We start from the raw sequence: 141,744 nt of genomic DNA, 5'->3' as shown, positions 1-141,744 counted from the left end.
ATTTTTAGTGGCAGATAAGTGGTTCAGTCACCTTGATCTTGTGTGTCGTGGTGCTGAGACAATGGGATTTACACTGTAACCAAGTTTGAAAAATTAGCAAGGGAAAAACAGAAGCTGAAGGAAGAATGTCTGTTGGAGAAATAAACAGCCTTTCCACATCAAAGCTTTAAGGAGAACATAGAAATGGTATGCTTTTGGACTACAACTCCCAAAATCCCACAGCTAGCATGGTCATGTTAACTGGGGATTCTGGGAACTGTAGCCTTCAAATTGTAATTGAGATGGGTAGAGAAGGTTATCTGTAGCACATCATGCTATGTGCTGCTGCCGCTTCACATTTAAATCACAAAAACTGGTAATACAGCACGCTGAACTTTTCAAAGTTTTTTTTTTAAAGCATATAAATGCCACACTAAGTGGAGGAATTATAGTCTTGGCCCAAGTAATCTGAAGCTGAATTACCTTAACACACATACTATGACCAGGGCCAGCCCTACCATTAGGCAAAATGAGGTGACCATGTGAAGCAGTTGATGCTGGGCAGGAATTGGGACAAGAAGCAAAGGTCAGGTGAAGAGAGCCATTGATGGTGGGTAAAACTGCATAGGCCATGTGGGCTATGTTGCAATCCCTAAGATAAAGAACCACCATTAGTTGAAGTGGAAGATACTGTTGTATTGTCAGGGCTTTTACAATGATCAGTCTAGTTGGCGTCTCAAGATGGGGTGGGAGTGAGGGCAAGCACTCACTTGCATTTTGCCTCAGGCAACACTATGTCTTAAATGTGGCTCTGACACAGATACTTCATTCTGTGTTAGGTTTTCATAACTTCTCACCTACAACAGTAAATACAGCAGCCCTGTCACTTATTGTTGGTTTGTCTGGTTCTTTCAACGCCCCTCTTTCATTCTTGTTTTCCACTTTTAGGAGACTATCATACATGACTGGTGCACTGGATTTTACTTGGAGTGTTTCAGGCTGTGTGCAAACTCACAGTAACTGCTGACAGAAACCTCATAGCCATATTGAGCCAAAAGTAGGAACAGAGGGACCATTGATAACCTTTGAGACCTTTTCAAGACTATGAAAGTGTTTATACTTTCAGCCTGTTAATAAATCAATCACATTTTTTAAAAACAGCACACATCTAATGAAAAATAGCACAGTCTAAAAAGTCATCTGATTCAGAAAGGTAATGGCTCACTGCCATGTTTTAAAATTCTGACTACAGAGCCTGGTTTTATGACTTGGCAAATTAGATTACTATGCCTTAACATTTTCAGTCTTGGTAGTTTATCCAAACTAATTTGCATTTGCAATACAGACAAACTGATTTTTATAATTAATTATTGTAATTTAACATGTTCTCCATCATGGCACATTTTACTGCCGTGTATTTTATCTGCAAGTTGGCAAACATTCAACAGTCAATAGTTGGCATTTTGCTTACACCAGCATCAGGCAACTTTCCAAACAAGATGATACCTTCTGAATATGGATACATGTCTTCCTGCATTTAACTATGAGAAGAGATAGGTTGTTTTTTAAATAAATAAATAAATAAATAAATAAATACAAAAACAAACTTTTGGAATATGAAATGTGAGATGACTTCAAAATCAGCTGAACTGATTTCAAAGACGGAAAGGGTTCTGTTATATACTCACCTCATCATCTGAACTATTGTAACTTCCAGAAATCTCTTTCTCAGAGTATATTTTGGAAGTAGTTTGCTGAAGAAAGTCAGAAATTCGTTGCACTAGAAAGTCTCTGTCTTTTAAATTGGCAAAGAGAAATGTCATTCGGTTTTTAGTGCTGATGGATAATGGGCTAGGCAGTACACTAGAGCTGTCTGCCTTTTCTACAATAGTTACCTATGGGAATAGAAACAACAAAAGAAAAACAAATGGGTAATAGTGTTATTTCGAATGTGTAGCCCCCCCCTATACACACATTGTATGTTCTAACCTTTCCTTTTCATGAGTCCACAAGCCTGAGATATTAAATACTTTGTAACACCAGTGGAGAAATTTTGGGTCTCTAGATATTTTGAACTACAACTCTCATAAGCCCTCACCATTGGCCACAGTGGCTGGAGGCATCTGTGAACCAAAGTATCTTGAGCCCTTTCACATTACACAATTATAGCATCATGATTCCACTTTAAGTGCTATAAAGACATCCTATGAAATCCTGGAGTTTGCAGTTTAGGGAAGAGTATTTAGATTTCTCAGCTAGATAGTTCTAGTGCTCCACCAAACTATAAGCCCCAGGATTCCAAAGGATGGCAGTTAAAGTACAATAATAGAATTATAGAATTACTGTATTAATATTGTGTACTGTGAAAAGGCCAAGATTTCCCCACCTCTTTTTTATAATCCTCCAGTGTATGTATTACTGTATCATACTGGAACTGGCCAAGAGTTACAGTCTCAAAATACTAAATAATCAGTGCTATGTGCTGAATAAAGACCTCCCTATTCTGAATGGTTTTATTAGCAGGGATACTGGTGTAGGAGACATGGCATAATTTCTCCCAGGAATGTGCAGATCCATAATATTACTTCATTCAGTAAAACTGAGGAAATCTCACTTTGAAGGAGAGCTATTTTGATTTACCAGCAGCACAGCTCTTCCAAGGATCATCTTCTATCAAACTTTTAAGAAATCTATGTAAACAAATGAGATATTTTTAATAAAACTGGTTGAGCAATGAGGCAAGCTTCAGCGTTGTAGCTGATGTCACAAAGCAGTAGTCAAGCTTAGAAATGTTACTTCAGAGACTATAACCTCCAGAATCCCCAGCCTGCATTGTATTTAAGAAGTTGTCATACAAAGAAGTTATATTTCCAGACTCTGACTACCATATATTGACAGCCTACTGCTCAGCATCGTATATTTACTATCTCCAACAAGTTGCGGCTATAGAGTAGCTCATTTAAAGTATTTTTCCCATCACCTGCTCTCTTGTGATTTCAACTTGAGGACAAAACTCCGCAACATTTGTATGTAAACACGCAGTGTATCTCTGATTTATGGTCCTGTATTAAAGTCTTAATAAAAACTCTTGCATAATTAAGTCAGGTTGTGATATCATAATTTCAGTAGTTTTTCATGCACCATGGGTTAAAATATAAATAAATAAATGAAATGAAATGAAGATGCTGAAAAGCCCCCTCTCAAGAGCATGAATGAGATTTTTAAACCACTACATTCAGATTGTTTATCAGAAGTAATAAAAATTGCATTAGGACTTCAGGGTAATAGAGTTTCGGCTCACAGAGGTTTAGCTTCAGTGAACAGTTTTTTCAAAGTAATGATCTTTGGTCAGGCATTACTACAGAGTTTTAATATTTGATTAGCTGAAAGTTTTTCTTTCATTTAACATCCTGTTATGTTCAAAGATCACATGCAGTTTCTAGTTACTTGAATTATGTTCTCTCAACCTTCTCTGTCCTGACTGCCATTCTTATTTTATTAATAGTACTCTCTGTTTAAATTGAAAGAAAGCCACATTTAAATAAAGATTACTCTAATTCAACAGAAAAAGTGTTATTAAAATTTATTTTCCTTTCCCACCCTATCTCCTTTGTCATTGTATATTATGTCTATCAGACTGTCCACCAAAATGGCATAGACTCAACTGTGAGTCTTTAGGTCAAGGGTGTGCAAAGTGTGGCCTATGGACTTCATGTGGCTTCAGGGACAGTTTTGTGGCCCTCAGGGCCATATTCATTTGCTCACAGATGCCCTCTATTTCCCCTTCCTTCATCTATTTTAGTTCCAGGAAAGGCCCTTTTTCAAACCAGAAGTATACTGGAAGCTACTTTTGGTCACTTTCTGTTTTGAAAAAAACACCTCTCCTGGGCCTAAGATGGCCCAGAGGGCGTAAAAGCATGGTGGAAATATTCTCACGCCCCTAGAGGCCATTGGGAGGATATTTGAGGGCAAAAATGCTTTGGATTTTTTTGTGTTGGGGGTATGGTTGTATGGTTCAACTCTCCAAAGTGCTAACTTGGCCCCCTAGCCTCCCACAGTTCCACACCCCTGCTTTCAATGTATACACTCTAAAATAAGCATTGCAACTATGTCTTTAATAGGCCAATCAAATGGTGTAAAACACATTATACCAGTTTTTAAAGCTCACTAGCTTCATAGGACAACTATGTTAAAATCATACAAGGAAAGAAAAGTGACCATATCAGAGTCAAGGGCCTGCATGGACCTCAGCCTGCATTAACCCTTCTTCAAAACCACCTTAAACACCAACTTAAGCAAATATCTCTAGCAAGATGCTGACCTGTGTCTGGCATCATCACTTTTCTTCTTCTGTGTGATTTTAAACATCTTAGCCTGATGAAGCCAGTGAACTTCGAAAGCTTCTGTGACATAATTTGTGCTATTTGGTTGGCCTAATCACTGCAATGTGTATTTAGTATTTTGCTGCATGGCCAACACAGCTACCCCGGAATCTATTTGTTTGTAGAGTATAATATAGATTATATAGTAACAATAGCAGCAGCAGCAAGTTCAAAACTGTGGAAATACTCATGGCTGTAAAAGAAAGCCACACTAATTTTCTGTAAAGTATACAGATAATCTTATTAATATGAAAAGAAATGGATTGAATTCAGAGCTGAGATGGTGTCTAGAAATGAAGTCGCAACAAGCAGTACAGTAAAAATGGACAGATTTTATACCAACCTCTCGAAGTGGGATAATGAGGCTGCACAGATGTTCTTCCTTGCTAGTGAAACAGATGTAATTTGTAGAGACAAACATCTGGCCCAAAATATGCATTTTATTAAATGGGGTCCACAGGGTGCAATCTGTATGTCCATCCAGTTTTTCATTCTTTGGAAGGCGGAATAAGGCCCGGTACCTTTCACTTTTGGCTCGAGCATCAAGATCCCTGAAGAGAGTATTTCACAATTTCTAGGTTCATTTTCAAGTTCAGTGAACTTCTCACAGCTCAGATAAATATGCACTTATTTATTTTTGTACAATGTGAATAAATTGAAATAATAAATTGATGGGAAGGATTTTCTACAAGAGATACCTTGGTGGCATTTCCTAAGTACTATAATCATAGCTCACTTACAAGCTCATTTTATGAGAAAAAATGGCCTTAACAGATTAGAGAGCTGGGAACTAACAAAATTAATTTCAACAGAGTGAAATGCAAGATTAAACGTTTTATTAGAAAATATTTAAAGATACAATTTAACATAGACCAATCGGTAATATATATCAAGTCCAAAGAATGCAATTGCAAATAAAAATACATAATAGTATGATAATATATAGAGAAATTAGATATAAGCAAATTTCATTCCTAGGATGTGTTAAATTGTTAAAACAGTTTTAAAATAAAATAGAACATACTAAGGAGACCAAAATATATATCCTTTACTTTAAATCACCAATGGCAATCACTAATATATTCAAACAGTTGCATATCATAGAAGAGGAAAAAGGGAAGGAGAAGGGAAGGAAGGGGAGGAAAAAAGGGGAGGGAAAAAAGGAAGACTGAAGCTTCACCGCTCCTTTTCTACCAAAACTGCAGCTGGTTCCTCATACTGACGATGGCCCGAAATGTGCTCAATGTAGATGTCTCTAGACCATCTAATGGTGTCTGACACCATTAGCTTGCGCATGAGTTTTGCATAGCGCTTTCCCACTCCACAGACTCTCAGCACAGGTTCATTTGCTGGATCCCAGGCACCCAGGGCTCCAACAAGCAATGCATGGACAGAGACCTCGTACCCCTTTTGTCTCAGGACCTCAGCCAGAGGGGTGTACTTTTGATGTTTCCGTTCTCTGGCCTCCCTCATGGCTGGCTTCCTGTTTTCAAAGGGGATGGTGACATCTACAATTTCAACAGAGTGAAATGCAAGATACTACACTTAGGCAGAAACAATGAAATGCAGAGATATAGGATGGGTGACACCTGGCTTGATCACAGTACATGCAAAAGGGATCTAGGAGTCTTAGTAGATCACAAGCTGAACATGAGTGAACAATGTGATGCAGGAGGAGTGTGGCCATTGAGGAGAATGGGGTAGGGCCATCCACAGAAGCTCCAATCTGCAGATGGCAAGCCTGTGGAAAGGAAGAGCTGACTGTATTAAAATCTGGGAGTGGCTAGTTCATTGCTAAAGTTTATCATATTTGGTGCATTTAATTACTTTGCAGAAATTGTGGGTTTTTTAAAAACACACAATTTCTGCAAAGTAATTAAGAATAGAAACCAGGATAGAAATACAATGATCTGGAGGAAGAGGCAGAGAGGGTTCCCAGACTCCTCTACCATCCTGCAGCACTTCAGGGCGTGATTCTAAGTTGGACAAGAAGGAGACAAAGCGATCCCTCCACGTCCAACAGAAGAACAAAGCTAGATTGGGGCAGGGAGAGAATGAGTCTTCCTATCTCCACTCATTCTCCTGGAAGCAATTTCACACTGCTTATGGGGGTCACACAAATGGTTAAAGCACAAAGCCGCTTTATGAAATTCCTATTTGCAGTTTCACAATGACTCTGTGACACAGGTATGTTCTTGCTCTTTTACCGACTGAGTATTAGTGCTGAGAGATAGCAGCTTCTACAAGGCCAGAGCTTGGGAAAGTTAATTTTTGGACTACAATGCCCAAATCCTTCAGCCATCATGGCTACTTATTCTACAATCAGTCCAAAATCTTTTCCAAGGTTATCTAGAATATTAATCTTTGATTAATTGAATCTGAACCCAGATTTAGGTCCAACACACCAACTAGTTCACCATGCAGTTTCCTTAGTAGGTAGCAATATTAAGGTGTATTATACCATTTCACTATGCAGTTTCTTGATACACATAAAGTTCAATAAAGGCACCTTCTTGCAAAACACTAAATTACAGTGGGACCTTGTTATCTGCTGTTGTTTGGTTCCAGGATCCCCCATGGATAACAAAATCTGTGCATGCTCAAGTCCCATTAAATATAATGGCAGAGCAAAATGGTGTCCCTTATATAAAATGGAAAATCAAGGTTTGCTATTTGGAATTTATATTTCTTTGTACAGGTATTTGAATTCAAGCCGTGGATGCTTGAATCAGTGGATAAGAAATCTGTGGATAAGGAAGGCCAACTGTACAGCATTTTACAAATTGTCATTTAACAGTAAAATAAACCAGAAGATAATTTGTTATTGTCATAAGCAATATGTCATATTACAGGTCAGATGTCCAGTAAGTGAGGTAATGTAACCAGAGGCTCTATCCTGTATAGGGAATGTAAGTACACAAGAAGAGGCCTTTGAACTAGATCAGACCAAAGACCTATCTGTTTTAGCAATCTGTTGCCACAGTGGTCAGTGGGTGCTTATGGGAAACCCACTAGGAAGACCAGGCATAATAATACCTTCCAGTTCCCCCCACCCCCAGATATCCAGAGATTAGATATCTTTGACATGGGAAAAATATATAGTTATGATGGCTATGAATAATTCATAGAACTGGGCCCTGTGGACACTAGCACTGACATTGCATTTCAATCAGCTTCAAGCTGTGACCCTTCAACTGCTTGATTCTACTGGTGTTCTACTCCATTCAAGGGAACTGCCTGTAAGGAAAATTGGGAATGTTGTTATATGCATGGTGCTGTTTGTGTTCATGAAACTTTATGCAGTAACATTTTTACAAAACCCAATAAAACAAGGAAGACTGGAACAAAACTCAATAGGCCTGCAATCAAAACAGTTTATAATGTAAAACCATGGTTTATAGTAAAACGTGAGTTGAAATAGTAGAGGAGAAATAAATAAAAGGGAGAGAATTAAAATAAGGATAATGAAAGGTGCTGCAGCACAGATGAGATGGCCAGTCAAGTGGGAGGAAGATCCTGTTTTTGCCTGCAACTGTCAATGGACAGCAGTGCTTAGAAAAATTACCTTTTTGAAACACAGTCTGCAGAATCCCTCAAGACAGTATGGTTAGCATTTGCATGATGCTAACTGAAACATCCTCTATCTTGAAGACTGCAATTGCCCAAAAACTCATCCAGCTTTTATAAAATTGGGGGCTGGATGTGCTGTTTTGGAGAAATGATGGGGAGCTTCAGGGACCACAATTTGCCTACCTCTGCTCTATCCTCAGCCCCCTGCCATCTAGATGAATTGACAAGGATCCCTCTCCTCCTCAATTGTTCCCACATTGATACACACAGATGTCAATAAATAAGTCTCCTCACTACCCACAACCAAGAAAGGTGAGTGTAACTGGGAAGAGTTAAACCTATTTAGGGTTTGTTTCAGCTGTACAATTCACACAGCATTTGCAATACAAAAAAATTCCTGAAAACATACTGGCTCCAAAACCTACCGTTTTAATGCTGATACTTTTTTAGGGGACTTCTTCTTAAGTCTCGGTAGTGACCTGTCTTGTTCAAAGCCTTCATTGTCCAAGAGCTGTCTCATGGCGATGTTGGCAAGTTGCTCCATTAGTTTAAATGTTTCATTGATGTTGAGGAACACTGAAAAGAAATGCTGACTGGACCTTGTACTAACTTTGATCACGTCTGGTAAAAGCAGAGTAGCATTCTTCTCGAGCTGGGTGATGTCAACCCACCGGATGACTAGTTTGGCTAATTAAAAGGAATAAAAGCTTCAGCAGAGACAAAGATCACTCAGTAGTTTAAAAACCCAAAGAGCACTGTTTTTTAAAAATCATAGGCCTTTTAACAAATATACATTAATTATGCATTTATACAATTATCAAATTTTAGTATTTTTTTGGTACAATCCTTTGAATGTCAACTCAGAAGTCTCACTATTTTTTTAATAGGGCTTGTTCTTTGGTACTGCTATCTTGTCTTACCAATAAACTAATCACATTTCCCCCCACATAACCTATTATGAAACACATAGGAAGGAATACTAAGGCACTATGTATTTACTTCATACACCCAAAGTTAAAAAACCAAAACACACTGTCGGTAGCATTCACAACAGATCATGGGCATGGGACTGTCTATAACTATTCCCATGGTAGATGATGAAGAACCAGGTGCTAGTCAGGGATGGTGCAATGAATCCTGTAGCTGAAAGGTATAAACATTACAGAATGATTGCACAGGTGGTGAAGGCTTTGGACTTGTTTGAATCTGACTCACTGCCACCTATACTGAAGCTGAAACTAACGTCATTCATATGCAGAGTTATCATCTGAATAAGGATTAGTTCTTTTGTCAATATTTCATGTTTGCATATCATTTCTGCTACTTGACAAATATAGCATTTTCTAGCAATTGCATCTTAGAACTGGAGCAAAAATGATTCATTCAATGATAGTTACAAACGTACCAAAAATGTAGCTTCTTTCTGGGCTACATTTGACACACAAAGTTGAAAAGAGCCTAGTATTTACTTTAGGAGGACTTGAAAAAAGTTATGGTACTTTCCAGAATCCTTCAGCCAGCATGGCAACTCTTTATAGTCTAAACAGTCATTTCCCCCCCAAGCTTTGTCTTTGACAGTGATAGAATGTGCCCATACCCCAAAATACTTTGCGTAACAGGTTAACACTGAAGCATTAAGAATAATGCCTAAAACCTTATTTCAGATTGGCACAGAAATAGTGGTGGCTCTCATATCAGTGACATAGAGAATTTGTTCTTAGTTTGAACTTTAAAAGAGCTGTCCAACCAGCTGTTTTAAAGATAGTGTTTGCCATCCTGGGTATCCCCTAAATCCTAGACAAGATTCATTAATCCACTGATATGGAAACCGTCAGCTACAACTGCACAGACGTAACATGCTTCACACCTGAAACTAATGGGAAATTCTTGCAGAAGGGACAAAATACATCAGGCTGTGCTGTTGCAAGTGTCTGCATTACACCAAATTCATGAATGTTGACTGAAGCAGACTTTTCTATGTGTACTCTTCTACATCACCAATTTTAGAACACTCTTCTTATTTTATATCGCAACAAAATTGCTGATAAATACACAAATTCCTCATACATACCTTCCCGTCCCATGAGAAAAGAATAAAAACACAGGTGGTTAATGCTGAGATACATCCAGCCCTGACGAGGGACTTTCCCTTTCCAATAACTGCAAGAGTAGTAATTCACCAGTTTCTCTTCCTCTGGCATGCCAAACAGCTTGTGGAACTTCACTGTTGCTTCCTTAAATTTTTCAGTGTCATCATCCTCCCTAATACCATTAATTTTGTTATATTCTGCAATGATGCCCTAAAGCAGAGGATCACACATGACAGGTTAGCCCACTCTAAAACCATCTACATACTTCATGTTTAAAGAAAGAAAATACACTCATACCCACTATCCCAATCCACTTACCAAAGCAGTGTGAAGTACTGCACAACAAAGCCTACATTATTAAATGAATGGGTGGCCCTCCAGATGATTTTGGATTGCAACTCTCATCAGCCTCAGCTAGTATAATGGAGTTACAGCCCAACTACACACATTGAGCCATACCTTCTCTGTCACTGTCATTGAAGCTTGGAAAGATTATTTTTAAAAAATCTTTATAAAAAAACCAACAATATTGAAAACAGCTATACAGGCATTATTTTCATTTGTAGCATCAAACAACAAACATCAAATGTATAACATTAAACATCACATCATCAGCAATATCAGGTACAATAGATATATTATTACTCATTCCTAGTAGCCTTATACTTTCCATGGAGTATTAACCCATTCATTATGATTGGAGACTGGAGGGAATCCATGAAAAATGTTTAAGAAGGTTTTTTTTTCTTACAGAAGGAAAGTTTTACTAATCTGTATGTCCATAGTTCAAACATGAATTGAATGCAACAAAAGACATTACTAGTTATATCAAAAAGACTTTAATCTTTAAGCGTATCTCAAATAGCATTATCGGTGAAGATTTATTGGACATTTGCTTTTGCAATTTTATTTCAAAAATATCTGTGATATGGTGTGTGTGTTTCTGTTGTAAGATAGCATGTAAAATCCTACTGAGCTAAGAGAAGCCGCTACCATGTGATTTGGATCCCATCCTGTGTATGCTAATTGATAACACTGACATGGCTGTTTACACTAATTTGTGTTTCCTCATAATAGACACACATTACATTATAGTTTTTTCTAGTCCCATAGATAATGGTGCCAACAAGACATTCAATACCTGTATTTTTCCTCTGACAAATGTGTTTATGTCATTTTCATTTTCAAAAATAGACAGTGTTTGTAGTAAATTCTGTTCAAGCCATTCCCAGTGTTCAGTTATCTCTTTCCTTGAACAACCTGAGACAAGAACAAAATAAATTGCAGCAAATGTCTTAACTTATTCATCATGAAGCATATACTATTACATTTGGGTATAAACAGAAAGAAGTTGCATTGGAAATATTAATCAAGAAAGCTGCAAAGTAATGCCCACTGTGAATTTTAAAATAAACCAACACAGAAGAGTAATTTCATTCAACAGAACATCACAGCCTATCTCAGATGCAGTGAGAAGTCCTGTCTGCTAATATTGAACAAGTCACGGGTCTTGGGCCATATGGGTTTCCTGCCCCTTTTTTCTCCTATACATCAAGAAGAATAGTCTGAAAGGATCTGCCCCTCATTTTAAACAAACTACAGTTCTCCACTGTGTTGAAATTCAGGGAAACTTTGATTTCTAAAACTATAATTTCAGAAAAAGCTAGGATCTCAAAGCCCAGTTTCAAGAAGACCTAGATGTTGGGAAGCAAAAGGTTGTGGTTTCCTTACGGACATGAAAGAGGAAGGGAGAGAAGAGACAGACACAAGTGTACTGCTCATATCAGCTTGATCACACAGTAGGCAACCATGCTTTTCTATTACAGTACATCTGAACTAGATCAATATCAGCTGTGGACAGATTAAATCTTGCTAGACTGTTCCTTCATGTCCAAATTGGATGTTTTGGTTATTTTTGAAATCTTGGTCATCTCTCTTTAGAAAAGTAGCCATGTGCACACATTCCTGGGAGATAAAGACTTTATGTCTGCAATAAATTTAGCAGCACTGTATCAGTCCCTTGCCTCCAAAGTACAAGCAAAGACAAATGTACTATTCTTTCAAACTCAGATCTTCTAGCATGAGAAATAACTCCTCTGCAAATATCTTCTCTAGCAGGAAGGGAGAAATGAACTGCCCAATATTATTATAACTAGATTCCAGATGAAGATGAATAATTTATATAGGCCAGTTTTCTGATGCTAACACTACAGTTTGGGAAGGCAAGAGATAATTGTGTGATTTATTGTATCTTGATTTTAGTAAGACTTTTAACAAGGCTCCCTATACAAGGCAGATGATGCTACTGTTGCATGGAGTTGTAGTTAGTTGACCAACAAAAACCAAAAATGGTTCCCCTTCAGCCTATGGGATGGGTGAAACCTGGCTTGAAAATAATATATGAGAAAAAGCTATAAGGGCCTTAATAGACCGCAAGTTAAACATAAGTGAAAAATATGATGCAGCAAGCAGAAGAGCCAATGCATGTCTAGGTTACATCAAGAGGGGTATGCTGTCCAGATCAAGGAAAGCAGTAGTACTACTTTAGTCTGTTTTGGCCAGACCTCACTGGGAATACTGCTGAGTTCTGAACACCACAGTTCAAGGACAAGTTGGAATGTGTCCAGAGGAAGGCAACCAAACTGGTAAAAAGTCGGAAAACTAAGCCCTATGAGGAAAAAGTAAAAAAAAAAAATGAGGATGTTTCACTTGGAGAAGAGATCCTTGAGAAATGATACGACAGCCACTCTGAGTATATGAAAGAAATGTTATGAAGAAGATGTTCAAGACCAAAGACAAAACAACAGATTTTAATTACAGGAAACATTAGAAGGAACTTATTTATTGTAAGAACTGTTTGATATCAGAATGAACTGCTTCAAATGATAATGGACTATCCTGCTTTGTAGGTCTTTAAACAGAGGTGGGAATGGCCATCTCCAGGGAGTGCTTTCGTTGTGTGTTGTATTCCAGGGGCTTGGACGAGACAGCTTTGTGATTCATTCCAACTCTATGAAGTACAAAATAAATTCCACTCCCAAGTATTCTGATATAGTTACATTATGCGAAGGCAGAATCAATCATCTTCAACAGGGATGATTTTTATGCTCGTGGATGCTCTGAGGGCCACAAGGACTGTCAAAATTCACCCTCAAAGGGAACCAAATCCAGAAATTGTTGGAAGTTGACTTTTATGGTTTTGAAAAACCATGTTTTAAAAGGCTGGAGTACAGTGGGACCCTGCAATCTATTTGAAAGGTGAATCTGCACTCACGAATGCTTCAGAAAGGCATTTCACCTTGGGGGTGGGGTAGAAAAAGGATGATCTGAATGAGCCAGGGATGAAGGCCACAAAAACACCCTGGGGGGGGGCACACTTTACCCATCTTTTGCTAAGGGATCAGGCTAAGCAATTTCTATTCATATTCCATGCAATATAAGAAACCAAAACATGTATGCTAGTGCTAGTTGAAGTGGTGATCACTAGACCAGTGCCAGTCCCTGAGCCACCGGCTGCCAGTCCTGGCATGCTACCAGGAAAGAAAAAAGCAATTGTAGCCAATGGCCAAAAATATGGGTCCAGTCCCTAGCACATGGGGGGGGGGGGGGCTGCTGCAGTTCTTCCCATGACAGTCTGAGAAGCACTGGTGTATACACTGTTATCCCACCAATTATAATGCACACAGCCAATTGATCTGGTATATTTTTCTTTTAAAGTGAAAGCTATTCATGCTTGATCCTTCATTTAAAAAAAAAAGAGAGAGATGAGTTTCAAACTATGATAAATAATCATCCTTTCATGACCAGCAAACACACTGGGCACAAGTCAGCCTACCAGGAACACGGAAAACACCCTTATACTAAGCCAGACCATCCAGTCTAGTATTGTCAACTCTGAGTCGCAGAGATTTTCTGGAGTTTCTGGCAGCCTTCTTTCCTAGACCCATCTGCAGATTTCTAGTTCTTTCCCACATAAATACTAACTGGATCAGACCCTTCTTAACCCTTCAGGATCAGGTATATTCAGGATGGCATGCTGATACTGAAACCATAAGGCATTAAATTGTTAAAGTAAACTGGATCATGCCTAAAGATTATACTGTACTGCCACATTAATAAAAATGCTATTACCAAATACCCCATATATCAGTGCTACTCATAGTGGAGGTCCTTGGACTGGTGCTGGTTTCTGGCATGTTTCCAAAAAGGAAAGGCACACTTGTATCCAGTGGTCACGGTCCCTGGCATATTGGGGGGAGGTGAACTATCTGTTAATCTCCAAATCAGATAGCCTGAGAAGAACTGCTATCTCAGAGTGTCAGAAAGGTAAAGGCAATGTGCAGCTTGAAAGTCAATTATTTCTTATAAACTGAATTATAAAACACTACAGAGAAATCACTTTCATGCAACTGTAAGCATAAGCTCATTTCAGGCACAGTTCTGCTGATGAGGAATGAGATCATTCTGTGCAGCTGCCAGGGAAGCATGGCATTTCTTGCACTGCACTCTGAACACAAAGCATATCTGAAAGCCTACATTATTAAGCAATGGCAGCAAAGGCTCATATATGACCATCATACTGGGCATTGATTGAGATTAAACTATGAAAATGTATTGCTGTAACTCCAGATGTGGTTTAAAGGCTTTCTGTAGCCTTTTAAACACCTACAGAGAGTCATAAAACAACAGAAAGGCACTGCACTTAAATCAAAACTACTGGGGAGATGTAAATAAATAATAAATAAACAAGGAAGCCACCCAAGATAATATGCGTTCACTGTGCTGGTATAACTATGCTGGTGTAGGTAGCAGCCACTCAGGTGATGGTTGGAGGGAAAAGTCCATGGCTGCAAAGGTGGTGAAGGAAGGCAGACCAAGGGACAGTCATTGTCATTAGGATGGGAAGGCTGCCAGTTGTAAGCAGCATATTGTCCAAGCCAGTTTCCCCAGAGCACCTGGCTCTCAGGATGAGCCCCAGAAGACAAGCACTGGAGAAACAGTATGTTCATAATTGGCTGCCTTCTCATCATGTAGATGAGGATTACAATGACAACTTTGTTTGTCAGCCCTTATCACCACTGACAAATGTGCCACTGCTTGCCTAATAGGTCACTCTGTTCACAAAGTGCATCAACTAGATTCCAGCCACCATGTATTGAGGAACAAAAATGCACTGTCCGCACACCACTACCACTACCATCTTTGTTCTGCCATCATCTTTTAAATTAATCCTGAATTATGAACTTTTAAATTACTTCTGAGTTATGGACTATTGTAGTTATATATTAATATGTCTATATATCAGAACCATCAGTAGTGTTAGTTTCTGCCTTTTCGATCATAGTGATGAACCCTGTGCCAGAACTGGCCCTTTAAAAGAAATCTGCACATGGTTCTTCATCTCAAGACTCAATCTCAGCCCTTTCATTCTCACTTTGTATGCACTTTGCACTCCTGTCTACTGTTGTCACCTCAAAACCCACAAAGAAGTTGCACAAATAGTCACATGACCCACTGTGAACAATAAGTGAGTGAATGAAAAGGCAGCTGCTGCTATCGCTGTGAAGAGAGTTGAAAACTCTCAGCAAAAGGTCAGTTATTTAAATGTAGGTTAAGGGAAGGAAGTCACAAATTAGATGTGGCTGTCATGAAGACATCCAGACCCAATTCAGAGTTTTGGCCCTGCATCAGTAAACGGTGAGCCTGGGGGAGATTCGGGGTAAATCACCCATGTAGACAAGTCCTCAGAGAGGAAAAATGACAACCTCCCTCTAACAAATCCTCCCAAGAAACTCTTACATATAGGATCACCATAAGTCGGAGACACCTTGAAGGCACACAACAACAAAAGATATTCAAACTCTGGGAATGCAGAGACAATGTGTAAAATCTAAAAGGTAGTCAAAGTGGTCAAGTCCTGTATGTTTCAGGGGGAAAAACCTCCTGCTTCCCATCATCACTATTGACCATTGGCAATAATCTTTGAGAACTCCTGGAGAACAGGAAAAGTCCCAGCAGACTGGAGGAGGGAAACCATTGTCCCCATCTTCAAAAAGGGGGGGGAAAGAGGATCCAAACAATTATCAGTTATTCTGACATACCAGGTAAGATTCTAGAGCAGATCATTAAACAGAGAGTCTGTGAACATCTAGAAAGCAATGCCATAATCACAAAAAGTCAACACGGGTTTCATAGAAAGAAGTCATGCCAGACAAACCTGATCTCTTTCTTTGATAAAATTACCAGCTTGGTAGATGAAGGGAATGCTGTGGATATAGTATATCTTGATTTCAGTAAGGCCTTTGACAAAGTTCCCCATGATATTCTTGCAAACAAGCTTGTAAAATGTGGGCTAGACAAGTTAACTGTTATGTGGATTTGTAATTGGTTGACCGTCTGAACCCAAAGGGTGCTCAACAATGGCTCCTTTTCATCCTGGAGAGAAGTGACCAGTGGGGTCCCACAGGGGTCTGTCCTGAGCCCAGTGCTATTCAACATCTTTATCAATGACTTGGAGGACAAAAGTGGGGCATACTTATCAAATTTGCCGATGACACAAAATTAGGAGGAGTAGCTAATACCCCAGAGGACAGGATCAAGATTCAAAATGACCTGAACAGACTAGAAAACTGGGCCAAAGCTAACAAAATGAAATTCATCACAGAGAAATGTAAAGTACTGCACTTGGGGTGGAAAAAGGAAATGTCCAGATATAGGATGGGGGACACCTGGCTGAGTGAAACTACGTGTGAAAGGGATCGAGGAGTCCAAGTAGACCACAAGTTGAACATGAGTCAACACTGCGATGTGGCAGCTAACAAGGCCAATGTGATTTTAGGCTGCATCAATAGAAGTATAGTGTCTTGATCAAGTGAAGTAATAGTGCCACTCTATTCTGCTTTGGTCAGGCCCCACCTGGAATACTGTGTCCAGTTCTGGGCACCACAATTCAAAAAGGACATTGAGAAACTGGAACGTGTCCAAAGGAGGGTGACTAAGATGGCGAAGGGTCTGGAAACCATGCCCTATGAGGGAACTGGGGATGTTTAGCCTGGAGAAGAGAAGGTTAAGAGGTGACATGATAGCCCTATTTAAATATTTGAAGGGATGTCATGTTGAGGAGGGAGCAAGCTTATTTTCTGCTGCTCCAGAGACTAGAACGCGGAACAATGGATGCAAACTACAGGAAAAGAGATTCCACCTGAACATTAGGAGGGACTTCCTGACAGTAAGGGCTGTTCGACAGTGGAACACACTCCCTTGAAGTGTAGCGGAGTCTCCTTCCTTAGAAGTCTTCAAACAGAGGCTGGATGGCCAGCTGTCGGGGATGCTTTGATTGTGATTTGCTGCATGGCAGGGGGTTGGACTGGATGGCCCCTGAGGTCTCTTCCAACTCTATGATTTTTTGATTTTATGATTCTATGACCAGAAGAGAACTACTGGCTAATGTTGCCATGAGGTTAGAACTATTATCTAGAAGTCTTAGGCTTGAGTGAACAGAATGAGCAGGGAATTTTCCAAATGCAAAAGAGCTTGCTGCCCACACTTTGAAGATAGCCAAATAATGCACATTGAGAACCAAGACAGCTAAGTTATTTTATTATGGCATAAGCTTTGGGGCCAACAGCCCATTTTATAGCAAGTATGAACTGTTTTCTCAGCTGGTTGGGCAGTTGAAGTATTCTGTTGTAGAATTCAAAGACATAGCTGAATTAATCTAGAAAATCAGTATGCAATGGGATCTTGTAGCACGTTTGAGACTAACTGAAAGAAAGATGTTGATAGCATTAGCTTTTGTAAACTTGAGTCAACTTCCTCAGATGCATGTAACCAGAGAATTACTGAAATGTCAATAGTACATACAGTGATATTACCTTAAAAATGGTCTCACAGCAATCCTTGCACAGAGGAGCTGAATAACATAGGTGTTTCACCTTGGAATCAATCATTGAAGTTCTTTTGTTCAAAAACGGTTATCTTGAGGTCAGACACAGAACAAGGGTCATGGAAGACTGAAATGTTTGTTTAATCTTGAACAAACAAATTCAGGAATTCTATCTCCCTGTAGCTAAAACAGTCAAGGCACTGGAGAGAACTATTATCTGAAAAAAGCAATACATACTGCCCTAAATGCAGCACTGTGCTGTCCCACAGGGGTGGGGGGTGGGGATTTCTTCCAATCTTTCTGCCACCGGTAGCATCAAAAACCAACTCCAGGGAACTTGCTGGCCCTTTTAAAAGCGTTCACTGCAGGTGTTGTAGGAGGGAAGGGGCTCGCCTCCTTCCAATTCGGCCAGCACAGTGGATTCCCCAGATCTCAGGATCCTGACCTCTGGTCAAGGTGATGGGGAAGAATTTCAGGGTAATAGCAGTGTTTTGAACAGAGGCTGCAGGCTGCCTTGGAACGGCTGCTTTGGACTGTCCAGAGGTCCATCTGGCCCTTTCTTCTCTCCCTTCCCTCCTCAAACCTCACTAGGTAACTGTCCCTAGGCCTCACGTTGTGGCCCTTAAATCTCCTGCCGTTCTCACCATCATTCTGAAAGGGCATTCTGATCTGTGACTTATATAGATTTACTCATCTTCACCTGTCTCATTGCATGGTATGCAAAGCCTCCCACACAGGATAACCTAAAGAAAAAAGCTGGTCTCTTAGAGAAGATTGTTCTGAACTGGTTTGATCCTTGTAAACTAAGCACAGTATCTTGAACAAGGCTCAGTAGAAAACTGGCAGCCCATTCATGAATCATATATGCATAGTAGGAAGCTCTACTGAACTGTCATCCCATCTCATTTTGTGCTAGCTGCAACTTCTGAATCAGTCTTAAGAGCAGCCTCCATAAAGCACACACAGGCTTCCAATGATCTAGGCATGTGGCCAAGCCATCCCTGTTGAGACATGGGTGCAGCTCCTGGCTGTCCACACTGCAGTGTCATATTAGAGAACTGTATGTCAGCCCCAACAGTTTTCAGATCCTTCCTCATCCAATAACGACAATCCATAAACATATTTTTTCCAACCTCTAGTTAAGACAAGATATAGTAGGCTAACATTTTAAAAATTTATAAAATTACACTCTGTGTAAGAGTTTACATACTTACCGCAGGCAATAGTCCAATATATCATTGAGTCTGGAGCCTGGTACAGAATTCTATATGGCGCTACCCTCGCACTTGAATCTAGCACAACATCAAGAGTTCCCACAAGAAGACCTGGAGAAAAGGAAATCCAATGGTGAGTACTGCTGGTATGGAAGACATAAAAACCTACAGCACAAGCTGAACACTCTTCTAAGAAAGGTTACAAAAGCATATAAAAATACATACTATTTTCACAGCTTGAGTACTAGCATCTGAGCATCAAATGCTATAAAATTAAAATGTGATTCCAAGCATCTTGAAGGATGCAACTGTAGCAAATACAAGTATACCAGCATGTAAGTTTTTAAAAAAGAAATTGGATAGAATAACAAGCAAGTCAGTATGTGGTTGTTGTTTTTTCTGATGAGGAATTCTTCTTTAATGGAAAGGATCATAACTCAGTGGCAGCTTTAGTCATGACTTCCACTGCAGATAACCAAATTTTTCTTCAGTCTCTTTCTGTTCTGCTTCTCTACCAGCTTCCTCCCTGTTCCCGATTCAGCTGGGTGGGCAGCTTGGAAACAAACCAGCAGTAGACTACCATTCTGTGCTTAGATGTAACAACCATACATGGTTTAAACAAGCCACAGTTTATAAGACAAAAAACAAACCATGGTTTCTAATTATGTTTTGTGGACTGCAATGGCAAACTACCTCTGATGAAAATTGCCAAGAAACCCGCATGCTTTAGGGTTGCTGTAAGTCGGAAACAACTTAAAGGCACACAACAACAACAAACAAACCATGGCTTGTATACAAAGCAGGTTCAGGCACAACAAGGCAGAATTCAACCAATCTAAACTATCACCACGTACACATACAACCAATATGAATAATTTTAATTGAAACATTCTTCTGTGCCCCAAAAAGGTTTTCCACTCATGGATATGCTCTTTTATGTCTAATACCTGATAACTGTGTGACAAAGGTGAAACTCATTCCAAAAATGCTATTCAAGCAAAAGCATTGCTGTTGAGTCTGTTACAGTGGGATGGACTATTGTGCTAAAGCAGTGACCAGTTACCTACCAGTGACCTACACAACTGCATTAATCTAGATGTAATGCCAGCTTGGCTCAATTTGGGGTGTTCTTAAATTGGGGTGTGGCCTGGGGTGAAAGGGGCAATCATACCACATCTTACTGCAGTACTGAACTGTTTGGCAGTATTTGGAACCAAAAGATTGCCCAAAAAATTAAATTTGAGGGGGAAAGCTTCTGCCAAATATGGAGGGACTACAAATATGGAGATGGTCCAAATCTAGCTCACAGGCTGCACCTTTCACCATCCCTGTATTACAGACTGCACCCGCTCCTCTTCTAGTATTTAAACAAGTGCTTATGAAACAGTGCTAGAGGGCATTTCCTTTTGCTTACTGTTCCTTAGATCTACCCTAATGACTTGGAAATTTTTAGATAGACCTCTTATCGTTTTATTCAGTTACATTAAACATTTTAAGCCACACACAGCCAGAATAGTTTAACTAGACACAAACTGTTTCTCATACTTTTTATTTGGGGTAATCCTCCTGGGACTCTTAATGACTCAAGCAAGATACAGACACTGCCACAATGCAGAAAAAGTCTCTTTTTGTTACTATGGAGTTCAAACTGTCAACCAGCACGTTTCTCCACATAATTAAAATCACACTCTTAGTAACTAGTTAGTTGATCTTTCTCTTCTATAAATGTATCTGTTCTTAGTCTTTTGACCAGAAGTAAGTAATCTTTCCATTCTCCCTTGCCATTCATACCATTAGCACTCCCCCCCCCCCGCCTATTTTAGACTCAATCAATAATAGGAAGGCATAACCTGCACAGCATTAACATATTGAACTATAATCTGTTCCTATATGAGCACCGAGCAATAAATAATTGAGTGTCATTTGGGACTTTGACCTTCCTTGTCATGTTGCTTCTTTGGCCTTTGTTTTGCATGAAAAAATTGCTTCAGTGGGCATTTTCTTCGACATTTCCTTGGTGAGTTATACACATAGCCAAGAACTAGCTATCAAGAGTACTTGAATTTTCCTCTTCTAATCCAAACTCCTCCATCTAGGCAAGACCATTAGAAGTGGTCTTAGTTTCACTGGTGACATCCCAATGAAGCAAGTTCTCATTATGCGGTGTGTGTGCGTGCTGTAGAAGGAACAGTGGTTGACAACTGTAGTGGAGGAAATGGGATCCAGCTTACGTGCCCAACTGGATACTGGTCAAAGAGAGAATGTTTACAACAGTGCAGTTCAAGGCTGCATGAATCTCAGGTCACCCTTGCACATATCATTTGGGAGAAGGAACAGCCCATGTGGCTGTCTGCTCTGTCACAACAACTTTAGAAACACTTTGTACTAGATACAACAGTCATGTTTGCGGTGACTATGCTGTTGTTTTCTAAAGTGTAAAGAATGATAGATATGAGAAGCAGATTTCAGTCCACAAAAGCATAGGTCATAATAAATCAGCTAGGCTAGGCTTGGAGCACCTTAGACTATTGTTTCTGCTGCTACAGATGAATACTTGTGCAATTGTTCTAACTGGTTGGGAAAGGGGAACAAAGATACAATATCATCATCATCATTGTCTATATTCATTTATATACAATATACAATACATTTATACACAATACGTTTATACACAATTATACACCCAAGGTGGCTTAGGTATTAAAACAAATACAATAGATAAACATTACAATAAAATTAGCAGCACTAAAATCAATTGGAAATATGATAAAATGTTAAAAAGTGGTTTAAAACAGTACAATAAAAACCATACAGCAATCTTAAAAGCTCTTCCTTTTAAAACCTTTTAAGAGCCTGTACAAATAAATGTCTTTGCCTGCTGACAAAGAGACTGCAAGAGTCATTCTAGCCTCCCTAGAATAGAATTCCACATCCTAGGGACAGCCACTGAGAAGATCCTATCACACAACCTCACTAATCTTGGCTGTGAAGGTAGTGTGATTGGAGGAAGGGCTCCTTCTAAGGCTCTGAGGCCTTGGGCAGGCTCATAAGGGGAGATATGGTCTCCCTCTGAAGCCAATGTATCGCTCATGTATCTTTAATGGTTGTGTAGAAGAGGAAATTTCAGCAGTGTTACTTGCCACGCAGCCAGGTAATGAGAAACAGTTGCTGAAATTCCCTCTTCCAGACAGCTACTAAAGGTATAGGAGCCATCTCCAGTTTTCACACTTCCAACCCTACCTGGCAGCCATTTCCATGATGAACTACCTACCACAGCCAAGCTTGTTCATCCCTTCAGAAGCACCAGCAAAAATCAAACAACCTAACCTTGGCAGAATCTTATCCTTTCAATCTTATCCTCTGACTCCATTCTCCCTTTTCAAATCATTAAGGGAAAGAAGAGACACCCAACAAGGTCACACTCACATCTGTGGCCCAGAAAAGAGAGGCATTTATTTATTCAGCTATATATACATACCCTACTTTTCTCCCCAGGAAAGGACTCAAAGCAGCTTACAAAATTTTAAAGTATCTGATGCCACCTTTGCCAGAAATTGCTTTGAAATGAAATAATATTCTCATTTTATGTAAATTTGTAGTTTGGTGATGCACCAGAGTTCTCTGGCTGGGAATTCCAAACACTCCTCCCTAAATTACAATCCCAGGATAAAAGGGCCCAAAGTATTCTTCCTGAAGACTTAACACCAAAACACTTGAAAGAGTAAGAGGGAAAGATGGTATGAAAAATATTTTTCTAGCATGACGTCTTTTCAGACTAGAATGGCCAATCAGCATTAGAATATGATCAGTGCAGAGAAAAGAGGAGAGGACACAAAAGGAGAGGGGTGCCCACAGCCATGCCATCTTCATACACACCAACAGCAAACCATGCAGCAGCGCAAAACATGGGGGGAGGGGAAAAACCCAGAGAAATAGAAGTGGAACATCCTGTTCCAATGCAGATTCTGTATATGTTTTTAGGAAATTAAAAACATGGCAAATAATCTGAGACAAAATGTGTGACATTTCAATTTCAGAAAGTACACAGTGCTCTAGATCTGAACAAGCTTTATCATCTACAGAGATTTCCTCTTCCTCATGCAGTCATCTTTGAGCATTTGCTTTCTGTTACACCTTTCTAATAGTAAGAAACAGATCAAAACTTGGTCCAGAAAGCCCATTCACACATATTTAAATAAATAAAATTCAGCTATGGACTCCTCCAGATGGCCAACAGTGCTAACAAAAGTTGGGCTGTTCTGTTCCTCTGATAAACACTTTGTGATGATTGTTATCCCTAGTTGCATCATCCTTCAGGAAGTAGTTAACTGAAATGAGTACAGTTTCCTTCCCTCTTCATTGGACCACCCAGAGGCACTGCAGAAATTGAGGCAAAGGATATGTATAAGAAACAGCCCTTGCTTGTATTGAAATCTGCCCAGATTAAAAAAAGAAAAGGAAACATCTACTGCCCTGGGATTCAAAAGTCACACCTGTTCTGAGGACTTCATTAGAAATAGATCAGGATGGGAGAGACATCATTTGGATATTTAAAAAAAAATCCCAAATCCCTACAGGAACAATAGCCTCCAAATCCTAAAGCTTTTTGTTAATTTGGGTGAGCCCAAATTAGCTTGTCCCAACTAGTCTCGGGTCCGACACATTGTGCTGGTAATACACTCGATGTGGTTTTTAGTACGGAGCAGGAGCAGCTGTGGGCAGAGGTAACTCAAATCTCTGCTCTGTCATGGATGGACCATTTTCTGGTCAAGGTGGGACTGAAGGTGGCTACCCAGATCCTCCTCGGGGGTGGAGGACCTATTAAGATGGTCCGCCCTCGAAAGCTGATGGAACCCAAAAGGTTCCAGGAAGCTCTAGAGGGACTTATGATTGGGACTGATGGCGATTCTGTCGAAGCCTTGGTCGATACCTGGAACAACGACATTACCAGGGCTATAGACTTTGGTGTTTATCACACTATACTCTTATAGTGCTACTATTCCACTTTAACTGCTCTAGCTGCCTCCTGTTGCATTCTGGGATTTGCAGTTTTAAGGAGGGGTATTTAGAATTCTCAGGCAGATTAGTAGCACTATAAGAGTATATAGTAGCACTATAAGAGTATAGTGTGATAAACACAGTATCGCTCCCAAGCATCCTTTCCGACTCGCTTCGAATAAAAAATCTTGGTATACAGAAGATCTTGGATGAAGCGGGCCATGCAACGACTAGAGCGCTGCTGGCGGAAACATCAGCGCTTATCCAACAAGACACTCCTTGAGAACTTACTGAAGTCTTATGGAGTGGTGATAGACGCAGCAAATAATTCTTCCTACGCTGCACGTATTGCGTCTGCAGAGTCCCGTCCAGCAGAGCTGTTCAGGGTGGTTAGAGAGCTGACACAACCGCCTCCCACCCTGAACCCTTTGCTTCGACCAACTGTAGCCTGCTGTGACGCTTTCAATGACTTTTTTGCAGATAAAATCTCCTGGATAAGGGCTGATCTTGATGCCAGCTTTCTTACAGAATCAGTAAGAGAGGTGTCCAGAGACTCCGTGGACCATTTTAGACTGGATCATCTTGAGTTTGTGAGTACCGATGAAGTGGACAAGCTCCTTGGAAGTGTAAGGAAGACGACATGCGCTCTCGATCCTTGCCCATCGTGGTTGACCGCCCAGGGAGGGGATGCTATGACTACGCTATTACGATCAATAATTAATGCATCCTTTTGGGGAGGGCAAATTTCCATCACAGCTAAAATTAGCAGTAGTAAAACCACTTTTAAAAAAGCCCTCCCTAGATCCCCTGGAGAGAAACAACTACAGACCAGTCTCCCTATTACCTTTTTTGGGCAAGGTGATCGAGAGAGCAGTAGCCTTCCAACTCCAGGCTGTCTTGGACGAAACTGATTATCTGGGCCCATTTCAAACTGGCTTTACGGCGGGATATGGAGTGGAGACGGCCATGGTCGCCGCCTTAATCGATGACCTCTGTCTGGGCACAGACAGGGAAAGTGTGGCCCTGTTAGTGCTCTTGGAAATCTCAGCGGCTTTCAATACCATCGACCATGGTATCCTTCTGGAACGCTTGAGGGAGTTGGGTATTAGGGGCACTGCGCTCCAGTGGCTCCGATCCTACCTCTCGGGCAGGTTCCAGATGGTGAGGCTGGGAGACAGTTTCTTCTAGAAAAGAGCTGACATCTGGCGTCCCTCAAGGCGCCATTCTGTCCCCCATGCTATTTAACATTTACATGAAACCGCTGGGAGAGATCATCTGGAGACATGACACCCAAATATGCTTCTCTATGCCCCCGACTGCTACAGTGACTAAGGATGACTTCTCCCCTCTGAATCCCTGCCTTGAGTCAGTAATGGGCTGGATGAGGAAAAACAAACTCAGGCTGAATCCAGAGAAAACAGAGGTACTTGCCATAAGTTCCTTAGGTCCAGGGAGGGAAATTTGTCTACCACTCCTTGATGGGATCACACTTCCCTTGAAGGATGAAGTTCGCAGTTTGGGAGTACTTCTGGATCCGTCTTTACATTTGTCATCTCAAGTGGATGCGACGGCCAGAAGTGCTTGGTACCAACTTCGGTTGATATGCCAACTGCGACCCAACCTCGACCGAAAGGACCTTGAAGCTGTAGTACACGCTCTGGTAATCTCTCGTCTCGATTTCTGCAATGCGCTCTACATGGGGCCACCCTTGTATCAAGTTCGGAAGCTTCAATTAGTGCAAAACGCAGCAGCCAGGCTGGTCACTAACTCTTCAAGATTTGACCATATAACACCTATCTTGAAAGATCTACACTGGCTCCCAATTAGCTTCCAGGCACAGAACAAGGTGTTGGTCATTACCTTTAAAGCCCTACATGGCTTGGGTCCGGGTTACTTATGGGAACGCATCTCCCTGTATAATCCGCCCCGCACTATTAGAACAAGTGGGAAGAATTTGTTGGAAATACCATCATCCAAACATGTTTCTACTTCCCTGAAGGCATTTATTATAGCGGCCCCCAGACTTTGGAATGGACTCTCAGAAGAGACCCGCCTTATTACATCTCTAGAAATCTTTAAGAAGGCGGTAAAGACAGAACTCTTTCGCCGTGCTTATCCTCCTGACCTCCTATGAAGATCATTAGTATGGAAAGAGTCCAGCTGACCCCTTGATTGATGGATGCTATTGTTTTTAGATTTGATGTTTTTTAGGTTTTAGGTTTTTATTTTATTGTGGTTTTAATGTTGTTGTAATGTTAACTTTGTGATTTTAACCTTGTTGTGATCCCGCTTTGATCCATGGGGAAGAGGCGGGAAGATAGAAATAAAAATTATTATTATTACATTATTATTATTATTATTATTATTATTATTATTATTATTATTATTATTATCCTTTTCTGAGGGATACAAATTGAATATCCCTTGTCTGGAATTCCAAAATGTGAAATACTCCAAAATCCAAACCCTTTTGAACTATGTACAGTGCGCCCACATCATACGTGGGTGCACTATGCGCAGCTTCAAGCTTATGCTGAAACTGTACAACAATAAAACGTATGGCGTGCACGTGCCATGCAGGGTTGCGAACACATGCCCCATTGTTTTCAGAGGTGTGTGAGCATACTCAGAATTCCCCTTATGCAGGGGCATCTGGAATGGATCCCCCACATAAGGCAAGGGCCCACTGTATCTGTACTGTTTGCAATGCTAAAGAGAGAAGCAAGGATCTATGGAATGGCAAGAGGTATGTACAATTGGATTCCTGCCATTTCACAGATCTGTAGTCTCTCTCCAGAATCCAGACTCATTAGGGGCTGGAACAGACGCCCCATTAAAGCTGCATTCCGGGTGTCTTGGGAGCATGGCATTTACATACCACATGCTCCCAAGATGCTCAGAGGCTGCTCGGAAGTCTGCTGGCTGCCCAAATGTGGGCAGCTTCAAGTTGCTACAGTGGCGCAGCATTTACACACCGCACACTGCCAGAGTGCCAAGAATACGCCCTGAGGCTTCTTTTCTGCTCCTATTTGGGCTGGGTTCAGGGTGGATTAGGGCTGCAGTGTGGGTCTGCCATGGTCCCAGTGCATCTTGGGCAGGGGTTGCTTCAAGCTGGCCTTTTGTGGCAGTCTGTTTCGGCCCTAGGTCTCATTGTGTATAAACAAATACAGTGGACCCTCCACATTCACTGGGGTTATGGGCAAATGATCTAGTTGAAGTGGAAAAACAACAAATTAAAAAACACTATTTTTTTTTCCAGAGACAACACCTCTGTAGGAATCTCTAGGTCCTCCAGTGCAACTCTGTGGTCTATAGCTGCCAAAAGTTGACCATAGAATCATGCTGGAGGACCTACAAATGCCCAGACAAGTTTTTTCTAGTAATTTCTATGTCATCCAGTGCAACTCTATGGTCAACTTCTGTCAGAGCTGCGCTGGAGGACCTAGACATTCCTAGAGGAAACATATTAATCAAATCCACAAATAATCAAATCTGCAAAAGTCAAAACAGCAAATGTGAAGGGATGACAGGTATTCCAAAATCCTCCCGTAAAATCTGAAATATGGAACATTTTTGGTCCCAAGCAGTTTGGATAAGGGATGTTCAACAATTAAGCAAAAATAAGTTTACATTCTTATCATAAACAGATGCCTACTTCATTGTTGGCTTTTAAAAGTCATATTTTCTGTTTACTATTCCCAGAACCTCCCAAGCTACATTATCTCTAGGCTGTCTCTATGTGACCAAGAATCAGCCAAGAGTGAACCATGAATGGCGTCTGGGCAGTGGGAAAAAATCAGTAAGAAAATGGGGGAATAAGGGTAAAGCCAGATGCAATTACCTCCTGCATCTAAGTATGAAACTTAAAACACTTTGCATATAATAATAATAATAATAATAATAACAACAATAATACTTATTTATTTATACCCTGCTTTTCAGCCATTCTCAGAAGGTCAAACGTAGAATCCAGCTCTATATATGTGTACTTGGAAGAAAATTCCACTGCTTTTACCAAACCTTACTCTCAGCCTTCATCTTTCCATTTTCATTTATTAACAACACAGATTTTTAAAACATGTTCATATGTTATAGTAACAAGGAACCTTATTTTATTAAAAATCCTATTTAGTTTAGAAATGAAACTGACAGTTCCTACTGCCAGTTCAGCAAACAGCGAGATATTGTAAGTGAGCCATATGAAAAATGGTTATTTTTTAAAAAAGGTTCTTAAGAATTTAAAAGGTCAAAAACTTGCTTCAGGTTTTCTGGTTGTTCTGCTTTGTTTTAAATATATATATTTGATTTGGATTTCGTTCTCTGCATTTTCAAGCTGTATTTAAAAACAACTATAACTCTTGTGACACCTTACAGACTAACTTTTTTTCCTTAGCATAAGCTTTCATGAACTATTGCCCGCTGAGCTAAAGCTTACATCATATAAAACGTGTTAGTCTTTAAAGTTCCACAACACTTGTTTTTTCTGCAATAAACTAAAAATAGACTAACTGGAAAGATATAAAGTGCATTTGTTGTTAAAAGCAGAATGTTATTGACTAAAATTTTGGACAAAGAAAATGTCACTATTTAACCCAAAATGACAAAGAATGACACCTTTGAAGAAGGAGAATTAAAATTTATTTTAGGAGACGATTTTAAATTTATTTATTTATTTATTTATAGATAATACTGCTGTATACTTTCTACTCCCAGCCCGCAATAAATCTCAAGGTGATGAACAAATAAAAACCAATTAAAACAACACAAAGATAAAATATTTTAAATACATTAAAATACTCTTTTAAATACATCGAAAAGCAGTCTAAAACACATAAAACTATTCCTTATCAATAATAATAATAATAATAATAATAATAATAATAATAATAATAATATCATCAGCATCAGCATCCTTGGGTTGCAAAAGGCTCTTACAAGTTTGTTGCCCTCATACAATACTGGCCATGTATGATGTACCCATATATCACAATCAGAGCTTGGAAAAGTTACCTTTTGGGATTGCAGCTGTCAGAACGTCACAGCCAAAAGGCATGTTGGCTTTAGGATCCTAAGGGTTGTGGCCTCAAAAGTAACTTTTGTGAGCCATCTTCATGATACAAGTAGAAAACATGAATATCCAGAATATTGTAAAGAAAACATCTCATTCTAATTTTTAAAATTCATTTAACAGATATTAACAAGGTGTTTAGCCCAAAGGCCTTTAATGAGTCAGTGGGTGGTAGCTAATAAATATTTGTAAAACTGATAAGGTGAGAAAATGAGCCAAGACACAGACTTAATGTTAACATATGCACTGCTACTAATTCTCTTCATATATGTAACTCCATTAATTCTCAAGCTGAATAAAGTGAGAGTGAGATATTGAACAATTATCCAATTAGTCTATATCTTCTTGTCTTCCAAAATTGTCTCGAGCTTGGACAAATTACTTTTTGGATTATAACTCCCAATAGGCATGTTTGTCTGGGATTCTGAAAGCTGTAGTCCAAAGGGGTAACTTTTCTCAGCTCTACTCTTAGTAATAAAGGAATACTACTTCATAAATAAAGGATAATAATAATAATAATAATAATAATAATAATAATAATAGCAAAGAAGTGTACAAAATAAGGCCTAATGCACAGCTGGATTAGCCGGAAAACCTGTGCCTGGGCTACATCTATTTCCTGATCAATTCCCTGGCTATAGAAACTAACATGACTAGGAATGTAAGATTTCCATAAATGTTGAAGTAGTGGTGGGAAGGTGTCTTCTGTTTTTGCAGGGGGGAGAAATGCATTTTTTATTAAAAAAATGAAAAATGCAGTATTAGTGCTCTTTACAGATTGAAAGTCACTTTATTAGTTTATGAACACAAAATGCATTACGTATAACTTGCTTTGGTATAAGCTTACCATGTTTGATATATTAAAAGTACAGCTTTTTTAAAAAAAATAAATAGAAATACAAACTGAACTTACTTAAGTCAAAAAAGTTATTTACTTGTTATAGAAGGTTCTACAAGTTCCTGTACTACAAGGAACAGCTGAACTATAAAGAACCTCATTGATTTTGACAAGCTGAGAAACAGGCAAAACAGCCTTGTAAAAAACAGAATAAAACATCAAAATTGGTAAAACAAAGTAAATTATTTTGTATCCATTAGTTTTCTATGGCATCAAACACACATAACGCATCCATTCCCATAAAAGGAACTAAGATGGCAGATTTAAGCATCTGTGGATAGCAAGCCCCCACTGTCTAGTTTACTTCTCCGGCTTCAGAGAAACATGTTTTTCAGCCATTTTTTGGAATATTTTCAAATATATTTTCCAGTGCTAGTATATTTTCTATAAAACACAAACTCAGCGAATCAGTTCACATGCATAGAACGTCATGTTGTCTTTTCTCATTAACAAGTACATTTATGGCAGTGCATTGTGGACACTTGCTCTCTCCCTACTGTCCAGGGTTAAGGCCCTGCTAGTCTTCACTTGCCATGCAAATTGATAGAATTTTAAGGTGCTTAGAAAGGACTGTACCACTTTAGGCTGCAAGGCTGTATGTTGAATTGTAATGGGCCCCACTATAAAAAACAAAGGGGGGAATCTCAGCTGCAAATTTTGAAAAGGCAAACATCAATCTATAATGTGTGAGAGAAAAATTATGCTCCAAAACTGTTTCCTGCTGTGCCAGCTTTTTCTCTGCCAAAAACCCACCCATCCTGCACCTCCACCCTGCAATACAGGTTGAGCATCCCTTATCCTAAATACTCCAAAATCCATGGGGGGCTGGCACAGTGACACCTTTGCTATCTGATGGTTCAGTGTATACAGGCTTTGTTTCATGCACAAAATTGTTAATAATATTATGTATAAAATTACCTTCAGGCTATATGTATAAGGTATTTATGGAATATAAATGAATTTCATGTTTAGACTTTGGTCCCATCTCCATGATATCTCTTTATGTATATGTAAATATTCCAAACTCTGAAAAAATATCCAAAATTCAAAACACATCTGGTCCCAAGCATTTCAGACAAGGGAGAATCAACCTGTATTCAAAATGCATTCTATAATGATATGACTTTGGGGATTATCGCATTACCTTTGCACCTGGCATAGATGTGGGATATAACTTTAAGAAGGGAGATCTTATCACATTCACCCATCATCAGGCAGCAGGCAGCCCATTTGCAACCTGAACTTCTGCTGCAGCTTCAAGAACAGGAAAATCTAGTTCATTAAAAGATGCAAGAGAAGCCTGGAGAAACCCAGGTTGCAAACAGGCTGCCTGCTGCCCAGTGATGGGTGAATGTGGTAAGATCCACCTTCTTAAAGTTACATTCTACATCTATGATGGGAGCAAAAGTAATGTGATAATCTCCTTTATCATTTCATTCTCACCTCACTCTGCTTCATGTATAGCTGCCCCGTTAGTGGTAAATGATGGCCCTTATGTCAGAGGAGTGCTTTAATAAAGCTACTGTATCCAAGGTGCTGAATCATACCCCAAATACAGTCGGCACCTTGGACAGCTCCTTTAAACTACAGGTTGAAATCTGGAGTGGGTTCACTGGCCCACTGACACAGAAGCCACTAGCCACTACTGAGCCCAGCTTCGTCGGAAATAGAAAAGGGGGTAAGGAAACAGCTACTGAAGACAAATCACAAGGAAATCAATCTATGTTGCACACACCAGCACTCTCTCATGGTCAGTGTACCAGAGAAGTGAATAGTTACTTTTTAAAAACAACTGCCCAAATCTTCAGCTTGCATGACTTACTGTTGCTGGAGGAATTTGGGAGCTGTTGCCCAAACAAGGTGCAATTCTAAGTTCAGTGAACATGCATATATTTGGTTTCCAAGGGACTGCTTTTCTGAACATTTACAAGCACATACCAATACAAATGCAGTTGGGCCACCTCTAGTATTATAACTGCAGCTGAATTCTCCATGATTGCAGAGTCTTGTCTACTAGACAGTCCATTTTCATGACACATGGGTCGATCAAGACTTGAGACATTCTCTGGGCTAAAGTGCAACTACACAGAATGTCAATGTCAATGGTTTGACTTTGGTTCCACTGCTTCCATGTGGTCTGAAAGTGAACCCCAAGTACCCAATGCACTTATTTGAATCTAGCCTATAAATTAAGAAATAATTCTTGCATTTCTTTACAGATGGAACAAATCTAGAAATCAACATAAAATAACTAAAGCTTAGAAATACATAAAATTCTGAACTTGGAGGTACTAACAATGGCTCTTCTGCACAACAGGATAGAGAAGTGCAGTTGCAAACTGAAAGTCTTGAAATTTTCCCCTGAGAGAGTGTTTTGCATCATGTGGTCTGAAAGTGAACCCCAAGTACCCAATGCACTTATTTAGGGCTCACAGAGAATATCAACTTTCACTGTAAAAGAATATCAGCTTTCATGCTGCAAAGTAATTTTCTAGCGGTTATGGCTGCAATTCAATCTCAGCACTTAACAGAAAACAAGAACTACATACATAAATTCTGATGTCATTCTTGACATCTGACAAGCTGCCCAGCCTGTCTTACAGAAACATGCTCCACTTCATTGAGTGAGAGCTCAGGGCACCTTCCCCCAACTTGATGCCCTCCAGATGTGCTGCACCATAAATCCCATCATTCTGACTGAGTATGAGGAGAATGAATGAGGTGAACTAGAGTCCAACATATCTGGAAAGCAACAAGAAAAGCTATCTGAAGATGGAGGAATAAGCTGTACTTTGAAGGACTTGAAATACTTTGTCTGGTGAGAAAAATCTAAATTTCTAGTATAGAAGAATTTTTCCCTAAGTCTGAATCAATAGAAGTGGGGAGAGGGTTGGTCAGAACTAAAAGAGATAATCAGCATCATTGGCTCAACATAATCAAGATCTCAGCAGCTGCTTGGAAGAAACTGAGTGAAACTTGACAGTAAAGACAGGCAAAGAGTCTTCAATGTGGAAACAGGCAAAGAGTCTCAAATGTGGAATATATTTGATTTGAGTCAGAGCCTTGCAACTGGCTGTTGCACCACCTTGGTGAGATTTGCAATAAGCAATAATTGAGGGGGGAGAAGCTAAGATGGTGCACAAGTCCAGGGCTTCATCCAATCTACAGGCTGCCACCTCCCCACTCCTGATCTAGACACAAATCTTCAGGACCAGTTGCACACTTCCGTGCTTAAAAGGTAGTTAGGAATCTACCACAGTATGAGAATTTCACTTTTTTGACCACATGTTTGATAGGGGATTCTGAGAGTTCTGATACAAAAATATTTTCAAGAGCTGAAATCTTCTCGTTTATTATGTTTCTTTATCCACCCTCTTAAGTACTCTCAGGGCTTTTATTCATGTTCATGCTTGAGAGGAGAGAAACCAACCTCTAGACAACCAGTACAGTTGCTTTTCCAAGGTCTGAATATATATGGCTCTCTTCCTTCCCACTTCATCCTCACAGAACATGACTGATCCAGAGTTAATCACCTTTTAGCTCAGTAGGGACTTGAACCTTGATCTCTCAAGCTTCACTCCTACCTTCTAATCACTAAAATACACTAAATTTGCTCTCTCACAAGAACCACCACAAACGTACAAAACCAACCAATCTGACACCAATGAGTCATACTCCTGGAACATCTTACTGGCATAAACAAAGAAGGAGTGAGTAACTTTGTTCAGCAACAAAGGGATTCCCCCCCCCCCCATTGGGCACATTCAAACCCAGAAAGCTGCATGTGATCTGCATACTGTACACATGCACAATAAGCTATACTTGCACGAATCCTTTGATGCCATGTCAAGGCTGGTAAACATGCTTCTACTTGCCCATGAAAACCAACTTTGTGTACAGCATTATACTTCAGATATTAGTTTCTGACACACTGGCATCCTCCTAAAATATTTGTGAAACAGCAAGGAATCAAAGACATTCAATGCCATACAAAAGATCTTTAAAATAAATACAGTCATCCCTCCACATCTGCAGGTTAAAGCATATTTGATTATTTGTGGATTACTGTATTTACCACCAGCTCCACTGCTGCTCTATGACTTCGATAACACTGGTGTCGCTAGGAGGAAATCAAACTGGCACCTGTTCTCCCTCCCTCACTTGCTCACTCACACAGGTGGGCAGAGGGAAGGGGATGGGACGGGGAGTATGAGGATGGAGAGTATATGTGTTCCCTTGTACGTTCACATGGGCACTTGGGGGGGAGGCTGGGGGACACATGGAGAGAGTGTGCACACATTTCCTCACTCACTTGCTCACTCAGGCAGGTGGGGTTATGTGGATGGGATGGGCATCCCCTTTCTCCTTCCTTGCTTCCCCATCTCATCCCATCGCACATAGCCAGGCCTCACCACCACACCAGCACAGATACATTTTTGTGTGTGAATTATGGTTTGGGGTGCAGGCCTAGAGATATTCACAGTTTGCCCATTTTTGCAGGGATCCTGCACTCCTAGCCCTTGTAAAACTCAAGAGCTGTAAAATATGTAAAATATAGACTAGTATCCTTTTCAGAGATTACAATATTGTAAACTGGACTTACAATATCCTAACTTAAACAGAGGCTGGATGGCCATCTGTCAGGGATGCTTTGATTTAGATTTCCTGCATGGCAGGGGTTGGACTGGATGGCCCTTGTGGTCTCTTCCAACTCTATGATTCTATGATAACTGCTGGGGATTCATTTTTAGTTATGAACAACCTAACCCAAAAATCTATCTTCACAGCCTAGTAGCAGCCTGACTGAAACATTGCAGGAATACTGAACATCGGAGCCCTGGGAAATGATTTCTGTAATGCACTGCCAGTCATGGGGTGCCTTGAGACAAGCAGGTATGATAGACTCTGAGAAATCTTTCCAGCTGTCTATTTTCAAGGTGTCCTGAAACCAGGAGAGCACAGTGAATGTCATTTCCCAGTGCTCCAGTTTCCAGTGCTTTGGAAATGCTTTAACTGGGATGCTGTCAGCCTGAAAAGGTAGGTCGGGGCATCATGACTACAAAGATGGAACTCTGGCAATGTAGTTATGATGCCTCAGCAGGATCTTAGCCATAATGTTTTATACAATGTCCACAGGATACATGACTACACAGAGTTTCAAAGGACATCAACAAACAAAAATCAGACAGGTACCTGCCCCCAGGATTTTAGAATCTAAAAACAGGATGCTGTACTTCGGATTCTTTGGAACCCATTATAGTAGATCCTTGGTATCCACTGGGATTTGGTTCCAGGACTTTCCATGGATACCAAAATCTGTGGGTGTTCAAATCTCACTAAATACAATGGGTAACAAAATGGTGACCCTTATATAAAATGGTAAAGTTAAGGTTTGGGGCAGGGTGTTATCAGTATGCTGATGACACCCAAATATATTTCTCCATGTCCCGATCAGCAGCTATGACAACAGATGGCATTTCTCCCCTCAATCAGTGTCTTGAAGCGGTAATGGGCTGGATGAGGAAAAACAAACTCAGGCTGAATCCAGACAAAACGGAGGTACTTACAGTAGGGCCCCCCAAACCAGGTATAGGGTTGCAACCTCCAGTCCTAGATGGGGTCACGCTCTCCACAAAGGACTATGTTTGCAGTCTGGGGGTGCTCCTAGACATGTCGCTTCACATGAGAAATCAGGTGAATGTGATGATCAGGAGCGCCTGTTATCAGCTTCAGCTGATACGCCAGCTGCGACTTTTCCTGGAAGTAAAGGACCTAGAAACTGTTGCACATTCACTGGTAACTTCACAACTTGATTTCTGTAATGCGCTCTATATGGGGCTACCCTTGTGCCTAGTCCGGAAACTTCACCTAGTGCAAAATATGGCAGCCAGGCTGGTCGCCGGAAAAACTAGGAGTGACCGAATAACACCCATCTTAAAATCTCTTCACTGGCTGCCTATTAGTTTCCGGGCACAGTACAAGGTGTTGGTTATAACCTTTAAAGCCCTACATGGCTTGGGTCCAACCTATTTGAGGGATCGCCTGCTTCCATATAATCCGCCCCGCACCCTCAGGTCCTCTGGAAGGAATCTATTGCAGCCTTTAAAAACCAGACTAACTGCTACCTCCCAGAAGGCCTTCTCTGCAATTGTTCCCAAACTATGGAACGGTCTGCCGGATGAGATCCATCAAATTGCCAGCTTAGACAGATTTAAAAAAGCTGTCAAGACGGATCTCTTCCGGCAGGCCTTTCCTGAATAAAGTGCCTGGCCACAGAATGACTGCACCTCACATCATGTATCAGCCCACCGCTCTGTCCTCACTGTATTTTTATTGTGTTTTTAATAGATGTTTTAATTGTAACTTGTTTAATCCTGTTGTAAGGGGGGGAATTTGGGACATAAATTTGTAAATGTGGATTTTAACGTGTTGTAAGACGCTTTGATTGTCTTGCCACAGAAAAGCGGGATATAAATAAAAGTTTTATTTATTATTATTTATTATTTATTATGTTTCCTTTTTGGAATTTGTATTTTTATAAAAAAACATTTTCAAGCTGTGGATGCTTGAGTCCGTGGATAAAAAAAAACCATGGATACAGAAGGCCAACTGTATGTATATTGTTACCTTATATTCCAAATAATTTCTCTTTCCTTTTCTCACAAACGGTCACATCCACATAACTGTCATCTTGGCCTCAGAGGGAGAGATCAGGCAGACCCAGCTCCATCAGGAACAGCCTGAAGGACGAAACGTCTCCCTCCTTTAACTGTCACCTTGTATTTTGTATTGTATTGTATTGCAATTTTTACTGTACACCGCTATGATCATTGCGGAATAGCGGTCTATAAATAAAATTTATTATTATTATTATTATTATTATTATTATTATTATTATTATTATTATATTTTCTGATTTATTTGATATATTTTGTACCCCAACTTTGTCTAGTAATCCAGTTTTTTGTTGGGTTATATTTTCCTGTTTATTTCTTCATAATGTAACATCACAGTATGAGGGACACCTACAAACTTGCTTTTTGGTGCCCCTGCTAAAGGTTTATCCTCAAGCCTAGTATGGGCCAACATAAATCTGGAAATGGAACAAAATGCATAGGAGGTGGCCCATGCTAATTCACAGACTATCTTTGATACCACCAAGCCTATTGCTTATACAAATGGATACAAAATAGTTCAAATACAAAAACAGGGGACTTGGAAAAGCTACTTTTCGGGATCAGATCTCCCAGACCTGTAGTCTGGTGGATTCTGGGAGCTCTACTCTTAAAAAGTAATTATTCCAAGATGTACCAAAAAACATACTTAATTGCATAGATACTGAAACCAGTGAATATTTTTCTTCCTTGTTTTTAAATTATTCTCTTTAAAAACATAGTTAAATCAACTAAATCATGTTCTTAAATAGTATAAATACTGTTTAAAATGAGAGAAAATAATAATTAAGTCACTACAGTAGGCCTCCACATTTGCTGGGATTAGAGGCACAGGACCTCCATTAAAGGAATTTCTAGGTCTTCCAGTGCAACTCTATAACCAACATCTGGCAGAAGCTGACCACAGAATTGCAAGGGAGGATCTACAAATTCCTAAAGAAGTGTTTTCTCTAGGAATCTCTAGGTCCTCCAGTGGTATTCTATGGTCTACCTCTGGTAGTCATGATAGAGGGCCTAGAAATTCCTACAGAGAACCTATTAAACAAATCTATTAACGTCAAAACCACAAATGTGGAGGATTAGCTCTATAAGAATGTATTGGGGTATGAAAAACTCTGCTTAACAACATGAGGCATCACTCATCACTTTTATGGCAATTTTTCAAGAGCTACAGATAGACATAAGCAAAGACCAAGCTACTGCCACCATTCCTTTGGTTCCCTTTGGTTTGATCCTTGGATTGATGTAGTTTAGTATAGTTGCATCCCAGGGTTTTGGATATCATTACCCATGGCTGCCAGCATGGCAAATGACTAAGAAAGAAACTGTAGTCCATCTACATCTGGGCACCCTGGGAAGTATTTCCCTAATAGTTCAAATACTTTTCAACATCAGTCCTGTAAAAGAGGCCAGAATTATTATCTCCACATGACCAAAGGGGAGATATTTAGGCAAAGATAAAAACCAGCTTGGCTAAGATTTATTATTGATCATGGAAGTTGTGACTGCAGCAGAATCTGAAGCTACCTTCAAGTAGGTTGGAATGGAAAAACTGTGCTCCAGTGTTGCTGGCCTCCAGGTCCAATCAGCCCCCCAGCCAGCATGGCCAATGGTTAGGAGTGACAGGCATACTCTACTATCACCTGGCTCCCAATGGGTTTGTCACTACTCTTACAGGCCCTTTGTGATGGTGATACCAGGTAAAATTTTACAAGAAAAGAACAGATAAATAAGTTGCAGTAACTGTTTCCTGTCGGCTCTGTTGCTCATAAATTTCCCTTTATTTCACAAGACAACGCATGTGGTTGATGAGTTCACTCATTTGTTTTTGTTTTTCTTTCTTTTTAAATAATTATTCATATGACCTTGCTGGCAAAAACATACTATAATTATCTCAGTTCCCAGATCATTTGTTCCTCATTTCCATAAGTCTTTCCACAGAGCAAGTCAGAATCTTCAGGAGTCATAAGCAAACAGGGAGAAGGAGGCTTATTACTACTGTTTATAATTCTGTGGTTTTGTTTTTTTGTTTGTATTTTTAAAAAGATACAATGTGCTTTATAATCTTTGCTAATTTTGTTCTCAATCACCATGTGAGAGAGGCATCATGATGCCTACTTTCTCTTCTGTTATGTCAGTTTGGTTTTCCTAGCATGCCCCTTGTACATACCCAAACGGTCCTTTGCTTTGAATTATTCTTATTACTCTCTCTCTCTCTCTCTTAGGGTTGCCATAACCCGGCTGCACCCGTGAATTTCCCGATTTTGGGGGCCCCAGGCCCCTCCCGGCATGGGTGCAGCCCCAAAACCGGGACCCCCCCCGGTTGCAGCCAAGTTGCTGCGGCCTGCAGGGCCTCGCTGCCTTCCTCCTCTTCCTCGGGGAGGCGGGGAGGAAGAGGAGGGCAGCGAGGCCTGCCTGGGGCAGAGGAGGCGCCTCCCCGCGCGCCCGCACCACCCCCCTCCCCGCCCCCTTGCCCCCAGGCTTCACGCCCGCCCGCAGCATGGAGGAGGCGAAGACAGACGGAGCCAGCGCCTCTTGGCGCGCGGGGAGGAGGAGAAGAGGGGGCAGAGGAGGCGGGGGAAGGTGGCGCGGCCGCGCGGGGTCCGCCTTTGCCTCTCCGCGCAGCCGCGCCACTCACCTCCTCCTCCTCCGCCCCCTCTTCCCCAGGGCGCGTGGCCGCGTGGAGGAGGCGAAACTGGTGGCGGTTCGCCTCCTGCACGCAGCCGCGCGCCACCCTCCCCGCCTTGCGCACAACCGCTTGCCACCCTCCTCCTCTGCCCCGTCTGCCCCAGCCCCCAGGCAAATGGAGGAGGGGGAGAAGGAGAAGGAGGAGGAGGAGGAGGAGGAGGAAGAGGAGGAGGGGGAGGAAAAGGAGGAAGGGAAGGAGGTGGTGAGTGAGTGGCCAGAGAGGCCTCAAGGTGAGTTTTTTGGGGGTGCTTTTAATGCTAACAAGTCTCCCTTACTTTGACAGTGATAGTGTAGTGGTGATGATGATGATGAAGATGATATGAGTGGGTCAGCTTGAGAGGCATGCATGCATTGTTTCAGAAGCCGAGAGAGTGTGACTTTCCAAAGTGCCTTTTCTGTGTGGTTTTGGTTCTGAGGCAAGGCCAATGTAAATTGCTGTGATTTTTACAAACTCATGCGCAGTGAAGAAAAACCAAAGCCCTTTGACACACACTTCTGAGAAGTACACTTGGTGCAAGAACAGTGAAACCACCTTGACATGTTCAATATGCATAGCCATGTTAAACCATGCTAAGTGTTAAACCCAAGGAGCTTGGTTATGGAATAAGCCTCTGATGCAAGAGGCCATGTTCAATAAAGCCATGTGAAATATCCAAATGTGCTGTTGTGTGTGTTTTGGAATGGAGTTCGGGGGTGTTTTGCCAGAAAGGGAAGTCCATTTCTGCCATCTGTCTAGAAATAATGCCCAAATGTCCTCCATTTTGATCATGCCTAAGAAACAGGCATTTAGATTAACATTTAAAAAAAACCATCAATTTTTTCACGTGTTCTCCATTTTTAAAAAATGTGTCCTACATTTGAAAAAATTTCCCTACATTTGTCCTACATTTGTCCCAGTTTGGAGGTCCTGACTTATGGCAACCCTGCTCTCTCTCTCTCTCTCTCTCTCTCTCTGTCTCTCTCTCAAAAAAAGACATTAAATAGCTTAGGAGAAAAAGTACATGAAAACCTGACTAGGGGCATAAAAGAAACCTGCAAAATTCAGAAAAATACATGTCTCCCCCATTTTTCATTTTTATCCAAACTAGGTTTTGGAGTGTGGAATTATTTTTCTTTTAGAAAGTTGAATAAAATTGTTAAGGTAAGATGTTCATATATTTACTGCACCAAAATAATTTTTGTATAACAGGAAGACTTTTGTGTAAGGTAATGAAGGGAGCCAGCATGACACAGTAGTTTCTGGGTTCAATTCCCAGCTTGGCAAAGGTGAACTTGGGCAAATCACATGCTCTCAGCCTCAGAGGAAGGCAATGACAAACCTCCTCTGAACGAATCTCATCAAGAAATCCCCATGATAAGTTCACCTTAGGGTCACCATAAGTCCAAAATTACTTCAAGGCACACAATAACAACTAATATTCCTCCAAAATGTCATCAAAAACATTGGCATTTTCCTGAAAGAAACCCAGGAAAATGATTGCCCTTTCCAATTGGTTTTAACATTTCTGAAAATTTTACATCTCTGGGGCTGAATTCTATTAGTCGTCCTAAATAGAGTGACTCATTTAATCAATTATTGAATGGTGAGTCAATATTTATGTATAACCCATTCATTCAATAGTTATAGTTGGGAGTACCAAGATATTATATCTAGTTTCAGATGCTTCTGACATCACACACACACACACACACACACACACACATGCTTGACTAAGATACGTTGTAGTAATCTATATACAATACTGTTATCACAAGGATTATGCTTTGTTTTGAACCTCACAAAACAGTAATTGAGCAATAGACTGGAAATATGGAGAATGTACATCGAAAGTGATGTGGATTTAGGTTGGCACCCAACACCCTCAACACCTTCAATAACCTTGGGTTGAAATTGTATCACAAGATCCATATATATGTACATTTTATCAAGGTGTATTTAAAAATATGTGGCCTTAATTGTCACATTTTTTTAACCAATTTTGGGAAATAAAAGCTTGGCATGATTGGAAGAGAGACATCATGGTGAACAAAAACAATTCTGTACTAGCTTCTCTAAGGACCTGCCCTCTCAGTAAATTGTATGTTTTGCCTTAGGCAGTAGATAGCTCCCTGAGTTGCAACTATCCTTTTATCTTTAGAATGGAGAACAAACATTGTTTTTTCACCCTGATATCTGTGTGTATGATAGACACAAAACACAAGATAACCACCTCCATCTTGAGAGAGCTTAACAGGAGACCTCACAGCCAGAACAACATAGGTCTAAATCTGGACTGTTCTTTTTCTTTTCTGCAGTCCTTTATATTTAGTACCACTAGTCTTAGTCTAATGAAGAATTCTTGAAAACCTAAACGTTCACACACTTTGTTGGTCCTAAAAGACATACAAAGCAAAAAAACTTTATTTTTGTACCCTAGGACTCTGTTCTCTCAAAACCCAGCACAGACTCATCTCACCTTTAAAAACCTGTGTAGAAAGATCTGTGGTACTACTGTGTTTCATGATCTTAAGCTACCACTAATTAGTTGTCCAGGTTGTAGGGAACAGCTCCATGCTCCGTACTGTTGTGACCTAGCTGCTGCCATAAACCCTTGTATTTATATGAAACAGTTCATTCTATAGATCTGGCTCTTCTAAAAACACATAGTGCCTCTTGTTTTTCTCATGGGACTAAATGGAAGTATCCGATACAAAGACATTTTCTGCAGCATCTCACTGACTGTATTTCAAAGCAGATGTAGAATCATAAAGAGAAACAATAGCACAAAATGAGGATCAGAAATCATGTCGTCAGGCTCTCATGTTAAATGTACAACCACTCTCAGTATTTACTTCTTTCAAAGTCCACTGCTGATCTCACATCCAACCTAGAACTTGCTTATGAATCTTATGGATATCATAAAGCATACACTCACAGTACAGCAGAAAGTACAGTTCAGGCTGCAATTTGATAATGTTATGCTTCTGGGACAGTAAATCTTAGAATCCCCAGCCTGTAGGCTGGGAGATTGTAGTATTGTGGTCCAAAAAAGCACCCTTTCCAAGCTGTGCTTACAGCATTTATGCACAATGTGAGCAGCTATTTCTGAAAACCAAACTGGAACTGGTTTTAACTGTTTACAATTAAATTGGTTAAAAACCAATTCTATGCCACTTGAGAACAAAAACAAGAGATTAATTTACAGTTAATTTTAAGTGTTGGGAAATTTTTGACATTTGCTTAAAAGTGAATGCCAGTGAGCTCTTGGTATCTGCTGCAGTTTGGTTCCAGGACCCCCTGCAGATGCTGAAGTCCTATAATATACAATGGCATATTAAAATGCTGTCCTTTATTAAAATAAAATAGCAAAAGCAAACTTTGCTTTTTGGAATTTATATATTTTTGGAATGTTTTTAAACCATGGATAAAGAATCCATGGATACGGAGGGTCAACTGTATAATTTATATTTGGGATGGAGGATGTGGGGTCCTTCCTAGGCTGTTTAATTGCAACTCCCATAATCTCTCAACACTGGTTATCCTGCCAAATGCTGGTGGGAGTCTGGAGGGCCAAATGTTGCCCAGTCTTAATCTTTAGGATATCAAAAATGTATCTTCATCACTTTAAGACAATTTATCCATATAGTCTAGTACTATCTAACCCAACTTTTCCCAACTAGCTGCTACCTAGAAATGCTAGATTAAAATTCCCACCATTCCCAGCTGGCCAATGACACCAGGAAAACAGTAATGTAGGGAAAAGGTTGTACTGTACTACCAGGATTGGGCACAGTTCTTCGCTGGTTCTTCTGCCTCAAGATCCAAACAGACATGTCAGAAACTGATCCCGGCACCATTTACCTGCAAAACATGTGTTCTACCAATTTTTATGGTTCCTTCCAATGAAATAAACTTTTGTATTTTAACAGGAAATGACTAGTAGCTGCAGTGCTGCAAGGAACCCTTTTTACATGCAAGCTCTGTTTCATTCAAAATAATGCAGCCTTCTCCATGACATAATAATCTTTATCACTCTAACTAGGCATTATATTAGGGTTTTTTTTTACTTCTAAATGGATATAATTTGCAAAGACAGCCAAGATAATAATCTTATACAAGCCATGTCTGGGGGTATAGCTTAGTAAAAAGGTATGTATAGACTTGCAGTGTAAAAGGGGGGGGGAACACACCTACCTTGTTCCTGCTCAAAATAGACTTCACTAGATTTAAACTTTTAGGGAAAAACCCTTCAAAATATTTATTCTGTTAGAATGGAGCTGCCATGTATTTACTATATGTACGCAAGCTCTGTACTTTCTTTTACAGCATCACAATCACAGATGGATGGAATTCTGGACATACTGGCATAAATCCAATTGCTAGTCTCTACTAAAGTAGATCCCACTGAATCCATGACCAGTCTTTCACGTAGGAAATCTATGCTTGTGTCATTCTTCAGCTGTGAGTTTTTCAAGCTGCAAGTATATGAGGTACTGCTATTAGCTGCAATGTTGTGATGGTGATGCAATCACCCTCAAACAGTGTTTTTCCTTTCACAAGCGACCCAGATTTTTTTATACTCTTTTTTTCTTTGAAACTCTTCTTTACAGCAAACCAGTGTTAGAACATGACATTACTAATAAACACTCTACCAATTTCTCTGCTAATGCACAACTTTGTATAGAGCGTATCAACCAAAGGAAAGGGGAAGCAGAAGTTGGAGAGGCATTTCTGATTCACTTCTGTGCTTTCCAGCCTGGTAATTACTCATGGGAATGACAGCACAACTGACAACTCTGCACGACTAAAAGGTAGTGTTGAGGGAGAAATGTGTCAATTTCTGGAAAGGAAGTATAATAGACAAAAGTGATAAATAACAGAACACCCACATGCAAAAACTTTCCAGGATTGTATCATCCCAAATATCCAGAAAAAGAGCGCTATCACCAGAAAACAGAGACATCACGGTAACTTCTGAACAAGCTAAAATGAACAACACTGTGGTGCTAACAGCATTAACATTCTTTAAGGCTCACTTACACCTTTTAAACACAAATGAGACATTGCATTTTAAAAAATCACCGCCAGACCCTTCCTCCTATCATTCTGAAGCCAATCCTGAATTATATCATGCAGGTCAATACAAAGCATATGCAAAAGGGTCTAAATCCTATTTTCTCATCTGAGTAATTCTTCATTTGACTGTTTAGGGCAGGGATAGGCAACCTTTTTGAGCCGGGGGCTGGGTTGCTGTCCCTCAGACAACTGGGGGGCCGAAGCAAAAAAAATAATAATTTTTTAAAATATATTTTTTTAAATTAAATAAATAAATAAACTGGGGCAAATGTAGGACAACATTTTCAAATGGTGGACACTTTTTTAAAAAAAGTGGAGGACACGCAAAAAAATTTGCTGATTTTTTAAAAAATGTTAATATAAATGCATTTTCTGAGGTGTCTATAGACAATTTGCCCACCCGTGCCCCTGCGTGTGAGAGGCCAAAGGCCCCGGCAGCAATCGGTGGCAGGACTGGGCTGGGGCCGGTCCCAAGGCCTCGCCGGGCCGCATCCGGCCCACGGGCCGCAGGTTGCCTACCCCTGGTTTAGGGCTAGCAGAAAAAAGTCTACATATCTAACTGTAATTGGAGGCAAAACCTAAATTCAACTGCTATTTGCAACAAAAGCAGATTCACTGTATCAACCGTTAAATTGTAAGTCAACTCATATGTAAATCCCTCTAATTTACCTGGATCTACTCTAGTTAGCTCTACTCTAGTTGCAACAATTGCATTTAAGCCTCAGTATCCACATCATTTACATTAAAAGTATTTGTTAAAGTGGAGCTTTCTAGAATGGCAAGAACCTGGGTCTGGTCATCATTAACAGGTATAGATGTGAATCTGGGGAGAAATGAAGTAATAAATTGAGTCAAAGTTGCACACTGCACCATACATTTAAGGTAGAATTCAAGACATAGCCATATTAGTCTGTCTCAGTGTGCAAACGGATCTTGTAACACTTTTGAGACTAACTGAGACAAAGAAGTTTGTAGCATATGCTTTCAGACTTAAGTATACTTCATCAGATGCATGGAGTGCAGTGCTTAGGAACAGACCTTTATAGCTAAGAATGTGCTGATTGCATGTGTGAATAGCAATAGAGATGCAAAACTTGTAGGTATGATGATAAGGTGACCAGTTTGGAATACAAAGACAGGAAAGAAAATGTTGCTTAAAGCCAAGGTGAGGGAGTTACTGGAATGTAGTGTGATGCTGGATGGGCACCAGAAATGAGGTGTGACAGACTGGCCAAGAGAGCCCTCATGAGATGGGGTGTTAGCTAGTGTTACAGTATGTGTAGTGTACAAAGAAACCGTTGTCGCTCTTCAGCCCACTGTCAACAGACTGGAGTCTGTGGATATATTCCAGTTCTCCTGTTTCTCTTTCTGATCTTCTTTTGTAGCTTTTTTGTTCGTGTCCAGATGTTCTGAGGTCTGAGATGGAATGCCCAGGAAGGCTGAAGCCTTCTGCAACTGATTTTTGCACATTACTATTCCTAATGTGTGATTTATGTTCACTTATCTTCTGGTTTAGAAACTAACATGTTCGTCTAATGTAGAGTGCTGAAAGGCATTATTGATAGAGGATGGCATATATCACATTAGAGGATGAACAAGTAAAGGTACCTCTAATGTTGCCGATGATGTGGTTAGGCCCTGTGATAACATCTCCCAAGTAGATATGTGGGCATCTGGGTTTGTGGCAAGGTTTTGTACTTATCTTCCCATCTGTGTTGTGTTCTATGTGAGACTGGGAGGCTGACTGTAGTTAAGGTAGGATAGCCTTCCTCAATCTGTTGTCCCACCAGCTGTGTTAGCCTACTGCTCCCATCATTCCCCAGTGAGCAGAGCTGGGTGGTTATGGGAGTTGTAGTCCATCACACCAGGAGGGTACCAGATTTTGGAATGCTGCTGCAGGACCAGAGGAGAAGACGTGTCCTTTAAAATAATAAAATGAACAGCTAGATGGTTAAGAAGTGGTTTTATTTTGACATAAGACAGAAGCAGTGTGCTCCAGTAAACAAATGCACTCAGGAGACCTTGTATTTATTCCAAAAATGAAAGCACTCTGTGACCTCAGGTAATTTACTACATTGCATTCCAGGTGTAGCATGTTTATAGTAAGATGACAAATGACTAACCTTCACAGCGCTGAAGCTGCTGTAAGGCCAGAGAAGAGGATCTGTCCTTTAAAATAACAAAACAAACAGCTAAATGGCTAAGAACTGGTTTTATTTTGATATAAGACAGAAGCAGTGTGCTCCAGTAAACAAATGTACTTGGGAGACCTTGTATTCCCAAAATCAAGGCACTCTGTGACCTCAGGCAACTCACTACATTGCACTCCAGGTGTAGCATGTTTCCAGTAAGATGACAAATGACCAGCCTTTCACGGAGTCCATCTGGAGATAAATTACAAAAGCACTACTGCACTCTAAGAACCAAAACCTGCTGTGACACATTATACGGAAGTACATCTCAGTAAGTCAATTGGGGTTTTTGCCAACCATCATCATAACCATCACCAGCACCACCACCATGATGATGCAAGGACTGCAGCCTACATGGCATTTAACAATACTAACAACCATCTCAGCGTCTTCCATGATTTGTCCCAGAGCTCCAGTCCTCCCAAGGGCCCTGCCAGTCCATTATGGAAAAGGAGGGAAACAATAATAAGGAGGTAAGCTTTCCAAGCTCAAAAGCAAGCATTGCTGACCTATATGAGACAATGATCGTGGCATTGATCATGGCTCTGCTCCGCTCTGGGCCCACAACCAACTCCAACTCCCAGAATCCCATAGCCTGGAACCAGGGCAGTTAAAGCGGTGCCAAAATGGGTTATTTCTCTAGTGTGGATGCAACCCTAGTTGGGCTCAAAAGCTGGACTGAGGGCATCAGTGCTCCCCCAACGCTAAAGGGAGAAAGGTAAAGGCTTTCCCTTGTAAAGATTGCATGGTGGTAATACTTGTTGCCAAAACAGCCCTGGCACCAAGATCTGGGGTGGCAGCTGAGCCCAGAGGGGGCAGAGGAAGCCCCGAAAGGCGATCCAGGGTGCAGTCTGTCCTCTTTTCCAGCCCTGCCCCCCTTCCTTACCAGCGATGCCTCCGCTGCCTCCCTCGCCTCCATGCCCTTTCCTCCTCTGCAGGATGAAGTAAGGGTTGGCCCTCTCGGTGATCCACAAGGCGTTGGCCAGCAGCACCTCCTCCGGGTTCACCCACATCTTCCAGACAAAGAAGGCAACGCCGGGGGGAGGGTTGGCTTTGGATCTGGGGGGCAGAGAGAGAGAGAGGCTGGTCCTCCTCTTCCTTCTCCTCCCTTTAAATCATGCAGAGGGAGGGAAGCAGAGGCTGCCAAGGCTGGATCCGCCTTCAAGGCTTCTCTGCTCAGCCCAGCCCAGGTGGCAGCCAAGGGAGAAGGGCATTGGGAGGAGGAGGAGGAGGAGGAGCATGCCCCCCCAGCCCCTTCCCCAGCAGCCAGAGGAGCCTCAGCAGCAGAAGCAATGTCGGATCCAGCCAGACTCCTTCCTCCCCTTAGAAAGCAGGAGCTCCATCAATGCCTCCAAGCCCCAGGGAGGCTCTCCTGCTTGCACCACAACACACACACACACACACACACACACCCCTCCACTGGCAGAGGGACCACACCATTGATATCTTTATTTTTATTGGTTGATTTTATTTCTATCCCGCCTTTCTCCCCCAAAAAGAGACCCAACATATTACAAATAATAATAGTAATAAGAACAACAATAATATAAAAATATATTATTAAAATAAATTAAATTTAAAATTAAAATAAATTTAAAAATTTATTATAAATTGATTTAAAAACTCTTTTAATTGTAATATATTTAATTCTTTTTTAAGGGGGGATATTGTAATTTATCTATTATGATGTATGTGGACGTTTTAGCGTGAGATGCTACAGAAGAGCAGTATATGAATAAAGGTTTTATTTATTTATTATTAAAATAAAATAATATATTAAAAATAATAAAAAATAGAAAACACATGATAAATAATAATAATAATAATAATAATAATATAAAATATTTTATTAAAATAAATTAAATTTAAATTGAAAATAAAATACAATAATCTATTAAAATAATATAAAATATAAAAACACATGATTAATAATAATAATAATATAAAATATATTATTAAAATAAATTAAATTTAAATTGAAAATAAAATAAAATAATCTATTAAAATAATATAAAAATAAAAACACATCATTAATAATATTAATACAAATATATCATTAAAATAAATTAAATTAGATTTCCTGCATGGCAGGGGGTTGGACTGGGTGGCCCTTGCAGTCTCTTCCAACTCTATGATTCTATGATTGAGTAGGTATGGCTGATGAGAACCATAAGAACCATAATAACAGTAACAAAGGGACATGGCATTATTATTTAACTCATGTGGGAAAAACATTTTTCACATCAATATACTTGTCTAATTCCTATCCTTTGGAGCTTTTTAATATTAATTCTCTTAATATGCTATATAGCGTTTAGGACCCAACTCAAATGTGTACATGATTCAGATAAAGCAGTGCAGACATTTCTATAATTCCTCATACTACAGTGTGCTAAACAATGTATTGATTTTTTAAAATTTAAGACCAAGAGGTGGCAATTATGGCTAATACAAATTTTATGGAAGAATTTAGAGTAAACAAAGAAAAATTATTAGATGTCATTTGCCATAACTTCTATTTAATGTTTTTAAAAGAGTATAATATCTATATTATGTTTAATATTTAATACTTTATTTAATATTTAACATTTAAATATTTTATTTAATATTTATTTATTTATTTTATTTAGATAGATAGAGATATGGGAAAGATTGGCAAGGAAGACAGAGATTGTATGGTAGAAACTGTAGAAGGTATAAAAAAAAAATTGCTTTTACTTTTCTGCAAGACTGAGATCTAAAACACACTGCAGAAATAATCCAGTTTGAGACGGCTTTAACATCCCTGGCTCAGTGCTAGGAAATTCTGGAAACTGTGGTTTGTGAGACATTTAGTCTTCTCTGTCAGAGTGTTCTGCTGCTGCAATAATTCCCACCATTCCCTAGTACTGAGTCAGGGCGGTGAATGTGATCCCAAACTGGATTATTTCTGCAGTGTGTTTTGGATCTCAGGGAGTGGAACTTGCCCAATGTCACCCAGTGGGTTATCATGGCTGAAAGGGGAGGCAAACCCTGGTCTCTGGGGTCACATCCCAATATGCAGAACACCACACCTCCCTGGTTTTCAATAGTACTTTGGTGGACTCTAATTCCCAGCATTCTCAATGTGACAATTGTAGTCCAAAATTTCCTTTCCCAAATTCTGAAACTATTTACACTATTTAGAAGAATGGGGCAAATAAGAGACCCTATAGATGTTACCATATGCTGAGTTTCCTTTTATCTCATTCCCTCATCCTGCTACAGTCCTGCATTTTGGAGGTTTCTCCTCTGCATTCACCCTTTTTCTTGCTCTTGCTATGGTGGCTTCTAGATGAAGATACGCGCAGGACTGGCAAGGAAGACTGAGACTGTGTGGTAGAAACTATGAGTTATGAAAAAGGATTTTAGGATTTTTTTTATTGTGGAATTGCCTCAAATGAAGCATTTTATGGGGGTTCTAGATGAGACTGTTTCCATTTGTTAACCTCCCCTCCTTTCCTCACCACTTCTGTCTTTTTTCCCTTTCCACAAAATTCAATTAAAAATAGAAAGACATAATGGGTACCCAGTGCCTTTTGGCTAGTAGCACTTGGTGCTGTCCATCTGAAGGCATCTTATGCCTGTCTGCTTGCTGTGGCTAGTGGCTCTTTTCTCTACCTCTTTTGGGTTGGGAAAGAAAGTTGGTGGATTGTTGGGTCCTCTCTAATTGTTTCTGTATTTATATTTTTAAAATAAAATAGAATATGGCATATCTGTTCAGAGTGTGGTATGAGATTTGAAAAGTGAAGATTCTTTTCCCTACTGAGCCATGGATCTTAAGATGTGGCTGTGAGCCAGTCAGTGTCTCTCAGCACGACCTGCCTCACAGGGCTGTTGTAACGATAAAGTAGGGACCAGTCATGTCTACTACTAGAGGAAAGGTTTCACACCACTGTAAAAATGATTAATAAATTAAACAAAACCACCTTCCACAAAAGTCTCTTCCTATAACAGTGTTCAGCTCTCTCTTGGGGGGGCATGTTCTGCTTTTAGTTTTAGAGAAATACATTTTTTTAAAAGGGGTGCAGATGGTACAAGCTGTTCTTCAGAAAGCAAAACATAATTTCGCAGCTAAAGCTGCTTAGATTTTAAATGAAACTTGGAACAAAGGAGGCTGTGGAGAATAAAAAGTATTCTCCAATCTTGTTTCTGTTTCTATTTTCTCAGAGAAATGAAGAAGAATGTCAGAAGCAACAGAGCAATAAATTTACCTTCTTGATGGAATTGCCTCCTCACTAGAATAGCACGAATAAATGTCAGTTTGCCAAGTTAACCAACTATTTTTTTCTTAAATAGAGAGGTGGTTGCTTTATTCCTGTTGACATCTTGAAGTACTCTAGGAGTCAGAAAGAATACAGGGGGCCCTCCACATTCACTGGGGTTAGGGGCACAGGACCCCTGTGAAAGTGGGGGGGGGGAGATAATAAAATACTCTTTTTTTAAAAGTGAGAGTACATCTCTCTTGGAATCTCTAGGTCCTCCAGCATATCTCTGTGGCCATCATCAGGCAGAGGTTGACAATACAGTTGTAGTAGAAGATCTAAAATGCCTAAAGAAGTATTTTCTCTAGGAATCTCTAGCTCCGCCAGTGTGACCCTGTGGTGATCTTCTGATGGAATTGTGCTGGAGGACCTAGAGATTCCTAGAGAAGATGTATTAATCAAATCTGCATATAATCAAAGCTGCAAATGTGGAGAACTAACTGTACTGTACAATGTATGGCAGTTGTTAACATGGATGGTTCAGTATTGTATTCTTCAAAGTTATAAAGGAATAAATTTGCTACATAATACAGAGTGTATCCACTATTGTGGAATTACAGGCTTTTAATAGCACTTGGCACAATCATAGCAATTTGGTAGCATGATTTTTATGAGTCCATTCTATGGAATCCTGGGTTTGCAGGTTATTGAGGTACTTGGATTGTCTGCTAGAAGGCTAAAATACAGCATTGCAGCCTTCTAGCAGAGAATGCTAAGGACACTCCAAACTACAAATCCCAGGATTTAAAGCTAGACAAGATCTTGAATCCTCAGGAATGAGAGAAATGACAGGGCAGGAAGGGGTATTTAGCTATACACAAGTGATGAAAGGTCTTGCTTGATCTGACAAAACTAATCTTTTGGCTTTCAGTTTCCATCAGCAATGCAGAAGGTAGTGTGTGTAGCAGGACTCTTCCAGCAGCTCCTCCATCCCCAGACCTTTCCACATTGCAGGGTCTGCATGTCATTCACATTACCTATTCCAGTACAATGCATGCCATCATAACCGTGTCTGCTCAAGCTGGCGCCTAAGGTTATATCAAAATATAGTTGGATTAATGAATGTATTAGGGGATGTTCAGATGCTTACACCCCTCTTGAAACCTGAGGCTGCCACATGCACATTCACACAACAACCTCTGGCTTTGGAAGCACCAGGGATTGCCACGGCTGCTTCCAACTGCCTCCAAAAGCTGACTGCTCCGTAGGCTGTGTACACAGCTGTAAGCTCTTTGCAGAAGTCTGGGAATGTGGCCCTGCAAATGTGGAGAACTGACTGGACTACTTTTTTTTTTTTTTGGATGATGCATTGAATGCTTGGATGGTGTCAGCACATGTATCAAAGGTGGAAGTGGATTTTTACATACATATGTTGATGTACCATAGGTGAGTCCTGGAGCATACAAAGTGTACATGTATAGAAAGGCTTTCTTGTAAATGTACAATATTTTGGTAAGCATGTGGACTGGTAGTGCTGGCATTTTTGCAGGGTTCCATTACAGGAATCTTAGCTTAACATGTCTGAAAGAATTGCAAGTGGTCAGTTTTCTTTGGATATTTGCAGAGAAATAATAGTGCATTAGGCTTTATTAACTGTTCAGATTGTTATAGTATCATGGCTTGCACAATATGCCTTTATTTGTCAGACTGCATCTGCACTGCAAAAATAATCCAGTTTACCACCACTTTAACTGCCATGGCTCAATGCTATAGAATTCTTCTTGTAAATTTCAGTAAAAGGTGGTCACATGTACTGGTACTTCTCTCATTTTCATATTTCCAAATGATCGAGTAGGGCTACAGAATCACCACACTAGTAAAATTCCAGAAGAGACAGCACAGACTTGAAATACTCCTGTCCACTTTTTTAAAAAGCTATATAGAGATAATATGATGTAATGGTTACAATGTTGGACTGGGACTTGAGGTAATGAGGTTCAGACTCCCCTGAGCTATGTAACTCTCTGGGTTCCCTTTCACAAATCACTTTCTCTCTGCTTGATTTACTTTAGTGGGTTGTTTGTGAGGATAAAATGGGGGCAGAACAGAGCTGTAGTTGCCACATTCACCCTAATACAGATATAAAGAAATGAACGAATAGAATAATTCTATATTGGTTTAACTGCCATAATATGTTGCAAAGAATCTTGGGGCCTGTGGGAGCAAGGTCTTCACCTATCTATTCTCAAAGAACTACAGTTCCCATGTGTTTCTTGATTTAGCTGACCTCCATTGGTATAGATATGACCACAGATGTTTCTGTCATGGGCAATTACTATTATTACTGCAAGAGAAAGGGAAAGCTATTGGTTTATTGTGTTTTGTAAATAAAAGTACCTATGTTGTCATTATGGAGTTTTGGAATTCAGGTGACTTCTCCAGACGTGTTAAAAACCCAGAAGTTTCATTAGCGATCAGCCTGCGCCTTTGGCTAAGCTGACGTCTTCTTTGCTATTTTTAGGAAATGACTCAGCCACTCTGTCTTACAACCACTGAGATTCTCTGTAGACTGATACCGAGGCTTTATGTAAAGCTCTGCTAAAGCCCATCAAAATACTGGAGCACACAGATCAAGCTGATTGGCTCACTTGCTGGGAAGGCACAGCAGTGTTGCTTGCATGCTCTTTTATTTCCCTGAAGACAAAGCTCAAACAGGCAAAGGGAATATTAAGTAGGAGTAAAACCTGAATCATGAAGAGGAGAAAAGGCAGATTTCACTTAATAACAGCATCACTGTGTTGTGCTAGCATATGTGTATTTCATTGTATTCTCTAAAATCAGATAGGTTCATAGCTATTTTATCTCATTTTTGTTTTGTTTTGTTTGTTAGCATTATCTGATAGCAAATTACACAAACTAATGTTTTTTAAAAAACATATTTCCAGTACTGTTCCTTTCATTGCCCTTCTGCATCTTCATCCCTTTTATTCCTTTTTCCAGCCCTGACTTCTCTTTTTACCTTTCTTTTGTGTAATGTTGTCTGTGTAACTGAAGCACAACTCCCACTTTAATATGAACAGTGTACTTTATTTAATATAAGTCCTTCAGAGCAGTTATTGGACCTATAGTCTTTTCTTTGTCCAGCCCAAACATAGGCTGCAATCTCACATTCATTCAGTGTTGCGTAAATATCCACATGTGAAATGCAGTGTACCAGAACTATACACTCTCGATGCAGAATAGCAACAAAGTGCCACATATGTCAGTGACTGGGTGTCACTGTGCAATGTACAACTGATTATGCACAATGTGCAACCTCAATGCCCAGTGTTGCTGTATGTACAGTTCTGCTTTTCACTGCTATAAGCAGAATACATCAATTTTACTATGGTGAATAATTAATCCCACATGTGTAGTACAATTTATGCACATATATGTCACGATGTGGCACAACAATTTGAGCACTGGACTATGACTCTGAAGAGCAGGTTTCATTTCCTGCTCAGGCGTGAAACCCACTGGGTGACTTTAGGATAGTCACATGCTCACAGCCTCAGGGGAAGGCAATGACAATGGCAAACCTCCTCTGAAGAAATTTTGGCAAGAAAACCCCATGATAGGTTTGTCTTAGGGTCATAATAATAATAATAATAATAATAATAATAATAATAATAATAATAATTTATTTGTATACTGCTTTTCCACAGATCAAAGCGGTTTACAGCCGTAGAAAACCAATTACAACCATTAAAAAAGAGTTACAAAACATCTCTAGATAAAATCCAATTATACAAATTTAAAACACAATCATACAGCAAAGTAAGGCAGGGAATCAATGGCATCAACATACACAACTTCATTTATCAGGGGGGAAGGCTTGACAAAAAAGGAAGGTTTTAAGTCTTTTTAAAAATGTTTCTAGGGGTGTCGTCAAACGGAGCTCCTCGGGAAGGCTATTCCAGATTCGCGGGGCCACCACTGAAAAGGCCATCTGGGATGTAGAAACATATTTGGAAGGTGGAATTTCCATAAGATTCTTCCCAGATGTTCTGAGTGTGCAGGGCGGCTCGTAGGGGGAGACGTGGTCCCTCAAGTAACTCGGGCCCAAGCCATATAGGGTTTTATAGGTAATAACCAACACCTTGTATTGCACTCGGAAGTGAATAGGCAGCCAGCGCAGAGCTTTTAGCTTAGGTCAAACCTAGATGTACCGGTGACCAGTCTGGCTGCCATATTTTGTACTAACTGAAGCTTCCGGGCTTGGTACAAGGGTAGCCCCATATAGAGCACATTACAGAAATCTAGGCGAGAGGTTACCAGAGCGGGTACCACTGTTTCAAGGTCCCTTTGGCCCAGGTAGGGTCGCAGTTGGAGTATCAACCGAAGCTGATAGCAAGCACTTCTGGCTGTAGCATCTATTTGAGATGTCAACTGCAGGGACGAGTTCAGAAGTACTCCTAGATGGTGAACTTCATCCTTCAGGGGAAGTGTGACTCTGTTCAGAACAGGTGGACAAATTTCCTTCCCCAGGCCTGGGGAACCTATCACCAGTAATTCTGTTTTCTCTGGATTCAGACTGAGTTTGTTTTCCCTCATCCAGCTCATTACCAACTCCAGGCAGGCATTCAGAGGAGAGACGCCATCCTTAGTCATTGCATCAGTCGGAGACACAGAGAGACATATTTGGGTGTCATCAGCGTACATAACTAGGAAACAACTTGAAGGTGCACAACACACACAAACACACACACACATCATTAACAGGATATCAGCCTTTCTATGAATGCCCCTTCCTCCACTCTTCCCAATTCTCCTTCATACTATACCTCTCTGCTACTGCTGCTTTCACTTCTGAGGTCTCTATCTATTGTCAGAGGTCTAGTGATCTCAAAAACTTTTGGTTGGTCAACTAAAACTATACACTTACATGGATTTGGTAGTTTTCTTATGGCTAAAATCCCTACATTTGCTTTTTGTTCCAGAGGTTATTTACCACATTAACAAAGGAGTTTATCGCTCAGTTTTTAATGTTTCAAGCCTCCCAGGCTGGAGTTGGGACATGGGATGGAGGCGAAGATTATTGCTCACTAAATCGCCGCTGAACTGCTGCCCTCCATCAGCCCGGGTCCAAGCCGGGTCCCAGCTGGGGTCCGCCAGCACTTTTTAGAAGTTGGAAAGTTTGGCAGCAATTTAGTGAGTGATAATCCCCGTCTCATTCCCATGTCCTGGCTCCAGCCTGGGAGTTTTAACGAGTTTAAAAAGGTGAGTGATAGCTCCAAAGTCTCCTCATAGGTGACATCATCCGTAAAAACATTGCCAGAGTGATGTAGGATGAGATGGTGTGGAAGACAAAATCATGCCATAGTTCTGAAACATACGAACTGACATTCTTGGTCAGAGTTTTATGTTCTATTTTCCATGCAGTTCCTTCAATTTGCTGTGCTAAATTGCCAACAATTATTAAACAGTTGGGATGAAATGGCAAAAAATATTCCTCCATATCTTTTTCATAACTATGCAATCTCCCTCCTTCCTTCCCCACTTCTCTCCTATATGCAGAAAAGTAAAAATGCCAGATATTTTGAAGCCATGGACCTCCCCCATTTTCTCTGGTTTTGCCCCCTGGGCTTTCACATGTCTATTTATACACGTATTTATATTTGTGTCAGTCAACACTCTGTGACCTGCTTTGTACAACAAGAAACTGGTTAACATTCATAGTAGGGCAATAACTTTATTAAGCCAACCATAGGGACACAAAATCCATGCATAGCTTTGAAATCCCCAGATATATTCAATAGGCAACAGACCACAAAAATACATTGTGGGTGGAGTCATACAGTCATACTGTCTGCATACTGGGGTCAACTGTCTGCAAGATATCCTATAATGGAATGGGAAAGGATGGCCTATGTCTAGAGGCCACAAGCACCAAATCACGCACAAATAGTAGCAGGGAAAAAGTCAGAGGAGAGTTAGTCTAGGCCAAGTTATACAAGGGTAATCTGTAAAGTTTACTCAGATATGAAGGAGGCACAATAGCAAGGTCTCAGCTATTAATATAATTTTAATAATAATAATATAATTTATTTATATTCCACTTTTTTGCAGAGGAATCAAAGCAGATTACATCAAATATAGGAATAAAACATCATACAGTTAAGATAACAATTAAAAAAGATAACCTCATATCCCAACCATCCCCCCGATCATAAAAACATTAGACAAAAACCATAAAAAGATATTAAACAACAGAATAAATTAAAATGTTCCAATTACAAATTAACTAAAAATTGCAGGTAGATTTGGGTGAGAAGAATGTCTTCTTCTAGGGGAGGAGTGGGCTCGATGGTATTGGCAGGGGGAGGCTAGTCTAGGAAGGCTAATCTGGAAAGGCCTGCCGGAATCAGTCACTTTTCAGAATCAGTCACAAGAAGCCAACAGCCATGATAAAAAGAGAAAAGGGAAAGACAAGAAGTCATAGCACTTCAGCAGCCCAAGAGTCAAGAATCTGAATAAATCCAAGAGCATGGGAGTACTGAGATACAGATAGAACAAACTACTGCATACAATAAGAACTCACAGCATCTGCTGAGAAACTTATAGCTACAGTACTTGACTTTGAGATGCAGGTGGACATTGCTCAGTGTTTCTCATTTGTACTTCTGAAAAAGTCTCTCTCTCTCTCTCTCTCTCTCTCTCTCTCTCTCACACACACACACACACACACACACAGAGAGAGAGAGAGAGAGAGAGAGAGAAGTGGCAGCAGGCAGTGAGGGAGGTTTGATACTTGCTTTCTCTTTTCTGAGCACCTTGCCACACTCTCATCCCTGCTAGCTCCCCTTTGCCAGCCCAGGGCACCTCTGCCTCCTCTCATTGCAACCACTGGTGAGGGTGAGTTGCTGCTGCTGCCTGGCAGTCCCTTCACAGTCTGGCAGGAGTTCTGGCTGGGGCAGGAAAGGGAGGTGCTGGCATTAGCATCAGCTGCATCGGTCACAAACCCTTCCTCTCCTGCCACCATCACATCCCTTTCCCACCTGGTGAGCAGCCTTGCCAGACTCAGAGGTAGCTGCCACGTAGCAGCCTTGGCTGGCAAAGGGGCAGCAGAATGTGATTGTGTGTCTTGGGAAGGATAGTGAATGACTACCCCAACAGGAGTTCACCCCCTCTAAGGTACCCAATGTGATCTGAACCTCCTGCAGCCCACAGTGTCTCCAACTGCAAGCAGAACCAACCTCTGTCACTTGGTCAGGCTGCTGATTGTTAAAGTAGGTTTGGGGTGGAGGGCTGTTTGCGATCATAGAAATAATGTCATGAATACTGAACAGCTACAGATGTATAAGTTAACCTATACATTCATAACTGCTCAACATAATGTCAGATGGATTTATTTAAAATACTTCTTCATATGGGCTGCCTGCAGCATATGCCATAGCCATACAATCCCAAAAAACCCAATCTCTGACTGAGCCAAAATGGACCCCCCTTCTGCCATCTTTCCACTGTCACTGTATTGGCTGGATTTTCAACATCTACACTTGTCTTCCTGAGAAGGTTGTGTTTACAGAGAAACAATGAAGACAAAGAAACATACGAGAGAAATTATCCTCTCATGGAAAGCAAATTACATATCCAACCAGCAACTGATCAAGATTTGCATAAGACATTCCTTCCTGGTTCTTAACGACAGATCCTGGAAACATTACTTGTTTTACAACAACTCCCAGAATCTCCCAGTCAGTATAATCCTCTGGGAGATGTGGTCAAAAGAAATTACTGTACTTTCTTAGGCTTTGCCTAAAAGAAAGAAACAGATGATGATGAAATAAGTAAGTTCCTCAGCCCAAGTAGAATAGTGGTCTGTACTGATCAGAAATTAACTTCCCTAGTTCCAGAGATTAGAAAAGAAAAGAGATTAGAGAATCCAGAGATTAGAAAAGCTATTGTTTTGGATTGTCAGGTTATGCCATCTGGGGGATTTAGAGAGATATAGTCAAAAAGTAACTTTTTAAAGGTCTGGAAAACCAGCTTCAGTTATGCGTCATACCATATGTCTTCATAGTTTGTCATTGTTATGTATCAAATGTGACATGGTGAGGCTGTCATAAGGTGTCCTTCATAAAAAAAATATTGAGAATAGGCTTGTCATAGCTTTACTTTAAGACTGAGACAGTGTGACTTGCCCAGTGTGAGTCTCAGCTTGACCAACAGTCAGGAATTCGGGGAGCTGAAATCAGAAATTCTGGGATTCCATGGCTGAGCAAGGATTTAACCCATGGTCTATTGGAGTCCTAGTCTAACACTCAAACCATTACACTACTCTGGCTCTACACAGTATTCCAACCGTGTGTTTCCAGTCTATTCCTACTGATGCAAAACAAACATCTGGGCATGCTTTGAACACAAAAAGAACTGCTGTTCTTTCCATAGGCTTCTCTACCCATCCTAAATGAGAAAAATGGAAGAATGGAGTTGTGAAAGGCTACTGGCCAGTCATTATGAACTTTTAAAGATCTTTCAGAAAGCATGACTCTAAAAATATTGTAAAATAAATTCAGAAAGATATAAGCTATTCTATATAGAGATGGGGGCAATCAGTCGGATATCAGTCAATCAATCAAGGATGCTACAGCCTAGAGTTTGCAAGACCTGAGCAAAGCTATTCATTAGATGGCTTCTTGGAAGTATCTCATTCATGAAGTTACATAAATCAAAGCTGACTTGACATCACATAATGTCAACAATTCCAAATAGAGGTAGGGTGGGTAGTCAGGTAAGAAAATGAGCCTCAGCTTCACCAACAGTCAGGAATTCTGGGAGCTGAAGTACAAAACATCTAGAGAACCAAAGTTTGAGAATCATAGCTATAGAGAGTAAAACCAGTGTATGCAGTTAACAACTGCTGAAAATCCATACATTGCTTGTACAATACTTTGTTGTTGTTGTGAGCCTCTAAGTCATTTTTGACTTATGGCTATTCTAAGGCAAACCTATCATAAGAGAAATTATTTTTTTTAAAAAACTCCCCCTTAAATTTAAATCCACAGGAAAAAGTATCTCAAAAGTTAATCTACTGTTTTTAGAACTTAAAATCTGCACTACATAATTGAACAGTATTATACTCACAGCATTTAAAGCATTTAAACTTTCAGAGAAACTGCACTTAGTGAGGGCTGGCTTCCTTTGGAAGGAAATCTCTGGAGGCTTATCAGCATTTTCTAATATTTGTCTCTTAAGTTATCTCTTCATCCTGCCAAATATGAGATAATCAAGGTGTCTGGAATGAAGAGACTGCAGTTTGAGTCAGACATAGAAACAAGAGCCTTATTTATGGATTATTTATTTCGAGTGAATGTTTGTGGGTTTAAAGTGAGGAGCATGCATGTATCACCAACACCACCATTCCCATATCTTTTCATATGTCAGTTTCAATTCTATCTTCTATGCATTCAACATAAAACTCTAAAGAGGGATTCTAGACATTTTCAGATTAACATTCTTAGAATTTTCCCTGACCAGAAAGGAGAACTCTGAGAATACAAAGTTTCCTGATTACAGGAGGATTCTTCTAAATATATTCTACTTCCACAGTTTGGAAGTAAAGCACGTAATGACAGTGAGGCTGGGACTTCCACGCATGTCAAAAAAATACCTTCCTCTTCTAACAAAAGGGGGCTTTCCATGTTGAAAAAAAAGGGCCTTTATCTTCTTACTGTTAAGTTCACATGGAAAGACATGGCTTCTTGTCAAATCCAAGACTCTGTCCAAATATTGTTTCAGGGCAAGCTACACTGATAGCTCTAATCACAGAAGAAATAGAAAATCCTCAACAATATGGAGTTGAAAGTAATTAAGCCTGCTATTCTTTACATATATATCTAGCAACAAGGCCCACTGAACACTGTGAGATGTTTGAGTAAACATGCAGGGGAATGTGATTGTGCTGTACAATGAGCAAATCTTCATCGGGTTTCTATGAGAAGGCACATCCTGTAATATTAAGGAATAAAACAGTTTTTATTACCTATAAACATGAACCACTAGATGGCAATAGCAAACTTTCATACTCGGTTGAGTGGTGACGTGCCAAATTTTATTTATGTTATACTGTACCTTGCTATTCCTACAAACAGTTCTAGGCAGTATACACTCTTCCTCAAATGAACAGAAACAAAACCTTACAACAAAGCTAGTAAGAGTGTGTGGGCTAATAAACAGTGACTAATCCAAAGTCACCTGGTGGATTTCAAGGTTGAAGATGAACCTCCCTGAGTCTAGTTCAGTATTTCCATCAGTGTACCGCAAGTACGGTAGTCTTACGCACCTAATTCACTGTGGATGTAATGCAATGTGGGCTGGAGAGAAGGATGGCTGGCCTTGTCAATAGGTATCACTAAAGGCCAAATATGTAGTTTTTGTTAATCAAGAGTTGCTTCTGAGATTACAGAAGATACCACAGTAACAGTTTTACTAGCACTGAAATGGAGGACAAGCCCTCCCTGGAGGTAGGGTGAATTCCCCATCTCAAATGACAGCTCATGGGAAGCAGAGGATCCTGCCCGCTCACATCACACAGTCTTACTACCTCACCTATTGCTGCCTTGCCTCTCCAAGTTGATTGTCCATTTGAGGTCTTACTCCTAGGACTCCACAGAGTGAGGCATTGTATGCCTCCTAGAACAGTGCTACTCAAGGTGGTGGTAGTCCCTGAGCCATTGACTCCATGCCCCACAGACATTTCCAGGGGAAAAACTAATCATAGCCAATGGGTAAAAATATAATGGTGGTTCCTGGCACACTGGGAAAACATAGGCTGGCCTACCACTCCAGAGCATTGCTTCTCAAGCTGTCTGAAGTAGGAGAGTGCCAATTTTCTCCCCACAGTGTGCAAGGACCAGTACCATATTTGTGACAATTGGCTACAAATTCTTTCTTTTCTTTCCTAGAAACTCATGATGGATGGGTAGCTGTGGGCTGGCACCAGTCCATGGACCACCACTTTGAGTAGCATGGCTCTAGAGAAGCACATCAACACTTTTCATGCTGTAGGAGTGTCATGGCAAGAAAACAGTTGATGATGCTTTCTCTCTGGGGGAGCCAGCCCAAATGCTTTACTCTGGAGGGTCCTTTCTTATTCTGGGGAAAAACTGGAGAACACTTGTGTTACATTGGTACATGTGATCTCCATGGCAACATCTCCCATAGTTCCTTCTCAGAGGAAGAACCTTTGAGAGTGAGGACCAGGAACAGGCAGAACACATCTTCAAGTGGGAGGACATCTTATGTTGCTGCTCATGGTTAAAGAGGCATCCAGGTTGAGTCTCCCTTGTCTGGAATTATGAATTCCAGAATACTCCAAAATCCAAAATTGTCCACATGCATGGCTGAGATAATGGCACCTTTGCTTTCTGAAGGTTCACTATATACAAACTTTGTTTCATGCACGACATTATTTAAAAATATTGTATATAAAATTACTTTCAGGCTATATGTATAAGGTATATATGAAACATAAATGAATTTCACATTTAGACTTGGTTTCCATCTTCAAGGTATCTCATTATGTATATGCAAATATTCCAAAATTCAGAAAAAACAAAAACAAAATCCAAAACACTTCTGGTCCCATGTATTTGGCTAAGGAGACTCAACCGACATCTAATGGGGCTTAGTAAATTTAAAGAGATGCCTGGATAAGACATTATTGTTGATGCAGGATAATGCTGGATACTTAGGTTTCATTCCTATTCATACTTACCTGAAAATAGCTCCTACTGAACTCAGTGGAGCTTACCTGTATGGGTTTGTACTGTTACTGATGCTGATGTTGATATCCACTTGGAGAGAAAACAAAGGTATGACAGAACTTGGCTGTTTAACAATAATATATTGTTATATATATTATTATTAAACAGCCAAGGATATATATATCCTTCTCCTCCTTCATGTTTCTCACTGGTCTTTCTTAATGAAGATGGAAGAGTCTATCCGTGAAATACAAACCAGCCAGTCCCTGTGTTCACTAAAGCAATTTTGAATCTCTACCATCAGCTTTGTTTTTGTGGTTTACACAGAAGCCAGCCTTGGCAATGGTGTACGTGTTGGCTGTGCATATTGCTCATCTCAATCCAAATCTGTGTGAATGTATATTCTATTTTCCTGTTACTTTCCTAATTAACATATATTTCAGAGAAACTTTACGATCTGAAAAGCATGGCTGTCCCCTACTGGTAGAGTTAGTGATATAGCTGGGTAGCAAACTCAATTACAGCATTAGGATACATTTCCTTCACGTCTTGTAGCTTGTTAGACTTGATGTAAATATGTTAAGGAGTAATAAAAATTATTATGAAGTATTCCATGCACAAAGTGGTTCATTTAAATTAGTTCCCATCATATGCACAGGAAAAGTACAGTGCCCACATACCAGAGATCTGTAGCCCAAACTGTGTTGGTGTTCTAATGAAGCACATGTCACATCAAATTTCATGAATATTATATGGGGTTCTTTTTGCTGTTGAACAACATATTTCTATCAAACAGTATGTCCAAAATGTATTTAATGGAAGTTGTACTCTGGAGTTGAGGTACAGAACAGGTATATTAAAAGTCACGACATTTATTTAAACTTTTATGTAAAAATATAGATTAAATAAAATGGAAATCATTCTGGAGAGCCAGTGTGATGTAGTGGTTTGAGCGTTGGACCAAGATTCTGAGAGGCAGGGTTCAAATCTCTGCTTGGCCATGGAAACTCACTGGGTGATCTTAGGCAAGTCATACTCTCTCAGCCTCATAGTAAGGCCTAGGAAAATCTCCACTGAAGAAATCCTGTGAGAAAACTCTACAATAAGTTTGTGTTAAGGGCAGAAATAAGTCAGAATTGATTTGAAGGCCCATGAAGATGAAAATAGTCTGGTGTGTTCAACTGAGACTCTATAGGAACATAAAGTGTTAAGGAAGTATCATTTTAAAACACACATGACTAAAATTCTCAATATATTACTCTTAGCAAGAACAATGGGGGAAACTAAAATCTCAATGGCAAGGAAGAGTTCCTATTCTTCACTGACAGCATGTATGTGATATAAATCCAAATTCAGCAGATCATCTATCTTCCAGACACAAGGTACAGGTTCAGTAGACACTGAAATCCCTCTGAATTCTCTCTGCATATACTATAAAAACAAATCAGGAATGTTATGTTCTTATGTTGACAAAGGTGTTATTTGGGGACAGAAACAATTCTGTTAGGCAAAGGTAGGCACTACCTACTTTTGCAACTCTTCCGGTTACATAATGCCCAACACTTTATTTTTATTCTTTTTGAAACTTAAAGGTATATTAATTCTTGACATTCTTATATTCACTTCCCATAAAAATAATGTCTTAATTTCATTAATGTCAGAATATGTATTTATACTGTTTTGTTATGGGGCCAAAGGAAAATGACAGATGAAATCAAGGAAAGAATTTTCAGGGATTGCACAGAGCAAGAACGACTGAATTGTTCTCTCATTTAACCATGGCTTTAGACAGGCAAGCATACAAGATCAGATGTATTGATATTTTATTTCATTTTATTTATGTTGTACCTTTCTCCTGGGACATTTGATTACACAGTAAAATGTAGAAAGGAGGGGTAAACCATCAGTACAAAATGTGGCAGTAATGCTCTATGCCACTCAGGCATAGGGGTTACATCTGCACTACAGAATTAATGCAGTTTGACACCACTTTAACTGCTATGGCTCAGTGCTATGGAAATTCTGGGATCTATATTTTTGTGAGATATTTAGCCTTCCCTATCAGAGGTGCCACAACAAACTACAAATCCCAACATTTCATAACACTGAGCCATGGCAGTTAAAGATGTATCAAACTGCATTACTTCTGCAGTGCAGATGTAGCCTCAGTTCTTACAGATGTAGTTTTGAGTGTTGTCAGTAAGTCTGTTTCGTATTCTGAAGCTGGTCTGTTTCATCCTCAGAAGCTGAATTCTCAAGGGGTGGCATGACAAATATAACTCTAGCTGTGTTTTATTACTATGGCATACTGTGTTTTTATTTGTAGCTGTTATATATTTTGTCTTGAACAGCTTTAAAGTGGAATTTGGGGGAAAGTGAAGTAAAGTATGGGCCTTCAAGTCCATGCCACCTTTTGGCAACTGCATGAATATCACAGGGTTTTCTTAGGCAAGGAATACTCACAGGTTACTTGCCTCTGCTTTCCTCCAAATATAGTCTACACTAGCATCTGGTATCTATTGACTGTCTCCCAGCCGCCTACTAACCAGGACTGGCCCTGTTAAATCACCAAAATCAGACAGAATCTGGTACCTTTAGGTGACTTAAACAAAGGCAGGTATAAAAGGAAGAAAGGCAGGGAGGCAGGCAGGTGGACAGAAGGACATGCTTAAGACAGATTTCTGCTATCCTTGCCACCATGACAGAACAGTTTTTGTCCTCACTTCGTGAAATTTTGGAGGATGAAAATCAAGGGCTGACTTGTACAGTGCCCTGTGCAGCTGCCTTTTGGTGTCTTGTGTGTGTGGAGGCAATAACAAGGGATGTAGTCACACTGCACAGTTATACCACTTTGCTTACCATCCTATGGAATCCTGGTATTTGTAGTTTGGTGAGTTGTTTAGAAAACACCAAAGTACTCTTTAAAAAAAGAGACAGACAGACAGATAGACAGACAGATAGTATGCTTTCCGCATAAGTCGGAAACTACTTGAAGGTATGCAGCAACAACTATTCTTTAGATGCTAGTTTTGTACATTACGCTAAAGGAGCTGAGCCACAACTTATGTCTACAGCAACTTCCTGTTTGCTTGATTTTCCTCCCTCATGTAGACTTCCTTTTTTCCCTGGGGTGTCATCTGTCCTCTTACCTTTTCTTTTCTCTATCTTTTCTCCATGAAAGCATGTGTAAGAAACTCCAACTTCCCCAATTCCATGCAACAATTTTATTATTTCTTTTTCCCTCAGGAAAATGGACTTATGTTGATTATGGTCAAATATTAGTGAGTAAAACTGTTTTTGTATACCTTACAAAAGATTACTAGATTTCTTTCTCTTCTAGAACTTAGGTATCTTCTACACCCCGAATGGGTGGGTATGGCACTGGCAGTTGTTCAGCTTCTGCTTGCCAATCAATTACGTTTTAGAGAGATCCATTGCTGTCTCTCACACAGCCCAACAAGAGTGATATTGAGGTGCTTCTCTCATCAGCAAAATTTTAGTGATGAAGTTGGCACAAATCAGAAGAGGAAGAAAAGACCTTTTTCAACCCTGCATAGGATTCTCCCTAATAGTTATTCTGCGTTGCTTTCAAAAAGTTAGCTTCGGCTCTTTAAATCAAAAGTGCTATGCTTGTGATTGTGTGTTTAGAACTAGGCTTTAAAAGCTGCTCTCAAAGAATATTAAAGCAAAGAAAGACCCATTTTTCATTAAGCTCCTTGCTGAAATGATGGCGCTTTATAGAAGCTTGGCAAAGTAGTTTAATTCTCAAAATCTGTTCCTTCATTCTGGACTCTGCACTTCCTCTTTAGCATTTATTTATAGATGCTAATGCCATTCCCTCTGGCTTACAAATGTACTCCTCTTCAGATATTTGAGACCATTCCCTGCCTTATGATCTATAATATCAATGACAGCTGTGTTGTGTATGCATGATCACATAGCAACTCAGCCCAGCTGCCTGCCAAAAACATTGGCGCTGGCTGCTCCCATGACCATATTTTAAACAAATGTTTAGAATAAAAGCCAACAAGAAGTAAAGGCTGGGGGAAGGGAATCTAGAGGAATGACTGAAAGAACAGTGCCTGGTTAATAATAAATAAGTTTTTTTTTTCTGAAGAAGATAACTTTGTGTTATTTTTGAATCATAACTGTTAGCTCTGGCAGGAAAAATTGGTTGCATCACCAAGTAGCCTGCACATGAAAGGGCTATATTGGGATAGTTCCCCACACTACTGACAAAACCATATGGAAATGTGTATGATTTCCTGTTTGTGATTTACTAGTATGCTTCCTCTTCACATGAAGCGTAACTCTATCTGCTGTGCTTTATCAAAAGTGTGGGCCTATTAATCACAGGCCTTACCTCTGTCTTGTTTCAAACTCAAGGCAAGAAGTCCTCTTGTGGCTTCTTTTGTGATAAGGAACACCCCAAGGAAGTTGCTGTGCTCTGATACAACAAAACCTAAACTGGGGCTAGATAGGAGCACATCTGGTTATGTCTTTGCTTCTGGACCCAATTCCTGGTGCTTGTGTTGCCCACCAATAAAAACCTAAATGGCTTGAGATTCAAATGACTCGGGTATCTCTTTTTAAGACAACATGCCTGTTATCTAAAACAGGCAAGGCTCTTCTTCAGGTGTCTTTTACTCACAAGCAGAACATGGAAAAGTTACTTTATGGACTACAGCTCTGAGAATCCTTTGAGAGAATGGAATTAAATTTTATTTCAGGAAACTATTGGTGCATAAGGAAGTATTCCTTGTAAGGTATTCAATCTATCAGTTGTTACAGGCTCTTAGACATTCTTTGCCTTCACAAAATGCTGTCCATGCATGCTCTTTACATCACAATCAGAACTTGGAAAAGTTATTCCCAAAGGTTTTGGACTACAATTACTAAAATCCCATAGGCAGCATAGCCAGTAGCCATGATGTCTGAGGAATTCTGGAAGTTGTAGTAAGAAAGTAACAGTTCCAACATATGATGAAGCAAAAAGTATTTTGTCTTGTAGTAGATCCATCCCCTGGAGGTAGTTATGACACCAAGTCAAAACTCTTCTGTTCTCCCCCCACTTTCTCTTTGTCATTATAAGCTGGCCAGCTTTTTTTAGTGTGATATTGTTCTTTTACAAAAATAATTTTATAGTTCTCAGTTACATATACACTCTAGTTTTTGACAAATGGCAATTAATGTGTATCAAAATGAATAAAGATATACATAAAACTGAAATTCAGGAAAGATAAAATATGTATCTCGTTGCAAACCCACATCCTTACTACCTCTTCATGCAAGTTCATAAATATTACATAACTGAAACAGAGTATTAATGAATATTGTTCTGGCTGATTTCAAAAGCCATTAGAGGCAGCTCTCATAGCCCACTCATTTGTGATGACTGAATGATAGGCAAAGCTGTGGGAACATCAACTTATCACTTGTGCTGCCTGGTTATGGTGGGTAGTGGATATGGCTACTAACAAACCATGCAGCTTTTCTCTCTGGTTTGTCTAATTGTATTGTCCCAGCACTCTCTTGTTCCAGATTTATTTCCATTTCAATAAATCAGAAGAAGCACCTAGTATTTGTCTGTCATCTCCTAGGCTGGGAGAGAAACAGATGCTCAAATTGTGACAACAAAAATAGTAATAAGTCAACAACAGAGAGTTCCATTATTCTCTGGATTGTTCATGTTCTTGAGCTGTGGTGCCAGAACTAGTTAGTGTTCTGGGGAATATTTGGCCAAAGCAGAATAGTACTACTATTTCCCTTGATTTGGACACCACATTCCTATACATGTAACCTAGAAATGCATTGGCTCTTTTGACCCTGAAATCACATACTTGACATGTTTAGCTGGTGATCTTAGTACAGTAGATACTTTTCATATCTATCACTGTCAAATCAGATGTCACCTGGCAATGTCTGCAAATAATTTCCTGGTGTTGGATTGCAACTCCCATTAACCCTAAGCATCTTAGCTAATTGTGAAAAATGCTGTGAATTGCAGTTCACCAATATCTGGTCACATTATTCCTATCCCTGTTTGAGAAGTTGATTCAAAGAAAATACAGGCTTTAACATGGAACCATGACACTTCCCCAATTACAATTTTGTAACACTACTTGCTTCAGTTTTTAAAGATTAAAACTCTCCCCATTTTTCATCTGTACGGATCTCAATTGTTTTTCTTCAGTTTGTGTGTGAGTGAATGCTGGCATTAGCAAGAACAGCAAGAATCTACTTTTTTGCTCCTGGAATGAGCAGATGATAGGTTGGACCAAGATCTACCAAATGGGGCTTATGTTAGTTGTGAATAACTTGAAGCCTCATTGATTTAAATGGTTCTTCTCTAAGTCTTGAACCAACCAGTTGGTATTGGGTCACCGTGAACAGGAAAAATTAGAACTGCTTTCTGGAAAAGTAGTATCAACCATTGTGAATGAATGAATGAATGCTGTTCTCACCGTATGGTAGCTGAGATCCTGTCTTCCATCCATCACACAAGAAGATACTGATGGAAAACAGGAATATTGTATTGAACTAAACAAGTGCCATTCAGTTCTATTATTCATTTTTTCTCCCTGGCATCTTTCCATACCACATTTCTAAGACAAGTATTAGGCATTTGTGCTGCTGCTCTACTGAAATTTCACCTCGGAGGTTAAAAAAAAAACTCCTGGGAACAGTCAAATAGGTTTTCTAGGAGGAATGTGTGACACAAATCAGTTCATTGTTTATTTTTTTTATATAAAAAACTTGCAATAAAATTCCTTAGAATTCACAATCTTTTAACTTTTACATTTGCAATATTTTTACTAATACAGAATAACACAGTTTCACATATGTACATTATAATCCTCTATATAACAAAAATAGCCATGTTGTACTACTGAATGTCTCCCCATGTCAACTTTTGCATTTCTGAACCTACACCCCACCCCCTGCTGAATTACTGTCTAAGCTGTAAAGCACAGATAGGACACATTAAAGCAAAAATTAAAAACTAAAATAATAATAAAAATGAATGTGTTTGTATGCCTCTTGATGTCATGCAAATCCCTTTATGATTGTTGTCTGTCTCTGACATTTTGCAAATGATATAAAGTGCATTTGAAGGAAGGGTGGGAGGTCTAAGAAGATGAAGAATAAAGGAACAGCAATTGTACCAGCAATTTGAAATACATTTGCAGTACTTTACAGAGTGCACAGGAAAACAATTTTTTTCACAGACATCTGCAGCATTGCATAGACAGACAACTCACAGCTGGAAAAAAAGAGAAGAAGCTAAATTTTTAAAAGGCCTAAGCAGGAGATAGTGGCTGATCTTGGTAGTTTCTCCTCCGATTAAACTATTTTGCTAATTAAGGTGAGGTCTGAAAGATTAAGAACAGGTTGCAGAATTATTGTGAACTGAGTGGTTCCCATGCTGAAATGACAAAAAAGGGGGGATTGATTCTTACAACTACCTTTAAAAGATGTTTAATTTAAAAAAAAAAATGTCTTGTTTCTGCAAGGATTTTGTGGTGAATAGCAATCTCTTTACCTCTTTTAATTATTTAGTGCCATCAGTACATACAGCACAATCAAAAACAATCAAATCCCTCTGCTGAAGAGTTTTTATATTTTAAGATTCTAAGGTTACCTACAGATGTACTAAATAGCATACTTCATCGGGAGAGCCAGACCTTGGGCAAGTCACATACTCTCAGCCTCAGGGGAAGGCAATGGCAAACCTCCTCTGAACAAATCGTGCAAAGAAAACCCCATGACAAGTTCATGGCCTTAGAATTGCCATGTCAGAAACGACTTGAAGGCACACATCAACAATATTTCATCAGCAGGATGAACTCAGATTCCTCTCATGTTTGGAATGCCAATGACTAACCACTGATTCAGGCAAATATTTTGCATATCATCTATAATGGTTAATATCTACAAGTTAATATCTACCTTTTGTTCAATTTTTGTAAAGGAAAAACTGCCCAATAAATGGAAAGGGAAGTGACTTTGTACATCATAGAAAGATAACCACTCAGCATTGTGCATGACCAGTGTCAGCTGCAAACGGGATGTATAATTAGCTCTTCACATTTGCAGTTTTGACTTTTTCATATTTGATTATTTGCAGTTTTGATTAATATGTTCTCTCTAGGAATCTCTGGTCCTCCAGCACAATTCTGCTAGAAGTTGACCATAGAGTTGTGCTGGAGAATCCAGAACTTCCTAGAGAGAAAAAAACCCACTTCTCTAGGTATTTGAGGTCCTCTGGCATGATTGTATGATCAACTTCTGGTAGATATTGGCCAGAGTTCTACTGGAGGACCTGGGGATACCTACAGAGGTGTTCTCCAGGTAAAAAGAATAATGTTTTTTTATTTGTGGTTTTTCCACATTCACAGGGGTCCTTCACCCTTAACTACAGCAACTGTAGAGGGACCAAGTGTACTATTTTTCCCCCCAGAGAAACTTTATCTTGAGCATGATCCTCAGCAATGCCACATGAGTGTGCTTTCAAAACTGCCTCTCCTTCAAATTAATGTGTTGAATTCAGTAAACAAAAACAGGATAATGGACCATTTTGAGAATCTCCTGGTATCAAACATAATTTTATGACTAGAAATAATTTAAGTGTAACTGTGTACATTTTACGCTGTAAAAGAAAAACATGTTATTATTTTTCTAGATTTAAGAAAAATGTATTGGCATTTGCTGGTATGGCATGCAGCCTTGCTATCTGATACAGCAAGATGAGAACTCTGGAGCTGTTACTGTAAAACAAATACTTTTGGCTTTTTAATAAACCTCTTATCAAATGGATGTTCTTTTTTGTTTTTGATTTAAAAACTACCTTAAATAAAAATAAATATTTCCAGGAAATGGATGGAATGTATAGTTTGACAAGTACAAAATCATTTTAAAATGCTCACTAGGTACAAGGATCATCTTGCTATAAAAATAACAGCCCTACCCCCAACACCCCCCCCCATTTACATTTAATTCTATTTATAAAATGGTATATAGCTTCAACAGGTTGCGTACTATGAAAACAGGAAGAGGAGATGATACTATGTACATGTTTTTTTTTAAATCACTTTTGATATTTCACACCTGTAATAACCATGTACATACATTCATGGAAAAAGAAGGGTGTATCATTGGATGTTTTCAAAACAAATAGGTTAGATATAAAAATATGCTTGTGTGTATGTGTAGCCACATTTTTTTCCTTCTTGTCCTTCATTGCATTCATTCTTGTATGATGCTTCTACCAAAGAACACATATTTTTAAAAGAAATGCATTACAGAGGTTGAGGTGCAATTACATTGGCCTTTCAAAGAGTTCCTTGAAATCCACATAACATTTCCAGTTTTACTTTTAAGAAAACCAGCAGTATGCCCTCACCTCAGCTATTAAAGAATCAAATTTCTATTGGGAACAGAATTAACAGTTGTTTCAATACAGTACTGTAGTACTGTATTAAAAGTTGGCATCTGAAAGCCATACAGCAGGGGGTGCTCTTCTACTTTAACATACAACCTTTACAACATACCATCTGGTTATGTCTAGACCTTCCAGACTTTAAAAAACCCACCTAAAATAAATACCCCCTTTTTTATTATTGCAGAAGTATCAATTAATTTTAGGCAACAAGGACCTAAGCTATTTTGTAGCAATAGTGCTCATAAAAAGGGCTCAAGGGATGAAACAGGCTTCAAGCCACCCCTTCCAAAGCCGGATTGTGGCCATGGCAGTTGCATGCTGTGGCCCAAATCCGCCTTTTTGTTTGCTGAAAAAGGAGCGGCAAAGAGCCACTACTATTTGCAACAGCAAAAATCAAACTTTTCTACCCCACTGTGGTGTGCAGCATGTAAAAACTGCACCAACTGAGTGCCTGGAAGCCACTCCCTGTATAAATGGCTGGGTGGCTTCTGGACCATTTGGGAACATGTGGTGTGTAAATGCTGCACTTCCCTGCTGCCCAGAAGGCGGCACAAAAGTGCTGTCTGTTTCAGCCCAAAGATCAGCCTTTTCTAAAATAGTCGTTTTTTTATGCCCATCATGCAAATTTTTTATTGGCCACTACAGTTGTCGCTGGGGAAGAAACCCTATTGGAAACAGTGGGACTGTCTTCTCAGAAAGGACATATAGGATTGGGTTGCACATCCATCCAGAGCTTGTAAAAGTTGCTTTTTGGATCCCATATCCCAGAGTCTTCTAGATATTAGGGATTTGGGGAAATGTGGTCAAAAAAGTAACCTGCTAAAGCTCTGCACTCATTAAATATTACTCAGACATCTGCAAATGCCAGATATTTGTTGTTGTGCAAATAATTATATTCCCTGAATTATCCATTTCTTTAGATTTTCTCATCTTGCTGAAACAAGGTAAGAAGTAGGAATTTTAATTTTCCACATGGCCCCAGAATGGCCCAGGCAGGCAGTCCTATCAGGTGCTTGTTCTCATTTGGCCCCATACATTTCTTGGCAAAGGCACACTCTAGGTGACTTACTGTGGCAGTGACACTGCTTCTAGTGACCGTGAGGCTGTTTCTCTTGATGACAGGAAAGAAATGTTAATGGCAAAGGTAGGGGTGGTTGAGTCCAAGCAGAACTCCATAAAAATCAGGACAAAACCTCTGGTTGCTCACTGTTTACCATATACTGAAGTGTTCTCCTTACCCCCCAAATCTCTAACTGCAGTTATGTGGCAAGACCAGGGAAAGGGTATGAGTGTCTGGAAAGATGTGTTCAAGACAAGGCCTCTTTTTAACCCTAGTGAGGATATGAAAGAGCCATGCCTTGACTGGCTGTTTCATGTGCAGTGTGACTGGAGACTCCAACAAAATGTGTTTGTTATACATAAGTAAAAGGATGATGTTCATTGGACACAGAATGAAGAAATTTTCTTACACAAACATCTCTAGATAGCTACAGGTTCAGTGAAAGACTTTTTCTGCCTGACTGCAAGGAAAGGAGAATGCCTCCCACACATTGTTGTGTGTTTTCAAATGTTTCTGACTTAGACCATGTTTAAGAGCTGACCAGACTAATTACTGAATCTTTCTTCAGTATTGGTGATGGGACTTTGTTGTCCTTTTCATCCAAAGGCAGTAGGCTCAGGGGTGCAAGGCAGGCTATGTGGCACACACAGCCTTATCCTCCAAAACCTAAGTGTTTGCCCCTTCAAAAGGTCGTGTCAAAAGCCTCACTTTCTAAAGTTGGCTCAGGAGAAGAAAGAGTTCCAAAACATAACTGACTTTGGAAAATTACCTTTTTGGACTATAATACCCAGACTCCTGCTCAGCAATGCTGACTGGGGAATTCTTGTAGTTCAGAAAGGAAACTTTCCAGGCTGTGAACATAACATGTTGATTATTTTCTCCTTCTATGACTTTTGAAGCCAGAATAGATCTGGAAGGGGAAGTCTCAACAAAGCACCTTGGGACTTCCTTACTGACTTCTACATCAATTCTTAAAATTGTCCAAACACAGTTGGGTCATTCTGATTGATTGAGCTGAAGCATCTCTGAAATACCTTAACAAAATTCCCAATAGATTGTTCAAATCATTCTTAGATTTTTCCGACCCATACTTTAGCTAAAATTCTAGTTTTCTCTATAACACTCTAGAGTCTATTCAGATCGCCAGTATGGAAGGATTTGACTTCAGTGTATACACAATCCTTTAAAAACAAAAAGGTCAAACATTAAAGGTAATCTTTCATTGATTCTCTATGCCATTCTACTGTACTCTATGTCAATTATCCTGGAACACACACTCAGGGGTCATAGCTCAGTGTTGAACTCTACATGCTTTCAATACAAAAGTTTTCAGTTCCATCCCTGGTATCTCTAGTTAGAAGGGTGAGTCATCAGGTAACATGAAAGATTTGGGCATAAAATCCCAGAGTGTTACTGACAACAGAAGCTCATACTGGAATAGATGGACAAATAGTCTGAAGTGGTATCAGACAGCTTCCTAAAGGAGAGTGTGAATATCAAAATAGTGAATTGTCATTGTTTTCAGATGTACAATTTTGTTCTTAGAGATATGAACTGATATATCATCTCAAACAAATACACCAATTGAAAATTCTGAAACTGGTTGAATTTGTTGTTGGTTAGAAGTGGATCATCAGATTTTTTCTTATCTTCATCTTTGCATCAGCAAATAGACAGGACCGGCTGAAAGGACTACAGCTTTGGTGCAGTGCCATAGCTCATGCTGTCATGCTGGCATGGCCACGTGGACATTGTTACTGCATGCCCCAATTAACAACCTCCACAACTTGAAATGACATAGCAGAGGTAATGAAAGCTGTACAGTATGGAATGGGGATAGGAAGAGAAACAGGAGTAGGGAATATTAACACAGCCTCACAAAAGTGTGTTTGACCATCACATGCTCAGCATTGCCAGTACTGGGGCTGCTCAGTTCATAAGTTGTGATAACAATGGCACAACTGAGCACAATATATCAGGCACATCAGTGCAAATGACAATATAGTGGTGCAAGCAACATAGCATTAAATAAGACAATCAGGCTGGACATGGTTGCACAGGAACGCCTTTTTGAAGTATGGCTTCATAAGGGCCGAGACCATTCTTTGCTATCTGCTAATGAAACATGCAGCTTTAAGCACATGTGATATGACAGAAGTCCCCTGCCCCATCCCAAATGTTGTACACAGAGATCTGCTGACTGTGGTGCAGAGAGTGGGTATTTTCAACAGACCGGTGGCTTCTGTCAGCAATGCTCTTCTGCCTACAGACAGGCAAACTTTGCGAGGTACCACTGCCATGGATATGACCACTGAAAGTGAAGCTGCTGCTAGGAAAACTGGAATACTGGAAGAATTTTTGGAAAATTAAAATGCTTCTAGCCCAGAGCTTTGTTTTCAAGCATGCTCAGCTATTGAAGGGAAAAAGTTAACTACAGTCCGCCCTTCTTATACATGGATTTTTTATACACGGATTCAAGCATACACGGTTTGAAAATGTTCAAAAAAAGTATAAATTTACCTTGATTTTCCATTTTTTATAAGGGGCACCATTTTGCTATGTCATTATATTTAATGGGACTTGAGTATACACGGATTTTGTTATACACGGGGGATCTTGGAACCAAACCCCAGCGTATAACAAGGGTCCACTGTAGTGGTGGTGGGGGAAATCTTACAGAGCTGGAAAGCAGGGCAAGGAGCAGGAACTATTTTCTGCTCATATTTCGCCTGTTTTCCTAAAGTATGTAAGTTTGTGTGTTTCTATGATTGCCAGTTTGCCTTCTGCCAAATGGCTACTTTCTTGTGTCTTTTGACATACACTCTTCATGCCATGTACTTAAGTTTCTTGGGGAAATTCAGTTTGCTATGAAATTTTAGTTTGTCTTCTGCATGTATAATATAGAAAAAAAGCGGTTGGTTCTAAAGGATGGTTTAGTTTTGGAAGTCAGGCCCAACTTCTCTACAGTACTTTATACTGTGGTTTTGGGAACAGTTACTCCTCCTACATTCATCAGTTTGCCTTCTGGGAAAGGGGTGTTTTGTGACTCCCCTCTCCTTCATGACAGCCATTTTGAAAATGGAAGAACTCCATATTATAGTCTTTGTGTGAATGGCTAAATTTCTCAAAAAGTCAAATGCATTCACTACCCCCTAAATGTTGGTGACTGCTGTACAAGTGTTAGTATACAGTTAAGCTTGGCCTTTCCTGGTTTGAACTGCCCTGGGCAGCAACAAACACAGATCTACAGTTACTCCTAACACATTTACAGTGTTTTGATTGAATTTAAATAAGACCAGATCAAAGTAAGCAGATGTTTGGAGCTTTCTTCCTCCTGAGCATGGTATTCTCCCTCACTACGCACTGGCAATCTGATTTTTCAAAGTGCTGCAGCACTGAAAGCAATGCTGCATATGAAGGTGGCATAGTTCCAAAATGTCAACTTGAGTGTTTCTAATAACACTTAGCAGTAGTTTAGACGTAACACAAATCTTGGTTTGGTGCAATGAGAATAAGCTTTCTTGCTCATACTCCAATCCTTCTTGCAGTGTGGTGTCAGGTCTGATGAGGTTCTTGACATGGTGCCCCCGCCCCCCTCAATTTTATCAGGTAAATTGTTGGAATCCGATTCTACATCCACAGATTCAATCATCTAAGGCTTGAAAATATTTTTTTAAAAATATGGACACTTATTTTACTACCACATTGTATATAATGGGACTTGAGAATCCACTGATTTTAGTATTTTCAGGGAAGGGTGGTCCAAACTCCAGATATCAAAGCCCCACTGTTTAAGAAATAATGCCTGCAATCACAGTGACCAGCCTTCTTCAGTGGCAGGTGTGTACTGCTGCCCACTGCTGGTGTGGTGCCAGCTAAACTAACCAGCCCATGTAACAATGGCTGACATATATAGGAGCCCAGAAGCATTCTGGGGAAATAGAGTTGGTAGTAGGTTCTGTGACTATTTCACCAGTGCTGTTCTGTTGTGTGCTCCCTCCCACCCCAAAGAAATTATAGCATCAGACCCAGTAAGCTTGCTAGGTCCTGGCATTTGCCCCCAAAACAATGCTGAATTCTGGTGCCAGGCCTGCCTTCTCACATGTTTCTCATTTCATGTCAAACTAGGAAAACCATGGTTTGGAATTAAAGAAGGAAGAATTCAAAACATGTTCAGTGTGGGGAAATGAGAGACCAGAAGAGCACAAGGCTCTTTCATATAGTGCCAAACTATGGGTTGTTACGCTATCTGAACAATTTGTTATAATACTGTACTAAATGCAAGAAGAGGAATGAGAGCCCACTTCAACTGAATTCTGAGCTCAACCTGTTGTGTTAAGTATATTTACTCAACAGTAATTTCAATGGATGTACTTATTGTCAGGAGAAATAGCTTACCCTTTTATGAGAGCAAGAAGCTGAAAAGTCCTCTTTAACACTTGAGTATTTTGAGTGGAATACAAAACTCTCCTTCCCTCATCAACCCTGCATAAATAGCACATCCCCTGAAGCTACAGCATAATGTAAGATTGCTTGAATCTCAGCAGCTAATGGCACCCCTTTTGACTATTCTATCCTCCAGGAAGAACACACACATCTGGCTAGTGAACTGACTTCTGAATGCTTCAGTATTCTATGACGATTCAAAAAATATGTTAGTGGAAGAACATTTTCTTCTTGTTCCTTTTCTTCCCTACTGCAGAGCCATATCCAAAGTAATGCAGAGGCCAAGGAACAAGTCTTCCTATTCCATATCAAAAACATGAACCAAAAACAAAACAAAATAAAAAGAGCACCTCTTTGGAGTATATTTCATACATGCCACTAAATGTGCATTTGAGCCTGTCTCCCATAAGTGGTGTGGATTTGAATATGCAAAGCCCTCTTTTTCACATTATTTGGGACTATGCAGGAAAGTATTTCCACTGTCATGCACTTTTGATGTCACCTGTGAACACAGGCCCTCTATTTAAACTGGATTATTGTCCTTCATCTAGAATTATTAGAATGTAGGTGTGTGTATGTTTGTATATACACACACAGTTGTCCTTCTATAGTAACGTATTCTGCATCCAAAGATTTAAGGTTTGAAAATAGTCTTTCCACTCAATTCCAAAACCTTGATTCTGCAATTTTATATAAAGGTCACAATTTTACTACCCCATTGTATTTAATGGGATTTGAGCATTCACAGATTGTGATATCTACGGGGGTCCTGGAACAAACCACAGTAGATACCAAGGACCCACTGTAGGTATCACAGAACTTCTTTGTGAGTTTCCTTTTCTGTACTCACTGAAAAGTGTGAGGACCTTGGGAAGAGCTTCAGTTGTGAATAGAGGAAATGTGAGTGAATTCAAGTGATACTGAGGTACTGAGTTGATAAATTAAGATTCAATACAAATCTTGTACAAAACACATTCTCAATCCATTTGTAACTTTCTTATCAAAGCAACACCACCATAATCTGTTTTGGCCTGTTTCCATTCTTTGCCCTCAAATTAAAAACACTATCAATGAACTCTTTACCTAGTGGTCTGATAGCCAGAACTATCTGATCTGATCTTAAAAAGTGGGTCTAATTTGAAAACAACAATAGAGAAAGTATTAGACGTCTGCAGTGCTTTAAAAAAACATAGCAAAGGGCTGCAAGAACTGGCTAACTTTTAATCTGATGATTGTTATCATCTTCAACACTGTTGAAAAGCAAGTCACCAACCTCAGTAAATCCATCCTCCCCTCTTTTGTTTGTGAGACCCTGGAAGCATAACTCTCCAAGATCCATTAATACCTTAATGAAAAAGGCTTCAGATTAATGCACAGCCTCAAAGCATCTTTTCTTCCTGAAGCCATGCTTCCTCCATGTACGAGATATTAGCCATTCATAAATCTTCACGAACCATCATAATTTTCAGATTTCTGAGTTGAACTCTTGAAGAAGCTGGGGTCATTGAAAAGAAGAAAAATGTCTGTCATGTACCATAAAAAAAGCACATCATGGTATTTCTGGGTTTCTTCCCTGCTTAAAAAAAATGAAGGTAGAAAACACTCATCCTGTCTTTTCAGTTACACAGTTCTGAGCCTGCATGAAGGTCCATAACTCTTGTGATTAATTAGTGTTAGAAAAAGTTTGTCTTCACCTTCCAGTGTCAGTGAAATGAACACATGTAGCTGATCAACCGGAATCCAGGCAGACATGTCTGTTACTATTGCTTTTCATGACAATCCTTGAATGGAGTGTACTAGACTTCACAAAATATTCCAGACACATGTATATGGGTACGTGCGTGTGTGTGTACATGTGTATATGGTATGCATGTTACACAACTGGTCCAAATCTTACAGAGCTGACAGTTCCCTTCCTTCTACTGCCCTTTAGTTCAGTGGAAGGGTCTTTTGATCTACTTTTTCAGGATTTCACCTCTTCACAGTCTTGGTCAGTGGAAAGCTCCACGTCAGAGAGTCCAACTTCCATTGCCATAATCAATGAAATATCCGAATCACTACTGACTGCCGGCTCCTGCTCACCTGAAAGAAGAAAACACTATGTTGAAGTCAATATGGCATTTCAAAAACAAAGACGACCAATTTATCTCTTTTAAGATCTGATCTAAAATAAGAAAAGTTGGCTTGGCCATTTGGGAAAGTTCCTTTTTTGGCCCACTGGTCCCAGAATTCCCCAGCTAGTATGGCCAGCCAGTGCCCATGTTGGCTAAGGCATTCTGGATATGTAGTCCAAAAGGGAATGTTCCAAGTGCTGGGCCACTAATTCATTTAGACCAGTACTGGCAATATCTTTCAAGGTCCAAGAAAGTAGTTGTTTAGTCCTCCATTTCTTTTAAGGGAGGGACACCCGGGACTGAATGTTGAAACTTGTGCATGCAGAAGACATGTTTCAGTGAGTTGTGGCCACTTCCTCTTCTGACACTTCTACTACTTTGTTCCTGTTCTTTCAAACCCTTCTCCATGCCAATAAAGCAATGGTTCTCAACCTTCCTAATGCTACAACCTTTTAATACAGTTCCTCATCTTGTGGTGACTCCCAACCATAAAACTGCAGTGTCTCAATTCCTAAGACCACTGAAAATATGTGTTTTCTGATGGTCTTAGGCGACCCCTGTGAAAGGGTTGTTTGACCTCCAAAGGGGTCACGACCCACAGGGTGAGAACCGCTGCAATAAAGGGAGGACTGTACAAAAATTACCTTTTAGCCTCAGTTATTTGTAGTGTTTCACGATTCTTATAAGAGCAGACTCAATATGGCAAAGTTAACTTACTGTAATAGGCTTTTAATTGTAAGCTATTTTGGTGATTCTCCTTCTCCCCCAATATTGTTTTTTAATGAATTTTAAATATTTTAACTCTATATATTGTTTAAATGTTTTTAATTGTATAGATTGTTTTCTCTCTCTATCTCTCACGCATACACACATTGGTGTTTTAGTATGGCTTTTAGTCTGTTGTTGTTGTTGTTGTTGTTGTTGTTGTTGTTGTATGCCTTCAAGTTTTTTTCTGACTCATGGTGATCCCAAAGTGAACTTATCATGGGATTTTCTTGGCACGATTTGTTCAGACAGGGTTTGCCTTTGCCTTGCTCTGAGACCGAGAGAATGTGACTTGCCCAAGATCACTCAGTGGATTTTCATGGCTGAGTAGGGATTCAGACTCTGGTTTCCCAGAGTCCTAGTCCTTCAATTAAACTGTCACTCTGGCTCTCCATAAAAGAAAAAACTGTACTGGTTATAATAATTGGTAAACTGCCTTGAATCATCATTGAGGAAAAGATGAGATATAAATGAATAACAACAGCAGACTTTTGTCTGAAGCTTTAAAAACATTTTCAATAGTGGAAAGCCTGTCTCTTAGACTATGTTCTGGATATGTAATTTATTTTTTCTAGATGTCCCCTTTGCCACCTATGTTCTTCTCCTATCATTCAATTTCCCAGAATCCTTAAGTACTATTAAATCCCTAGAAGGGAAGCATTTCTATATAGGAATTTATGAACAATCTTTAGAGTACGTTTCTTCAATGTGCTGCCTTCCACATGTTTTGGGATACAGGATTCATTAGCCCCACCCAACAGAAGTCTATGGTCAGAAATGAGGTGAGCTGCAGTCCCAAACATCTGAGAAAAGCTGGAGATGTGAGAAAGTCATGGGTTCACATGGTGCAAATATGCTATGAACTGGTAGCCAGCTGCAGGTTTCCAGCAAATGCAAAAATGATGAAAAATACGTGCCATATACAAAAGTTACTTCATTTATTAAAAATAATAACCCACTTTAACATCCTGACAAGGTTTCAAAGCAATGAACCACCACCACCACATAATATCAATAAAAGCCATTAAATAAATATATATATACACACACACACACACACACACACACACACACACACACATACAATAACAAAGCCAAACACTGGCATTAACAAACCTGCAAATAAATATATAACAATCACAGAACACCATACTAAAGCACAAGACTAAATAATGTTTTTAATATGATGTTCAAAAACACAAAGACAGGAAGTCTACTGGATTTCTGAGGGCAGGGATTTCCACAGGTTAGATCCTATCACTAAAAAGGCCTTGTCTCTCACAACCATTAAGAATGCGAAGAGGTACTGTAGCAAAGGGGTATTGTAGCGTTTTGGAATTTAAATGAGAGAAATAAATGAGTAGGTAAGATTTCACAGACTTTAGTCTACTTCGTCAGATGCATGGAGTGAAGTGTCCAGGAACATACCTTTCTACCAAGGTGAGTAGATAACCATATGAATGTTGGTGGGTGTTGTTTGAATGTAGCATGGTAAGGCTTGGGGAGTTAACTACCATTATGATATGGGTGGTGTACCAATGTCTCTGTTCAACCCATTGTTGATGGACTGGGGTTTGTAGATATATTCCAATGCCATTGTTTCTCTTTCCAGTCTTCCTTTGTAGTGTTTTTTTTTTTTAAAAAAGACTGCTGTTCTGAGTCCTCAGAATGCCTTACGCTACTAACTTCTTTCTTTTTCTCAGTCTCAAAGGTACTACAACACCCCTTTGTATACTGATCTAGATGAACACAGCTATACCTTTGAATTCTACCAGCCACTAAGAATGTTTCAAATTGGCTTTGCTTAGCTTGATGGCCTCCAGATGTTTTTTGATTAGAACTTTCAGCTTCCATAACATTGGAAATGTTGTCCAGAGCTGATAGGAAATGAAATCCAATTTATCAGGGTGGGTAAAACTACTTTGAAACGCTAAGCAGGTCTTCCATAAAGACAGAAAGGTTACACATTATTTAAGACATAGAAATGTCTTCAGGGAGGAGAATTTTCTTAATGTGTAAAACATCCTCAGACCCTTTGGCATCTTGTCCTTGTCCTTTGGAACACCTACTTCTTGTTGGATTTCTGCCCAAGTGGGTTCTACAACTGCTTTATTTAAGCAACAGTGGGTGTAACTGTTACTACAATGATAGTATGGTCCAAATGCATGCATGGTCAGAAGTGAATCACTGATCTGCGTTAGGCTTATTGACAGAAAACTGAATACAGAACTGTAGCCTGAAGCAGGGAGATTTTGTATTGGCCCTTCAACAGTTGTTTATGAACATATTTGTAAATTTCTGGCCATCCTACTTTTATGAATTTAAAATATGAGAATCAAAATTCAAGCTACGAACTCAACCTGTGCTCCAAAGTAAAACTAAACAGAACATCAACTGAAGATATATTGAAAAAACTGACACTAAGACAATGGCAGGGTTGCAGAACTGTATTAAGCACTGTAGTTCAGGATAACTGTCTCCAGAGATTTCAAAAGAATTACACACGTAAAGCTAATCTCTTTAGTTTAGTCTATCTTTGTCCTATAATAAAAGATTTTGCATCATAAATACTTCTTTGACATACTCATCAAAATAGTAATTACAACATGTACTGGGTAAACTCCTCCTTTGAACAGATCTACAGGTATATGCACTTTGAAATTATCTCCTTTATAGTGTTGCAAAGCATCTAAATCTTTGAGCAATTAGTATATTTGCTTTGAAGCGTCTTTATCTGGGTCTGGTGTTCCCTATCATACACAGAAACACTGGCATTGGGGAGCTGTTAATTTATTTTTTTATCAGAATGTTTCTGTAAGTGGAAGCATTTTGGTAAAAAATAGACAAGGCATCCCACTTCACATATATACCTCTCTGTGCAGAGATGGAATAAGCTCCTGAGGTGTGAAAGAGTTCAAGCTGTCTAAAGACAAACATGTGCAAAGAATGCTCCCAGGATACAAAATGCTTTAAGATTCTTAGGAAAAAGATGCTGGCTTGTTTACTATCTTATATTCTACAAAACTCTTAAACAGAAGGAGGTGTCTAATGACAGTTTTGATATCAACAAATGAACACCAATGTCTTTTTCAGTAAAAAAAAAGTGCCTTTTCCTTCTTTTTATAAATATTAAGAATATAACCTATTAGCCTTGAACAGATAGACCAAACAATTCTAGCAAAAGGAAATGTTAAGAAAAGCTTCCACATTAGGGATGCTCAAGAATGTTGTTCAGCTTGCATCATGAAGAGAACAAACCTGATTTTCTGCTCCCAAACTTAAATGTGGATTGGGATGTATTTGGATTTTGCACTTCTCCAGATTTTTCTCTTAAAATTTCAGTTTCAAAAGTGTACTGAAATACTTATTAAAAGGTGTATGTTACACTACAATACACATAAAAAGCATATGTTATGCTAAAACACATTTTAGGATAAAGTGTGCATCGAAATCATGAAAAAATGCATGCATATTTATGTAGATTTTTGCCCCCAAATAAAAGAAGATCAGTGTAGAAATGGGTGAGAAAATGACATAGAAGGAAAACAGATAGATCTATATAGCCTCACCCAGCATCCATCTTGATTATATGGACTGGGAAACACAAGGGTAATGTAGCTATGTAGTGGTATCTCTTCATAAGCTACAGGACCAACAGAATTAGTACTAAAGGTATATGGAAAAAGGAATATGAATAACAGGAAAGCAGTGACTGCTGATCTAAACTGTAGGCTTGTTCAGATCTTGGGAAAGTTTTAATATAAGTTATTTAATGACTCCCCAGAATCTCACAGCATGGCTTCTGTTACTTGTAATCTAAAAATAACTTCTGCATGTCCTGGTTTGGTACATTATTTTTCACACAAACTGAAAGCAATAAAAATGTGAAGATTACCCTTAAAGGTAACCTCAAGATTTTAGTTGTCCATGGCTACACATTATAGCAGGCTTTTTAGTATGGCCATAAGAAATAACTTTAGCTGGAAAACTACTGTGCATGTAGGGTATAGAAACCGCATAATATGATTTATGTCAAAGAACAAAGCAGTCCATTTCAAAGCTGAGTGAGAAGGGCACTGATAATATGGGAGAACATAGAGACTAAGTCCAGTTACACAAGAACCATTATCACCAGAATACCCATCAAAGACACTTTGGAAAACTGACCCAACTACCTTCAAAGGATCATGCTACTAAAATAGTATAACCTAACTTATATAGTGAAATAAAGCTGTATGGGACTATGAACTGAACATGATTATAGACTGTAATTGTCTCTTCTGCTCCCTGTTGTGCTACCATTGAACTGCTCCCCAGATAGCAGCTTTGACAGGTGCTTTGAAAACTCTTTAAAGGATTTTCCAATCCATCATTCAAGCCAGATCAGAGGCCCATATACCCACTAATCTCTATGGAACAAGCCCAGAGAAGAAATGGCTTATTAAAAAGAAGGAAGTAAGCATGCTAGAAGAACAGAACTGGCCCACAAGGGAAGGAATGGTCAGTGCTTAAAAGAACCAATGGCTCAATTATCTTGCAAGGGCTTTGGACATTACAAGAAAGTGGCAAATGCAGCTGGGAATATGAAGAGTGAAGGAAGCGGATGGGAGATGAGTGTATTTCTTATGCAGGCATTTCAGCAGAAGGATGAAAATGAAGCACAAATGTTTTTCCTACATCCACACAAGGGATCAAAATTTTCATTAACAAATAAAGAACAAATAAATAAGTCAATTTTTTTCTATGCTGCAAGGATGTTCCCCAAAAATGTACAGTTTTTGAGGACGACCTGCAGCTCTGGACTTATTTTGAACAAAAAAATCCAATGAGTTTTTTGAAAACTGCATTGGCAGCACATTTCTTGCCCATGAAACAATATTTTCTGAGTAGAAACGAACATCCCTTCTGCACTAAAAGGCCACATGTTTAAGCAAGTTCCAATTTGTAAAGGAAAGTCCTGAACAGCTCAAACTTATGAGACATCTGGAGTTCCTCATTTAGGAATCTTGATGGTTGAAACACTCCTCTTCTTTGCTGAGGACTGGAAAATTGTTGAATATTTAACCCCTAATCTACATCCATTGCTTTCTCTTCAGATGCCACTGCTCTCAAATTTTAACTCAAATGTATCTGTTAAAAATGCACCTCAGCTACCACTTATTTGTAGTCGAAACCATGGCCTGGAAAAGTTACTTTTTTTGGTTTACAGCTCTGAGAATCCCCCAGCCAGCATTTCGAGCTCTGTTAAAGACAACTGAGTGGAGCCTGGGAAAAACTAGACATTACAAGGAACTATAAGATTCCTTCATCCAGTTTTTTAAAAATCCTTCAGTGTCTGAAAGTACACCATGAAGAAGGAATCTGTTTAATGCATTTTCCTGAAATCACCTTCCAAATTTCTATTTAAAACAAGTGAGTAGGATATAGAGAGAACTCATATAGCTTTCTTTCATGAGTGAAAGCAGTTGTGGAGTACCAGTAATTTTGAACTGCAAAGTGACTGGAGTGGAAAGAGTTAAGCAGTTCCATTCAGTCTTCCTTCCAAATAGCAGCCTGTCCAATTTTTCTTTCTTTAGCAGAGGAAAGAATAATGAAACTCCAGGAATTCCAGAGCGAAAATTAATGACAAGAATTTCAAACTTGACTCAGACAAAGTGAACAGATGAGACATTCTTCTGGCAGATCTAGAAAGAAATATCTTGGTATTTATCATCTCATTAACCATTATGATCTTCTTGTTATTGAACTCTTATTTCAAAAGGCATCATAGTAAATATTTTAAAACAGGATGCAATTCAGAGGAAAGAGGAGGTTAAAGTGTGTTATGCACAGTTTGGGTAAGAAACCATAGCCTCTCCTTTTTGATCCATTATCAAGACATTTAAAGAATTCTTTCTGTAAATTCTGATGCACTTAGTATGAGAATGAGATCTAGGGCAGAAAGAAAGAAAGAAAGAAAGAAAGAAAGAAAGAAAGCGTGCCTTTTAATGAAATACAGAAGCCTGGTCTCCCCACCAAATCTAGTCTCTGTTTTATCCTCACAATAGTAGCTGGGGGGGGGGGCATCTTAAAGAGGTCTTTGTTGAACAGCAGTTTGGACCCATATTATTGACTATGCATACAGAAGGAGACTTACTGTCATTCCATATTAATTAGCAATGAATCCAGAGTGAAAGGATGTGTTGTTAATAATAAATAATAAAACTTTTTGTGGTGCTGGAGAAGAGTTCTTTGGATGTTACCATGCTGTTCTAGGCATGAGATTGTTTGTCATTTTCCATGGCGCTGGTCAAGTTCACAAAGTTATCCGATAGGAAAAATAGATACCTCACTTTAGAAAGAAGTTCACCTGGCACTGCTTGGCCAGAAAGGAATGTCTTATTTCCAAACAATATACCAAAATATCTGTTCATTTTTTGAAAGTAATACACAGAATTTAAAATCTACACCAACAGACGAGGAACAAACCTAAAGAAACTAATGATTAACACAATTTTAAAGTGGATGGTGATGACAATGAAATAAAGACTTTTAATGCCTTAAGTTATCAATGAAAATGGAGACTGCAGTCAAGAAATCAGAAAAAAAAACACTGCAGTCAAGAAATCAAAAGGGCAGTTATGAAGGAACTAGATAAGATTTTGAAGTATAAAGTATATTCTTGAACCTCTAAACCAGGATCATCCATGCCATTGTATTTTGTTTCTATGGATGGTTGTAGAAATTGGATAGTGAAGAGAATCAGCTTATTTGAAATGTGGTGCTGGAAAAGAGTTCTTTGGATACCACGGACTCCGAAAACATGGACCCTGGAGCAAATCAAGCCTGAACTCTCCCTAGGAGCCAGAATGACACAAATTGAGGCTATCATACTTTTGCCTGTATTATGAGATGACATGACTCATTAGGAAAGCTGGCAATGCTCAATAAATTGCGATACAGCAGAAAAAAAAGGAACACTGCATTACTGGTGGATAGACAGTCGAAAGTGTTGGTGACAGAATGTCCCAAAGGTCTCTCATTCAGAGGATCACCATAAGTCAAAGTGATGAAGGCAATTAAGGACAACAAAAGAAACTTATTCAGTACCCTTAAATTGTGAATTACTTAAATGTAAAACTAGGATAAGTAAATATACTAGCAATAGCACATGCTCAAAATATAGAAGAAACAATTTTAAAACAATCATAAGGGTTGCTTGCCATTACAGCAGAAATACCAGAAAAGCAGTGCTATTCATGGTTTGATTTCATGTCAAAATAACTTTCATTTTTAGATATCCTTTTTCAAAGGTTGTCTTTTACTTTATGTGGGTAAATAAGTTACAATTAAACCTCTCTTTTTTGCAATTAAAACCTTTTGCTTCTGTTTAAGTCATCATAATACTCTGGAAAAGAATCAGGCTACCAGAATACTAATACTATACTATTACAATGAGCTGCTACCAGAATAGCAAGCCCTTCACACAGAACAGAAGTGACTGAGAGAGAAGTCTGTGTGTGTGTGTGTGTGTGTACGTGTGTGCATCCGTGTGTGTGTATTTGCAATTCAGGTAACAGAGGAAGCAAAGGCTTGAGAAATTCTTCACATCTTGCATACTGAAAAGATATTATTAAAGCCCTGAGGAGACATTTTGAAGATAGGAAGGAGTACTGCAAGAAAGATATAAGCAAAGAAAAGTGTTTCTTCCTAAAACACAAGATGTAACTGAAGTACACATGGCCAAAAATAATGGTGGAGGACATAATAACAGGTATGTGGTTGGAGCACCAGACAAAGATTGCCATTCAGTCATGAGGTTCTAGGTCTTGTCTTTCAGCTTAGTCTACCTAGCTCACAAGATTGCTGTAGGGATAAAATGAGCAATATAAAGAGAGAATGTGAGGAATAAAATGTAATAAATAAAGTTTTATCTCCTTAAGATGATCAACAGAAGGTTATAAAAACTGAGAGAAGGGAGTCCCTTCTCGGACTTATCCAAAATCTCTAGGCAGAATGACCTGAAAGGACCAAGTATGAACTTGGATATCAGAGAGGAGAGAGAGGGTGTGTGTCAGCCAGACAGTTAGTAGAAGACGTATCTGAAGAGTTTCTGCAGGGAGTTGTGTGGGTAGATGTACTCCGCTAAAGGTGAACACACTATTTATCTTACAAAGTCAAAATGGACTGAGCATAATAGATTTTTGAGATATTTTTGGTCAACTATTCACTGTTATTTCATAAAAGTACTGTTGAAGGACAAAGGGCCAAGTTCTCCCCCGAGGTCTTACAGCTCTGTGCTACCCCAGTAAATGCTGCAACTGAATGGAGTTTGAAACTGGCTAGCCTTGTTTTTACCTTGCAAGACCAAGGGACTGTCTATGTGAAATATTGCTATGGCATAATTTGCTTATACTCCATAACAGTGTTTGACATGCACAATTGACTCTGTAACAAATTGATTCTTGCTACATAGCAAGCTGCTTTTTTAAAATATATTCTGCTTACTAGCTGCTCCCTCTCACATTTGCAATTGTTGCTACATGACAATGCTTGGAATAGTGTTGTTGAAGGTCTTTTGCTTTACATATGAATTAAATGATTTTTAAAAATCATTTTCTTCATAATATGGATCCAAAACAGACTGCAGAAATAATCCAGTTTGAGATGGCTCTAACTACCCTGGTTCAGTGCTAGGGAATCCTGGGAATTGTAGTTTATTGTGGCTCCAGAGCCCTCTGACATAGAAGGCTATATGTCTCACAAAACTACAGTTCCCAGGATTCTCTAGCATTGAGCCAGGGCAATTAAAGCTGTCTCAAACTGGATTATTTCTGCAGTCTGTTTTAGACCATAAACCCTAAGGGGCATACAAAAATATAAGCAGCCACAGTAAAAACTACCCAGTTTACTAAAATCAGTTTCACACAACAAAACTAATTACAGGATAAAGCAATGCAGCATAAAAATTACAGGGAGAACTCCCACTGAAATCTTAGCAGTTTGCCTGAAGCTAAAAAGAGATGGAGTAAACCTCTTTCAGGTTGGGGAGTAGTTTCATAACCTGGTGCCACCACAGAAAAGACCCTGTAATTTATACTAACCAAATCCTGATTCTAAAAATGAAAGGAGACAAAACAGAGACACTGATGTTGACAGAATCCTATAGGCCAGAGTTAATACTGTATTGTAACCCCAAACTGTTTAGGGTTTTCTAGTTAAGAATGAGTATTTTGAATCATACCTGTAAATGAACTAGAAGTTAGTGCTTTGGACCATTATATTTTATAAAGTTTTTAAATACATGTATTTACTACTATGGTAAGTATACCTCATCAGAATATCATGCTACCTGCTGAAAAGTTGATGATAATGTTTTTAGTTGTCATCTAGGCCTGGTACAGATGGGCCTATGGGGTGCCCTCGTCACGTGCTAGGGGTTGGTCAAGGGCGCTTGCCCACATGTGCCTCAACCCTAGCACGTGATGAGGGCGTCAAAATGCCAACACCCTGCACAGAAGGGTGCCACCATTTTGATGCAAAAGACACAGCGTCCGCACGTCGTGGCATCATACTGATATTGCGAGTGCACCACTGGTCCACAACGGTGTCATTATGGTGCCACAAAAAGAATCCGCTTTTTGCAGGTTCTTTTTGCTGTGTGAGGAAGCCACGTGGTTTGCCCGCTGCAGCTTCCTCACACAGCAAAACAAGGCGCTGGCAGACCACCCTTTTTGGATGGTTTGTACCGGCCCCTAGTTAACAGGGCTGAGTTTCAAATTAAAATTCCCAAGGGTTTGTTGGAAGGAAGGGAGGCCAGCCATAAAAGGTAAAGGTTTCCCCTTTGACAAGGTTGTCCAGACATGTCTGACTGTACGGGGCAGTGCTCATCTCCATTACTAAGCCAATGAAGCCAGCATTGTCAAAGATGGCTCCATGGTCATGTGGCCAGCATGGCTGCATTGAACAATGCTACCTTCCCACCAAAGTGGTACCTACTTATCTACTGCACTTTTACATGCTTTCGAACAACTAGGATGGCAGAATCTGGGACTAGTGATGGGAGTTCACTCCAGCATTTGGGCCTTGAACTGCTGTGTCCTGCCGATTTTGCAATCATCAGAGTCAACATCTTAAACACTGAGCCTCCACATTCATAACTGCCAGCCATAACTAATCAGGAAATCATGTTATTTTTTTTAACATTTTCTGGATTGTTTTTGATTTCAGGTCAAAATTCCAAAGTAGGGCTACATAGATACAGAAGGTGGGCCTGCTGTGTCTCATTGGAACACTGTGAAAGACATTTCAAGTTTTGACAGTGGGCAATTTAAAGTCAAAATTTCAAACAAGGGGCTTCCATCCTAGAATTAAAAAAAGGAGAGGACTGAAGCAATTTATTGACAATTTTTATGGGCTAGAAAGCATGAGCTCTGTGGCAATGCTGCTAAAGTTCCTAAGGCAGGAAATGGAAAGGCTAGGACACTATACTTGAGGTTTTTTTTTTAAAGGTGAGAGATGGGAAAATAGGCACATCCCCTTTCACAGACCGCTTTTGTAATATTATGTATGGATCTGGGCAGTGCTGGGTATAAAGAAAACAAAATTCAGTAACAGCTCTATTGATACTAATTACTGTCATCACTACCATGACCTGTTTTTATGAGCATTCGGAACAGATCTTCCATTGGAAACAGAATCTGACCTAAATGGAACAGCAAACCATTTCTATGATCTTATGCTCTGCCCTAGTTGCATATTTCCTGCTGTGCTGAACTAAACCTTGCAATCTGGAGTCCACTCTCATAACAAGAGGAGTTGATATACTACTGCACTCCTTTATAATGTGTGTGCTTTCTCTTCCTTATAAAACATGTCCTCTGGAGATGCTACAGTATCAGTATGTAGCCAAGTCTCTTCCTCCACACTTCTTTCAAAGTTTTCCCATCCCCACTGACAAGTTCAAACCCCTGCCACAGTTTCTAGAACAGCCACATACACAGTTGTCTTGACCTCAAAAGTGATTTGGTTCTCACAGCCACTACTGCTGGGGAAGCATCCACTGCTAACTTCCTTGCTTTCAGTGCCTCCAGCCACTGAGTCACTTTATATTTATATGCCTAGAAACAAACACTGAGGTAAAACAGAAATTCTGGATCAGCTCCAATGTGATATTTAAATTTTACATGGTTCTAACGACATAAGTCTAAGAACACTTACTTCAAGAAACTTCCTAATTGATTTAAAGCCAATCTGTTTCCCTATCAGGGTATTGAAGAGAGGAGTGCATGCACCCTAAACTAAATATTTGGAAAAGCAGATGCTTTGTGTATTTCCTCAAGGCATTCAAATTTGTGCATTCAGCACTTATACTGAACTGTTCTCTGTTTTGTGTTTTTACCTGGTCTATATATTCATTTTAGGACTGCTGGCCTTCCAAGTGTTTTTGGTTTACATCTCTCATATGATAGTTATGTTGGTAGGGACAGATCCTTAACCACTGCTTTACTTAGAAATTATCTAGAGACAATTTCTTGACTTGTGAAAATACTACATTATTAGTTGCATTTTAATACAGTATAGTCTAATGAACCTTTGTTAGGACATGGAACATTAAGGTGGGCTTGTTAAGAAGTTGTTAGAAAAGCTTTTAAAAATTAGAAAAAGCAGCCATAAAAACTTTTTTAAATGGTTGACACAGTATCTGCAGTATTTTGAAATGGCTCCTCATATGACAATGCATACTTCAGTACACTAAAATATTATGGAGAGAGAAGGTCCAGTGATGTAATGGAGTACCATCTTGCACCTCTTAATGTCTTATATTCTCTGTGATTTAATTCTATTGTAATTATAAACAAAGGTTGCAAGGGAAATGTTCTCTATACATGTGGTAGCAACCCATGGAATCTTTAAACCCCACTTTGATAATTGTGAACCTAAAATGATATGCTACTGTAATGTAACTATTATGCTTCAAGTTTAGAGTCCCACACAAATTACCCTTTCCACAGCAAGATGGCAACCACAAAGAGGCAGGTTTCAGAATACACTTCATTTAAAAATTAATTCTGACTGCATTTTACACAGTACAGTTCTAAACTGCTTTCACACACACAAATCTTTGGTGCACCTTTAGCTAGTATAGGGTGTATCAGTAAATGGCACATGTTTACCCAACGACAAGACTAGCTCTAAAACTAAGGCACACCAAAAGCAGTCTGAAAGTCAATTTAATTTAATATCTGTTGATAGGTAGAATATGTAACACCGAAATCACAAAGTGATTACGTGAAAAGAAATGCACCAGTCACAGTGGACAAAGAATGGCATTTGATATCAAACTGAAATAAAATGAAAACCTAATGAGTTTAGGATTCACATGTAATTAGCTATAGTATCAGTTCAAGAAAGGCATGCATATTTACTTACAGAAGTAATATAACTTGAAAGTAACCTGTGTTAATGAGAAATGTTAAACCTCCCTGGTGAGAAAAATCTATCAAATTAGAAAAATATTCCTCACATTTATGCTTGTTAAAATTAATCCTGCTCCAATACAGGGAAATTAATTTAATACTTGCTAAGATGTTATGATAACACACTTCGGTCTAGCACAAAATATATGTTAATTAAGACTACCTGTGGTAAACTTTAATTTTTGTGATTTATATAATTCAGTTTATTTTTGCTATATTGCTGGTCTGACATTTTCTGTTGCAAGAGACAAAGAAAAGCTGACATTTTGTGAACAAAACTGTTGAAACTCACTTATGGGCAACTAGTGGAAATTCTAGTCTTTGTTCTAAATCCAGCTGTAACTTCCACATAGAGAAGACCCACTAAACCAAAGAAACTTGTGTGTTAACACATTCTCATTAACTCACAGGTTTACTCTAGTTGTGATTAACAAATTGGATTTAGGCCCCTGTTTTTTCAAAGTGAATTTTTCAGTATGATGGAAGAATGGTTTCTTAGACATTTCACAATGGTTATCATTTTCTGTAGAAATAATACATTTAGAAAAGGAACATCTGTCACACCAGAACCCCATGGAGAAAGGAGATTTACCCATTAGCTTGATCCTTATTAATGAGGTCTTGTTTCTCTGTCACATAAAGCAGAATGAAAAAAGACATAACTTATACAATTAAAGCCTTGTATGTTTCTGATAGATGACTAGATGAGTAAAGGCATACCTATTCTGTTTGACAAACCAAAATATTTTTGGGTTTTTTTTTCATTTCAGCTTTTCCTATCAGCCTATTTTTAAAAATCTGTTACCCACATGGAAAGGTTATTAGTGATGTGAACAGCTGGCACAGCAGGAGTCAAAACCTCCAAAGCAGGATTTCCTCGTGATTTTTCCCTTCAAAAAATAATAATACAAAACCACAACGATAAACTACTTATACTGCAGCTTTAAGTATGTTTAGTTTTATGCTGAACCAGATACACAAACACTGAAGCTTGAATGTGTGGTCTAAATTACTTCTTAAGTGGAGGGAAACTAAACTGGATTCCATTTAATAGCTCCCATTCTAGACTGCTGTAGAGCAATGGGTTTCTCAAGATATACTTACACCTAAATTCTTACAGTCTCACTGGGATAAAGTGACATCTAACCACTGACCACAGCAGCAGAAAATAGAAAGTGAATGAGCTCTTGAGGTGACAGTTTAGAAGGGCAATGACCTATGTTGAACTCCGAATAATGTGAAAAGGTGACAAACCTTGGCAGGGAGTGACTAAAATGCTTGGTGGAACTAGAGCATCTCATCACACACACAATATTTCTAATATGCAACTTTAAATGGAAGTTTATCATTAATTGAAAAAACAACAGTTCCCCCCAAAATGCTGTTTTACATAACACATGGAGCAATTAGCCTACTAAACTTTAAAACCTTGTCACAATTAAACATTCAAAGAAAAGGGTTTTCTTTATTGCTCAGTATGCAATAAAGGCATAACAATGGTTCAGGAAGTGAACAGGAAAACAGGAAGTTCTAGAGCCCTGAGGTTGGTGGTTTTCTATCCCACCTTTCTACCAGCATGAGATCCAAGGCAGCTTACAATATTTTCAAATCACAATACAATTAAAAAAGTCCTAAAACTAAGTTGAATACAATTTGTGTGTTCCCTGTCAGAACTCCCTATAATTTAGGTAACAAGGATGTAGTCAAGGCATGTGTCACCATAGTCAGAAGCTTTTGATCTAACATCTAAGTTGTTATACTAAGTTATGATTCCTTCTAGTCTCACATGACTATATGACTGACAAAAAAGCTTGTGCAATGAAGATTTGTTTCAACTGGTAGATTAACTAATTAACATTTTAATTGACTTGCAAAGCCTAATATTAATTTGATGATATATATTAATTGAGAGGGCAGTAGAAAGAGAGGAAAACCACATGCCAGATGGTTTGACTAAATCAAAGAGGCCACAGGACTGAGCCTATAGGACTTGAGCAGAGGATGACAGGGGGTCTTGGAGATGTCTCTTCCACAGGGCTGCCATAAGCTGAGGTCAAATCGAGAATAGTTAACAATAACAACAATTAATTGTGGGTGTTGCCATTAAAGGAGATTCTTCTCTCTTTAGGACAGGCATGGGTCACTGTGGTCTATCAGCTCGCTAGCATAGTCTGGGATTATCGGAACTCTAGTTCCAAAATATCTTCAGGCCCACAGCAGTCTATTCTTCTTTTGTGGTTCTGTCATATTGTTGGAAGAAAGAATGCAAACTTTTGTTTATTATGATTAATTTTGTTTGTTTATTATTTGTTAATAAGAATTTTCTGTAGTCGGCTCTCTTTATCCACTGATTCAACCAACTATGGGTTGTAAATATTCCAAAAAAGTATAAATTCCAAAAAGCAGACCTTGATTTTGGCATTTTATATAAGGAATAGAATTTTATTATGCTCTCGTACATAATGAGATTTGAGCATTCATAGATTCTGGTATTCATGAAGGGTCCTGGAATCAAAACCGCACACATATCAAGAGCCACTGTATTTTCTTTAATACTGGCTACCATCACCACTAAGAAGAAAGCTATTAAGTATAAAACTCCCTTCCTTGGAGCTAATAAAGATTTGACAAAGGATTTTTCATTTCTACAACATGTTTAAAGGAGACTCAAAATGTTTGTCCTGGTTAGTTCATACAGGTCTGGCCAGCACTCCTGTTCCGAAGTCATACAGGCATAGATGAAGTGATGCAAATGCACTGGAGTAATTCAATTCAGTTCATAAAAAGGAGAAAGGATGCAGTGAAATAAAACAAGATAAATTAAAGTAAAATAATATGTATACTTCTTGTATTGTGCAGTATTTCTTAAACCTAATGAATCCCAATGTCCCCCATAGAAATAATAATAATAATAATAATAATAATAATAATAATAATAATAATAATAATAATAATAATAATAATTTTTGTGTAATTGGCTCAATGTAATGTCACTTTGGTTTTGCTGCATCATGGTTTTCTGGAAAACAACATGGGAATCTGGTTTTGTCCTAATATATTTCATTTGCTGGAACAAAAATGTAGCCAATAGTATCAATCAATCAATCAATCAATGGGGAAAATAATAGCTTTGTGGAACCATTTTTGTCTCAATACATTTTTTGTTTGTAAGGCGGAAATGCCAAATATGATTTTAAGGCATGTAAAATGCCCAATTTGAGAATAGGAAAGTTAAAATACTCTTATGAGATTAACTATACATGTATGATTGGCTTGAACTATTAGAGTTGCTAACAGCACTAGTCCCTTAATAACAGTCCTGTTATACTGTGGGATTTGTTAAAACTAAGGTTTTAAACATTTCCTCTGTATTAAAACACAGTCATCCCTTCCTATCTGTGGGGAATCCATTCCAAATAGCAAAAAATGAGGGCCCTCAAGTCCTGCTGTTTCCTATGGACATGCAATGTGCACATGGCAGCTAGTGTGGCTTGCCATCCATGGATTTGTGTTTCTGTGGGTTTCAAGCCCCATTTTTTAAAATGAACACATGTGTTCATTTTAAAAAACGGGGCTTGAAACCCACGGAAACTCAAATCCATGAATGGCGAGCTCATGGAATGTAAGAATTTTACTGGATTCATCAGTTTGGTAAACAATGTCCAAGGGATTAATTGCTGGTGTCCCCTTGTGGCATACAAGAGAGTAAACAGCAAGACTGGAAGAGTAACTTTCTGAAGGACTACAGCTCTGAGGAAAGCAAATGCAAACTACAGTTACCAGGGACATATTTGCACTTGATTTGTAGAGATGGTAAGGGGATGGTAGAGAGCCAGCAAGGTGTAGTGGTTTGAATGTTGGACTAGGACACTGAAAGATCAGGGTTCAAATCCTTACTATGGCATGGAAACCTTGGGCAAGTCACACTTTCTCAGCCTCAGAGGAAGTAAAAGACAAAGGCCCTGGACAGACGGGCCCTTTGCGGCATTATGGCGATGTGCTAGGGTTGCCTTGGGGCGGTGCATGCACAGGCCCCGCAACCCTAGTATGTGATGAGGACATTGCAGCTGCGCAGCACCATCTACACAGCACACACAGCTATGACATCACAGCAACGCAGTGTCCAAACAGCGCTGTGCAACTGTGACGCCATCACACTGCCTCTGGTGGTTTGCAGCAGTGCAACTGCACCGCAGAAAGGTGCTCCTTCTGGGCGTTTCTTTTTGCTGCACAGCAGTGTCGCACAATTTTGTTGTTGCGGCGCTGCTGCAGAGCAAAGAGAGGCGCCTCCCCTGCGCCTCTTTTTGGCACTCTGTACTGTGCCAAAGCCTCTCTAGCTAAATCTCGCAAAGAAAAGCCCGTGATAAGTTCACCTTAGGTTTTTATAACAAGGAAATGACTTGAAGGCACACAACAACAACCAGAAATCAGTACAACAATGAACAGGACCTGCTCAAGAGGTAAGAGAAAGAGAAAAGTGACATTTTTCTCCAGAAACTGCCTATGTGGGATTCCAAATGTGACCATTAATCTGTTCTGACAACTGACTCATCCAAGCTTATGCAGGGAGTCTCTGCATATGTACAAAATGGTTTATAACTAAAAAAGCAAACATTTATGATATGAAAATAGCATTTGCAAGAGCACTAAGCTACTTCTGAGTTATCTTCTTGCACATGGATTTGCAGCTATTTGCATCTACTGGGTTCCTACCTCCTCCAGCATAATTTTCCTCTTCTTCATCTTCTTCTCTCCTTATGGAAGGTTTAGTGGAATCCATCATGAGAAATCCAGTCCTGCTGAACTACTGTCAAAGTGAAAAGCAGAAGTTCCCTGCATACCTCTTGAAAACACTTCAGAACTACCACAGATGCTTTTAAGTACCACATTTATAACATGAATTACATTACTAGCAAACAAGATAGGAAACAGACACTTACTGCTTGTGGTGAGATTACTTTCCCCTGTCTGTGGAAGAGGATCTGCATCCTGGATGACTTGTAATACTCCAACTGTCCGGACTGGAGGATCCAAGGCTACAGAGCTTTCATTTACAGTTATGTCACTAGCTCCTGTAATTTGATTGGTTGGTGGCCCTCCTATAGAAGCTTCAAAGTCTGGAGGGATGTCGTCTACACAATCTGCATTTGGCTAGTAGGGAAAAAAAAAAGAGAAGGCTTTTCATATTTTTTTCAAAAAGGAATTGTCATTTTGAGAGGATTCTTGATTCTCATTTTTATGACGGATTTCATGCATGTCACCTAAACCTCAGTTCCTCTAAAACAGTATTTCAAACTGGCCTTCAAAGCACTTTTAATCTGGGAGACCCACAAGACTGAGTGCCCACATCCTTGCTTTTGTTTGGTCGGACTCTAAGGCAGAGGTAGAATCACGAAGTCACTTCAGATGTTGTTAGACTAGAACGCCCAACATTTGTCACCATTGACTATGCTGACTTCTGGGATTTGCAGTTTAACATTCCAAAAGGCAAAGTGATTCCCATTCCTGATTTAGAGTTAACACTAAATATAAATTATATAATAAAGCAATAAGTGATAAATGGATTTTAACATTAACTGTGATTTTAACTCCAAATCATTTTGCTGCCACGAGCACACAAGACAGTGATGTCCTTCCTCTCCCAACATAAAATGTACAAAATGTACAAAAGCATAACCAGACTGGCAGTTAAATCTTACTTTAACATTGGCAACAGTCTCCTCCACCCCACCTGAGTGCAACAGGGTAACTTAACATGTTAGTCAGGCTGTGTGACAAATACAATTTTCTCCTTTCTGTGAACTTTAGCATTTGACATCATTCTACGTAATGGTGGGGCAAGCCTTGGATTTAATAGACCTAGGTTTTACTTTTAACTATGCACATCCAAATTTTTAGGAGAGTAATTGCACATATCACATGCCAAAGTTACCAGGAATTTAACATTTCCTGCACTTTGTGCCTTCAGTATTTTTGTATCACAACTCTGTCTACATTGTATTCTGAAAAATATAGATGTCAAATGTGAAAGCATACTTGAGGAGGTCAGAGTTTGTTTCTATTTACAACTGAAAAGTGGCACAGAACAGATAGGATGAGCGGAAGGGTAAGATGACACATATCTTCAAAAATAAAAAGGAGGAAAGAGGAGGAAAAAAATGCTGTCATATTTCCCTTTTTTCCTATCTTTTCTCCCCCTTCCTAGAAACTCCACAGCAAAACAGTCATCTTTTTAGACCAGATTAAGGCTCCTTTGGTCCAGCATCAGGCTGCAGTCACTGCTTGATCTCAACCCAGGACTAATGGTCTGTGTCATCTGGACACAATGTGAGGCAGGAAGGAGCACAGACTTTTTGGTCCATGCATACAAGCACTATTTAAAAACAATGCCAATGAAATCCATTTCATTTCCAAGCTCTAGCACAACAAAATGCAGAAATGTCAAAGGGGATGAATACTTCTGCAAGGCACTGTAAATGAAAAATAAAAATCACATGGTTCATATGGATGACAGTTTTGAAGGGATTTTTTTGTGTTAATATCAATTGTGAGAAAAAGTGGCCTTGGAACACTGAATCTTCAACAATTATTTTTATTACTATTACTAATTGATTTATACCCTACCCTTTTATTACTACTGGGACTTGAGTCAGGATAAACATTAAAACAAATTCACAGTTACACAGTTAAAAGCACTTACAAAAAAATAAGTATAACATGCAAAAAGTTACTATTAAAAAACAATTAAAACAATTTCAAACCATCCATTAAAAGAGAAAAAAATACACTATGCAGATACTTGGCATGTAGAGATCTTGTAGCACCTTTGAGACTAACTGAAATTGGCAGCATGAGATATGTAGCTGAGAAAGTAGACTGAAGTCTACAAAATCTCATGCTGCCAATTTCTTTCTTTCTATTAGTGTCAAAGGTGCTGCAAGATCTCTCTACATACTAATTCCACAGACTAACATGGGTATAGGCAGACTAACATGAATTCTATGCAGATACTTTTTATTTCATTATAAAGAAGTAAAATTAGCTTTCATGACAAAATGATTTTAAATCTAACATAAAGAAAATGCTTACCGGAATCCCTAGTGCTTTTAAGATGTTCATTTTACACATGGGGCAAGTACGATGGTCTAGTAGCCATGGATCTACACAAGATTTGTGAAACAGGTGCCTATAATGATGAAACATCAAATTTAGTTCAAATCTCCCACTAAGCTCTGAATATTTTCCATTTCTATAAGTTTCAGTACAGATCATCTATTCTGAAAAAGGTTAGACTGGTCTTGTAGGGAATATGTAGTTGAAGGTGTATCTGTGCAATAAATATTTCTGGCAAGGGGGAAAAACCTAACAAACGAAGGGCTATGATAAAACATGGAAGTGTTGGGGGATTAATACAATTTAGCTGGTGGAGCCCAGTCTGCTATTTTGAATATTAGAAGCCATTTTCTATTACAAAAACCAGAACCCAAGAAATACGTATCTACTGGCAACATATTTATTGTCCTAGCTACCATGTGAAAAGTAATGTGAATTATTTTTTTACCTGGGATTAAAAAATCTAGACCTAGATTCAATAGGGAACTATACAATTCACTGCAAAAACATAATTTTGGATACTGCACTATGTGACCATAAGTTTTTTTTACTGGAAGTCCATTATTTATTAATACAATCTCAACTAATATTCAGAGATGGAGATTTTAATAAAAGGTAGGTTTAGTATTCTGATTTGTTTTCAGATTAATTTTTTAATTCAGCAGAAAATGGGAACCTTTGCTTTTATATTGATTTTTCTTCCTTGGACAGATGTACTCTGTGTTTATGTGCCTTCACATTGCCTGTCAATTTATGGTGACCCCATGATTGTCATAGGGTTTTCTTAGGCAAGGGATACTCAGAGGTGGTTTTGCTGGTTCCTTCATCTGAAATATAGCCTACAGCATGTGGTATTCATTGGTGACCTCCCATCCAAGTACTGACCAAAGCTGACCCTGCTTAGCTTCCAAGATCAGATGGGGTCTGGTGCTTATCCTGCCAAATTATCTATTCATTGACCATGTCTATTTCTGCACTTAAGAGACAGAAAAGGCTCACAGAGAGACTGAGAGAGAGATAGAGAGAGAGAAGGTCAGACAAACAGAAAATGTCTATTCCATGTAAACCATCTGCATAATAGGACCAGTTAGAATATTTCCTGTCTCCATAAATTACTGTTACAATAGTGAAAGAATATGATTAGTATTCTTGATGATATCTTTGACCTAGACTCTTTTTACTTATTTTTTGATGAAAATCTTGAATTCTAATTGAAATTAAAATTTCTAGTATAATATTTTTTAATTTGATTTTTAAATTTTTTTTTTGATCCCCACTCCCGCCATCCTGCACCCAAGTTGACTGGTTAACGCTTGCCAATAGCCTGAGACTAGTGTATCTCATGAAATGCCTCTTCCCATATGAGTTGCACTCCACTAACCAAGGCTATCTTTGTTCTATACTGGTGCAACTGGAAATGAAGACAGAGAGAAACATTTCACTGGTGGCATCTAAATTTGGGTGTGCCTTCCAAAAACCTTTCTCCAGCTACTAATTTTCCTGTATGTTTGTTGAACTATTGTTTTTACAATAGTTTCTTTTATGACTGCTTGCTTTCTGTTTCAGTATATTTTTAATTTTGTTGTGAATTATATTTTTATTGTAAGAGACCTTGAGTGTGATCTTATGATAGAAAAGCAGGAAATAAACACCCAAATAAAGAAACAATAGACAAAAATTCCTTTTGCAACTGTTCACAAATGGTCATACCTTCCAAAAAACTCAAAACAGATGCTATTCTTCCAAAGAGAACACCTACATTCCCACAATCAGAGTCTGAACATGAACATCTATGCTGTGCAATGTGTGACATCATACTACAAAGTGTTCCTTTATCTTTTAAGTTCAAGTATAGCAAGAAAACCCAGTTGCAGAAAACAGAATAATGTTTCACAGTCAGTGGTTGTTTGGAATTCTTACACTTTGCAGCCTTATTTGGCTATTGCAGTGATCCTTGGCTTCAAAAAGACTACTCATGCTGAGTTACTCCAACTCAACAGCTGTCAAAATCATATCATTGTGCACTTTAAAAAATTAAATGAAATTAGATCAGAGGGGAAAGTCCTGGCTCACTGCAGTGTATAAAAGCTTTGCCCTGATTTAATCATGTGGTTGGCTTATGTCAGTGTACTGTGCATAAGATTTCTGCACCTTAAGTATAACGGGTCCATTTTATGCAAGTTCAGTTTTTTTTAAAGCCCTTGTTTGAGATCACGGGCACTTCTTGTATATTTTCTATTCTCTTAGAAGCTGGATGGGCAGCTTCCCCCATGCCCAAATGTGATCATTTATGTCACTGTTTGGGTCATTTGAGGGGAAATCAGGCAATGTTTTTTTAATGGGAAAAGTCAGAGGATTCTTTTTTAATTTTTTTTTAATTAAGCAAACAATATAAACACATACAACATCTATACAACAACTCACATTACATATAACAAATAACAATTCAATCCCCCTCACCCCCCATAACCAGCCCCCATCACTCTCATAATCATACCTTCCTTCTTCCTTCCATACCTTCAATCATTCGACAAATTAAAAAGACTTCCGAAGCAAACCCAAACCGTTTCATTTTCTTACTGTTTCCTTTCTATTTTTCCTTCTTTATTTACTTTAAATATCTGTAATTTCCAATTATCTATTTGACGCAATAACTTGTATATCCGTAATGCCTAATAGCTTAATTGTGATATTTACCTAAACTGTCTTTTCTTATTTTATTTTATTTTCCTTTAAGGAAATTATTGTATCAATTTAATTGGATATACATAATCAGTTCTCTTTCAAGAAGCCCTTGTCAATTTTATTTTGGATATTTGGCCATTTCTCAGAAATATAATCAATAATTCTTTCCCAATCTTCTTTTTCTATATTGCCTTCCTTCCTTTCCTGATCTGAGTGATATCGAGTGTTTCCTCTGTCCTCCAATTTTTTTGATGTCAAATCCGTTTCCATCATATCCAATAGTTTTAAAACCCATTCTTCCATTCCAATTTCTTTACTAACTTTCTAATATCTGGCATATACTAATCGTGCTGCAGTCAACATATAGAAAATTATTCTTCCGTGTTTCCTTTCAGTTTCATCTGATATAATATTTAACAGAAGGATCTCTGGTTTAAGACTTAAGTTTAACTTGCCAATTTCCTGTATTCCATTTCTAATCATTATCCAAAATCTCTTAGCTTCTTCACACTCCCACCACATGTGAAAGAAGGTTCCCTTTTCATTTTTACATTTTTCGGTATTATAACTTTGTATCTGTACCTATATAGGCACCAGAATGGTTGCAAAAGTGAAGACTGCACTGGCTGGGTCAAAGACTCTTTGCGATAAAACAAATAAACCTTTGCATAAAATCCATTGTCTTACATAGTGTGATCTGAGGAACTAAATAACTTGATCAATGGCATTACTTGCTACTAATTTTAAATACGAACAGATTTTTTTTAAGCCACTAGACCCATCACATCATTTTAGTCTTGGCTAGAACTATGATTACTCTTCATACATGACAAATATTTACAATCTGTAAACAATGTCAGAACCCAACTACATTAAAACCAAAAAATTACATCTTTATGACTAGATGATTACATTAACTCACCTGCAGGGTAAGATCCTGACAACATCATTTGGTTTATAACCTTCAATGCACACTGCACAATTATCAAAGTCAGGCTCTGTTTCCTATTTTTAAAAAAATGAATATATATTAATTTTTGAACGAAAAGCACAAGGCTGAGAAAATCTGACAAATAACACTTCACAAAGTATCTTCTCTCTTTTAGGGATGGGACAGTCCACTGGCTACAGCATCCATGTGCAAAGGACACAACATATTCCTGCTTATGGCAAATACACATGGATAATCAGTGTGTCAAGTCATTATAGGAATGAGAAGCATGTGTGGGTCCTTACTATACCTACAGAGCCTTTTCTAATACACAGTCACAGTCTTCCCAAGCTGACTTTTCTAGCAGCAAGTAACCTGTGCAAACATTACTGGTTTATTTTTTAATGTTTTTGTTCAAACCATGCACTTTTTAGTATCCCCTAAATATTTCTGTTAAAGGAAAAAGTTGTTGTGGTGAGGGAGGTTACCTTATCTCCTTTTCTTATTGTTCTGACTTGTAGTTTGCTGATTGCTTTCTTTGCAGCATCTCCAAGACGGCGCTGAAAATGCAAAACATTGCCTTTATTAAAAGAATACCTCTTCACTTAAACATTCTTGCCAGAATTTGTAAGAGTGGCTGGATATTCCAAGGTAATTTCACATTAAGTGGACAAGAGCAATGTAAAAGCAAGCTCCAGGACTTAGAGAAGCTCGAATGTAGGGATTACAATCAACGATACCTTCTAAGGTATTTTGGGGGGGGGGATGCAGAGCAGGCTTTTAGTGTCACAGAGGGTTGCACTGGGAAGGAGGCACCCAAATTCTGATGCCACAACCCATTTAACTTAGGGTCAAGTGGTACTTTTGGCTGTTACCATAAAGAATGAACTATTCCACCTGCATAAACATCCTTAGCCTGGAAAATTGTATAGACATTAAAAAAGGAGAGCTGAGTTTGCTTTTTTTTTTTTTGCATTTGAGAAAGGATGTTTTTGCTTTTAGGCATATAAGGGATTTTTAGGCATTTGGAATTTTTATTCCTAGAAATAATACTGAAACAGTGCTACTTAAATTGGCATCTGATGAAGTAGACTACAGTCCATGGAATCCTATGGTAGAAATTTCTTCTATTTACATAGTCTCAAAAGTACATCACTTGCATTTTCTTTCTTAGGGGTGAAGCAGATGGGACAAAAGGAGCAGCCAAGGCCGCTTTGGCTGTGACTGGCCCGGGACTGTAGTGATTACACAGCACGTTGTCAAAGTGGGCCACCAACAGGAGTGGATTTAATCCATTCTTGAAAAGGCCAGCTTTTGCCACCGCAGCATCCCCTTGGCACAGCATCTGGATACTTTGGGGGCATGTGTTGTCTAAATGCAATGCCCCCAAAGCGGCTGGAAGCCGCATTATTTGGCCTGTCTGTTTCGGGTCCATGTTTCTTTATGTATTTATAAATGTAGTTTCTATATGTATCTGATCTGGTATTCACTATATAAGACCAAAAACTTCCAAACAGAAATTCACAGCTATTTTCTTGCTTTGGTATTGTAAAATATTTATACCCTGCATTTTGAAACACAGCATTCCAAGGCACCTCATAGTATAAAACTCAGATACATATTTAAAGCATACAGACATTAAAATTGAGCAATAAGATTACAATAAGTAGCAACAAACAATGATATTCAAGCACTTAAAGCACCTACGGTTGGTCAAAGAATATCATACATATAATAAAACAGAGTACATCACTGAGTCTAACACAAACTAGATAATAATTATCTAGTTAGAAATTCAGTTTCCCAAGCTCTGCATTGAACAAAACTACAACATTTTTCTCAGCTCCATTTTTTTTACCCTTAAATTCTTCCTCCTCATCCTGAAGATTAGAAGGAAAAGCACAGGGAATGAGATTCAGAGTCAAGATCTGAGATCTGGGAACCCAAACCAACCCACTGTAAGTTTCCGGTAAAGTTTTTAAGGTGGGATACGTGATTCTGTAAGACTTCATCTTTCAATGGACTGCTACATTCAAATTCTCCCAAATGTGTGCCCTATTGCTACTAAGGAATTCATTATCTATTAGTTTTTCCTAAGGTTGTGTTCTCTTTAGTAAGAAGAAAAACACACACAGCAGAGAAAGCTGGATTCTGCAGCCAGGGGACATCATGCTTGCATTTGCCTGATTCCATAATTTAATCTTGGAGGTCATGGAAAGGGCAAGGAATGGCTGAGGACTGACAACCCATTTATTCAATCATCTCACTGTAGCAGCAATGGCCAAATGTAAAAAAGAACATGAGTTTTAAGAAGCAAGTAAATATATTCTGTCTTGAGTTCTATCATAGAGCAAAATGGTGGGATATAAATGAAATAAGATATGAGTTGTTTATGGCATTTTGTAGACATGTTTGTATAATTCATATTTAGTCATAGCAGGTATTAGCAAATTAATATCTTAATAATAATGGATGTTACCATGTTTTGTGTGTGTAGTTACAAAGGGGAAGATTCTGAAATGAAGGTCATTGTGTCTTCTAATCTTGGGATGATTTTGGAGTAAACTAGCCTTGCAGAAGTATAGCAATGTTAGTCTTTTGCAACAAAAATCCATACAAAATCTAGGGTCATCTTTTGCTGTTGTTGTTGTTGCATGCCTTGACTTATGGTGACCCTAAGGTAAACCTGTGACTGGGGGGAGGGTTTGAGGCTGAAAGTATTTGACTTTCCCAAGGTCACCCAGTGGCTTTCCATGACCGTGCGGGGATTCAGACCCCAGTCTCCAGAGTCAAATTTCAGAGCTCAAACTACTACAGCTCACTGGCTCTTAATGACTATTAATTGTACCTTAATGACTACCATACTGTAATACTGCATAATTGTACAGAGATATAAAAGGCAAATACTAAAAATACTAAAAATCACAACAGCCAACCAGAGTTCTTGCTGACCTAATGATGTACCGTATATACCTGACTACGACTTCATGAGGGCAGGCTTTGAGGCCAAAATTATGGATTTTGATATGACCCATGGATAAGTCGAGGGTAAAACGTAGGGGCATGTAATGAAGGCTGTAAAGGATGAAGCAAAGGAAAAAATGCCAAAGAACTTACAAATTATTTTTGTAATTATTCTTATTATTATTTGTGTTCATACTAAAGGCTGGATGGATGATAGGGTAGAAGGGGGTCAGTCCTTCCAGGGCAGATTAAACTCTTTTCTTTCACCAGGGGATGGTTTTATATATATACACACACACACACACGATTTAATGGACAGTACTTACATTAGCCTGTTTTTTTTTGGGTCAATTTTTAGCCTAAATTTCTAGACTTATACGTGAGTATATACATTATTTTTTTAATTTTAGACTGTATTATTTTTTATATTCAATTATAATTTGCTTGGTTTCATTATACTGAGTGACCCTGATTTTTAAAAATTACTGGAGAGTTATGGTAAAAATTAGAGCAGAATTTTTTGCATCCAAAGTCTGGAATGTGAATCATTTGTCACCCATCTGTTTCCATTTCCTAGTTTGTTTGAATGTTTGTTTACTCAGACCACCATTCCAGATTTCAATAGGAATAGAAAAAGAAGGAGTGATAAGGAGGGGAAGAGCACAGTTTTAAAAAATTTCAAAATAGTACCATAGAGCATTTGTTATAAAACCGTGTAATGGACAACATCAAGGCTGGCTATCAACACAGGATTCAGTCTAGCAGATTCTCCACAATTTCCCAATTTTTATTTTTATTTTTAAGAAAGAAGACTAAAAAGAGCAATACTTAGGTCATTTTAATAGTTTGAGCCACTTTGTATGTAGAGAAAGTGAAAGTAAAACAATGCAATGAGTTATGTAAGAAGCTGGATTTAAAAAGTAAACTTTCTAAGCTCTGACTTAATGTGACCTTTCCAAACTCTGCTTCAGTGGCCATATTTTGTATATGCACATATCACCAACACTGTAATCAACTGTGTTGAAACATGTTTTACTTTGATTGGATCACACCCAATATCTACCAATGTGAATATATATATTTTGTACAGTTTTTAGAAGGTAGATAGCAAAACAAATATTTACCTCGCTCTTGACCATGGCACTCTTGTTACTATTACCTTGTAACATAGCATTTTATTTTTGTAATCATTTTCCTCACAGCCTGTGTTATTCAAAAGGATAAAGCAAGTGTGGAAAAGACTTAGTATCAAAGGATGCCAGTTAGTATAAAATAAACTGGAAACGAGAGCTATTATAATTTATTTCTGAAAAATGTCCTAAGAAAGAATTCACAAATAAAATAATGATTGCTGTAATTAAAATCGTGTGTTAGCTACTAAATACTCGAGGAAAAGCCAAGCCCATTAAAACAGTACATTAGTTACTGTTTTAGTCCTCAATACTCAAGGGAAAATTAAAAAAAAAACCAGATGAAAGATCAGTTTAAAACCTTTGATCTTTTGATTTCCCCATTATTTTAACCCTCATTATATTAAACACTGGTACATTCACTGCCCTTGTGAATTTTCTGTTCCTGATTAAAATAATAATAGAAATGTGATACAAGCCTAAACAACATGTGCCTCATGTTGTTTGCTTGCTACCAAAGCCAGTCTAGGAATGTAAATTAATGGAGGACATCTTTAAGGCATTCCTACAGCTATTAATCTTTCTACAGAGCTTGGAAAAGTGATTTTATTGGATTAGATGACTGTTGGCAGGGGTATTCTGGGAATTCTCTGAATAAAATGTCTCTCTTAATCACCACACCACAGGTGGTGAGATTTGGAGAAGCTTATGCCATTTCAGTGGAGAAATGTTGCTGATCATTATGGAAAGTAATTGTGGCTTTTCTGTTTGTCTTTCTTTTTACATTGCATTACATTATATACATTGTATATACAGTTCACACTGGAAATCTCCTTGGAAGCCAAGATGACAAAACTTAGGCTGTCATACTTTGGTCACATCATGGGAAGGTATGATTCATTAGGAAAAAACCCAATAATGCTAGGAAAGGTGGAGGAAAGCAGAAAGAGAGGAGGGCTACATGCTATATGGATGGACTCTATTAAGGAGGTCACGGGTATTAATTTACATGATCTAAGTAGAGCAATGGAGGTTAGGGAGTCTTGGAGATGTCTCATCTACAAGGTCACCATGAGTCAAGATCAACTTGACAGTGGTTAACAACAACAACATATCAGCTGGCAATAACATGATAACCATATGTTAATACTGGAAGGGATGTCACATTGAAGATGCAGCAAGCTTGTTTTCTGCTGCTCCAGAGACTAGGACATGGAGTCATGGATTCAAGTTACAGGAGAAGAGATTCTGCCTAAACATTAGGAAGAACTTCCTGACAGTAAGAGCTCTTCAACAGTGGAATGTGCTGTCTCAGAGTTTCCTTCTTTGGAGCTTTTAAAATAAAGGTTGGGTAGCCATCTGTTGAGAGTGCTTTGATTGTGTATTCCTGCATGGCAGGAGGTTGGACTGGATGGTCCTTGAGGTCTCTTCTAACTCTATGATTCTATGATTCTAAATATAATAGTCTCATAGCATCAAAAATGTTTTGGGAAAATGCCATAGAGAATTTATCTGCTGCATTTTCTATTCCTTCCCATCTACTCTGGCCTGGGAGGGAGCGAAACTGGCCTGGGAGGGAGCGAAAGGTCAGGACCAACGCCATCGGGCCTGAAGAGGAAGAGCCCTCCCCTCCCTCCTTCCAACTGTCATCTTCTGGCCTGGGAAGGAGTGAAAGGTCAGGCCCAATGCCATTGGGCCCAGCCTTGATTAAGAAAAAGAGCCCTCCCTCCAGTCCACCTGCCTTGATCCAGGCCTCAGAGGGAGAGAAGAATGCTGGACCTGATCCCTCCCACCACCATTCCCTTCTCCTTTTGTGTCGTGTCTTTTTAGATTGTAAGCCTGAGGGCAGGGAACCGTCTATTATCCCCTCTGTTGTAAGCCGCCTGGATTCCTAGTGATTGGGCGGCATATAAATAAATCCTATTATTATTATTATTATTCATTAATAAATAGAGGGATAGGAAGACATGGTGCTCACTACCATAGTATGAACACCCCATTACTCCACCATCAGTGCTCGCTGGTGACTCCCATGCCAGTGGGGCAGTAAACCTACTCTGAGTTTTATTCTAAAATTGAAGCGAGATATCCCATAAATCCAACACCCTGGATAGCTACTTAAAGTTTAGACTGAAACCAAGAACAGATTCACCACCCCACAGACATGGGAGCCAGTTGCCATTGTTGATACCTCCAATAGTCCATCCCAGTTTAAGGCACTCACTCTATAATGAACCAATAAATCTTTATTTTTTATTTATTTTTTGATCAAGCTAGGTGCTAGAGCCTGCAATTTGCTTTTCTCTGTACATTCCACATTGTTTCAGCCTTCCAGAAATGAACTGGGAAAGCAGGATCAAGTCCTTCAAGGCCACTAATTGGTGAGCTTGATTTTTCCTCTCTGGGACTTGCCCTGGCTCTTTGATGAAATAAACTGACAAAGCATCTTCCTTTGTCCTCACATAAAACAGCATGGGGCAACAATGGCTTAAGCTATGTCAGGGAGTCCCTGGGGCTTCCCTGTAAGCTGTTTTGTTGAGTTATTCTTAGGATCCTGATAAGGATTAGGTAGTTAAATGTTGTGCTTGTTTTATTTTCAAACAACTGGCTATTTCTGAGCTGCCTCTCTGGTTTGTTTTTCAGAAAAATAAAACTAAATATATCCAGTAGGTAACAGCAGATTTCCTATTCGAAATATAATATTTCATACTTGACATAGGAATCAATTTCTGTTCATGTGCCTAGCCTGGCCATACCCAAGCCCTAGACTAATAAATGCTCCATCATGCATATGTGAGAATATATACTTATGAAGAAGCTTAAAGCCCTTTTTAGACCTTCCTTTAGATTTCTTAACCATCAGAGCCCTCTCATACTGCATAATTATAGCCTGTGAGTCCAACGTTAACTGGCTGCATGCAATAGAGTCATGGGGTTTGTAGTTTGGGGAGACATGAGAGCATTCTGGATGAGAATTCTAAATGCCCCTGACAATCCCAGGATTCCACAAAATGTAACCATGGCAGTTTAAGTGGATTAACAGCACTATAATTCTGTAATATCAATGGGTCCCACATTCAGTGAGATTCTGCCAAGTAATCTAGTCTCTTGAGAAGTTGTTTAAATATCCAGAGGTATTTAATCCACCCACACATTTACATCCTGCATGCTATTTTTAAGCTTTGTTTATATGGGTGTTGATTAATGCAATGTCTCTATTAGCATTCTTGTTAGAAATGATAATAAATTATGTATTATATCCAATGATCTGAACCCAATTATATGATAATGCACTGCACAAATAATGAACTAATGGTTGTGCATTTTCTGACTCAGACATTTTGTTGTGCAAATAGTTGTGCAAAATGGTAATTCAGCTGTATGACAGATTGCATATCTAATTCAACAAATTATACAATGTGCTTTGACCAACAGCTTGTGCAAAGATTCAAAGAAGCATGAGTATGGGTAGGAGGGATTTTCACTCTGCTGTCATTAAACATGATTTAGGCCAAATTATTTATCCTTATATTGTTAAAAGATATTTTGTTACAGAAAGTACACAACTAAATTTTAAAATGTTTCACAAGGATAGCTGCAATTATGTATTATCCCTAGAGGCAAATGCTTGACAAACATGACTTTAAATTAGAAACACAACATTGCTATTTATAGGGCCCAAAGGCTTGATAATGACTATAGTCCAGGAACTGACACAGAAACAGAGTGCAAAAAATACACCAGAGCTCTTTTGCACCATTTTGATGAGTTCCAAGGACAAAGACAAGTGATCTTAAATTTACCATGCTGACTGATTACAAGATGTCTATCTGAATGCAAGCTAGAAGCTAAAAATTTCACCTACCCAATTTTGAGACCAATGTATTTTAAGAGCATGGTGATGGACGTCTGAAGTAAAAATTCAATACAATTTGAGCAATTACATTTCAAATGCTACAGGAATTGACAACATAATCGATATAGGTACTCTGTCAAAGGTTAAAAATAGAAAATAAAAATGTAGAATGCTAATTTCCCTTTTCTGCCTACATAAATATTATCAGGATGGCTAATGATTCAATCAAAATATCCTTCTAATAAATTGTTAAATAAATTACATCTTTCTCACATATAAGCTACAGTAACTGTTATTGTCTTTTGTATTTTATATCGGAAGCATGGCACTATAGGCTTCTCTGCAGTAATGCCAAATAGTTAGTAAATAGTTGGTGTAAAAACAGAGTGTTGAAAGAATAAATATAGTCCATTGGAGGAAAAAACAAAACACCTAAGCACATTGTAAAGATATTTGCAAGAATGAACATGACCTAAAATATTGCTACATATCACACATCAATGAGCATATGATTCAGTGGAGGGCATGGCAAAGGCAAAGCGAAAGAGGACAAACATCTGCAACAAATGGCTTCAGCAGCAGAGACTGAAAATCAACATACTTTTAATGCCAAAGGGGCAAACATACAATACTAGCAGGAAATGTGACATGAAGTTTTCTACATTCTACCCAGAAGATACAGATAAATATAACACATGACTATGTATATGAAAGTCAAAGCCCACGAGATTTTAGAAAATTAGCTGTAAACAAAAGAGTATTTTCAGTCTATTTCTATATAACAAACAGCTGAAGATAATTCGCTGCTGATGTTTTACTATGATATGAGGACAGGAGAGTGTACAGTACTTTATTACAAGCCACTTTGGGACCTGTGATACTGTTGGAGGACAGAAAAATGGTTAACAGTACAGAGCTGCAACATCTCATCACACAGTCTGATGGAAAACTTGTCAGCACAAACTCTCACGCTTACAGCTCTGTGTGAATGTTTCAATGAAATGTCAGAGAACACTGATAACATGACATTGAAATCAATGCTCAAATGAACATTATGGCAAAGGCACTTCATTTTTGTGTCCCAGGGCTAACACACAGAAACAAACCAGTGATTATTTTTAAAACTACCATGAGTTCATCAGATGTAGTGGACAGATTGTAAGTTGTTAAAGAAGCAGAAAAGGATACAGTTGTTAATGCCATCAACAATTCTATAGGAATGTAAATCAGACAATTTTTTTAGTATGAAAATTCACAATGTGATGTAACCCAACTGCCTCCTGCCCTTGAAAACATAGATCTTCTAGAGAGTGGGGGAATTATGTTCCATCACACTTCAAGGGAAGGCATAAAATCCTCAGACTAGGGCAAAGAAATTCATTTTGTCAGGTATTTTTCATCTTTATGCATCTGAACAACTAAGGCCTGGTACAGATGGGTGGGAAGCACTGTAACCGGTCCAAAACTAGGGTTCAGGAGTGTGCCACAACCACATGCTCCTGAACCCTAGCGTGTGGTGGTGGTGCCATCATGGTGGCCTCTGGTCCACACAGCGGCCACCATGGTGGTGAAGCATCCGCACATTGCAGACAGGAAGTGGCGTCATGGCGGTGTCCTTTCCTGTTTGCTGTGCTGCATAAAAAGAAGCCACTGTAGGCAGCTTCTTTTTGGCAGCACGTTGGTGCCATGTGGTGCAGCTGCTGCGACACCAACGAGGGGGAAAGATGGGCGGCACGGAGCTGCCCGTCTGTCGAGCCCCTAAGTCTCAAGGTATAGCCTGCTAATGAAAGTTATTTTATAATTTAACACTGTTCAAGAAAACTTATTTCAAAAGTCAATCACATTGATCACTGTGTCCATGTTACCTTTAAAGACCAGATGTAATACACTCTATTGACGGACATGTGCCAACTCAATAAATATTGATCCAGGTATATTTGCACATTCAGCCTTTGACCACAATGACCACACTAAACAGATCAGCACAACTATGAGTGCCAACAAATGAAAGTAACATGCTAATTTCAGCTTATGACACTGATGGACTGTAACTTCAGCAATAAAATATATAAAAATAAGAGTGAAAATGCAATCTTGTTATTCACAGCTTATTCTTAAATAAAATATCCTTTGGTCAATATTTTGAGGTGTGACATATTCTGAGGACTATTTTGCTCTCACTTCTGTATTTCCAGCAAAATGCACAAAGCTTTATGCCATTTTTGCTGCCCATACTGCTAATTTCCATTTTTATATTTTAAAAATGTCAGCTTTCAGAACATAATACTTAAATTAAAATTTAAAAATTATTATTTTTTATTTTTATCCTGCTTTTTGCCAGGCAATCAAAGCAGTGTACAGCAGGCTAAATATATATCCATATATACATAGTACCACCCTTAAAACAAGATTAAACTGCATAAGACTAAAACTAACATTTTAAAATCCAACAATAAGCATGGGCAGAGTTCGATAAATGGGTAAGTTTTTTTCGTGGCCAAGTATTTTTTTCCAAGAAGGCTTGCTGGAAGAGATCCGTCTTAATGACTTTTTTAAAGCTCTCTAGATTAGTAATTTGGCAGAACTCGTATGGCAGGCCATTCCATAAATTGGGAGCAGTTACAGAAAATGTCCTCTTCGAGGTCACCGTCAATCTGATCTTTAAAGGCTGTAGTAAATTCCTCCCAGAGGACCTGAGTGTACAGTGCGGATAATATGGAAGTAGGCAATCCCTTAGATAGGTTGGTCCCAAGCCATGTAGGGCTTTAAAGGTGATAATCAACACCTTGCACTGTGCCCAGAAACTAATAGGCAGCCAGTGGAGTGACTTCAATATTGGTGTTATATAGTCACTCCTCACTGTTCCTGTGATCAACCTGGCTGGCATACTCTGTACCAACTGGAGTTTCCGGACTAGGCACAAGGGTAGCCCCTATGAGCGTTGCAAAAATCAAATCTTGAGGTTACCAGGTCACCCCGTTTCAGGAAATATACTAGAGAAGACTGACTGAAATCCATGTGATTTAATTTAGTCATCCCTAACTTAGAACCCATAGATTACTGTGTGCATACTCCAGTTTTCAACCTCTTCTGGGGCATTTGTAGTTTCTCCACTAAATACTGTACTTACTGATACATTTATTTATTTATAAAATATTTATCTTGCACCTTCACTGTGAATCTGTGTGCCAACAGGCATTTTTAAACAAAATAAAAACACAGTGGGGTTTTTTTTTAAATGTAAATAGTCTATGGAACCCTAAGACATGGAAAGGAAAGAATAGCTCCAGTAAATTTTGTATACAAAGACTTGTCCCAGGTCTTCAGCCTTTTCTGCCAAAGAGTGCTGGTGCCTCACAAAACTACAAATCCCAGGATTCTATAGGATGGAGGCATGGCCGTTAAAGTAGTGCCAAATTGCATTATTTCTACAGTGTAGATGTACCCTAAAAACTGTCTCAGACTACAGTCCTAGATCTGCCTTACCACACAGAGAGTTCCAGAATTCCATTTAACTACATATAGGAAGGCCACACAAACCCCGGCACCTGCAATTAAGGGAACTACTACTGCCCTAGGCTTCATTGGGGTCATGCACATGGGGCGAATGACTGCACGGTCCCAGTCCCACTCCAGACTGCAGTGGTGGTCCTGAATGGGCCGCCAGCAAAAAGTGGACTTTCCCCACACCTTTTGTGCCTATCTTTTCCTGGCCCAGCGTGCTCTCTGTGCAGCTTCTCCCATATTTGGGACATGTATTGTCTAAATCCCACGTCCGCAATGTGCCCGAAGCCAGTACTTTTGGCCCATCTGCTTCAGGCCATAGTAAATTTAAAAAAACCTTTCTGGTCTGGCTAGTAATACAGTGAGTCCACTGTCTCGGCAGACTAGCCGTCTAGTCTGGACTGGAGCTCCTGTGGACTGCCCTGCCCCATATTAGCCAATGGTGGTTGTCATGGGTGCTGCATGCTTGTCAGTGCCCACTGACTAATATGGGCTTGAGGTCCTGTGGTTTTCACATCTGTGGGGTGGACCACATCCCCATGACTGAGAGATCAATTCTAACAGAAGGGTGTAAAAGTTAGCTAAAAACGTATTTTCCATGCTTCCCCCTCTCATTTTAAAATCTACCTATATGATTTATGCAATCTGAATTGAACTCTGAAGGTTAACATCTCTAAACACCATGAGTAACTATTAGATCCAGTGTTTTAATTTAAAGTCTTTTTTGTGCTTTCATTTTGACTTGCAAAGGGTTTGTCAACAGCATGTTCAGAAAATTGCTTCAAAGTTTGATTTTTTCAAAGGAATATTTCAAAGTAATTCGAACAGGGGTTTTTTATTTGCTTGGCTCTTACTATTTGATTTGAATTTATTATTGCATATATCTGATACTAAAATGCTTAATGACTGCAACTGATGTTTGTTATTTTTTATTTTCTATCAATTCTGGATATGGATACCGTAATTCCTTTTTCTCTCAGAGAATATCTAGGGGGCATTATCAAGGCTGCCATTTCTTCTGATAACCAATCTTAACAGTATTGAGAAAGAATATAATTGTAAGGATTTATGAAAAAGATTAAAATGCAATTGGGAACATATCCTGTGCAGTAAAAGGCACTAATTGGCAGAGCTCACATGTGTATAACTATATCTACAAAGATAAAAGCTAGTATAGTCTAGTGGCTAGAGTTTTGGATTCGAACTCAGGAGACCAGGATTTGAATATACACTCGGCGTCGGCCATGAAACCCAATGGATGACCTTGGGCAAGTCACTCCCCCTCCTCAGTTTTAGAGGAAATAAAGGGGAAACCTCCATAAGTGACTTAAAAGCAAAGAATAATAATATATATGCAGGTACAGTACTTCAATTCAAGCTCATCAGTAAATGCTTGGAGATGTCGGCTAGTTCCAGTGATGCACCAACATTGGGAGTGGAACAAGTATGGACACATCCCTACTCCTCTCCCCACATTGTCAGTACAGTATATGTGTGAAGGAGGGACAGTTTGCACAAGATTCCAGTGGCCGGCCATTAGAAGAAGTGAATATAAGGATACTAGGCTGAAGAAGTGAATACATGTAAACTTAAATTTCAGAGAAAGCAGGCTTTTATCAGATTTAATTGCAGACAGTTTTGAAATTGAGCAACCATATGAGGAGGCTTGCTTAGTGCTGTTACTTTTCAGTCTCCAATGAAGACCTTTTCTTTAATTTCAGTCATTTAAGGATTTCAAGCTTTAGTCACACATTTGTTATTCCCTTCTCAGATGCAGATTGGTTTATGGTTGTCTTGGGAAATTTTTCAGAGAGTGTGACAGACCCTAGAAAATTAAGCCCAGTAGAGCTTTATTCTCTGAGATATTACATTACATCCTGTGAGAGACATGAAGAGGCCTGGCCTGTTTTTGGAGGAGGACATAATGGAGTCACACACTGCAATAGAGAATGTTTGTTTTTTCCCTCTTTCAAAGTCAATCAAAATTTACATATATACATATAAGTTGTCCATGCACGCAAAATGACCTAAGGGAATCATCTGCATGTTGTTTATGGATTACAGACCAGCATCCAATATGTGTCCCATTATTTGCAGAACTGTTTCTGTGGACCCCCTCCCACCTGTAGCTTCTGCTGTACACTTAAAAAAAATCCCTACAAATCTGCTTCTAATGTATTGGGTGGGTGGGGGGGACTCAGAGCAGGCTTTTAGTGTCACAGAGGACACTAAAGGAAGCACCCAAATTCTGATGCCACAACTCATTTAACTTAGGGTCAACTGGTACTTTTGGCTGTTACCATAAAGAATGAACTATTCCACCTGCATAAACATCCTTAGCCTGGGAAACTGTATAAGCATTCAAGAAGCAGGGCTGAATTTGCTTTTTTTTTTTTGCATTTGGGGAAATGATCTTTTTGCTTTTAGGCATATAAGGGATTTTTAGGCATTTAGAATTTTTATTCCTAGACATAATACTGAAACATTGCTACTTAAATTTGCATCTGATGAAGTGGACTACAATCCATGGAATCCTATGGTAGAAATGTCTTCTATTTACATAGTCTCAAAAGTACTACTATATTCTTTTATATTTTGTTATGCCAGTGGTTTCCAACCTTTTCTATGCCTCACACCCCTAGGAAATGTTTGATTAATGTTCACACCCTCTACAAAAGTAATATCCCATTTGAAGATGGAAAAAATCCAATTTCTAAATTTTGAACCAGATTGAACTACATATAATACTGTGGATGAACAAATTGAACTGAAAAAAGTGCATAAAACTTAACATTAACTTAGAGCATAAAAATGCAAGTCTAAACTGAGTAATTAGAATCTAATTTATTCAGTAAAAAATGAGTGATGACTTGTGACTCGTTACCAATGGCATCACTAGTGCTGGTGTCACCCAGTGTGGTAACTCATGGTGTCATCCCCGCCATCAGAATTGTCACGCTTTCATTGCTTCACTTTGCTGCATCCCTGTACTGGCACTGGGCATTTATATGCAGGTACAAAGATGCACATTTTCCCCACTAAGTCGGAGTATCCTAGCTTCTTTTTGCTCTGTTTTTTAGTCCCGGAGTGTGGCTTCATTTCAGTTTCCAAGTGCTATGGAGACATATGTGTCATATAAATGCTCCTGCCTCCCAAGCGGCTGGAAGACACTTTACTTTGCCCATCTGTTTCCCCCTCTAGTGTGGTTGGGTGAAAAGTGACACAGAAAAAAAAAACTGTAACATAAGCCAACACACCAGAATGAAGCTGTTGCATTAGGTGTCCTCTCTGGGCTAGCCTCTCCTCAGAAACAACCTAATACCACATGTTAGTAGTAATGTGTTTAAACAGATATACAAACTGGATTGTGAGGATCTCAAGATTTATATATGGATGCTTCAAATAGTATGGTTAACCATAAAGAAAGTATTCCTAGCGATGACCCAAAGGCTGAAAGAGATGAAACAAAAACCTCAGGGGGGAAAAGAAAGATGGAGTAGTTGTGTTGCTAGGAGTTTCTTCAGTGGAGTAAATGCTACTCCCCTTTTATTACTTGCTTCATTTTCTACCTGCTTTTTTCATACACTTTTCTGCCTTTATAATAAACCCCACATTTTCTTTATCTCACTGTCATTTGCTACTTGCTATGAACTTTGAATTGGCTCTGTTCACATGGGCCATTTGGAATTTCCAGTTCCAATTTCCCAACCTGAAAACGAGAAAGAAATGTATGAGGCAGACAGGGACATAAGGAATAGTTATGCGAAAAAAGTGTGTCAGAAAAAAAATGCAGGATGGAACTATGAGAAGATACCTGTTATTTAGTAATGATCTCAATAAATGGCTAATTTTTAAACAGTGAGTACATTTTCAGAAGAACCAGGAGAAAACGAAACAAGCATGGATTTGAAACTGAATGGATTTGGCTACAATTATAAGCTAACCATGTCCCTTTAGCCAAGAGTAAAATACTTTTCCTTTATGTTGAGCATCATGTGACTGCAGTGACAGCTTCTGGGTATCATGCCTTCATATCACTCTGAAACAGGAGAACTTTCTTCAGAATAAAAATGAATGCAAACATATTTTTAGCCACATCTGACACTTAACACATTCAATGCAGCAACTGTCAAAAGGTACACACTGTTCTTATTCTCTTGACTGCTCCACTGAAGGTGAAAAATGCCTCCCTACAAGCAGACACTTGCCTATCATCAGAGTGTAGAGCTACACAGGACTGTAGTCACATTTGGAAAAACCAATGACTACAAATAAAAGATATTTGCCTCAGATGCTGCTGCCGAATAACCTCAGGAGACCGTGCTGGAGGAAAGGCCACAACTTTATTAAGCAAACCAATAGTAGGGTTGGCACAAAGCATGAGGTCAGGATCTGCGAAATCAAACAACCCCACGTTTGTCTGATTAACCACAACCTGGCACCCACCAGGCATTGGGATGAGCTAGGGGCTAAGGAACACCGTATGACCGCATCTCTGCCATGCGTTCACATATTCGCTAAGCCCCTAGTCACCGGGAGGCGCTCTCACGTTATGGCCCCCGCAATGGCCATACGCCTGCCCTATTCGCCCCCGGGTCCCGACTGACTCCCAAACCAGAGCTCCGTAGCCCTGGTACCACACCGTGCAGATCCTGGCCTATGCTGCCGCCCCAAAGTTGTGACAAAAAAACCCCAAACCCAAGCGGTGGGTGGGTGGGAGAAGGCTCAGCTCCTCCTCCCTTCCTGCTTGGCTCCTAACCATCCGGAGCCAAGCGCCGACTGAGGGCCAGGGCTGGCAGCACGGCCTATATAGGCCTAAGCCCCGCCCTCAGTACCACCTGACCAGGAGACTCCTCCTCCAGGGCAGCTGAACCAATCATCTGCCCTGGAGGACCGGAACTCCTGGTCACTGAGCCCAGCTCCCAGAGCGTCACGGGGCGGAAGGGCCTCCCTTTCGCCCCACGCACCAATAGGGAGCTGGGGCAAGCCCCAGAGCATTCTGGGGCTTGTAGTCGTTGGCTGCGTCTAGCGGCAAAGCGGTCAGCCCGCCGAGTCGGGCAACCGCTTTTAAGTGTAGATATGATTTTTGAGAAGTCTGCAGTCTAGAAGTCACACACCTAATGAAAATGTTTTAGGAAGTCACGATATCTTCTGCCTGCTTTGAAGTGTATGAGCCTCTTGTATTTGCTTTAAGACTGACTGCATATATTAATGTTTCAATTAACTTACAAATACAATACACATATTAGTAAATTGGCTGCTTATAGCCTTAACATGAACAATATTTTGTAATTGTGTTCACTTTTTACACAGCCATTTGTGCATTTAGCATCTCTTTATATATTGCACCAGTTGTTTCCTAATTGTTTGTTGGGAAAATATATGAAATTTTTTACAGTGCTATGCTGTATGAATTCTTTCTTTTTGTTTTGAGGGTATGCTAGTGAACTCCTCCCTTTCTCTTTTTATAATACTTTCTTCTTAATAAAAATCAGTTTCATTTACACCCCAATTCATCTTGAAAGGATGGAACAATTAGGATATAAACTTTTTAAAAGAAATCAAGAGAGGCAGATCACCATCCATATGGAAAGCTACTCACCTGGTTTCTGTCTCTGGCATTTGCATATCTGAACCTCTGAATATAGTAGAAGACCAGCCATGCCAATGAGATGATCATCAGCACAATGAAAGAGATGGAGACAAACACCACGGAGGTACGGCTAACATACTTCTGCAGGTTTCGGGTTCCAATTGTTATGTGCATCATCACAGTAATATTGCGCTCCAGCAGACTCACAATCTCTTTCCCCTTTGGTTCAGGGATCATTATTGCTACCACATCGTCTATACCTGTCAGATTGAAAATCAAGAAAAAAATAATTGTTAAATACACACACACAATTTTAGTTTCATCTGGAAAGACTTATACCATTTGTACAGTACTGTAAAGCAGAGAGGATAGAAGAAATTTGGTCTTGATCCAATCTATTATATTTCAATGGTAAAAAGCTCAACAAAGTAGAATATGCATGTAAGGCTATGAACAGAAAGAAAATTGCAACAAATATATCTGTCAAGATGTCAAGTCAAATGTTTCCTAAAAAGAAGGGCCACACATTAAGTTAATCACTGCCTTCTTCAAATGCAATGGTATTTTATTTTAAAGCTTATGAGTATCAAGGCCTCATCCTGGTGGGACATATCTGGATGGGAAACCAAACAACTGCTTAACATTACCACAGCCTTTCTTCTTATTTCTCTTCTTGGATTCACCCCTTCCTGTGCTAGAAAAATCAAAATAACATTGTCTGTCTAGACACATCAGGTTACTGGAGACACAAAAATCCTGCATTTGTATAACATTTCTAGTCTAAAATTGCATTTATATAACATTTCTAGTCTGATTCAGGCTCATAGAAGACAATGAGTGCGTATATGGTATATTAGGTCCAGGTTACCTACGGGATTGCCTCATCCTGTATAATCATCCCCATACACTCAGGTCCTTTGGAGGACATCTACTTCGACTGGTTAGTACTAGACTGGCAACTGTCACCCTGAACACATTTTCTTCACCTGCCCCTATGTTGCGGAGATTTGACAGCTAAATATGCTGTCTGAATTTAAAGATATTAAAGACCTATTTCTTACAGCAGGCCTGCACAGTTGATTTTAAATTATGAATTTTAAATTAGGCTATTTTAATTTATACTGGATGGTTTTAATGGGTCTGTGCTTATGTGTTTTAACAATGGTCTTACAGTGTTTAAATGATTTTATGTGTTTTAATCTGTGTTGTAATCTGGGGAGAGGAGTAAGAAATACATGATGATGATGACGACGACGACGACTACTAGATCATCTGTAGCTGTTGACTGTCCAGTTCACATTTCCCTCTTTGGAGCAGCTAATCCTCTCTTCCAATATATACCTTTGGCTAGAAAAGAATTCTCCTGTTTTTGATGACTAGGGACCAGTCGAAATTAGAGAGTCAATATAGTGCAGTTCTTAGACAGTAGACATGTAGATTAGACATCGGAGATCTAGGTTCTATTTCCAGATGATCAGTAATGGTAATTTAACTTCTAGTCTTTTTCTCACAGATAGCTAGTGATATGAATATAAATATATTGCACTACCATAACACATTTTCTGGAACATAAAATCTATGCAATCTATGTACCTATAGCTTCAACTGTAGCAGAAGTCTGAAACATACAGCCCACACACCCCTTCCTACCAAATCTTAATCCATGAGCAGAAAGGGTAGACATCACTGTTTTTCTACATAAACAATTTTCTTGGTAACTGCACAACTTGTTATGATGGTAGATTGTGTCCCCGGAAGCCTCCAGGAAGCATGTTCCACCTTATAAACAAGGTGTATGGTCTTCCTGTGGCTGATATATGGATTTGAAGAAAGTAGCAGCTTCTTTCTGACACAAATTGAGCAATAACAGCAAAATATTTTTTAACCTTTAAACAAAAGCATGTCTCTTGTGTGACAACAATGATGCCAGGAAAATCTACAGCACTCTCTGGTACCACTGAGGGTCGGGTCCACCAAGAAGGCACTGGGAGGCTGTATACATTCTCCTGCTCCCATGTTGTGAACAGTAGATGGCAAATCAAGCTGGATGCACATTGTACACTGCGGATGGTAAAGCGGGAGTGCGGGAAACGTTATATTCTAGAACAGATATCAATACTCATAGGAAGTGATATCAACAACTTCCTAAATTGTTTGTCTTATGTCTAACAGATATGAAATCTCATTAATCTCCAGACTTGGATTAAACCCAAAATCCAAATGAAAGGAAAGAAAAATTAAACAAAGGCCTATGCTTACATTCCATCCCTTATTAAAATGTTTGTCAGCTTCAAGATTCAATTACATTACATACAGAAAGGAACAGCTTGTGGGAAGCCTATTTGAACAGCAGGAGATGGAAGAATGACTAACAGCTCATGAGTGCCAAGCTACATTCATATCTGACTGCTAGTATTTAAAGTTATTATTTAGGATCAAACAGTATGGAAGTGTTGCGAGCATGCAAAACATCTAAATGTAAATCATGCCTTGCAATTGCTATGTCTTCAGCTGCAACTCTCAGCTCACTTCAGTACTTACATTGTTCTTTCCCTTATTCTATTTCTGGATGAAATTAATGCAGAATTTGCTATGAATTTTTAAGCAGCTGACAAGATGAATCACACTGAATCATGAACCAAAGGTGTTAAAACAGCAATGAATGGGTAGACTTTGCAATTGTCTTTTCCCTAAACATTTGATCCTTCCTTTTTACTTTATTATTTAACAATTAGAAGGAGATTTTCCAAAGCTTAGCGCAAGGAATGGCATCATCTATATCTGTTCACTTCCTGAGAAACATTTACCTAACTTTGTGTATGAGCTAAAAGATGAGACAGGTCTGTTACAGACTGCCAAAATAAAGCTGCTTCGAGTCTCTTTGGAGGTATGCTATTTAAATGATGCATGGGTCCTAAGAATCTGGAAGCTGCACCAAAGCTGCTTTATTTTGGCAGTCTATAACAGGCCACAGTCACTTTTAGCTGGCCTATGGTCTTCAAGGTTGGATTATCCAGCATAGGGCTGCCTAGGTATTTGTCTGAACCTATCAGGATTCTAAGTGAGTAAAGGTTAGGGGTCCTGCAAACTGGAAAGGCCCCCTATATTCCCTACATACCTACACCCTCCCCCACCTCTCCACAACTAGAGAGAAGTTTGGAAGGGACATTCTTATTCAGGATTAATCAGACAAGAGCAGAATGTATTTATTTATTTACTTACTTAAGTCCTGTACAGTTTGGCACTTTGTCCGGCCTGTGGATGGAGTCAGGGCTCAGCATCCTGACGACGCTTGCCCTAACTCTGCCCCAAGGCGCTATGATGGTACACACCACTCCAGACGGCATGCGCCCTCATGATGCATCTCCGGCACTGCGTCCAAATGATGCAGCGGCAAAGGGGTGCCATAGACCCACGACCCCTTAGGGGCAATCCATATATCCCCTTAATTACTAGATGTATATCCCATCTCTCTCCCAAAATGGAATTCAAGGCAGCTTACGATAATTGTAAAAAGATAGAATGTTGCTTAATGTTGTACTGTTTTAAATTGTATTGTTTTTAAATTTCCTATTAGACGCTTTGAGTCTCTATGTTGGGAGTAAGGCGGGATATAAGAAAATAAAATAAAAATAAAAATAGTAATAATAGAACCAAAACATTAGAAAAGTTAAAAAATAATTGTAATATTTACTATCAAAACATAACAACTGAAAACACAACATAGTTAAAACCATTTTAAGAAAGTAAAAAACATTAAATCATTAAAAACAGTACACCAATTACACACACACACACACACACACACACACACACACACACACACAACATAAGTAAAATTCACAGATCTGCCTTAATAAAAATTTCTTCAGCTGCCAGCAAGATGAGACTTCCCATGGAAGAGAGTTCCATGGTTTGGAATTACACACACCAATTGTGTGCAATTGGAGTTCCACAGTCTGGTAGTAGCCACAGAGAAGGCTCTCTCCCAAGTCCTCACCATCTACTCCTGAGAAAGGAATGGGACTGAGAGAAAACCCTCCCCTGCTGATCTTAACATTTGGGAAATATGGTTCTTCAAATGCAAGTCATTTAAGGCTTTAAAGGTCATATAACCAGCACCTTGAGTTCTGCCCAGAAACAGACTGGTAGCTAGGGCAAGCCTGACCACAACCTTTTGGATCTGCTGAAGTTTCTGAACAATTTCCAAAGGCAGCCCCAAGTACAGTGCATTACAGTAGTCCAAACAGGATGAAATCAAGGCATATGTCACCATAGCCAGATCTGACCTCTCAAGGGACAGGAGCAGCTGGTGTACGAGTTTTAACTGTGCAAATGCATTTCTGGCCACAGCCAAAACCTGGGCATCCAGGCTCTGATCCCATTCAGTGTACAGTGGTACCCCGGGATACGAATTGATCGCGTTACGAAATTTCCAGGATACGAAAAAGTTAGATTGGAAAAAACTGTTCCGGGTTATGATATTTTTTTCGGGTTACGAAATTTTTTTCGGCGCGAAATTCAAACGCAAAGCGCGGCTAGCGGCTTTCCAGCGCTAATGGAAAGCCTTTTCGGGTTGCGAAATTACTCGGGTTACGAACGGAGCGGCGGAACGAATTAATTTCGTAACCCGAGGGACTACTGTACTGTGGGATCTTTCTTTATCAGTGTTTCTTGTTGCATGAGGTACTGTACTTCCATGTGTAGAATTGTGCCTTCAGATTTCCCTATCCAATGGGGACAGATCAAGAAGTGTAAGGGAAGGGTAACACTTCAACTGTCCCTTGATGTACTGAAAGTGCTTACAGAGTCAAGAAAACACTTGAAACTCAGGGATCATGTCACTCCCCTGTTGAAAGAGATGCATTGGCTACTGGTCATTTCCAGGTAGAATTCAAGGTGCTAGTTTTGACCTTTAAAGCCCTAAATAGCTTGGGTCCAGACTATCTGAAGGATTGTATCTTCCTATACAAGACAGCCTGAGCATTAAGATTGGCAGGAGAGGGCTTTCTCTCAACCCCACCACCTTCGCAGGTGCGGTTGGTAAGGACTTGGGAGAGAGCCTTCTCTCTGGCTGCTCCCAGACTGTGGCCAAAGGAGGTCAGGTCGGTCCTCTCTCTGCTCTCTTTCTGGTGGCAGCTGCAGACCTTTTTATTTAGGCAGGCTTTGGTGGCTGAATTTTACATGTGCTGCTTTTAACCATGTTTTAACTTTTGTTTTAATCTTAATAATGTTTAATATATTTTTTAACTTTTGTAAATTAAAGCCTACTTCTGTCTTTTTAGTGTATTTTCAGGATTTTAATTTTTTTGTAATGGCCTCCCCTTCACTTTTTTCATTCAGCAATGCTGTCTACGGAGTGTTTTCATGAAAATCATCTCCATCTACTTTAGTTCTTTTATTAAGATCAGTAGTTAGCACTATGTTTATTGATATTACTTCTGTGACAAAATTTTGTCCCATTTCAGCTAGTTGGCTAATATTAAGCCCTATGGAAATCAATGATACAGTTTTTTTTAGGAGAAATGCAAGTCCTCTTCCTGCCCCATCCCAAAATGGGAACTCTGGTCACCATGAACTTCAACTACATTATGCCCCAAATACATAAGGGCATCTCTACTTTATTGCATACACAGGGCACACATAAATAATAATAAATATGTGTGTGATCCCAAAATATTGTAGTTATAAAAAGCTGTAAGAATTTATTTAAAAACATTAAAATGGGGAAAAATTGAAGGTCTAACTAGCCTTACATGGTTTAGCAGCTTGTTTTGCTAATGGTCTGTTAATTCTTGATTAAGCATCTGAATGAAATGTGATATTCTGACACACAGAGGAGTAACATTTATTTCTTGAAAATGCCAACTATCTGACATCAGAAGATGATTTAACTGAATTATTAAGTAGCAGCCTGCTCTAAATCATTCTCAGGGTTAACTGAAACCAGCTTTGCAAGGAAGGTCATATACGCTACTTGCCAACTTGCCTACGTGTAGCTCTGTTAGTCATTTGTGGCATACTGCCCAACTAAAACATGAAGAAATGGATATGCCTTTCTTTATTTATTTTGAAATGCATTTTGATTACACCTTTACACCATTTTGGGTTTTAAAGTCACTAATACCTCAGCTTGAAAACCAATATAAAACAAAACTGAGATGTATGGCCTTGAAACCTAGGCATATTAAAAAGCAAAGACAAGCTGATAGAAAATATAACCAAGAAAATCAGTGGCCTAAATCTACTTGTTAGTTCCAACTACAGAAGACCCACTGAATCTATCAAACTTCCTTAAGTACTGACTTTTAGCTGAAAGTAACAACTGCAGCAGCTATAATGGGGGTTGCGTTACACTGGTGGAGGATCTGTCAGAGAAAATGGCAGTGGTACCATGATTAACCAACATCGCAGCTTGAAGAAACAATGTGCAATACCTAATGCCCAATGTTTTACAGATGAAAAGAGGCATGCATGTAGCTGGGAAAGGAGTGTGGTCAAGATGGAAAAAGTTATTACTGAGGAAGAATACACAATTTAGGAAAACCTGCAGCAGAATGCCTTTGCCTGAGCTTACTGGGAAGGGCAAAATTCTGCCTCCTCCTCTCCTCTTCCCCCTCCTGAATTAAGTGAATGCAAACTTCTTTTGTATTTTGAATTTAGTTTGCACCTATGAAAGTAAGCTGAGGTGGGAGGAAAGAGAAACTGGGATGTTTTAAAAGCAGCTGAAAACACTGAACAACAGAGGATTGTGACTGTCCCTGCTAAATTAGGACTGTTTACGGGTGTCACAATAGTGGATATTTAGTTGTATATGGCCTGAATTGTATAACTAATCCCAACTAGAAGTAACCAAATCAATCAAAAATATTTACTTGCATTTTGATTCACCATTCAACAAGTAACACAGCAAGTCTACCCTAGTTGGAATTAACCAACATGATTCTGACCACTGTGTTTCAAAATGGGAAGCATCAGCCTAGGCTTGGTGTGAGAATGAGGATATAAACTTTATGCAGTTTCAACAAACCCTCTTTTGACAGTTAAACATCTATGGAAAAGACAAGAAAATAGGTAGGAAGTTGTTCTGACTTATTTTCAGGCAGGCCTGCAATCCAGTTTTTGTGAATTTCAGATTCTATCTTGAAGTCTTGGTCCTTACATAATACTGTAGAAATGAACAACCATGAAATAATACAAAGAGTACTCAAGAGTGGCCATATTTTCTTTTAAATTTGTATTTTAAACATAAACAATACCAAAAAATAGTACTATTATCAAAATCAATGTAACACCAACAATCACTGTTTCATATTGCCCCTGAAATGTTAGCAAACCACTCTTCCTCTCTAAAGAGACTTTTCTCATTTTTAAATGATGATGATGGTGGTGGCAACTCTGTCCCCTCCCCTACCATTTTCAATTCCTGTGTCGGTTTATTGTCTGTACAAAGAATTAATTGGTGTAAGACAACACATCCCTATGCAATATTTTTTTTAAAAAAAGAGAGATAATGTCTTGTTGAAAATGCTAATGCAGATGATGATTCCATCCTTTGGCCATGAATGACACTCCATGGCAGAAGCATAATAATTTAACAGGATAATTAAAGATAGCTGAGCACTCCTCTCTTTCAATCTCTCTTTCTGTCTTATACTCCGGTCATGTAATAGCTAGTACTGTAATTAATTTGAAGCAATTAAAATGAGAATCTTCTGTTTAGATATTAGTTGAAAACCATGGACCTTCAGTGAACCTGGCTGAATGCTCATTAGGATGCTTTTCAAAATGCAGACCATACACAGACAAGACACTGTTCCTAAAGATTCTTCCAATAAAGCACAAACTAAGGCAGCATTTATCATTGTACAGAGAGGCCAAGAAATTTCTTCCTGTGTTGCTGTAATCAATGTCAGTCATGCCAGAGCCCCCAAAGAGCTTTCTTTAATTGTATGCAGACACTGCAGCAAACAGACTGTAGAGTGAAAATTACCAGTGGATGACTTCTATTTTATGGCCAGCTCTCCCTAATAAGGATTTTCAGTCCATCAGTTGGCAGGAGAGCTTAATAATATTAGATAACTTATGATATCTTTTATTTATTTTTGTTAGATTAAAAAAGCCATTAAACATCTACAGCTCCACCAGACAAAACTAAAAGCTTTCCATATGCTGCTTCTTTGGCCTTTGAAAACACTTTATTTCTCAAATGCTGGCAGATTACTCTGAGTATTTCTCTAATGACCATGAATATTGCATATATTCATTTGGAAACTCACATGTGGCTTTAATGAAACAATTTAACTGAATTTTACTTAGAGCTTAAACTTTTAGACTCTGCTATAATCTTGCAAATCCCTCTAGAATTTCACTTCAGTCTCTGAAAATACAGTAAGACTTCTCACAATATTAGCCACAGTTAGGTGAGTTACCATGGAAGACCCTTTCAGTACAGTTCCTTTTTGCCCTGGTCACCCAGTTCCTACCATAAACTCCAACAATAATATGCCTAGTGAAATACAGGATGTAAGGAGAATCTTCAGCCCCCCCCCCCCCCAGCCAAAAATGTATGGCATGCCTGATAATAAATGCATCTGTCTATAGCAGTGATGGGAATAATAATAAATAAATGATAAATACTTAGTGTTTCCATTTACTCTGATTTGTTTCCATGTACACCTTGTACACTCGTTATTTAAAATCTTATAAATGGAACATTGCAGCTAATTTTAAAATGTAGTGAGATTTCTGAATATAAGGAGTATTTTAAAAAAAAGCCATACGGATGAGGAGAAATAATCAACTTTTCTTTAAAGAAATAAACATTGGCTTCCGAACATTCTGGATGTTTCTCAGTATTTTCAGCTAAACATTTCTATCGTTATCTTGGCTATATCTCCAGGCATACATTGTTACCTATTAGCCCTGTGAAATAGCTGTCTGGTATAAAAGAATCTTGTCTACATGTTGGTAGCAATAGCAGTTTAAAATGTGCCTTGGCCAAAGTCACAAGTTAAAACAAATGTCTGCTAGCAAAGTGAAAGGAAGTGAGCATTATCTACAGGTATCATACTGAGCCTGTCAGTTATCTACTAGGCCAGGCAATGCAGTGATTAGAACAAAAATGCCTACTGTTCAGCACTTGATCTTTCAGAGAAATGGCTGGTTTCATTTAATAGAAAGCTTTGGACTAAATTTTGTTCAGCACAGTGATGGCAATACTTGATATACATTTGCAAGCTGGAAGAAGACGGATAACAATATTTATTTGAGAAGGGGAAAAGTGTCTTGCCCTTAGACATGAGAAAAAGCAGCAAGAACAAAATGCCTGATAGTTCCAAAACACATGTCTCTAAGCAACACCCGCTTTTAAAACCATAGCAAAGAATGGGGGGGGGGGGAGCATTTCTTTTCATTGAAAGTTATGTTCTAGGGAGAATCACAATCAACAGAAAGCAAATTAAGCATTTCAACAAGAAGCAATCCAGTGTGCATTATTTTCATTCTGGTTTTATTCTCTGTTTGTAAGCCAACAGAAGACTTTGGTGGTGGGCCAGTGATATGGGAATGCATTCTGCATGATTTTCAACCTGTTTTCAGTCATAGCCCTGAGAGAAAAGCTGTAGTATAAAACATGCAGAGAACTGTTTGAGAGTAAGCTATGAGCAGAATATGCCACAGCAGAACAACTGTGCAGGACCAGAAAAAAATACATTAAAAAGAAGGGCCAGCCAGACTACACTTTTTTTAAGAACAAAGAGAAGAATCTAAGCTGCTCTTTATTGGTCTCCTCTTTCCTTCCTTTTCTATGACTGCATTACACTTATTGCCTGATTTGTGCTAAGGGAATAATATTGGGTCAGAATGAAAACAGAATGTGGGCAGAGTTGTTTACAAGACTATAATCAATATTTGCCCTGTGAGCAAGTCAATTTTGAACTGTAAAAACTGCAGACTTCTTAAACCATATCAATTGATCCAGCAGAAATTTTTAAAAGGAGAACAAAGATTTAGATTTCCTGGGTTATCACTTGTTTGATATGATTTTATGCAGGTTTGAGCCCATAGAGGCACCACCGTTACGTGCAAGGGGTGGCGCTTCCTGACACGCCTTGCCCCTCACACGTAACGAGTGTGTCAAAATGGCGGCACCACATACAGATAGGCACCGCCATTTTGACGTCGTGGACGCATAGCGTCCGGACATCGCACACCAGAAGTGGCACCGCGAGTGTGTGCCTCGCGGCGCCACTTCCAGGGCCCAGGAAGAAGCACCATTTTGGCGCTTCTTTCTTGCTGCGCCCGGGAACCGCGCAGTTTGGCTGCTGCGGTTCCTGGATGCAGCAACTGGCAGCGGCGCGAGACCACCCATTTTGGGCGGTCTGTAATGCGCCTTATACAGAGGTCTAAAACATTTTGGTAGAAAGCCAGTACATAAAGATGATAATTTTCTCCACATTTTGGAGCAATGTGTAGCCCACATAAGACAACCCTAAAACATAACATAACTATACCTCGTTACGTCTACATGTGATTCACATTTGTTTAATACTGGTAGCTAGATGCTTAAATGGCATGAAACAAACTTTTAAATTATTTTTTCTTTAATTTCACTTTGTGTATAGCATGAGTGCTTCTACAGGACCTTGTGCTGTTCTATTCCTTCTGGCAATAGCAACCTTGAAGTAATTCTGCATTTCCCTTAGAGAAAATGATTCCAATGTCTAATTAGCAACTGTGTTGTAGTTCTCCAATGGTAAATCACACAGTGATGGTCGATGATAACCTTTCTCCATCACAACACTGTCCCTTGCAGCATTTTCATTTATCCTTGGGCATAAACTTGTACACACTTGTTGGTGGTATGCATCAAGGGTACAGAAATAAAAGGAGCAGCATTTTTGAAACTGTAGCATTGGGAAAGAATGCTCACATCTTTACATGTTGGGACTTTTTTTGACAGTAATGTGGCTGCTATAATACATAATTCATGAATTCAGCTAGAATCAAGCATGCTTTTGAGTTATTGTAAACTGGGATTTGCACATTTTTGGAAAGTAATTTTGGCAAACTGTTGGGGCTTTATCTCAGTTTGCTATTCTTGTCCAAAAATGAGAACACAACAGTGGAACCTGACAACTCTGAATTTTGTTTCGGTTTTGGTCAGGAAATCAGGTTTAAAATAAGAAACAAATCTTAAACCAACTCTTAAGGGTGAAAACCCACACTTAAATTGCACAGAGAAAATGCTAACAGATGGATAAGCCCCATGAATGCCAAAACAGCTGACACAGAAGACAAGCATCACAAGACAGATGCATTCCTTCTAAAAAAAATCATTAGAAAAATAGTTTCTAGAATACAATTTTCTTGAAGAATACAGTACACCAAGTGTGAGTGCCTCATGCTTCTTTAAATATTAGGGTTTTTTTCAACTAACTGTCTCTACAGTACATAGTTCCCTGTGCATTTGCTGCTGCTTCCATTTATTACATTAGGAACAAATTTAATAAAGTAAAGAATATGGAAAATTCCCATAGAACATTGTTCCCTTTAGTGCAATATTCTCTACACTTGTTAGCAACAGCTCTACAGAGTTTCAGACAAGCACCTTTACCAGGCATACTTAGAGAAGTCAGAGATCAAAACTTGGCCTTTCATACACAAAGTATGTGCTTTTACTAGAGCATAGCCAGGTTTCCCACTCAATCCAAGGTTATTCAGGATTTGTCCTCAGGATTTTTGACCCCTAAGAAAGAAACATATTGCAGCTAGTCCATATGTCTATAAATGTATTACTGTATTATGATTTAAAATATCCTCTTAAATTATTTTGTACAATACACCTTTTGAATGTTTTGTTAAGACCTTCAAAGCAAAGTATCCAGCAATGTAAAAAAAACAAAAACAAGTCTTCCCACACACAGGTCAATATACCATCCTTTACAGCTTTTCTGTATTTCTCATCCTCTAGAAATATTTCTTTTATTTCTGTACAAGAGGGTGTTCCTAGCTTATAATAACCATCTCTATGTAAATTGGATGGGAACATTTCTGCCTACAATATAGTAACAGCATAATCACTCTACACACATAGCACTATAATCCTATATTCAGATGTACCGCACACTGACTTTACTGGATCTCACTCCCTAGTAAATGAGTTCAGTATTGCAGCCTAAATAATCATTTTCATCTGAGTAAAATTTGGAAAGAAAATAGTGTGTGTCAGTTTGGAAAGAGTCCTTAATAGTAATAATGGATTACTAGTCGTTATAGAGATTACAGTACTGTATTACATTCTTATAGTGCTGCTATTCTACTTCTACTGCTCCGGCTGCTTTCTATAACATCCTGGGGATTGTAGTGAGGCCTAAGAGCTCTCTGGCTGAGAGTTCTAAATGCCTTTCCCTAAACTGCAAATCCCAGAATGCCACAGGAGGCAACCAGTGTAGTAAAGGTGGAATAGCAGCACTGTAACAGTGTAATGTGGTAATCTCCTATGTCAGCCAGGTAATCTTGTCTAATGGAAAGTTTGCAACAGGACCTTTTCCCCAATCACTATCTACAACAAGCACATAAAGAAATGCCACGCAAGCAAAGGTCTTGTCTGCACTAACCAGGGTTATTCTGGGAGCAGCCTGGAGTATGCTGGCCCCAGAGTTGCCCTGACTTCCCTCAATTACCTTAGCCCTCCGTTCTGATATAGGGCAGCTGTTTGCATGGGTGTTCCATTGTACAGCCCAGCATGGCCACCACTGCAGCAAGTCATTCATTTCTAAGTTCAGAACAATGTACCTAGCCTCAATCACATGTCTGGATGACGATTCTGACCTCAGAACAAAATGACTCATGGTGGCAGCAGCTACACCATATGACACAGTGGGATGTCCATGCGAACAGCCATCCAGCATCAGAATGGAGAGGTCTGGATCTTCTGGTAAGATCCAGAACAACTGGGGACTTTTCAAAATCCATTGTGAGAGGATATACTCCAGGTCTGGTGCTGAACAGTCCAGATATCGCCTGGTCTGTTCATGCCAGACTCTGGGATTTGGCCCTGTGTCATCTGGTCTCCCCTCTGAGAGGCTGGTTTCTTTGGCCAGTACAAACATGGTTTTGTTTTATATATTACTATAATATCAGCACTTCTGGGTTTGTTTAAAATCAAAATCATTCCATTGGCCCTGATCCATGTGCCAAACCAAGTGAAGCAGAGAGAGCAATTTTATATGAAACTGGAGAAGCCGCTTCAGTTTTTAGCCCACTTGGATTGGCTCCTCAGAGGTAACAATTTCACCTCAGTAACACAAGTACTTGGGCCTCTGAAAAGACAGAAAAAATACAGGGGAGAAAAAGCACAAAGAATTGTATCACTTAAAGAATAAAAAATTTAAAAAATAAAGCACAAGAAATTTTCTCACTTAAAATCACATATTTGACTTCTCCTCTGCTTTCCTACAAGTGAAAGCTAACATGACAGGGAAAGAGGTTTTACCTTGTGACACATGGTAACATTATAACATGTACAAAACACCCAGACTGTGAATCCTATGTCTTTCCTTAGCATTTCATTCTGGTTCAAACATGCCAATCTGCCTGACTGATTTTAGATAGACAGCACCTAGCACTATCAATCATGAGCTGTATAACTATCCATTGTTTATAACTACAATATATACATGTGCATTGTGGAAATTCTCCTTTACAGATTTTCTGTAAAGACAGATGTAATGGAGAAAAACAGGAGCTGAACCATACAAATAGATCTCAACCTCCCCATTTAAATTCACAATAAAAGCCTGATCTGAAAACACATTTAGTATCAAAAACATGAAGCCTTTTCTCTCTTATTCTCCAAAATTTGTTAGCATAATATGAAATGATTAAGCACAAGTAGGAGCAAAATCTATAATGAAACAGTAGCAGAGGGAAAACACAATTCCTGTTATCTATTGCTTCTATTTGCAGACAAACATTTAAGAATTTATTCTCATAAAACTAATTTGAAACTTACTAAAAGATAAGGAAAAGATAAGGCAAAGCAAATGCACTTATGTATGAAAATCAAATAAATATTCAAAAGTTACAAAAGATACTTATGTGGCAAAGGAAGGAGGCCAAGTTAGAGAACTACATTTTAACCACAAGATGGTCTTGTCTTCAATAAAAACTTTCTTGAAACCTTGCTGTTCCATGCCCTTGAGGAAGATGTGAGCACACAAATCAACAGCACATTTGTTCATGCTAAGAGAGGGAGGCCAAGTTTGAGATTATTTTTGATGATCCTTAACAAGAAGTGGAGTCCATGCATACATTTTTAAAAGGCAAGCTTTGTCTGGAATCTCACAGGGAAATGACACACAATAATCCCCAAGTCAGCTGTATGAAGCCAAGCTTCAGTTCTAGGGCATGTAACCAAGATCCATAGCTGCCCCAAAATAAGCATAACATCCCCAACCAAAAAAACAGCAACCCATATATAGGTATACAGTTCCCATCCACCTCCTAGATGAGAATACCACTAAAGACATGATCAAGATGATCAATAAAATGCCCACACATAAAACAATTGTATCTAATAATAAAACAGCTAAAGCTAATAAAAATCAGAAAAGGCCAACAGCAAAACTATCCAACCAAGACACTGTAAAATTTAAAAAACAATTGTAGCTAATGCTAAGATCAGGCTTATAAAAATAAACTCAGGAAAATGCCAGTGAAAACAAGTACAGTCAGCCCTCCTTATCCACAGATTTTTTTTATCCATTGATTCAAGCGGCTTGAAAATACTTTTAAAATACTTTTAAAATATAGAAATTCCATAAAGCAAATCTTGATTTTTCCATTTTATATAAAAGATACAATTTTTCTATGCCATTGTATTGTATTGGACTTGAGCAAAGACGGATTTTGCTATCCACAGGGGGTCCTGGAACCAACCCCCAGTGGATAACAAGGGCCCACAGCAAGCCTTAGGAATTTCTGGAAAGTGGTATAATGGGGACCAAAGGGCCCCAGAAAGCAATTCATTCTAGCCATGAGAAAGACCCTGTCTCATGTAACTTATCCATTGAACTGAAAAGGCAGAGCTTGGAAAAGATTATAACTCCAGAATCCCCTAGCCAAGGTAAAGACTATTGTGTGTATATGTGCCTTCAAATTGCATGCCCCATGAATTTCATAGGGTTTTCTTAGGCAAGGAATACTCAAGAGGTAGTTTTGCTAGTTCCTTCAATAGAGAACATATTAATGTGCATTTTATGTACACTAGTAGTGAGATAATGTCCATTTAACACAGCCACATAAAGCTGCTTCACAGAACAGCCATCTGCATAAAGAGGCTTACCATAGAAGAGACATGCACAGCTCTGTCATGACTACCAGAAGCAGAGGAAAGGTCCTTCCTCCAGTCCATCCCAACTGCCACTACCCTGGTTACGCAGGGAGAGAAGAAGGAGAAGTATCTGCTGGACTTAATCCCCTCCCACACTGCAATCCCCCTTACCTTTTGTGTCATGTCTTGATTACATTGTAAGCCTAAGGGCAGCATGGTGTAGCAGTCTGAGCTATGACTATGATTCTGGAGACCATGGTTTGAATGCCAGCTTGGCCATGTATATCCACTGGGTGACCTTGGGTAAGTGACACTCACTCAGCCTCATAGAATGGCAATGGCATACACCCTCTGAAGAAACTTGTCAAGAAAACCCCAAGTTAGGGTTGCCTGCTGTGTGATAGGAACCTCATTCTTATTATCCAGCTATACGGCTATTATTCCACTTTAGCTACCATGGTTCCATCCTATGGAATCCTAGGATTTGTTTGATGAGGCATTGGAGTGCTTTGGCTGAAAATTCTAAATGTTCCTCCATAAATTGCAAATCCCAGGATTCCATAGAATGGAACTACAGCACTCGTAGTGGAATCATAGTGCTATAATTGTGTGGTGTGAATGGGCCCATACACAAGTGAATGCCTAATTCCAGCCTCAACAATGAGTGGAAGTATAATGTCAAAAACTTATTTCTCCATGTTTTTTTATTGAATAGATGGAAGCACGACATTTTCTGATGTAAAATTTAAAACTGCAACCACTTACCCAAAGAAAACATTATTTGTCTCTGGGTCAACTGACTAGAAACAATGAAGGAAAGACAAGTGTGCAAGTCTGCAGATACACATTAACTAGACACTTTCATTATACTCTCCCTTTCCTCTAAGACTAGGACTCAAGGTGACTTAAAGGATAAAACAAAAGTATATCACTAAAAACATACAAAAATTAAGTCTAGTTTAAATAAGATACATGTTATACAGATATACCTTTCAGATTCTATTAAATGATATTATTAACTGTAGGCTAAATATAAAAGAAAAATTAATATGAAAGTAGCAGACATGCAGATATGGACTTGTTATTGTTGATATGTCTACCACTCAGCCAGTTTTAGAAATCTAGCCATCTGTAAGAATACTAAATTATGCTATTTTCACTCATCTTGTATCCTAACACATAACACACTTTCTCAACAGAAATAGCATGCTGTAATTCTCACTCGTTTTAGCAATCAGATTACTAGGAATGTATCAAGTCATTTCTGTACTGTTTATTTTGAAATAGTCAAAGTCATGGTATTTTAGCTTGCACCCCTTCCCAGCTAACCCCTTCCTCTATGGCCTCAACCCACAGAATCTAGCAGATCAAGCCCTTCCAAACATGAAAATATAATGGTAGGAAGAATATGCCTTATTTTTAATATATTCAGCTGAACATGAACAGGGAAGATAAGCCATGTGTGTTTGTGGGACACCCCTCTTTTAAATATAAACTGTGGGTGATGTTTGACAAAAAAGCCCCCCCCCCCGATTAAAACACTTGTTTTCATAAAAGGTCTTAATGTATATACTCATGTTTAAGTCTAGAAATCTTAGTCTAAAAATTGACCCCAAAAACCTAGGTCGACTTATCTACAGGTCAAGTGTAAGTACTGTACTTAAACTCTTACTTTAAAAAGGAACCATCTCCTCATGAAAGACAAGACCATAATCTGTCATGGAAGCACTGACCCCTGTCTATTCTCTTATCCATCCAGCCTTTAGTGTGAGCACAAACAGTTATGCACTGTTTTCCTTTGCTTCATCATTTAGATCTTTTGTTATATCCCCCTATTTTTTTACGCTAAATTTAGCCTCAGATCATATAAAAATCCATAATTTTGGGCCCCAAACCTTCGCACAACTTATACATGAGGTCAACGTATAGCCGAGCATATATGGTATACACAAATCCTCTGCTAACTTCCCCCACCTGACATAAAAACAAACATATCTTGTAGAAGACATTAAATATTTAAAATAGCTACAAAAATGTTTTCAAGGAAAAAGACATTAAAGTAGCTGCTCTTTTTCAACTCTTATCATTATTGGGGGGGGGGGGTGTCCCATGGGCTAAATGTGGCCTTGAAGTCTAACTTATCATTGGCTGGAGCCCTCCAACATTCCCCCAAACCCCTCAAAGCTCCAATTTTGGGAGACTGATTTTCAGAAGATTTTCCACCTGAAAACTGTCACCCAATGCATGAAAATCACTTGCTTCTCCCCCCTCCCCACTTTTGGCTGAAATTGGCTAAAAATAAGAACTGGTACAGTACAATAACATTTATGGTGCTCTGTACAGGTACAATCAGTAAGAGTTAAAACTGGCCAACCTCCCCTTCCAGCAAAATGGCCCATTCCTGCACTATGGTATGTATTTTATTCCCGTGGCTCTAGGCCAGTGATTCCCAAATTATAGTCTTCCAGGTGTTTGGGGCTTCAGTTCCCAGAATTCCTGACTGTTGGTCAAGCTGGCTGGTGCTTCTGCGAGTGGAAATACAAAACACCTGAAGGACCACAGTTTGGTCTAAGCCAATGCTGTATCCCTGCAACATTTAAATTCCAGTTCATGATTTTCAATGCTGATATGTTACCCAACTTGTAAAATCACTTATCCCAAATGCTACTTCCTGGAGTTATAACGTAGCAGAATTTTACATCAATTAAGCATTGCAGCTATACCCACATTAAATCCAGATCCAGTTGTTGTGCTGAAACACTGGTTTCTTGACAGTGCAATCCTAAATAAATCTATTCAGAAAAACATCTCAATGGGTTCAAGGGAATTTACTTTTATGAAAATGGGCACAAGAACGCATGTAACTTGGGACGATTTTTCACCTCATATGACATAAAGAAGTAAATGGTGTAACATAGCAAGTACTTAATCTCACAACTTTGGCATCACTGTTTATATTACCCCCTCCAACTACCAATAATGCTTCATTAATCTGTTGGAATGGGCATTAGAAATGCTAAGATGCTATTATTGTATCTGCCACAATAAATCTTTACAGGTGCCACAAGACTCTTCATAGTTTTTGTTACAACAAACAAGCATGTCTACCCTTCTGGTTTTTTTGTTTTTTTTTACTATCATGTACAGTGAGATATTGCTGCAGAGAATTAAATTCTTTTTCTTTAATATCCACACAACTAAGGCCTGTTACAGACTGCCAAAATAAAGCTGCTTCGGGTATGCTATTTAAATGATGCATGGGTCCTAAGAGTCCGGAGGTCGCACCAAAGCCACACTCCATTCCTAAGCACTGGAGTGCAGCTTTGGTGCAGCTTCCGGATTCTTAGGATGCATGCATCATTTAAACAGCATACCTCCAAAGAGACCTGAAGCAGCTTTATTTTGGCAGTCTGTAACAGGCCTAATACTCATTTTAATACCTTTAAAAGGGCATTTTTTTAAAAAAATATTTTTAGGAGAGGGCTTCTTAACCAGAGCACCCAAATATTAGCAATCATAACAGGGTTGGTTTATTGGATATCTGGCATCCCTAGATAACAGCATCCTGCTCTGTACACAATGTACAGAGAGCATTGCATAACAATAACAAGGAAGAAAAGACAAGAGGAAAAATGAATTACAAACTGTTCTGAACTCTGTGTAATCACCCATAAAACTATCATTACAGTAATATGGATAGAAGAATAGGTACACATAAGTTATGTGTCAGACGTAAATGTTTCAAAATCCTTAAATATCAGTTTAGGATAATAACAGCTGTAGTTAGGAAATAAATGATGTAACAATACTATGCATATGGACGAAGCAGTTTTAAGTAAGGATGGGGAGTTCAGTGGCAGATTGCCCACTACAGCCTCCTCCAACTTGGTGCTCTCTGGGGGATTCTGGGAGTTGTATTCCAGCACATCTGGAGAGCAACCGATTGGATAAGCTTCTTCTCCCACTTGTAGGGCAGGCAGTAAGGTTTGTATATTGACTCACTTCTTCACTCTACTACAGTTTGGGTTTTCTTTTTCTTTTTCTTTTTTTTTTATAGCAATTATGTTCTTTCCATCAGAATAGTTTAAATAGAAATGGAAACACCCACGCCAAGTTCAATTTGAGATAGGTGAGCAACCTGACTTTGGAGGTATCAGGCTGTATTTTTCCTATGCTGGGATGTCCTATTTCTGGACATCTGCTGGGGGAAACACCACCACTGATAAAACTGTGTGTTGTTCTTCTGTTATCTTATCTAGCAAACAAATAAAAACCCCACTATCACAAAATTCTTGTGAAAACCTTTGATGCAGGATGAAAGATTAACAAATGGATCTGTGACAATTACACGACAGGGCTGCATTTCAAAAGAACACAGATTTAAATTAAATTTCTAAGACTAACACATTCACCAGTTAGTCAAAAAAGCATCAGCACCTACCCATTCCACGATGAATAATAAGATGGTACAGTAACATTAACTAATTTTGTCTGTTCTAGAATCTTTCAACTATCATTAGAAAAACCATCTGCATCACCCAAAAACTTATTCTGAGTGGCTAAACTGGTATTTATGATATTCTTTGTTATCACAATTTTCAAAATATAATCTCAGGATAACAATGTTTCACAATAATACACAAACATAAAAAATATTTAAGATTACTTTGCTTCTTCCTGATGTGGGATTAGGATTCAAAGTCCGTCTCTTAGAACCAGACCTCAAATTCCACTAGCACAGAGTCGGACTAAAAAAGCCTTTGGAAGAGACTTTTGGAATACTGTGGGACTTGAACTTTCATCAGCAAAGCCACCATTGCAAATGATAATGGGAGCTACTGGAATGGGACACAGATCTTTAAGGGATACAGACGGTCTCTTTTAGAAGTAATTCACCAGACAAGGTGTTGTTGGGTTTTTTGTTTTTTGCTGGATCAAAAAATGTCATCCTCTTTACTTGATTGATTCTTTAAATAGTAAATCCAAAGATTTCAATGGAGTCTGAGAAAGAGAATTGGGGAATAACTGTTATGAGCACTGTAGCCTACTGCAATGTCGTATCATAAAATGGGCTGAAATCTTCACTTCAAGGCTGAGAATTTGAAACACAATTTAGCATTGGAAAATTCTGGAAAAAAATAGGGTTCTAAACTTACTACTCCTTGCTAGTAGCCCACTGGTGCATTTAAAAATGAGAAGGTGCTCTTTCACAATGCTACATTAGAGATGGTGCCTCCAGAAAAATTGCTCCAGCTGGTACAGGGATATATATTTTTAGGAAGTCATTTAGAACTGCCTCCCTAGCTGATGATTGTAATCTTTATCATAAGATTGGAAAAATTATTCCCAAATTCTTTCCTCTCCCCAAGTTGTAACAGCTGGACAGTTAAGAAGGAGGATAGGAGAAAAATCAACTCATTCAAAATGTGGTGATGGAGAAGAGTGCTAAACATTGCATGGATAGCCAAAAAGACAAACAAATGGGTACTGGAGCTGATCGAGCCAGAAACATCCCTAGAAGCTAAGAAGGCAAAACTCAGGTTGTTGTACTTTGGACACATCATGAAAAAAAATAATGCTAGGAAAGGTAGAGGGAAGTAGAAAGAGAGGAAAGATGCGTGTGAGATGGATTTGACTCTATTAAGGAGATCACAAGTATGAGTTTGCAGGAATGGGGCA

The 141,744-nt window shown here is 39.1% G+C and overlaps 2 protein-coding genes across 2 annotated transcripts in view; both read right to left on the bottom strand.

Moving 5' to 3' along the window:
• The window catches only part of TBC1D9 (TBC1 domain family member 9), a 70,714-nt gene extending 22,792 nt beyond the window's left edge, over positions 1-47,922 (bottom strand). The window contains exons 1-7 of the mRNA XM_042469753.1: positions 47,581-47,922; positions 19,121-19,231; positions 11,163-11,281; positions 10,003-10,231; positions 8,357-8,618; positions 4,705-4,912; positions 1,668-1,874 (exon numbers count right to left, since the gene is read on the bottom strand). Coding sequence (XP_042325687.1) covers positions 1,668-1,874; positions 4,705-4,912; positions 8,357-8,618; positions 10,003-10,231; positions 11,163-11,281; positions 19,121-19,231; positions 47,581-47,707 — 1,263 coding nt within the window. The 5' untranslated portion in view covers positions 47,708-47,922. The remainder of the gene's footprint in view (positions 1-1,667; positions 1,875-4,704; positions 4,913-8,356; positions 8,619-10,002; positions 10,232-11,162; positions 11,282-19,120; positions 19,232-47,580) is intronic.
• A 30,894-nt stretch (positions 47,923-78,816) lies between these two features.
• RNF150 (ring finger protein 150) lies at positions 78,817-133,843 on the bottom strand. The gene is made up of 8 exons (XM_042469684.1): positions 133,415-133,843; positions 132,666-132,786; positions 120,738-120,988; positions 104,170-104,241; positions 103,673-103,755; positions 100,042-100,138; positions 97,893-98,103; positions 78,817-79,697 (listed from the first exon to the last, which is right to left on the bottom strand). Exons 1-8 carry the CDS (start codon positions 133,841-133,843, stop codon positions 79,579-79,581), a joined length of 1,383 nt encoding a protein of 460 aa, XP_042325618.1. The 3' UTR covers positions 78,817-79,578.
• Positions 133,844-141,744: the final 7,901 nt, after the last annotated feature.

Source organism: Sceloporus undulatus, chromosome 5 (genome assembly GCF_019175285.1).
Source record: "Sceloporus undulatus isolate JIND9_A2432 ecotype Alabama chromosome 5, SceUnd_v1.1, whole genome shotgun sequence".
NCBI classification, from domain to species: Eukaryota; Metazoa; Chordata; class Lepidosauria; order Squamata; family Phrynosomatidae; genus Sceloporus; species Sceloporus undulatus.
The sequence above is the reverse complement of the archived record's forward strand: the minus strand, read 5'-3'. Positions and strand labels throughout refer to the sequence as shown.

Excerpts from the sequence above, each read along its gene's own strand:
- RNF150 (XM_042469684.1), bottom strand. The coding sequence starts at position 133,843 with ATGTTTGTACTGGCCAAAGAAACCAGCCTCTCAGAGGGGAGACCAGAT. Across the intron at positions 104,242-120,737 it reads ATGCCAGAGACAGAAACCAG|CGCCGTCTTGGAGATGCTGC; the intron begins GTGAGTAGCTTT and ends TTGCATTTTCAG. Across the intron at positions 103,756-104,169 it reads CAATAAGAAAAGGAGATAAG|GAAACAGAGCCTGACTTTGA; the intron begins GTAACCTCCCTC and ends TTTTAAAAATAG.